This window comes from Sylvia atricapilla, chromosome 2 (assembly GCF_009819655.1).
Source record: "Sylvia atricapilla isolate bSylAtr1 chromosome 2, bSylAtr1.pri, whole genome shotgun sequence".
Classification (NCBI taxonomy): Eukaryota; Metazoa; Chordata; class Aves; order Passeriformes; family Sylviidae; genus Sylvia; species Sylvia atricapilla.
The window spans coordinates 13,638,525-13,756,996 of NC_089141.1; the positions used below are offsets into that span (position 1 = coordinate 13,638,525).

The window sequence follows — 118,472 nt, forward strand, 5'->3', positions numbered from 1 at the left end:
TCTGTACATTGGCAAACAATTGCCTGCAGCACCGAGATGTTTGGTTCTCTTGATTGCTTCCAGCTTCCAGCTTCCTGAATTCTCAGCTTCCTAAAGAATGAGAACATGATGTGCAATGCAGTTAAGTGACATCCAAGAGATGTCAGTTAATCCAGAGGAAAGTGTTGAGGGCTTCTCACAGACAGACAGTGGACAATGATCCAGGAGCAGGAACCATCAGCAGGAGCCTGCAAACCGAGGGTGGGGAGAGCAGCAGTCTTCAAGCTCAAAGGGATGCATTGATTCCAAAGGGATCTCTGTGTGTGAGTCCCATGGGATGTCCACAAGTGGACGAGGAGGACATTCTCCATCAGGGAGCACCTCCATCTCCAAGATGTTGCAGGAAAACATTGCCCTGGCTCAGACTGCAGTTTGGGGAGGTGGGCACAATTCTCCTCCTTTGCAGAGAAGCCTTCTGATGCTGAGCACTGCAAAGAGTTAGACTCACTACATTGCACAATCCTTGTGGGTTGTTGTATCTTTTGTTAATGAAAATTTAGGCTTCTGTGAACCAGTGGTCAGGATGTGCCTTCTGGAAAGTACCAGGTTGGAGTGGCTTGCTGACCTTCCCCTGCCATGTGTTGGACACTGTGGTTAGCACTCACATAGACTTAGAATTTTCCTTTACATTCATCTGGAAAAAAAGGGTAATTCTTTCTGACTAAAAACAATGTCCCTTTCTAGGTGAGCTCAGGGTTGAGGGCTCCTATTAGAGGGGGCTGTGAAGGGTAGCACTGCAGCACTGGAGCTACAAACTGGTTGAGACCCTGTGAGACAGTTCCTGGGAACTACATGAGGCCTTTAGGAGTTAGAAAAAAGGTGAACATTAAAAATGCATGGTGCACTTATACACACCAGTGTCTCTGTTCTAGATCCTACAGCTGTCCCCAAAATGGGACTGTAAAGGCACATCTGGAATTCTGATTTTTCGTCTCCTCTATTCATCTTGTCTTTGCCCCCTCAGACTTTCCACGGAATCTTTTTGACTCTTTCATTCTTTTAATAGCACCTTTTTCTCTGTAACAACAGCAGGCTTCTTCTTCTTCTTCTTTTTTTTTTTTTTTTTTTTTTTTGGGGGGTGTGGGGGGGTGGGGTGGGATATACTTCTGGGCTTACCCCAGTTCTCAGTTCCCAAGTATGAGTCTATCACCTGTCACTGGCCAGTAAATAACAGTGCTCTGTAACAGGGGCATTCAAAACAGGAGAGGCAAGTGCCACATGAGGTCTGGATCTCTGTGGTGAGCCTGGGCAGAGTCCTGGCAGGGCAGTAGTGTGTTACCCTACCTTGCCTGTGCAAGGGAAGCACTCATCCTTGCAGAATGCCCTTGCAGGACCAGAGGTACCTCTGGGCAACTGGGTTTCGGGGATTACTGGACTTTGGTCTCTTACTGAAGAAAACAGAGTTATTGCAGAAATATCAGCCTTGTTCTTTCCAGGTTTGTCTTCTTCCACAAACTGCCCAAGTGTGGACCAGACTCACTCTCCAGGACAAAAGGGATATGGTGGAAAATCAGTGTGTTCTCCTCATTGTGGCACCTACTGCTCTCCTTGTGATGCTTTCAAAAGCCATCTTTAACACATATTTAAACAATAAAAATGTAAAAAATACAAGAGTCTAACTGTTTCAAAGAACTATAATTCTGCAGGGCAGAAGATAAGCAGGATAATTGCCTTACCACAGAGAGAGGCACTGCAATGCCAGCTTGGGGCAACCAGAAAGGTCAGAGACACAGGGAGCATCTCCTGGACTGTGATTACCTTTCCCTTGTCCGCATCTATAAAATGGAACTGCAAACCCATTTTTACTTCCCCTTCATCAGGTTCATAACTGACATGTTGGCAAATGGTAGAGTGTGGGCAGGGACCTCCCAAGTACACTCCAAATCCTGCTTTTGAGCTCGGGAACATCAGTGAAGCAATCCCAGAGAGCTCTTGTGGAGCTGATACCTGGAAGCTGCTAGGCAAAGGAAGTTTGAGATCCAGTGGTGGATCTCAAACTCCAGGGCTGACAGGCTGGTTGCTCTTTGCTGTGATTCAGGTGACATTTTCATTTTGGATTGTGTGCTGGCACTGTGTTTCCCACTTGCACAGTGGTAGTGTCTGAGGGCCTGTGTTGTTGTCCCTTCGGGTGCTTTCTCTGCAGGAGCTGCTGGCATTGAGTCCCTATCCTTTCAGAGTATCAGGGTGGAGGGGAGCCCATCAGAGGTGTGCTGTACCTGCAAGCAGAGGGGCCTATCAGTCCTGCCTTACAACCACTCTCAAATCATCCTACAGCACCAGCAGGCTAAACTTGGACGTCCTTGGCACTTGTCAGTGAAAATAAACCCTAATGAAATGTGGCACTTAGCAATGGGAGGGGAGAAGATTTCATCATCCTGTAAGTTTTGAAACAGTGATACTCTTCCTGCATTGTGCAAGCATCGATGTTTGAAGTGTTAGATATGATTTCCTGCCTTGAGAGCAGGTTTCTCCTTTCTGTGGGAAGAGACAGTTTGGGAAATATGATTGCAGGGCACAGTGTAGAAAAGATGTGCCAGGTGTGAGGAAAATGAAGAACAGCTGCAGGAGAAGGAGCTCAGTCTTCTGGGACAGAAATCACAGCCCTCCAATCCCAGCCAAAGCTCTGCTGAGGCTTCTGGTTTTGCAAGGATAGAAGCAGTGTAAAAATAAGGATGAGAAAGGAACAACGTTGGTGAGTAAGGGCTTCTCTTCCTTCTGCGAGCAAGTTGCAAGTGTGTTTAAGATGTCTATGGAAATCACGGGTTGTCTACAGGCACAAGAGCCAAGTTTGAGGGAGGGAGAATTGGAGGCATAGTTGAAGTTTAGGAAAGCAGGTGGATGGGAATGATACTCAGAAATTCCTATTAGTTTATTGAGGAGGGCTTACAGTACCAGGACCCTGGCAGGCTGAAGGATGACTTTCCTCAACTTGAATGATTTAAACTGAGAGTAGGCAAAATTGTAGGTGTGATAGGTTAGGAAAAGCCCTGTGGTGGCTTTGAGTTACCTGACTGGCTGGTTATATTCCACCACAGGGATTTCTTTGATGCTGGGTTGTGACCTCAGCCTTCTTCCTTGTCTTTCTCCTGTGGCTATTTCATCACCAGCTCCCTCTGTAATGCCGCTGTTCTTGGGAACGACTCCTGCTTTTGAATATATACCAAAAGAACAAAAGGGCATGAGAATTCATGAGAAAGGGCTTAGGAACAGCAAAAATGACATTTGAAAAGTTACTTCTGCATTTGATTCTTCATGAATTGAATTTCAGAGAATTGGGAAGTGCTGGTTTGTGACGGAAGAGGAACACGTGAACAACATCACTGAATGCTCTATTTTATCCACTGTTCTGACAAGCCTTAAAAATATCTGCCTATGTTTCCTTTCTCTATTTACGTGCTTTGTGTGATGCAATTCAGTGGTGACATTGTTTTGATGCATGAAAGAGTCCTCCTGGAAGGAGGAGCAAGGACATTGGAAGTGGCATCTGCTCTTCCAGCTTAACCCTCACCCCGTGTATGTACCCAAACTCGCAGAGCAGTGAAGGCTTTAGAGGGGCCACCAAAGACACTGATGTTGTGGCCAGTCTCCTGGTGTATTCCCAGGATGAGCCTGGTCTAGAAGAAAGGACAGGCAAGCTCCTGACAGCAATCACTAGGCAAAGGAAGCTGCTAACTGTGAAACCTCTTGCTGTTAAAACTGAGACAGCACTTGAGGTCTGGGAGGATATGGCCACTGATCTGCCAGGTATGTGCCTGCACAAAGCTGCAAAACTGTAAGAGAATCTGGTCTGGGGAAAAAAACTAAGCATATTTGATGTGGTGTCAGACCTCATGTTGTTGAAAGTTAAGAAAATAAGTCCAAGAGACAGTGAGAGGCATGGGAATAAGGGTGCTGCCCTCCTTGTAGGTTTAGGATTGCTGTGATCTGTACCTCTCCGACAGCAGTGGCTCTGCACTGCCTCCGAGCAGTCACTTCTGCTTGGAGCAGAGGAGAAAATCACACTTGTGCTTTCATCCTGTATCAAAGACCCCATCCTTGTGCTCTACCCCAGCCCCACAGCAGCAGGAGCACAGGACCGCTCCTTGCTTGACACGGATGTGACAGGAGCATGAGCCCAGGGCTCCCACTTTGTGTCAGCCCAGACATTTGCTGGGTGTGGGAAGTGTGTTGGTCTCCGGTCTGTCAGTCGCACTGCAGTAGCTGGGGAGCTGTAAGAGGCAGAGGAGCGTGAGATCTTTTTGCACGCTGTTCATGCTGTTCAGTCACCTGCTTGCACTGGGACCAGTGCTTGGAAAGTGAAATGTTGCTTATCCTGTCCTCAGTCCCCAGAGCCTTCTCATTTTCTTCCACTGAGCATCCCTGACATGCCAGCAGCTTTGATGTAACCTGCTCATGCGTGGCTCGAGTTGTTCTGGCTGTGATAGTGAAACCTGCAGGGCCACGCTTGGACTGACATTGCTGTGTCCAGCCATCAACAGGGCTGGGTGTGAGGAACCCCTCAGAGCCTTGGGCTGTGCCCAGGAGGAAGCAAACCAGAGGAGCTGCTTGTGCTCCTTGCTGAAAAGGGTGTGGGTGGTGGTAAGGGGAAATGAGGGGCAATATAAGTGCCTCGTTCAGGAACTGGCATGGGAAAACATAGTCCAGTGGTGAGACTTTTTACCAATAGCAAAGGTCATTGCTATCATTAAGAAACTAAGGCTGGAGAGCTGTGTAAACTGGGATCCCCAAGCAGCCAACTAGCCTGACCTCAGTAAATGGGAAATGAGATCAAGTGCAAAATGAGTTTACCAAGGCTATCTCATGGCTGGCTATCTTAGTAGGTTTATTTTGATAAGATAATTGACTATGTAGACAGTGGAGTTCAGTAAGGCAGCACTTACAGTGCTACAGGCAAAGCCATTAAGCTGGAGAACCAGGGGATTAATGTGAGCATTGTAAGGATTTACCTAAAGAAAGGATGTCAGGAGGTTGTGTGCCTCAAGGGAAGCGAGCTGGATGGAAAGGGGTTATTAATGATACTCCTCAAAGGGGTGATCTTGTTTACCCAGCAGGAAAACAAGCTGTAATCAGATTTGGTCAGATTTGAAGGGCTAAGTCACTGCAAAGATTTCTCGGGCTATAGGAAGAGAAGAGCTGATGGCACCGAGGACAGGAATAGGGGAAACAGGGTAAAAAGCAGCAGCTCAAAGTGCAAGCTTGCATATTTCTCCTACCTTCTCCTCTGCCATTTGAAAAATACAGAGTAAGTGGAATTTGACTGAGGATGAATTCTCACCATAGTGTAGCCAAGAAAAAGAGGAAGGTGAGAACATCTGCTAAAGAAGCCAAACATATCACCTGTGCTGTGGCATTGCTTTGTCTCTCCTTGCAGCTTTTCATGAGCACATTTGGATCTCCGGCCTCCCCTCAGTCTTCGCCCTAAGTGGAAGACAAGATACATTGATGGAGGAGCTGTACTGTCCAGCCAACCTCACCTGAGCTTCACAGACAGTGGATGTGGCCCATGAAGAAAAGGAGATCCAAGTCAAAGGCACCCATGCCCCAGCAGTCTGAGGGTTTCCATTTAAAAAATTGTGATACCCATTTAAAAGGGGAAACCCCATGGCTCACACTTAGAGAAAATTACTCTCTTTATGTTCAAATGGAAAAGAAACAAAGCTGGACACCACATTTAGTTCTGAGATTCTGAATGTTTTCGGGCTTGGTTCTTGTTTTAGGTTTTGGGGGCTTTTGCTTTTGTTTGTTTTCTCCTGAACTCCCCCACCCACCCTCAAATGTCAAGCTGGCAGGTTTCTGGAATTGAGTCCTCCTGAGCTTTGCTTCCTGAAAATCCTGAATTTGCACTTCCCATGTTGCTGTCCGATCCGTGTATTCACTACAGTGAGCTATGTCTGCTGATGCTTCAGCAAGGGCAGATACATGGCTGTCTCTAAGAAAACAAATCTGCCAAGAAATGTTGTGCTTGGCAGGAAAACTGCTCCGACACAAAGAGTGGCCAGTCTGTGGGTTGCCAGCACAACCTTGCTGCAGATGGAGGTTTTGGAGGTTTTCTGTACGGATCCCTCTCCTGAGCACATGCAAAATGAAACCAGCTAATGTTTCCTAACACACATATGGGCATAATTTTTCAAAGGGTTGGAAAAAGCAGGGGCCCTGACAATGCTCTTCTGACCATTGAATTTCTTCTTCCAAGACAGAAACAAGCCAGAGCCCAATAAGGATATTACAGTCACAGACTCAGCAAAAGGAAAAAAAAAAACCACACCTTTATTCTCTTACTGTTAGTGATAGAAATACATGTTTCTTTTCTTTTCTTTTCTTTTCTTTTCTTTTCTTTTCTTTTCTTTTCTTTTCTTTTCTTTCCTTTTCTTTTCTTTTCTTTTCTTTTCTTTTCTCTTCTCTTCTCTTCTCTTCTCTTCTCTTCTCTTCTCTTATCTTCTCTTATCTTATCTTATCTTATCTTTTGTTTTCTTTTCTTTTCTTTTCTTTTCTTTTCTTTTCTTCTCTTTTCTTTTTTAATGGATTTTTAAATAGATTTGTGTAAACCATATCTGATGTGTTTAAAAAAATCACCCCAGCAGGTAAATTTTTTTAAATGAAGCCTAACCACAGTCAAAGCAGAGGACAACAATGCCTTGCAGCGCTGATTACATGTAGTGCTTTCAGCTCTGCTTTTAACAGAGCGTATAATTCTGCTTTTTGGGCATGATTTCCATTGAAAACAGTGTTCCATTTTATATACAAACCTGTGTCAGAATGGCATTCACACCTACAAATATGGTGCTTGTCCATATGGGGAAATTACAGGCAGGAAGCTGGGCTGCAAGATAGCAGCATGCTCATTGGTTCTAATTAATTCCTTGATTACATGGTCCTATGGGCACCAGGGGTGATTTACTTTACTTCACTCTTAAAGGCAGGAGAAGTTTGAACACAATGATTTGGGTAAAATTATATGTAACATTTGGAGCTGATTTAATGCCCATTTTTTGTGAACAGCCCCTTCTCTCTCTCAGTCCACCACGTTCTGCTGCTGATGCTGGTTTAGTAAATCAATGCAACTCACAAAGATGGCCAAGAAAAGCAAATCTGTTTAATTTTTTTTCTGTGCAGGGTTAGCATGTTGAACCAGATTCCAAGGGGGCACTGAGGGATAAACGTTCAGGGGTGAGATTTGTCCCTGCCTCTGATCAACTGTATGGAAGTAATTCTTGGGTTTTTTTGTAAGCCTGCATCTTAGAAACTAAGCATCATGGGAATCAACTGTGGATTACTAAAATCAAAAACAACATTCTGATGAGCAAGACACACTTACAGTTTGTCAGTCCTTAATCATATTGACAGATTCCTCAAGCTGGCGGGACAAATGCCCAGCAGACCTCACGGAGAAGGCAGATCCAAAGTGCTGCTTCTCCAACACGGTACTTCACACCTTGATTCTTTCCTTTTGCAGGTACATTTTCATATCCACGTGTCATCATCTTGGCATACAGGCTTAAGTATTTGCTTGCTTGTGTTTGCACTGTGTCAGTTACTCATTGTCACTGTGGTTTCATGATTAGGACACTGTGAATTTCTGTGGATCTCTGCAAAGCCTCTAGGACCTCAGGTCCTCAGATTTTGCCTCTGTGTGATCCACTCTGAAGCCAACTCACAACCTTAAACTTTTTTCCCCAGCGAATGCAAGGCTAACACAGTGAAATACAACCCTGGATAGGAAACAGCCTGAAAATTACTTTCCCCTTAATGCAGTCACTTGTGCCAAAGAGCCAAATGCCTGATTAGGCAGGCTTTCCAGGGATGGCTGTCCTCAGCTGCTCCCCAGCACTGCTGGCACCCGGAGCAGGGAGCGCAGGTGCCCTGCCTGCAGGGAGAGGCAGGGCTCCAGCAGCCTTCTGAGGTGGGGGAACAGGGCAGGGAGTGTGCTCTGAATGTGCAGTGCTTGCGCCTGGTTCATTGACATTTTCCCATGTAATAGCACCAAAAAAAAAAAAAAAAAAAAAAAAAGGTAGTCAGGATAAGGCCATCTCAGCCACAGAGCTGCCCTTCCCTGCCAGCCTAAACTGCCTGTGAAAATAGGACGAAGGCTCACAGTCCCCCATGAGCCAGCAAAGCCTGCAATGCACCCAACACAAACAGTAAATAGTAATTTAAGTCTCAGCAGAGCCAGACACAAAGTTTGAGCTGCCTGTGTGCTGAAATAGTTGGTGGGAATATAAAAACCAATAAAAGTCAGCCTGTGTCATCTTCCCAGCCTGGTGCTGCCAAGGACTGTGACTCCCTGGCACAACTATTGCAGGCAGCCCATCCTGCTTTTGTGAGGGTAACCAGTGTGTTTGCAGCTCTGTCATCACTCACAGGGCTGGAAACCTCAAGGGATTGCATCCTCCTTGATGAGCACCTCTGCTACAAGGGAAGAGCTTGCAGGAGCTACCCTGGAGGAAAGGTGTGGATGAGGGCAGCTGTAAGTGCCAGCCTGCTTGCACAGACCTGTCACTCTTTCCTACATGGTGGTTGCACAAACAGAGATGCCTCACTACAGCAAAGTACAACAATCCCGTGGGTTCCTTGCTGTGAGGTAATTGAGGAAGGTTAATCCCAGATTATTAAGGAATTTTGTCAAGAAGCCCCGGTGCTTTGTGCAGTAAGAATCAAATACCCACCCATGCTGTAATTGAGGTGAAGTTACACTTGTCAAACAATGTTGGTGCATTTTGTATTTGCATTGTTGGGATTAATTTCCCTCATTACCCTCCTCTATGTTTCTGAATTCAGAAGATTTTTAAACTTTATTGGTCACTCCTGATTTGCCATAACACACCACACATGTTCCCTGTGCTTTCAAATTTACCATGTCACCAAAGCACACTATCCTTCCTTCCTTCCTTCCTTCCTTCCTCCCTTCCTTCCTTCCTTCCTCTTTCTCTCTCTTTCTTTCTCTCTTTCTTTCTTTCTTTCTTTCTTTCTTTCTTTCTTTCTTTCTTTCTTTCTTTCTTTCTTTCTTTCTTTCTTTCTTTCTTTCTTTCTTTCTTTCTTTCTTTCTTTCTTTCTTTCTTTCTTTCTTTCTTTCTTTCTTTCTTTCTTTTTCTTTCTTTTCTTTCTCTCTCTCTCTCTCTCTGTCTCTCTCTCTTCCTCCGTTTAATTTTTTTATCTGTAAACAAGATGATACTTGTGCTCCAATCTGTGCCAAGACAAAGACTTTACTTTTTCAAATCTTGCCAGTTTTAGACTCTGAAGGTTGGAGAGAGCTAGGGGGAAAAACAAGAACAAGAAGTCCCTGAAGCTGCAGGAATTTTGGTATTGTTGTTTTCCTTTGTAAGATGAAAGGGATTTACTGTAACCTGAAACCTTGGATTTTCTTCTTACTTCATGAAGTTATTTTATTTTGTTGTTGATATTGCATAGGAGACCATCAGTCTTTGTGTGAAAGGCCTAATTTCTCAGGATGCTGGGACCACTTTGTTAAGGTTGCTTTCTACCCTTTTCTTACAGAAAAAGAATAAAAAAAAGCTGTCATATAATTCCACTGAGAAACAGATGAGTATTACCAACTGAATTTATTTCATTACTCCACATACCCTGTATTCCATGTGGTGGTATTGGAACCAGCAAATGCTGACAGGACAAGAGGAAATGGCCTCAAGTGGTGCCAAGGGAGATTTAGATTGAATATCAGAAAAAAAATCTTCACAAAAAGGATTATCCAGCCCTGGAACAAGCTGCCCAGGGTATTGAGGTATCCCTGGAGGTATTTAAAAGACATGTAGACATGGCGTTTAAGGACATGGTTTATTGGTGGACTAAACTCAGCAGTGCTGGCTTAACAGTTGGACCAACTGATCTTAAAGGTCTTTTCCAATCTAATTCTCTGGGTTTATGAAAAAAATATCCCTAAAACTGTTACTCTGCTTTGCAATGGGATCATTTCTGTGGCAAAGATGGTTTTAGGGCATTTGCACAACCATATTTTGGTGATGTACATCTCTGGAAATATATCTTGGGTACTTCCCATTCAACCTGAACATTCTGGTATTTAAAAGCATGTGGATGTGCTTTTAGTTTAGATTAACACATATTGGAATGGCAGTTCACCTTGAAAACAGTGAAAGGTATCCCAGTGTGGTTATGAATCCTCAATGGTGAGTAGGTGTTGTGTTTTGGTTTAGTGTTTACCCAGTGTTGACCTTTCTGATAGTTCTCTGAGATATCAGTCAAGAAAGAGAGGCAGGCTGGGGTTCTTTCGTGTGTTCATTTCTGCAGAGGTGGAAAAAGTTGGTGATGTCAGTGGATCTACAGGAGAATGCTAGCAGCAATGTATTTGAAAAGACTTCCCTTTGAGTGCAAAGGAATTCTACCACAAGTGCTGATTACTGAAATTAATTTCCCCTTCACAGCACATATGCTGCAAAATTTCACTTGTCTTTTCTGCTTTTTCCCTAATGGTTTTCTGTGAAAGTAATGGAAAAATGTACTTGTGTGTTGCTCTCACATCTTCCTCTTTTCTGCAGTAAATATTTTTAGCAGAATTTAACCATCCTTTCTTATTAAATCTTAGCTTCTCTTCTGCAATACTTCTACCTATTTAAAGCTGTTTCTGGAGCACATAGGGATGAAATGCTGAAGGCCTAATCAAGTGCACAAGAAACCTTATTTCTGTGGGGATTTTGCTGTGAATTGGTGGGCTTATATTATTCTCTGCAGTGCTCAAAAAGGCAGTGTCTTCTGTACTGTGACTTCAGTACGTAGGAGTCCTTCAACTTTGTTAACATCCTAAAGATACTAACACCTCTTCTCTTGAACTGATGGATTTCACAAATCAGGGTTATGATACGTGCTTAGGGAAGCTTTAAGTGATGGAAAAATTATGACTTCTGCCTCTGATCAAAGCAGAACAAAGCACTTGGCTGCTTCTCTCTCTGTGTGTTACTTCAGTCTCCTTGCAATGAAGGAGATCTCTGGAGAAGAAGGTACCAAGAACTGTAATACCTAGGAAAAGAGAAGGAGCCCTGAGTGAGAATAACATCCTTGAGTTCAGCTGTCTATCCAAAATTTAGGCAGCCTTAGCTGGTCCAGATTCTTCTGTGTGTACTAAGGGGTTGTGGTACTTCCTTCCTACGGTCTGGCAGCTGATGAGCTCGGTTACTTTCCCTGGGACTTCTCATCCAAAAGCAGGGTTAAATCCTGAGGAAGAAATGCAGACACAAACTTAACAGGTTGGAGTTTCCTTCCAGTTCTAACATGCTAATGGCAGAAATACGTATTTTTTAAAAGCTTGAATTTGAAATGAAGGTGAGGTGATGAACTGTAGAGCTGTAACAGGGTTGCCAGTAACTCTGTAATGATAAGGATTCATGATTAGACTTGCAGGAGAAAGTTTATTCCATCTGACTCTCAGAGAGGCAGTCCCTGTCGGAGAGCTGGGGCTGTGACTTAGGGAAGCAGTGTATGGCTGGCTGTATTAATGATACTTTCTCCTTCTCTGAGCACCATGGAAACACTTCTACGTAAACACATGGTGCTACTGTCATCTGCATTTGCAAAACCATGCTGGTGGAAAATGCATGGATGGAGTACAAATGTATAGGATTTAGATCATAGCCCAAAACAGAAAACACAGGCACGCAAAACCCTACAATGGAGAAAGAGCCAGTCTGACTCAATAACAGACTCCTCTCAGCCATTTCATATACAATGATTTTCTCTCTACAGAAATGCTATAACCTGTATTTGATTTCTCTACAGAATATCATCGTTTTAATTATGTCAAAATAAAATTCTGATTTGTAATTCAACCGAGTCCATCTAATCTATCTAATTCAAGGAGCCTGTACTGAAGAAAAACTGGAGCAATATAGTGGCAAATCGTTTCTGATAAAAAGGATGCATTTCATTTAAGTCAAAATAATTTAAACCAGCAAACCAGAAATCTGCATTTAAATAAATTATTTTACTTTTGATTTGTATTTGCACTTTTTTTTTTCTCCTTGAAAAATACCAGGTTTTCATTGCTGTGCAACCCTCTTGCTGTGACTGTTACAGCTAAATAAAACCCCTTACACTATAGCCCTTTACACTATGCCAAGGGTTATTTTATTTTGCAGGAGGGTGTGTACAAATATTTTGCAGGAGATCTGTACAAATCTACATCACTTAGCATGCATTGAGTCCCTTGGACTCTTATTTACTAAGTGGTTTGTGTTTTTTGCCCAGGATTTGCTCCAGGCTGTCTGTGTTTGTCCCTAGCTTTGTTTGGCTGCTTGGGTTGGTGATGGCTCTGCCCTTCCGGCTTTAAAGCAGGGATGGTCCATGCCTCCCTCCTGCCCCATCCAGAGCTGGTGTCTTGGGTGAGCAGTGGGTGCCTTCTGGGGAAGGGAGGACAGAATGCTGGAGGAGGCAAGTGCTCCTTCCACTTCTACAGGGCAGGTGGATGCTCTCTGGTGACACCATGACCATCCACATTTTGTCCAGGTGTTCAGCCATGACATCCATCACGTGCAGCCTAAGCAAGCCTTAAATTTTCTTTGGAAAATCCATTTCTCGATGGATTACATCCTGCTGGGCCTGAAACGGTGGTGCGGCATTTTGTTTCATTCCAAACACAAATTTATCCAACTGTTCCCAAAGCGGCGTCAGGGTTTCACTTAGCTGCACGTTAACCGCCAAAGCTCCCAGCACTGCCTGACACACATCCACAGGCAGGGCTCCCTCGTGGCTGGAGGAGCACCCAGAGCATCCCCGAGGGGTGAAGGCCCCGGTGCCCGTGGGGCGATGGGGGCGGCGGGCGCTGCGCCCTGACGCACGCCCTGCGAGGAAGCCGTGGGCGGCGTGAGGTGACTTATGAGGCTGAGCAGCCTCCCGGCACCAAGACTTCCCCCTGCACCCTGCCAGGGAGTGTTTCAGCAGCCTGTGACAGCAGCCAGGCCCCCATGGCCTGGCCCTGAGCCCCCTGCCTCCTCCCTGCCTCAGGGGTGGCCTCGGTGCTGCTCGACCAGGGAACAACAGGTACCAGGGGAGGGAAACGGGGCAGGCTGGGCTTCTGCTCGGGGTTTTTGGTGGTGGCAGCAGGCAGGAAGCAGAGGGACACAGTGGAGGGTGCTGTGACTCCTCAGGCTCCGTTCCCCTAACCGTATTCCCCTCTCCTGCCAGCCCAGGAGCTACAGGAAGATGAGGTGCCTGCCTGCCTCGCCACCGGCGCTGGCATTGAGGACGTGGCTGGGGCTCGGGCTCTTCGTGCTGCTCTGCCTTCAGATAGGTAAGCAGGAGCCAGAATGGAGTGTGGGAAGGGGCTGGGCACCAGCAGCAGCACCCTTGTGATGGCCAACAGGGGATGGTTGCCCTCAGGACACTCCTGGTGCCTTCTGCCAGGGCTGAGCCCAGGCCAGGGTTTGGGATGGCTGGCTCTTCACGGAGGAGCCTCAGCTCTCAGCGTCCCAGGCCCATTGCACCAGGCTGCTGTGTCCCAGAGAGGCATGGTGATCTGCCATCCCAGCCAGGGTGAGAGAAATGAGAGCGTTTTTGGTCAGCTGGTGTCTGTGGGGAGCACATGCCGCAGCCCCTTGCACTTTGGCTTCAGCGGCGGGGTGGTTTCTGCAGCTTTTTGGGTGTTTAAAAGTGGGTGCATGGCAGAAAAGATAGGGAAAAGTGGCAGCTCAGAGTGCTCTGCACCTCCTGGGCAGCTCAGCATAGTGAGTGAGCAGAGCAGAGTGAGCTTTCTCCAACAACACAAAGCCCCATGGAAATCATGCCTGGACTGTGTGTGCCCTGTCTTTTTCTGAGGACTTGCCAAAAGCTCACACAGATCTCTCCTCACCTCAACAGGCTTGGGATGAGTCTTCTCAGATGTGTGAAGTGTTAACCAGGAAACCACACAAAATTCACTTCTGAGCTGGAATTCATTGTGGCTACAAAATAAGTTGTGCTTATTGTAAATTTTAGTGTTTCATTGCTGCTAACGATACTCTAGAGCAAACCTGGGCTGAACTGAGGCTTTAGTTAAAAACCAAGTGATGCTAAATTAGGAGCCTTTCATGCTGCTATTGTGAAACTGGGAGATATTTGATGCTGGGTTTCATTTTGAGTTTCACTCTCAGAATTTTAAGATGAAACTTGGAGAATTTAGCAGGGAATGAATTGCAGAGATCACTTGTAAAGAAAGCAATGGCCTCAAATGTCACTCTGGGATCTCTGCTCTTCTGTCTTCCCCTCACTCCTTCCCCTACCTCTGTGCTTGCAAAGTATTTGTCAAGCAGAAATACATTTTGCTTGCATTTTCATCGGGCGAACAATCTGTCATGAGTGGAACTGTTTCTCTCTCAATACTTTAAGAGCTTGTGGTATGTTAATAATGTAATTACGAGCGTATGGTAATTCACCAGTCATGTAATTTCACTGAAAATGATTCTGGTTCCTTGCCTAAAGGATGTATAGTTGGATGCATAGTTTGATGCATGCTAATATCCTCTACTAGAAATAGGAGTTTGATAATAGAAAACGAAGAGCAGGCACTTGGCAGACCGATAAGAGCAGGACAGCTGATGCACGTTTTCCTCTCTCTGTATGCACTCACACACACTCTGAACCCTTTCTCTCCAAAGATCAGCATTCCTACATTAGTGCTCCTTGAAAATATGTGGTGCGGGACCCACAAAGGCCTGGGTTTTAAAAGCTTTACTGGTGCTTGTGGGTGATGCCTTCTCAGCACAGCCCACAGGGACCACAAGAACCGAGTTCTGACCTTGCTGTGGCGAAATAGTGGAGGTCTGGGTGTCTGCCATCACCCTGGAAGTGACTTCCCACACAATATTGAGCAAGTCACCAGAGCCAGTATTTACAGGACTGACCCCACATTGCACTGCTAATGACCACATCAAGGCACAGTCAGGCCTGGCTCCCAGAGCCCGTGTCCTTGGTTTGGCCCAGGTGTCCTGATGCTGGCACAGCTCCCTGATGTAGTGCTGCAAAAGGTCAGGTGGCATTCTAGGGTGGAAACAGGTGCCCTCTGTAAAGCCCATGTGAGCAAAATAGTAACAGACAGGATGCCAGGCTGAATTTTCACATTGTAGCAGTGGGAGGCATTAATGGAGGGCTTAATTAAAAGGGATTTGAAGGTTGTCTTTCATAGGAATTTCATGTGCAAGCTATGTAGATCAATTTATTTTCCTTTGAATTGAGTTTTGCTACTCTGACATTCACCTGAGGTGCCCTGCCAAAATGCCAGAGTAATTTAGAGCTGTTTCTGGGATGTCATCTGCTGCTGGAGACACTGATGTCCATGAACAACACCCCATTGTCTTGACACAAAGGGGCAGAAGAACCTTGGTTACAGCACAACTTTTTTTTTATTTATGATCTGAATGCACTGCTGGTATTCCCATGGGCTTGATTTTGTCCTGCCATTGCACCTTCATGCCTACCTTCAAACTGTAGGATGTTCTCCATCCCAGTTTGTTATCCTAGAAAAATATACCTTGAAGTCCCTCAGTATGACCTTTCCCCGTCCTGTGTGCAAACAAAGCCTAGGCACTGACTTCAGGGACCCAGCAAGCCCAGCTTTAAGTCCACGGAGTATTTTTAAACTTCCCTGGAGTCTTTTCTTCCAGCTGGGGACCACTTAGCCCTTAGTTTCTTCCCAGGGGTGAAATTTTTTGAGAATTTTTGAAGAAAATTCCCTAGAGCTTTTGTAAGTTACTGGAGAGTTGGGAAGGGAGGGGGAATATCCACTTCTGTGAGCGAGCACTGGCTCATTCCGGGAATCCCCTTCCCTTGAGTTACTCCCACTGAAGAGCTCGGAGTGGAGCTGGGTTTCAGAAAGGGACAGAGGGGGCTGAGAAAGATTCCCTCTTTTGTGGGCATCCCTGAATACTGAAGTGTTTAGCAGTGAGCTTTAGGTGCTTGGTGTCTAATTTCCGTGCCAGCTCTGGTATGGGTTGTGCTGGGGCAGGTCTCACGGCGGAGATGGCAGAAATTTTTCTTAACACGCCGGATTTGCCCACTTGATCACTGGATGCAAATTGAGTTTCTGACTTATTCCTCTTCATGCCTTCAGCTGTTGTTTTAATTTCTTTTTTTGGATGAGTTTCTGTCTCCTGTTCCAGACATGCCAAAAAGAAAAGTCTTTCAAAAACAAGAGCAGCGGATCTAAGGAACTCCTTTTTCTGTCTGTCAGTCTATCCAGAGTGAAACCTGCTGCAAGAACTTGTCTGGAGAAACAGAAACCCAGCTAAAGCCTGCTGCTTTTTGGTTATAGAGACGGTTTTCCTTCTTCTGTTGAGTGCTTCTTAAAGACTTCTTCAGAAAGAAGTCCTTAAAAAAAGAAATTCTTTAGAAAAAAAAAAAAACACACAGAAAATTAAACTTGGACAAACTACTCTTATACACACAAAATACAATTAAAAACCTAAATGCCAAGTTTGTAGGGCTATGGGTCAAATGTTCCTTTCACCCACATGATTTCCTTTTTCCAGTTAGATCGGAATGAACCCAGATAGCTCCAGTGACCTCATGTTGCTCTGACTGCAACAGCTATTTTGCATTTCTTGGATCACTGGGACATTTGTATCCCTTTTGCAGTGTGCATGTTGGACATTCCTGCATTTAAACGTGCAAAGTTTGGACTTCTACTAATTGTGGTCGATTACCAGCAGAAGATGCCACCCTTACACCCTCACCTTTTCTGCTCCTCACTGCCTTGATTCTGAGTTACACATGTGGTTTAGTGGGGGTAATTAATCTGACATAAATGACTGGTGTTATCCCTCTGCCTCTCTTGTGGTAAGTTAGTTTTTTCAGAGCCAGCTTGCTTTTACACCTATGCTGTGCACCCTGGAGAGGGATGGATGCAGACAGGAATCACAGTTGAGGGGTACAAATAGGTTGTTGCCACCAGAAGATGTAATCGTGGTCCTCTCTGGCTATGTGGTCCTCCTCTTCTTTGCACATGTTTGATCCCTGGATAATCTACTTCACCTTCCAGCTTGGCAGAAAATTTCCTTTTTTCTTTTTTCTCTCTTTTTTTTTTTTTTTTTTTTAAGACTAGTATATTGAACCAGACTCTGGAGAGCCCTGCAAGGGGGAACATGTGGGATTGGAAGGGAAAGAGGAGCCAGATCCCCTCTGCTTGCGTGGGGAAGGCATGACATCAGTGTGAGTTTGTTGTCTGGCTACCGCCCAAGGTCACGCTGGGGGAGAACTTCCACATTTAGATAAATTCTCATAGAATTAGAGATTTGGTGTTGGAAGGGATCTTGAAGCTTAATTTGTTCTAACCTCCCTGCCATGGACACTTCCACTAGACCAGAATCCCACCCAAACTGGTCTTGAAGACCTTCAGGGCTGGGGCATCCACACCTTCCCTGGGCAACCTGAGCCAGCACCTCACCCCTCACAATAAATATTTCTTCCTAATATCTGATCTAAACCTTCCCTCCTTCAGCTTCTCCCTTGTCCTGTTGCTACATACCCTTATGAAAAGTCCCTCTCCAGCCTTTTTTAAGGTTTCTTTTAAGCACTAAGGTCCCCCTGGAACCTTCTCGAGGCTGAAGGCTTCTCCTTCCTTTTAAACATGTGTTTCCCAGTATAAGAGCTGTGCACATGTGGATGTGGTGTCTTCCATAGGGTGGCAAGGCAGATGTGCTGGACGCAGTGAAGTCTGTTCACTTGGCAGAAGGAGGTCAGTTTTGTTTTAAAATAGATTAACTTTATGTTTAATCATAGCTGTTCTGTCCCGTTGGAAGGGCACCACCACTGGGAGTCTCAGGAGTTCATTTGAGAATATGTAAATCTTTCCCAACTCGGAAATGCCACAGGCTTTGCTTCTGCTTTTTCACTGTTATTCTTTTAAAATATCATTGGTCCCTGGGGACTCCCTGACTGAAAAGAAAGTGCTGACTGATGGTTAATGGTGGCATTTCTACCTGTCCTGCGCTCAAAGGACATCCACCTTTTGGCGAGCTCCAACTCCTACCACATCACATTAAAAGCTGTTAGAAAAGACGATTTAAGGAAGTATCTTTGCACACCGCCGCTCTCGCCTTAGCAGGCACCCTCTGGTGTCGTTTTAAATGCCCTGCAGGCAAGAATTTGATCGCTGTGCCGGGGGAAGTGCTTCAGAGAGAAGAGAGACAGACCCCGGTTCCTAAAAGCCGGGAGAGCCCCTTCCCTGCCCCCAGTGCTCCTGGATGGTGCCTCCAGCAGCACCTGCCCCAGCCAATTCCGCTCCCTCTGCGGCTCCTGCAGCTTACAGACCCCTCTGGGCTGCTCTGCTCTGGTTTCCTGAGTGTCCTCCAGTTCATTCCCATCTCCATGCCGCGCTCCTATCTAGGGCTGTGTGATCTCCCCTCCAGCTGCGGGGTGACTGTCGGGGCTGTCTGCAGAGCATCCGTGAGCTGTGCCTGAGCACAGGCCAGTTTTTCTAACAAGATAATGACTGGCAGACCTGCAGCGTTGTTAGCTGCACTGGTGAGTGTTGCTATGGCTGTGGGCAAGTACTTTAGCAGGAAAAAAAACCCTATATATATATTAAAAATTGTAATTTTTTGACTTTGTATTTGGCTTATGTGAGAGGTATCGTACTTGATTTTCCTAGTTACTGGGTACTTTCACCTTCTATCAGTTTCAAGAGAGGGCTGGCTGCTTGGGGGGCATGTGAGACAGAGATTTAGTAAGCACTGAAGAAAACTACAGCCTTAAGCAGTGGGGAGGACCTCAATTTCAGAAACTGCTGTGAGGACAGCAGCATGCATGGCAGTGGTACTGGAGGAATTAGGAAAATTATCTGAGAACATCTTCAGCTGGGAGATAAATATAGAGGAAGTACAAAGTGATCCTGTCAGCAAGAGACAGAGACTGCAGGGGAAAAAATTAACAAATTTATTTTTGTCTGTCTTTGTGGCAAATCTCCCCCACCAGCCCGTCTTACACAAATGCCACATCTAGTTTCTGCTCCCAGTCTGGGAAATTGAAAGAGTGCTGAGCAAGATGCAGGAATTTGATCTCTAAAGGAACTAAAAAATGCAGATCTTCTGAGGAAGTCCAGATTCACCGGCCCTCCCTGCCCTTTTTTATTCTAGCAGGGTCACATTCCACGGGCTGGGAATGGAGAAAGGAAGAAGGTTCAGAAAGACTCTTCTTTTGCTCATTTCTCCAAATCAAAGACGTCCTTCTGTCCCCTCGGCCGTGTGTCCCTGCTGGTCTGCAGGGGACAAAACGAGGTCTCCATCCTCTCCTCCCTGAGCAGCACCCATGTGGTGCACTCTGCAGTGCAGGGAAAGACCTAAGACAAGATCTAGTCCCCCATCTCCAAGTAATTCTGGTTCCATATCCAGCTCCTTGCTTGGATCTTCCCTCCTGGCAAGATGAGAAATCCGGTGATTTGCACAGAGTTGCGGTTTTACTCATGTAACAAATACAGCCGGCTGGACATACCCGGGCAGCGGGCTTGTCCCAGGCTGACTCAGAAAGCAGGAGATTTTTATCTCCACAAGTACTGAAACCCGACCTGGAGCAAGAGGTGTCAGCTGGCTGGAGCTGCCCCAGCGCTGCAGCAAGCCCCTCTACCCAAGTATTTCAGATTCCCTTTTGTCTTCCCAGATGCTAACTGCAGATTGCCCTCTGCTTCTCACAGCCACTTCATGGCTTCAAGGATTTCCTCACTGAAGATGTGCAAACACGCACAAAATAAAACAGCATTACAACGGAATGAAGGCTGCTGATGGAGTGGGACACCAAAACACCCTGGGAGTGCTATAAAAATTGCCAAATCAACAGTATAGAGATGGACAAACCAGGGTTACTCTTTTGTTTAGGAGAAATGTGGCAGCATAAAGATGGGAAGTACATAAAACCATGTATGGGGTACCCTGAGGTTACAGCACAGAAGCAAGCAAGGATGAACTTTTAGAAAAACCTGTTCAGGCCATTTCCCTACCTCAGACCTGGCATGCCATCATCATGCACTAGGATTAATCATGTCATTTAACTGCTGCAGGCACCCTTGAGTAGTGTCAGCAGGTACAGGGAACAGAGGGGAATCACTGCTGAACAAAGTCCAACACTGGCTTTATTTGGGATGCCTTCTTTTCTGCTCCCCTCTCTAACCACATTTGGGATGAGCAAGGGAATTTGACTTGAGCAAAGCATTTGGATTTGCAGCTGCATTGCTCTCCAAAGCAGCCCAGAGCAGCAGCAGCCCTGTGGTTTGTGATGAGAGGTTGGGCTCGGAGTTGTGCAAGGGGAAAGGGCCGCTCCTCCTTTTCATGTCTGCCAAGACCTCTCTTTGAATGCCTGAACTTGGTGGAGTGGAGAGTGTGAAGAAGGAGCCTCAGAGGCTTGTCAAGCACTCATGCCTGGGTTAATCTGCAGTCACTGACTCCATAAAGAGGACAGCCAGCAAGGCCTTATAGCACCCACTTTTCTCTGTTTCATCCCATCTTTCTTAGTGCACAGGGTCTTAAAATGAAACACGGAGGAAGGCAGTGTTTTTATGCACTTCTGAACCAGTGTCTCCACACAGAGGTTATCTGGGCATTTAGCAGGGTCTTTCTGTCACCAATATGTTCACAGGAGTCACTGATTTAAACACAAAGCATTTCACATACTCCCATGTAGCACAGGATATTCGCTGGCTTTTGGCTCCATGGAAAGCCTGGGGAGAATCTCATTCCTCACTGGTAAAATCATCTGGGATAAAGATAAGATCAAGGAGGAGTGTCTAGTCTTTTAAAGATTCAGCTTTTCAAAATGTCTTCATTTTTTTTATTCATTGTCTGTTTTGCTTGGAAACCCCTGTAAAATACTACATTGCCCTCAAAGGATAAATCATGCAAGTTTGGAGTGAATGTGCTCTTCACAGAAAATCAGGGGTCTGAGCTGCAGAATGGGAATGCCAGCTGCTTGGTCCTAGGCAAAGTCAGTGATGCCATTAATTTACGAGTAGAGATACCAGCTGCTGCTGCAAAGATAAACAGAAAACCAGAAGGGAAAAAAATATAAAAAAATAAAAAAAAAGCAAGGCTTACAAGGGCAGAGAATTGGGGAATGCAGGGGGAGAAAGCGTCTGTTCACCAGGACTTTTCTGGAGGTTTCCAACAGTTTGAGGCTGCTTCTCCAGAGCATTGCTAGGTCTTTAGCTGCCTTTTACTGTCAAATGTCTCTGCAAGACTTCTGTGCCAGAGGAAATCTGCTCTCATGTGCCATCTCACTGCATGTGTAGTCAGGATAACAAAGCTTTCTGTGGCTGGGGAATTTCTGAGTCAAGGCTTGGGCAAAGAGTGCAGGAAACAGGGATGCGGGCTCAACACCTCTCCTGACTCTCAGAGCAAACAAGAAGGAACAATTCTCCTCTATACTCCTTTCTGTTCCAGTTAGTCCTGCTGCATGGGGCATCTGCAGCACAGGCAAAGTTTGAATGAAGCAACCTTGTCTGCCCAGGGAAGAGAAAGTCAGCCCTTCCATCAGTTCAGCACTGCCACATGACATGGGCTTCCAATGATGGAGTGATGTGTGTGGCCAGCAAAAGAGTGGGTGGGCTTCAGAGGGGTGGGAAGAGGAGGGATCTTTTTCTAGAAGAGTCATTAAAAATTATTTCCATGGTGAATACCTTCCCCTCAGCCTGGCTGCAGAGAGCATTCAGCACAGAAACGGCACAGAACTGGATTTTCATTTTTGCTTTGCAGTTCACCTCTATAGTGAAAGGGGACTTTTGTAGGGCTGAATGACTCTTCATGGACTTTGGTTCCTTCAGGCTTGCAGCATTCAGGTTGCAGTTTCAAGGGTGCAAGAGCCTTTTAAGGGTAGACATGACATCAGCAGGAGTTTCCAGCCCCTGCACATGTACTCCCGAGAAGGTTTTTGTTCTCCTTTTGGTTGCAAAGGAGACTCTGAGGGGCAAGGTAGGGAGAACCTCATGCAACTCATGATGTGATATCACCCTGACATTTACTGTACACCTACTCTTCCCCTACTGCTGCAAAAGAAAACAGAAAATGGTCTTTATCAATCCCAAAGTTTGGCTGGATGTTTGACTGGCTGCTTTTTTGAGCCTCTCCAATAGTAGTAAGAGCTGCACTGTGAGAACTAGTGTAGATTGTGGTCAAAGATAAAAACACACAAACACACACAGGTACAGGAGGAGGGACTTCAAAAATCACAGCCTGAAGTGGGCTGCTTTTAAGGTGAACAGAAAGAAATGCTTTCTCACACAGCATGTAATCAGACTGCAGAAGTCATTGCCAGAGGATGTTGTGAATGCCAAAAATATATGTGCATTCCTGAAAGGGCATTCCTGAAAGGGCAAGAACTCTTCCTGCAGGGTAGGTCTAGCAGAAGCAATTTAAATGCTGATGTCAAGAAATCCTGAATTTCAGGCTGCAAAGGTTGGCAAGACAAGGCAGTTTTTCTCCTGCATGGAAGAATTAGTTTTTCTCTCATTTTTGCTACCAGTTGATGGCTGACAGAGGTCAGTGGGCTGAGCAGCTCCTGGTCTGCCCCAGCTTGGTTGCTAATCCTCTGCAATGCATTGAAAGGGGAAGTACAGGAAATGGGGGGGGAAATATTGAAACTTCCCCTTTGGAAGACCAGTGGAGTGGCTGAGTGGAGGGAAACCAGTTAAATAAGAAGTCGTTAATTTAATTACATTTTCTATTTCATTTAACTAATATTAAAGCATTCCATAGTGTCACCAGGACCTCCACAGTATTTTTTGGTGTGTTTCCTACAGATTTAATGTTAAGGATGCAAGTAGAACAGGGGTGGGTATGTGGCAGGGGAGGGGAGTGAAACTTATTTCACAGAATCACAGAATAATTTAGGTTGGAAAAGACCTTTAAGATCTTTGAGCCCAACCTTTAATTCAGCCCTGCCAAGTCCACCAACAAACCATGTCCCTACGTGCCACATCTACATGACTGTTAAATGTGCTTTCCCAGGCTTTGTGTCTGGGCTTTATTCCAGCAAGCAGCCCCAAAATCCAGCTGTGCTGAGGCACTGGCTGAGCATCCGCTTGTCTCCCTTCAGCACTGGCAGCTGTAGGAATGTGAGCAAGTCACCGGACTGTGCCACAAGGGTCTTGCTGTGACAGTGGCCCCAGAGTCCGTGAGTCACCCCAGGGTCTGTGAGTCAGTGCTAAGCAAATGAGGCCTGGCAGGCAACCAGCTTGTGGCTGCCTTGGACACCGGCTGAATGCGAATGCTGCAGCATCCCGGTCACAGCCTGAGGGCTGCGCTCTGCCTCGCCTCGGACAGCGTGGCTGCAGTTAGGCTGGGACTATCAAGAGTGAGCCAGCAGCAGCCAGACTTTGCTGGGGGTGGCAGTTCTGAGGCTCAGCTTTGAGCATTGCTCAACTCACACTTCAGGCAGAGCCTTTGCACGTGGGCTCTTCCCTTCCGCTGATGGGTGATGCTGCGTTGTCCCCATCAGTGACACATCACCTGTCAGGACTTTCCTGCTTCCTCTCTCAGGTATGTTTACTGAGATGTGCTCTGCAGGGAAGGAAGAGGGAATCTGAATCTTTTCTGTCCTGAAGACAGCTATGTCCTTGTTTTTCTGCTCTCAGTCAGTGGAGTGTAGCAGACTGATATCCCACTTCCACCGCTGCAGATGAGGGCTTAGCAGCGAGGCCAAGGCAAGCACGACAGAGGGCAACCTGATCTTCTGGACTAACAAAGCCGGGTGCACATCATCCCCAGGCTTGCACTAACTCAGGTGAAAGCCCAGCCCTCTGCCCTGTGGTGCAGCACAGGGCTGTGTGTCCATGCTTTCAGCAGCAGCAGGAATGCCTTGCTAGGCTGCTCCTTGGGAGGTCAGGCCCTGTGAACCTTTAACCACTGGAAAGAGGAAGGAGAGGGAAAGCAAGGCGGAACCTGGGAGCAGGGTGCTTGGGAGGGGAATTACTGCTCCCATGGTCAAAGTTGTACCTAATTTCACCCTGCAAGGGTCTCAACTTATTGTTGTCAACCCATGGCTGTACTCTGGGGATGGCACTGGCACAGTCACTGGCCGGTAGTTGGGGAACATCTGTGCTGGTTCCAAGTCATCCCATGAGCTTTCACAAAGATAAATTTGCTCTAGCTGAACTAGGCAAAATTGTTCATTTGCTAATGCTGGAAGGCTGATGACAGTGTGGCGGCAATCTTTGTGTATCATTGTAGGGTTGATTCTGATTTCTGGGATCTTGAAAGTTTGGGAGGTTTTTTTAATTTTATTTTACAAAAAAATAACTACCAAAAATCCTCCAGCCCCCCTGAAGAAATAGTCCACTGTGGCCCTGTTAGACATGCAGAGAACCCAGCGGAGAATGACACAGATTTTCCAAACACCAGGCTCTGAAAAGGGAGAGCAGAGGAGATAGCACTTTGTACATGTGTGTTTCTATCCCTGTTTTTAAAGGAGCCAGCAAAATTTCTGTTCAGGCAAGCAACTCTCCTGCCTTTGCCTTCGCCTTCAGCAATCCATGCAGCAATCCATATGTGCCCACTGGGTCATGATTCTGAGTAGGAGTGCAGCATGATGTCCACGGCAATGCCCAAGGATGGCTCCTCTCAGTGCAGACCTGAAGCTTTAAAACAGCTCCGTGGGTGATGAGGGATGTGAGCAGTCAGAGCCAAAAGGGGAGAGCTTTAAGCAACAGGTCCTGGCACAAGGCTGTACCACTGACTCACTGCCTTTTGTTTGCCCCTCACCTGCAGGCCAGGCACTGGAGAAGAAAGTAGTCAAGGGCAAAGTGGGGGAAAAGGTCAGCCTGCCTTGTTGTCATGAAATCCCCAGCTCAGAAAGCCTGCACAAGTACCGTGTCTACTGGCAGAAGAACATCACGGACGTGGTGCTGGCCTACTCAGAGGGGAATCTGATCTACAAGCACGAGCGCTACCGGAACCGGACGGAGATGGACCCCTGGAACCTCACCCTGTGGATCTCCCCCATGGAAATCCTGGACAATGGCTCCTACCAGTGTGTGGTTCAGCACAACTCTGTCGTGGTGTGTGACCAGTCTGTCATCCTCTTTGTGACAGGTGGGTGGATTGCCTCCTGGCACCTGAGGCTCTCCAGCTTCTGGGGGTGAAGGATGCTCTTCCAAGCTTATTCATACTGTAGCAGATAGACTTTAATCAGGAAGCCTGGGAGAGTGCTGGAAGGTGTGTTCACTGCTTCCACTCCAGCAGCCTCTCTTCCTACCTTTCTAAAGCTACCTCAGGTACTGAAATATTTTTGTCACCACCAACCCAACCTCCTCCCCTTGATGCCTTCCTCTTGTGAAAGGATCCCTCCTGGGGTCCTCCCCAGCTACCACTGGAGATAGGTGCCTGAAGCAGCCCCTGCTGTCTTTGGGGCAAAGCAAGACCAAGCCCTTAGTGCCTGCCAAGCATTCAAGCTGAAAGAGAAATAGGGTGGCCATGGCAGCATCCCAACCCTGCATCCAAACCCCTATGGAACTGGCTGCACTGCAGCTCCACAGCCTAAGGCTGAATTCATCATGGAGCTTTGAGGCTTTTTACATTAAAGAAACCGAGTTCCTTTGTTCAAAATTAATCTGAATCTTCTCTTAGAGGCCACAAAAAGTTCCACTGACATTTTCCATTTCCAGCAGTGTTTGTGTGGCAGTTGATCTCAACCAAAGCAGAGATACTGGTGACATATATAAACATATACATGCATTTTAATACCTTTAACAGCAGAGAGTTACATGAATCTCCCAGATAAGTCAGTGAAGGAGCATTCCTCATCTGGAAGGAGATTTGGCAACAAAAAAGGACAAGGGCCTGCGGTTTCGCCATTTTTGCTGGTCTGAGGGCATATGTGCAAGGGGAGAAATTCACTGATCTTTCTGGGAACTGGCATGAGAAAAGGGAAGTGTACCGCCAGCACCCTTTTTTTAACCATGAGGGTTGAGGAGTTAACTGCATAAAAGGCATAAAACTACGGATCTCTTTTCCTGTCCACAAATACTCCAGTTTCTTTCCGGCCAGAAACCCCCTTGCTGTCTTAACAGGCCAGCTGTAATAATTATGGTAGACTTCTGCTCCCTTTGGTGAAGTGAGATCAAGTTATTGTGGGGATCAGGAAAGGGGAATGCTGGAATCAGGCTGGGATTTTCTAGGCTAGTTGGCAGTGTCATATTGCTCAACAGACAATGAGCCTGGAAGGAAAACTGTCTCTCCTTGCTTGCCACTGGTTAGCCATACAGTGCTGAGCAAGTTGCTGTCACTAGTGACTGGTTGCTTGGTATCCTAGACCATGAGCAGGAAAAACTCCCTATGGTGAATGCTCTGTGGGGGAGTGTTTGCTTTGACCATGGGTTTTGGGGGCTGCAGACCTTGCTGTGGCCTGACAGAATGGTAACCAGATCTCTCTCACTTCAGCTGACTTCAGCAAGCCCAACGTGACGGCAAAAGTGTCCGCTGACTCTTGTGAGTCTACTGAGATGGTGATTACATGTTCTTCTCACGGCGGTTTCCCCAAGCCCAAAATCTCTGGAGCCCTCAACAACGTGTCCGTGGAGTGGAATGCCAGCTGGGTGTCTGAGTCCCGCCTCAGCCCATACAGTGTCACTGGAAAACTGGTGCTCAACGTGACCAAAGACATCAACATCACTTGCTCCGTTGAATACAGTGGCTTTGCCACGTCCACCAGTTTGCTTCTGAGTATGTTTTATTAATGTTTCCTGTCACAAAACCATTTTGCTAGATCTGCTGAGTTGCCTCTCTGAGAATGCAGTAGGTTTTGTGCAAGTGTTCTTGCGAAGATCACCCAGTGATCCGATCTGTGAACTACACGCCAAAATAATTTAAAGTCTGGAAGATAGCCGGGGTGGGAAGGGAGAGTTACAACAGTGACTGACAAGCAGAGGCAGCTCTGTCTTCCTGCTGCTCTGCTGCAGCTGGGCTGACAGCTGAACTGGATCCTGTTGTGATCTAGTAATGTCACACTTGGTGGCTGCCATGGGCTGGGGCTGCCACCATCCTGTGCCCCATGGTCTGGCTGCCAGCTGTGTGACACAGACCTGGTATTTAAATGGAGGGACCAAAGGCACGTGTGCTTTAAAAGCCACAGGCTGAGCTTTAAAAGAATTTCCACGTTTAACAAGCATGTTTGTCCCTGCTTCAGTGAAAGAACCTGTCAGCTGGGGTCTAGACAAAATTCTGCTTTCAAATGTAACATAGGGTTAACTCGTACGAAAAGAATTCCATCACTGAGCATAGCTTAGAAGTGATGGCATAATAGATAAGTCTGTGCTTTGAAAAGCTTGAGGCACAAGTGGAAACAGCATGAGGGAAGGCGGCACACTACATTCCAGATGTTTTGCAGTAGAAGGGGATTTGCAAGAAAATTCGTAAAAAACCAAAAGGATTTTTTTTAATGTTGTTACCAAAAGGTATTCTGAAATGTCTTTGGGTCTGATGTTTTTACTGTAGAGATAAGGGCACCTTCAAGGGACGAGAGAGAAACAGTATTTTTCCTAGGGAATTGTACCTTATTCATCAAGGTAGCGTATTCATCTATCTTACTAAAATCAAAGGTGCTTGTGGGGAGAGGTGCCATTCAGCTTCAGAACAAATGCCAGGAACTAGTGCTTTATGAATATTGGCTATTGCTGGATGTAGAGCATAATGTCCCCAATGAAGGGAGAATAAGGTTATGAATAGCTCACTGCATAGAAAAAGAGCAACAAAAAAAAGCAGTAATCAGAGGAAGGTGCAGTCAACAGTAACACATCCACAGCAGCCACAAACCCCCCACTTTTTGACTTTTAGGATGTGGAACCACTCCCATTTTGGTATGGTGTAAATGGTCCTCCAAACAAACCTTTCAAGAACACTTTAGTTACAGACAGAACAGAGCCTCTGGTAAATGTAGAAGGCAGCCCCTAAAGAGTGAGGGGAGGACTGAACAGCAGATCAGGCTGATTAATACCTTAGGAGTGCAAGAATGTCTCAGATGCACATGGTGGAAGAACTGAAGGTGTGTGTACATAGGTCTGCAGACCTATGGACATGCAGCAAGTCCTGTCCTGTACAAGAATGGCCCAGTATCTACTCTAAAATCCCACTGGTAGAATGGGACTTTCCACCGTCCCCAATGGTAAAAAGCCAAAGGCTCCAGACCCACTGAAACTGAACTCTGCCACAACAGTTTTTCTGCCATGCAGAAAAAAAGGACTATTTTTGACTGTTAAATGCATCATTCACCTGTAAATCCAAAGGGAAAAAAATTAGACATAAATTTCATTATAAGAATAAGGAAAACTGCAAAGTACCTTTTAGAACAGAAATTTTCTAGCTGTGAACTCAGACTTTTCCACCAAGCCTAGCTCATTTCCCTGAAACAGCTTATGTGTTTTTAAATTTTCTCTGTCTCAGGACAAAGACCAAGCTTTTTACATTCTGTGGATGTGTTAAAAATTTCAGCCCATAGCAATTGTGGGTAAATGGAAGAAATTTAGCTGCCAGCTTTGTTTGCTTGTTTATTGAGTAAGTCCATTTTCAGGCTGAATAGCTGAGTCCGAATTTGGCCAGAACCTCTGAAATGCACATACTTGCTCCTAAATTAAAATGCCAATATCCTGTTGGGCCTTTTATTTATGTTTTATTTCTCCTGTCTCAGGAAAAACAAACGACTGTGTGGTTCCTCCTGTGCTTCCACCTTATAATGTCATTACTGCTTCAATTATCATCGTTATCACCTTCATTGTGGCTATCACCCTGGCAGCAAGATACCTCCCAAGGCATGGTAAGTGCAGCTTCTTTTTCAAGAAGGTATCTCTTAGTGCTGATGGAATTTTTATGTAGGATACACATTTATAGAAACTTTAATGTCACACTAGGTATTTCTGTACCTTCTTCTCATTTTTCTCATTTCCTTTTTTTTTTTTTTTTTTTTTTTTTTTTCCCTTCAGCATCCACTGTCACAAAATCTAAGTCTAGCTCATGATTTTGCTACATTTTCTGTGCAGGCAACACTTGACTTCAGGTTTGAGAGTGAAGAGGTGACAGGGAGTTTTGACAGCAGATCAAAATATTTCCAAAATGAGGGGTAATGAAGAGGTTCACAAAGGCTCATTTTTATGTATTAAGATGCTTTAAGATGCTTTAAAATGCCAAGAATTTTGGTGGTCATGATACATAACAGCTGAGCACTGAGAGTTTCAAAATTGGATCTCTCTCCACACCCTACTTAATCCCTCAAGAAGTCACTGAGGGAAAGTAACAAAAATACCTAGTGTTAGGGCCACAAGAGAGACTTCAGCATAGCAATGTCCTACTTTTAGGGAAACACCAGCCAGGAGAGTTAGATTTGTATTCTTTGTACAGCAAAAAATGGCACAGGTAAAGTGTCTGGTCCCATCTCATGAAGTCTTCAGTAACTCCAAGACGAATCTCCAAGAGTTTTTCAATGGCAAAGGGGACCTCGAATATCTCAGGGTTAGCAGACAGCTGAATAATTTACATTTTTTCTCTTCAAAAAAGTCCTATCTATTAGCTGTTGCTCCTAATGTCTAAGCTGACCTTTCCAGAAAGTCTCTGAAGATGTGGGCAGGCATTTAGTAGATTTATAAAGGTAGGTAGGATTGAAAGTCAACAGCAGTAGGTGCTTTATCCACGTCCTGTGAGCAGCTTTTCAGAGCAGTCCTGGAGGATGACAGAGGTTTTGCTACACATATATTAAGGATAAATAAACATCCAGCTGAGTTCTGTCAGGTCACTAGGGAAGCCACGTCTGGGGATGAGAATCCCACACTCAGGGAGCTATGCTCAGGCCACTCACACCATCTGGCTGTGGTATTCCCCGTTGGAAAAGGCCATTTTCTGGGCAGCAAGGGCTCAGTTTGCTTATAGACACCTCTAAGTTTTCCATGCTTGTGTCTTCTGATACCTCTACTTGAATTTCAGACAAGTTCACTCCCAAGTTAGACATGCAGAGGTCTCATTTTTATTTTTCTTTTCCCCTCCTCTTCAACCACATCCCTTCAAAAACCAAGGTGACCACTGAGTCACGCTGGGCTAATTTCCTTTTAGTGTTTTATCACAAAAAAAGGAAGCTTCTGGAAGGCAGTGACTCCTGGTCACACCTGTGCACCTCCTCATTTTCCACCTCTGTGCCCTTATGACACAAGTGCCAGTTCTTCTCCCCTGCTGTTCCCTAGGGCTGTGTCAACAGGAAAGTAACAAGCAGGCTGAAACCAAGAAAATCACACTTGATCACAGCCTGTACTCTTAGCTGCATGTATAATGAACTTCTAATTATAGGAGAAAATGAACTGGAATCAGAAGATTTGGCTCTCAACAAATATAGGCTGGAAATTAAAAGGTTCCTTACCATTAAATTAGCAAGATCCTGGAGCACTCTGAGATAGCCTTTTATACAGAAACGGAATTGCTTTTAAAGCAGATGTAAAAAGCATACCCATGTGGTAGAATGCAATCACCTGCAAACAGCATGGCACATGGCTGCATTAACTGGAATTTCCCTTTTAGTCCCACTTCCAGAATATGCACAGGGAGTAAATTTGCTGAGTCAGGTGGTGCTAATTTGGTTCAGCCACTTTCCAGACCAGGCACAGAAGAAACTGTATAAGAAACTGTAAGAAGTGTAAGAAGCTGAAGCCAGAGCTTCCACCCAGCTCTCGAGTTTGTGTCGCTGTCCCATTTCAGTGCTGCTGTGCACGGCCATCTGTCTGGGAGGGGAAATATGTGCCCTGAGAGGGCTTCCTGTGGGTGCTGCTGCAGGTCACCTTTTAAGAGGTCTGTGGGATCCCAGAATAGGTCTGAGAGCACCTCTGTTGTTCTGGGCTATGGAAAGCTGAGTCAGGAGTTGCTAAGCGTGGTTTCTGAGCTCAAAAAGCCGTGCTTCAAAGAGCTGAAGTGTGGGAGGGAAGAATAGAAAGGCAGAGCAAAACAGAACGGAAGTAAGAGTTCTCAGATGCGTGATTGTTGTGGTGGACAAAACAATCAGGTGCTTTGTTGAGGTTCACAGCCGCCTACTCTGAGGAGCTCACAGCCTATTTTGCAGTAATTTAAGAATGAAAACAGAAAGCACCAAGATTCGAGGTCGCCTAAAGAATAGCTTAATACTCACAATTTGTGCGAGCATAATTGCACAAGATTCAACTTGAACTACTAAAATTCAGTCATAGGTGGTGAGATATTAAGTGGATCTGCTTAATCTGAGATCCTCTTTAAGTTCTGAAATAGTTTGTTTGTTTTAGCACCGGCAGATAGATAAACTGCAATTAATGACATGTAACTTCCATCATTATTTCCCTTCTGACCTTATCTCAGCATGGAGCAACCTGGTTTTGTGACAGGTTGAGGTTCTAGCCCTGTGCTAACAAGAGCAGTTTTATCCATATGACACTATATAGATATTTATTTGTAACAGAGCTTTCTATCAGCTCAGACTATGACCATATTAATCTACTAACAAGAGATCTTCTTTTTCAGTTTGTTCTCACTGTTGTAAGCGCCAAGATTTGGTGGAAGAGAGTGAGAAAGAATATTCAAAGGCACCCATGAGCTCTAAATGGACAGCTGAAACATCATCTGTATGACCAGATTGCATTTACAGGTAGCTTTTTTCACTCTTCTCTTGGCAAAACAGTTTAAATTATTAAAATTAATGAATGCTTTTGCAATGTTAGCTCAAAACACCACGTATCATCCAGCTGTCAGGATCTGCAGTGACATCCCCTTCCATGAGTGCTCATGGAGTCCCCCTGTGCTCATTTATGGGTTTTCCAAGTAAACACCGTGCAGTTTTTTAGTGCCTGTCTTGTCGGGATCATTTGTGAGTTACTCATCCCTACCTCAGGTGCCACATGTGGCTTTACCCCTTAGAGGTTCTGGCTGATTCCCTGTGAGCCATGTGCCTGATCTGATGCCTCAACATGGGAACATCACTGATGATAGAAATTGAGGATTGAGCAAATGGTGGTAAGGGAAAGGGTACAAAAGAACAATTCCAGCTTCCCCAGTGTGATCAGACACGTCAGTCCGCTTCTGAGATATGTCCATTCCCTTCAGCAGCGGAGGAATGGAGAAGGAAAAGCTTCATCCCTCAAACTTGCCCAGAAAATACTTATATTTAAAAAGGAGTTACTTTTTATAATGGTATGTTACAAAAGATGGGCTGGAGAAGTCTGGCTTGCCAAGGCTTTATGATTACAAAGGGTTATATTTGTTTTGGCTTGAAAGCTCAGGAGTTTTCAGGGCTGTGTTCTCCAAAAAGACACTTAAGTGAAGAGACTTCAGGGAAGATTAGCAGCTAACTGTTCTTATTCACATCATTATCCAAGTGGCTGCATTTCCTGCTCTCAGCGCAGCATGCGGCATTGCCAGGGTAATGCCTGTGGAATTGCCAGGGTAATGCCGTAGAGCAACAGCTGCCGGGTGCTGGAAGGCACGACTTTGTCAAACTGTGCACTGCAGAATCTAAAGGTTTAATAGTTTTGAGGTGGGAAGGAGGGGAAACTCTCATTCAGGCCACTTGTCTCATTTCCAAACCTGACCACCCACTCATGTTTTCCTCTGGGGAAGGCCCTGTCTGGAACAGATACTAGAGCCTTGGTTAGAATGAATTTTGGGGAGTTTTGTGATGGGAGTGGCAGGAGTTCACCTACAGAATAAACCCATTCTCTTTTGTTATAAAAGTTTGCCAAGATTTTCCTGTAGGGGACTGGTGCTTCCCGACTCCTGGGACAGCGGCTGTCTGCGGCCTGGGATGGAAGCTGTGCTTCCTTAGAGGCTGACTGCCATCTCGTGATGCGCTGAGCCATGTCCTACTGCTGCTCACATAGGGAAGCACGTTCATTAGCCGTGTCCGTTCCCAAGGGCTTTGCAGGAGCGCTGGGCCAGGCTGCAGCTCTGCACCGCCCGCTCCCAACAGCTCCCAGTTTAGGGACCAGGAGCCCTCTTGTGGAGGCCTCTCGCAGGTGATACCTGTTTGTCGGCTCTGCAGCATTACTGGGGTACATTTAAGGTGTGAAAACCAAAAAAAAAAAAAAAAAATAATCAGCGAAATCTTTTCCTCGAGTCCCTCAGGTTCTTCACGCTGTGCATCCCGCACTGCAGACTCCACTGTTCGTTGTACAGCGATGCTTGCTGCATGGACCCTTTGGCTCTCTGCAAGGGGGAGGCAGCGGGAGAAAACTGCTCACCACGGCCCACAACACAACCTCCTGTGAACGAATGCAGCCCCCGCCCACGCCACAGAAGCTCCTCACAGCTAGGTCGCTGGCATTCCAGCCGAGAGGACCCTCCGTGTTCCTGCAGCGGGGCAGAAGGATGTCAGCAGTGGCACACCAGGTCAAGACTCCAGGAGCCTCTGGCTTGCTGCTGTCTCTGTGAGAATCAGCAGCCTGCAGAGCCCTAGCAGAGAGCCCACGCCCACCTGCCCTTCAGTAACACGGAGGTGCCCTTTGGGAGACCCCAAATCGTGACTGCAATCTCCTCAGTTTATGCCTCCATGTTGCAAGTGGGAGCAGCTAAAACTTCTTTTATATTCAGCCTCACACAAGTATCTGTTCTTCCTGCTGGAGGACTTTGGATTTGGACTCGACCATTACAGATACACGTCCCTTCTCCCCTAAAGAGGCAATAGTGGACACATTTTTCATGAAAAAAAAGACACCTTGGAAGTGAGTCTGTGTGCCTCATGCTTATTTGCAGGGCTACGAGACTTTTTAGGGAATGATACACACTGACAGCACTCCTAAGACATAATATTGCTTAGCTACTGCCGTGGCACAAGTTCTCACAGCCTTTCTCTCCTGAAAGGACAGCCTTGCCAACCCAAGCACTGAGGTGCAGCTCCTCCATCCAGCTGCTGTGTGAGGGCACACAAAGCTGTGCACACACACGGCCAAGCTTTCATGTGCATTCCTTCCCACCCACACCTGTAAATACCCACTGGAACTTGTGTGACAGCCAGGGCTGATCTCGTGTGTAGCTGCTGTAATCAAATGTAGCTCGGGGCCTTGCTTCATAAACCTGGGTCTGCTTCTGTGTGTACATCTGCCATGGGATAATTGTTAGGGAAAGCTCTGCAGATTTTTGGGAGTTTCTCACAGCAACATGAGGATATTTACTTTGCACTGAACGTTGCTGCTTTCTGCCAGTGTTCTCTCTACCCAGCCAGGACTAGAAGGAATTTCCCTACAGGATGCTAACAATGGACAGGACTCATTGGATCTGGGTGACATTCTTGCCTACTGTGTAGGAAAAAATGGTTTCTCATTTTGAGGGGAAAGGAGGAAAATGCCCCAACCCCAATAAGCTTCCTAAGCAATTCTGCCTACTAACCTAATGCAACCCTGCCCTGAGTTTGACTGGAATGTTTTTCCCTTTTGCTCTGCAAGCTGTACCCATTCCCTCACTGTTCTATCCACGTTATCAGGGCACACCAAAGTCTGAAAGCACAATGCCATCCTCTTTGTGGGATGTGTTGTCACTTGAGCTGCTTATCTTCCTAGGACACAGCAAAGACATAGCCCATCCATTTCACTTTTTTTCTGGTTGGTACATATTGAGAAACTGCTGGAGAAAATAGGGGGATTAAATGTGGTTTATAGGATACTGAGCTCTGAGATTAAGTAAGAAATAAGACAATGCTCCCTTTCTACTCCTGCGGAGTCATGCTGTGCCATCACCTTTTTACTGCTTTCCTATTGTCCCAAGTGTAATGGGAACTTCAGAACATTCTTACAGAGTTTTTGACAGAGAAAAAGAGGTAAGCTGGGGGATAAGGAAGCAATTGCACTTGTGTGTTCTGGTTGCAAACAGAACACAAGTGACAGAAATCAGGCTGTTTCCAAAAGGCAGCCTGACTCTATTGCAGGACTTGGTGCATGATGGATGTGTCTCACACTTTTCAGGTTTCCTGTTCTTTCAGCCTATGTTTGTTCCAGCACAAACCACCAGCTTCTTGAAGGTTGACCACCCTCTCTTGGCATTCACTTCCATCTCTGCTGATTTCCAACACTGTTCTTCCCTATAACCACACTGTAATTGCACCTTGCCAGCCACACCACAGCTCTGCCAGTTGTACCAGCATGTTTTCCCTCTCACTGTCTCATGCTCTCCCTACTTCTGCTCCTGACCAGTGATTGCACAGCTCACCAGAGAAGGGTTTCTCTTTTGCACTGTGCCAAACCTTTCCACATCAACAGACTCCAGTAACATTTTCAGTAACTACTAAAAGAAACCAAAAATTTCACTGACAAATATTTCTAGCATCTGGTTATTTTTATATGCTTGATAGGCAGGTTATTTGGTTCGTTCTTCATTAAGCACTAATACTCTGGATCAGGTTTTCTGTTCTTTTATGCTGTATTCATTGAATTGCACACAATTGGTTACTGTGAGATATTCTCAGCTTCTTCTCTGTGTCATTGTAGCAAGTGAACTGCTCTGTTTACCATGGCTGTTTTGTATATAATGTTGTTTCCTGGGGTTCCTCCTTTAATTGTATTAAAAAAATAAATGGTAAACTCTGTTTCCTTTCCTTAGTAATAAAAGATGACTGTCTATGCACTGGGTAGAACCTCTGTTACTCATGTTAGCCACCATTTCACAGCATCCAGAGAAGTGATGCAGGTGTTGACAAAGCTGTATAGCTGGGATTAAGCCACAGCTCTGTCCAGTGTGCTGACAGCAGTGACAAAATGGACACTCAGGCAACCCAACCTGTGATTTCCACACCTCTCACATCTGTCAGTTAGGATTAGGGTTTAGGGTTAGGGTTTAGGGTTAAGGTTAGCTGAGCAGTGTAGCTACAGATCATCCTTCTCCCTGCAAACAGGAGGTTCTCTGCAAAAGCAAAACCCATTGTAAGGTGTTCTCACTGTAGCCCTGTTACTTGGGTTACCTACTCTGAAAGAGGAGCATCAATGATTTCAGTGCTGTGCTTTTGCTGGGGGTGGAGGGAGTGGGGATGTGAAGAATCCCTTACAGGTGTATGTAAAAAACTCTGAACCAATTCTTCACTCCCCGTTTGGGAGTCTAAGATATAAGGAAGCGTAAGGAACTAAATTCAGCTGGAAACTGAGAAACAAATGGCTGCTAATCTTGAGCGTAGCTGGATGTCTCTGCTTCCCCTGGCTTATAAGCAGCATAAGAACATTTAGCAGCCCTTCTTTGTACAGAGAGAAAATCCACACAACTGCTACACCTTGGCTCTGCCTTCCCTCCCATGGAAGAACATCCAATGGTCAGGCACAGGAAAATTAGTATTCTTTAGGCATTCCACCAAACAGGAATAGAGACAGAGCAATGACACAGCTAAATGTCATCAGAGCTGCTGTACAGATAAGAATGTGGGATATTGGGTGGGGATGTAATAGCAAGAAGAAAGAAGATAAAAAAGAAGAAGATAAGACATCGCTGTGTAAGCACAATAGCAAAAATGTGACTTAGAAAGGCCTATTTTCTTTTTCTGAGGGGGGCAAAGGACAACACCATTACTGTCACAAACACATGCAGAGCTTAAAACAAGAAGAGGGAAAGATATATCTATACCTCTGCTTATGCAGATCCTTCACTTGCACATAGAAAAGGAAAAGCAGAACTGGTTGATGACAACCCTGAAATACACCTGTTTCTTCAATGGAAAAATGAGCTACATTGGGGTGTTTAAAAATTAAATGCTCACTTCAGGAGTCAGAAAACACAACACCTTCTTGAAAGCAAACTGTGCCAAAAATCTGCTTTGGGTGGGTGGAATACACTCTGTGGGATTGACTGTTCATATTTCAATCAACAGTAATTATCTGGAAAAGCATTCAACCAGAACAGATTCTTTCCTAATGAGAAGAACACCTGAAAATCCTGCGTAGATGCAACTCCTTTTAGTAGGAGAAACATTTCCAACAAAGAAAAAGAACAGGAATTCTGACCTCCTGCTTTGGGGGAACAGTGGTGGGCAATCTCACCCTTCTGAGCACAGACCATTTTACAGTAACTCCAGCACCACCCACAGGTAACAGCTCATCTCTGGAACAAAATAACAGAGCTGGCACTCTCGTGGCTCTTGCCTCTGTCACTGCCTGGGTAGAGGAATGTCTGGTGGGATCTCAGAGCTCTTCTCAAGGAATATCACTCAAGGATGCTTGTCTAGTACCAACACTGTACTAGCATAAAGTACCCGCTTTACTGACATAAAGAACTTATGGACATGGTCACCACTGCTGGATGGCTTTATTGAGTGTCTTGAACCACGTTTCCCCCAAAGGGCATCCCCTAATTTCCAACTTGCAAATGAAATTAGAGGCCTTCTTATTGTTAAAAGTCTCCACAGCGCCAAGTCTTCCACCATCACCACCAGAAATAAGTCATGTTTTCTGTGGCCCCCTCAGGCTTCTATTGAGGAACCCAAAACATGTCTTTTTCAGGGTATTTCCATACAATTCCCAGCTCCTCCACCCTTCCTCCACACTGACTGCAAAATACCCCAAGTACTGTAGGAACCAAGTAAGAAATCACCATCAGCAAGTTCTTCAGGCACAAGAGAAGAAGCAGCTTTCACCAGGGCATAATTAACTTTTGGAATCAGGGCACCTTTAGCACATGAACCATCCATAGGCTCCTTTACCTGGACGCAGTATTTCTACAACACTGGTGGTTTGCACACTTTCAGCAGTGAAATGGGCTCCAGATCAGGCTCTGGAGCCCTCACTTCCTGCCAAAGCTAGATGACACTTTCTGGTCTGTAAAGTCTGTATTTCCACCTTCTCAGGTGGAACAGCGTTGACCCTTCCAAGCTCTTTGTGCAGTGATATCCACCCCCAAAAAATGTTTTCAGCAAAACGCTTTTTCACAGGATACAACTGCATTCACAGACAACTTCCATGATCTCTTGAAGGCTTTCACAAGCAGGATCAAAATGCTATGTAGCATCTTACAACAGAGATCTCAGTGTTGTTGAAAACTCAGTAGCTCTTCAATTCTTTTGCTCTCTCCATCTCTGGTCTTCCCTGGGCATTGTTTTCTGTTTGGTCTAAGATTTCAGTCATATTGAGCCTGGATTGCCTAAGGAGAGAAGAGAGTGCAAAGCAAGTTTATGCCTGTATCCTCCTGACAGAGACATGACTGCAGAATCCAAGCTCTTGCATTTTTTTTTCTAGAACTAGTGGGTAAGTTTCAGTAATTCACATGACCAGTGTCATGGCCTTTTTTTCCCCAAGCCTCCAGCTATCCTCTTTCCTTCCTCTCTCTCATAGGGATGGAAAAAAAGCAGAAATGAAGGAAAGACTGGAAGGGGCAGAAGTGTTCCTCACCACTCTGCCACCTTCTGTTCATACTGCTCCCTGCGCTCACGACTCCTCTTCTCCTGCAAGGTCTCACCAGCCAGGCCACACATTGCCATTAGGAGGCCTCCTGCAGGAACCCTGAAGGAGGAAAGCAGAGAAGTCACCAGTCACCCAGGGGACACACAACAGCAATAAATTACTGCCATCAGCAAAAGGAGACTGCAGGGGCCAGATGCTGCATGAGGGGAGCATCACATTCCCCAAAACTCCCATCACACGACAGACTGAGGTACTCCTGTTCTACTGTAACCCACCAACCACAGCCTTCTTCAGCTGTGACTCACTGGAGCCCCTGTGATAACATATTTTGAATTTACTCATTGACAGGCACATACAAGACAAAGGAGTGGAAGGATTTATGGTGCCCAATGAAGACCCCATAGAACACCTAAACCATATTTCAGACAGTGACACTCCTGCTCAGCTTCTATCCAGCTCTGGAAGCGCTTATGTTTTCACTGGCAAAGCTCCCTAGGCTGCTTCCAGGCATCCTGATGGTGCCAAGCAGCACAAATAAAGCTCATCCTCTTCTTCAGGTAGAATCCCCAGATTCACTTGAGAGGATATTTACAGGTCAGCACTGCTTGGAAAGTGAGATTTCTCCTGAGTTAGAGGTGATTGTCCAGAAGCACAGAACCTCTGAGAGAGAAACATGAGTTCCTCCATGCCCCAGAGAACTTTAGGAGATTCATGACTGCAAGACACACATGAAGACATGTGTCACCTTACAGTCCAGCCATGGAGCTGCTCCCTCAGTGTTTCCTAATGGCTGCTGCTTCACATTTTAGCTTTGGTGGAGCCTATGTTGTTCCCTCTAATAAGCAAACAGCAGCAAATAAGATGCTCTACTGAGAGCACTGAGCTCTCACTACTGAGAGAGCAGCAAAACACAAAACAAGAAACGAAGAAGAAAAGAAAAACAGTTTAAAGGTTGGAAGAAAAGTGATCATGATGAGAGCCCAAGAGAGATACAGAAAATCCCCCAAGGCAAGAGAGGAAGGGAAGGAAGCTCCTCGGCCCCACCTGTGATCCCAGGCTCGGTGTGTGCAGCAGTCACAACTCACCCAAATGCCGTCCCAAACACAACGCCACCTGCCAGGCCCTGCAGGCCCAAGTGCATTCTGAACAGGGCTCCTGTGAAGGCTAAAAAAAGAACAAACCCACTGAAACTAGAAACAGCCCCACCACAAACATCTCTCACCAACATAGCGAGTTGCTTTGCCGCATTTCTCTTCTCCATGAGCTGAAATCTGCTTTTAACAGAATAGAAACAAAGTGCCATGGCCAGTGGGACAGACCCTGACCACACAGTCACCACGGTCTCTGCACTGAAACATTGTACAAAGTTCTTTCTGCTCCAGAAAAACTGCCAAAGTTCTTCCTGTATCACAGAAGTATCTCTCTAGGCTGGAGCATGATCTCCCTCACCCTTTTTTCTGTTCAACAACAGCTAATAATAGTAGCTGCCATGTAAGGCAGAAAGGATCAGTCAAAAGTGTATCCAACTGTAAGAGCAAAAAAAGCTTGTAAAACTGAACAAGCAGATCACTTACCCAGAGCCCTGTTGCCAAAAGTGGGCATGCAAGACTTAGCATGAAAAGGGCAACCTATAAACAGTGTGCTGGATTGTTATCAAGAGTGGAAATAAAAAATGCTTTCCCTGTTAAATAGGTGCTTATGAGAACAGGTTATGCACCAAGTGTTGCCTTTACCCCACATAAGCATTTTTCACCCAAAATACTCCAGCAAGTATTTTGAAGATGAACTGATAACCACAAAACTCCCCAATGGTTTCAGCAGTGCATCAGTGTCTCTGTTACAAATACAGGCACGCAGCAGGCAAACAAGGGAGCAAGGTCAGTGGAACAAGAAGCAAAACTCAAGAGCACAGAAGCTGCTAGGACTCTTGCTCACAAACATAAGCACACAAGGTTAGAGCACTCTTACCTCCTGCTGCAGCAAAATTACTGATGGTGGTTTTGTCGCGGTACGCGGACAGGCCCGTGCTCACCACGCTGCAAAGGTAAGGCACAGACGTCAGCAGTTGCACAAGGAACAGGAGAGGTAGCAAAACACAGCCTGAAATAAAGCTGGATTTCATTAAGGCAGCCCTCAGGTTGCCTCTAACTGCCTGGTTGCCCATCTGTTCAGAGCACACACATGCCAGCCATGCTTCTCTGCCTTTACTGCAGGCAGCTGCACAGACACAGGCCAGGGAGTATCAGAGATCCTGAACTGGATCTGAGATGTTCTTTCTTTCTTTAATCAAAGGTTTTTCTTTCCTATCAGACAGAATCATAGAATCAGAATGGTTTAGGTTGCAAGTAATGTTAAAGATCATCCCGTTCCAAGCCCTCACTGTGGGTAGAGACACCTTCCACTGGACCAGGTTGCTCAGAGCTCCATTCAGCCTGGCCTTGAATACCTCCAGGGATGGGGCATCCCCAACTTCTCTGAACTGCCTGTCCTAGGAACATATAATATAGTCAAGGATAAAAGAACTTGAGCAATGAAAAGGTCCTATCAGTCAGTCCTGATGTAGGACATGTACCCCAGAAGCTGATCCATGTGTCGTAAGATCTTGCCTTGTAAACAGTTCCCAGTACAACAGCATAAGTCACACTCATGGACATGAGCAGGGTCACCTACTCTTGTGGCATCAGATTTCCCTCTGGGCTAGGTAAACCAGCTCTTCCTAAAACATCAGCTAAGCCCCAAACCCCTCTGTTCTCAGTACAGCAGCCACATACTCCCCAGCCTCCTGCATGACATTGACAAGCCAACAACAATCCTCCTCTCCTCTCCAACACAGATAAACCCGAACAATTTGGGTTCTAATTATGAAACTTAAAGTTTTCACAAATGCAGGACGGAATTTTCAACTTGGGCTTTACAGACACAACGCTGAGCAGCAAATCGCGTCGTTTAGAGCCTTTTCCAAAGGGCTGGTGAAAAAGGGGCTGATCTGAATGCAGGGGAGACACCTGGTGGAGGATGACGAGGTTACATGTCAAATCCAAAGAAATCCAGGAAAACCCAAAGAAATCAAAAGCTCCAGGAGAGAAAGCAAATAGCACGCTAAGTAAGCCTAAAAACAGACACTAAACTAAAAGCAGCCACAGAAACCAAGAGACATTGAGGAAGAAATTCAGAAAGGAACAAAAAAATTAGGGAGACAGAAATATAAAATAATGCCAGTCAATACAGTGGGATGTTAGAAGCAGAAGGTGAACTTAAACAGAACATACCTGCAGAGAGAGAGTCAATGCAGGTTTAAATTTATAAATTTACTAGTTTGAACAACAGAGAAGAAGATATTTCTAGTTTAAAAGGGCTTTGGTCAGAAGACCATGCTTTGTTTGATGTTCTATTGCCAGAAATGCACTGAAAACACCCAAGGGAAGAAATCGGGGAAGCAGAACACTCTCTGCATTGGTTTTGTGTGCGTAGGAAAAATCTGAAGGCCTAAACAGGTACATAGAACTGGTAGGTCTGATAGTCAACAACTGCTCAAGAACAAGACAATCCCCTGCAAGTGTCTGGGGACACCTGAAGAACAAAGAATTGTGAGTACCACCAGTGTATACAAACTAATGTAATGAGAGTAATGAGACATAGCAGAAAAGACAAAAATCAGTGTGGGTTAGAAAGCACCTCCCAAAACTGCCAACATACTTTAACACTCCCTCAGAGAAAAAGCACAAAAAGACATGAAGCAAAAGCAGAAAGCAGCTGTCAAGAAAGGGAAGAACAGTATTCAAGTCAGCAACAGTGGGGATTAGATGTACAAACGGGGCTTTTCCACGTTCAGGGTTTGTGTTGGTTCAGTAAAGATGAGAATTCTGGGGCAATTCTCAAAGGTTAAACCCTCTTCACACTCCTGCCTGATCAACCAGACTCAAGTGAAGGCAACACCAGGAGCCTCAATCAATGACCAGGGCTGTGGGCACGGAGAGCTCCTGCCACTGGTGCTGAAGGACAAGCAGAGGGCAGCTCTCCTCCCTCGGCCACCAGGAAACACTCACTTGAATATCGTGGCGAAAGCCGTGACCCTCCAGCTCCAGCGCCAGCCGTAGCGAATGAAACTCCGGAGACCAGCACGGTGTGCAGATTGCTGAGGGGACAGAGGGGACATGTCACAGGTCACAGCCCCCTCCTCCTGCTAGCACTGCCAGCCCGCTGCAAGCCAGTCCCTGGGGACTGGTAGCCCAGCTCTGATCAAGTCACCCACCTTCGGAGGAAAAGCTGCTCCCAGCCACCAACAGGAAAACCAAGAATCAATTCCAGTTTTTAATTCCAAAAATTAGAAATGTTGCAATTAATACCAGGATACTATTTATATTTCCTCTTCTGGTGCTGGTTCAGATATACCAGAGAGTTGCCAGAGCGAAGCCCAGCAGTGGCAATTTGCAGGTCACCACATAAGAGGCCAAATTTAATTTTGAGTGATGCAAAATTTACATCAAGCAGATTTTTTAAGGGGTTTTCTTTCTCATAATCCAGGTAACCAACAGTTTAATTGAACAACAAACACCTAGAAGTTCAATACATCTATAAAATGTCACAAATGTTCTTTGTTGTGCTGCTGTTCTAAAAGAATTTTAAATGTTCTCAAAATGACTCACATTATTAAGACGAGTACAATCCCAGTTTGATACTATTAAGTCTCCTGTCAGCACACTAAAATTTAAAAGCAGAAAGCCTTTTCGGGACGTATTAATCAGTTAACAGAGCGGTAAACTTTGTTACCAACTTTCTCTGCAAGGGAAGGACACTTTTCTAAAGCTGACCGCGTGCAATCTGGTTAACGGGGAGCCGCTAATTCCCGCCTGCTTAACGCACTCACACGCTCCCAGCAAACTTTCCGTGCCGGAATGGGGCAGACACACGCCTCCCAGGAACACGAGGCACCCGGCCCGCTGCGGGCTCCGGTGACAGCCCAGCCCGCGCCTCTCAAGGGCACCTTCCAGGCGCGGCGCCTTCCCGAGGCCCAGCCCCGGGGCGGCGGGCGGTGCCCCGCGCTCCCCCTGCAGCCCCCGGGCCCGTACCACGGCATCGGCGCGGTTCTGGAAGATCTCGCCGTGGCTGCTCTCGATGAAGGCCTTGCGGGCGCTGACGAAGGCAGGCAGCCCCCCGTAGAGCCAGCCCACCAGGCCCGCCGTGAAGGCCGACTTGACGATGTTCACCGTCTCCTCCGGGTACCGCTGCTGCTCGCTGCAAGAGAAGGGCAGCGACGGGCGCGGGGTCGGCACGGCGGGACCGCCACGACCCAGCCCCGCAGAGCCCCCACCCGGCCCATTCCGTCCCGCCCGAGCCCGGCCCGGCGCTCACTCTCGCCGCCAGAGCTCGCTGAGCCGCTCCCAGCCCGTCTGCGGCAGCGGCGCGGGCCGGCCGAACCCCGCCGGGGCTCCGGGGAGCTCCGCCATGGCCGAGCCGGCGGCAGCGGCGGCGCCGGGCGGGAGCGGCAGCGCCCCCTGCGCCCCGGCGGGGCACGGCACGGAGCGGGGGGCTCGGCACCGCTCGGAACCGCCCGGCCCCTGTGAGGGACAGCGCTCTTTCTGATTAATGACTCCAAACATTTCTCCTCTTGTGCAGGGCGAGGTTTATTCCCCACCCTGAGCTGAATTTTGGGGACTGCAATGCCCGGTTCGGGTCAGGCAGAGGGGGTGCAGCCCCCGGGCTTTGAGGCCGCTAGGAGGCAAATTCCTGCACGCGAGATGGTGCTGTGTGTCTCTAGGGGACATCAGTTCATCACTGAGCACTCGGACATGGACGATACCTCCTGCTACTGGGAGAATTACGAATTCCTGGGCGGCTCTCAGGGTGCTCATTGCCTTCCCTGAAACAACTGCCTCTGTGGTGAATTCCCCCTTCCCCCGGGGAAGGTCTGATGGGGCATTCCCGGCTCCACTGCGCTGACACAGATGCAGCGGTCGTGTATTGGGTGTCATAAACTACCCAAGACGCCTGAAGTGCCCCCAGACTCATTTCTGAGGCCTTTCCCCAAAGAAGGGAAAGCTCCCCACCAGAGGAGGTGCCTGGGCTTTCCCACCGAGCCTGTATTTTAATCCACAGGATTAATTCCCGGCATTCTTCCCCCACTCCTGACGAACCAACACTTCAGCCAAGGGCCACCTGAGGTGCAACAATCAAGTTTCATCGCAAGATCTACAGGTGGAACAGCTGGGGCTCTGCAGACCTTTTATTACTTTTCTGATGAAGCAACATGCATCCAGCAAAACTTCATTTTTGTTTGTTTTATTCCAAAAAAGCACTTCATTACAAATAGTTTTAAAATATCATACAGAGCTGTTCAGTTTCTTGGAGTGCTGCCTCTCCATTGGCTAAAACCAGAAAACCCTTTCCACTCTGGCACAGTTTTCCTGGGAAACCAGGTTCTTTTAATGCTCCATTCTGTTTCCTTTGCTGGGAGAGATAATCCCAGCAGTGGTCCCAAAACCAACACAATGCCCCAGCACCCAGCGCTTGATCAGTAGGGCCAGCTGCTGTGTCCCTGTATCAGGGCTGCAAGGCCTCTCTGAGGGCACGCATGCACTTAAACATTATTGTTCCATGCAATTTCCTTCTTCCCTGATCCACAGACTGCAGATGGGCCTGAGAGCTGTTGCTATCATCCTCTTCCATTAAATGTGCTGCTCTCTCAGCCTGGAGGCTGCTTTACCATCAAGGGTGCTCCCCTAGGAGGTTCCTGTGTCCTTCCTGCCACCCCACACTCTCCTGTCTGCCTGCCAGAGAAGATGCTGCTCCCTCCCAGCTTCTCAGCTTAAGGGGCACAGAGCATTTCAGAAATTGCAGTCCTGGGCTGTGAGGCTGTGGTGGGCATAAACACAGCAAAAAGAAGCAGCCTGTGACTGAACTCAAAATGAGTACTGTGAGCACTAGAAGGTACTGTGTGACTGAAGACATTCCCTCAACCAGGCTGAAGGAGATGAGGAAAGAGGTGGCACAGCTGTGGGGAAGAAAAGCAAGTACTGAAGTGAACAGATGTAGTACCAATCCCAAAAATAAAACCCACAAAACCCCAAACCAAAAAAAAAAAAAAAAATCCCCAGAATAGTCCTAGAAAGATTACAGAAGGGGAGAGCAGACTCTGCACTTTTGGAAAAAAGAAGTGCTAAATCTCCCTCTGTGAATACTTCCTCTGGGTTCCTAAGTGTCCCAGGATGTCTGGCCAGGCAGCTGGTGAGAGATAATTAACAGGGGCTCATTTGTGCAGGGCTGTGCAGGCACCCAGCTCATCTGTTGGAGGATGAACCATCTCTGTCTCAGTTGCCAAGCACATCACTGATGATGGCCACATCACCACCACCTGCTGCTCTCCTGTGAGGTAGGAAGAGTAACTCTGCAAGGATCAGCAATCCTTTCAAGGGCATGTCAAAACTTTACATCAATCTATAAAACCCAACATAAACATAATCTAAGCTATCCAGAAATATTGCCCCCAAATCCTAGTACCTCCTGTCAGAGAACACCTAATACCCCAAGTTCTATCACCCAGCTGAGAAAACATTTGCCAAACAAAGGGGCAAGTATTTGCCAGCTGAGTGCAGTTCATAGTCTGTCCCCCTTGCCATGACTTTTGGTAAAAAGAGTCCAGTAAGATTTCTCATTGGCTGAATGAATGGGATTTAGGATCATTCTGAGACAGGTAGTTACTAAGTCCTAAGTGCTAGCACTCCTCCTCTAGGTATGACTGACCACCCCATTAAATAGCCATAATCCTACATGCTGCCTAACATTCTGCTGGTGGCAATATAACCAGGTCCCACTGCCTGGAAGAATGTCCAAGCCAGCCTGTTGCTGTTCTCTGTAGTTCTAGTGTGAAAGGTAAGCCTGAGAGAGCAAGAAATAAGTTAATACTGATCTTCAGATTTCCACAGTGATCAGTTTGAGCCAAAGAGAAAAACAGAAAAGTCTACAGTTCTGTTTTCAGTTGTCCAGAAGTGATCTCGCTGTAGCTCTTCCTCCTTTTCACTTTGTAAGTCAAGGTTTGGGAATATTCAGACAACAGATGCTCCCAGTAGCAGGAGATGTCCTCCATGTCCAAGTGCTCAGTGATGAACTGACGTCCCCTAGAGACACAAAAGGCACAGTCAGGACTGTTTTCCAGTTCCTACAAGAGTCATTAGTTTTGGTTTGGATGTATATCAACATTCACTCTTCCTTATTTCAAATGAGAAACAACACACACTGCCCTGTCCATTTTAATTTTGTAACTTCCATTCATGCTCACAGCTCTGACAGTTGCAGTGCTTTTGCTATCCTCAAGACACTATTTGCTATCTGGGATAATAAATACCAGATTTCACTTATCACATACAGCTAGAGCAGCACTGATGCATGCTGCTTCAGACCAGCCTGGGTAGATAATGTCTGCAGTGCAGACACAGCTCCCAGGAGCCAGCTCGTCCTGAGACGAAAGCTCCCAACCTCTGCCAGCTTTCCATGGGGTTCCTGACATGGGTCACATGTGAACCAAAGAACTGAGCACAGCATCCTGTTCTCTGCTTCCCTCTGCTTGTTATGAGTGCCCCAGCCCTCTTGCTGTTATTGCACCCTACTGCACCCTACTAATACTTGGTTTTCTTTGATGGGCAACCCCTTCAAAAGCAGCGTAAAAATGTTTTGGAAGAAGACTGCCTAACAGCCAGGAAGGACACACTGTTTATTGCCTAATAGCCAGGAAGGACACACTGCTTACCTCTCTGAAATTTCTTGTGCTATGGCATCATTTTCCTTTACAAATTGCAAGAGCTCCCTAAAATGAAGACACACATAAAAAAAGCTGTGAAACAATTGGCTCAGTGGAGAACATCATCCCTTAGCTAAGTTGTTGGGGAGGGTGAGGTTAAGAGTCTGCAAGTGAGTGAAGGTGCTGCTCACCTCAGAAGAAACTTGTCTTCTTGATTGTTTCACATCAATTGTGAACAACATCCTGAAATCTGGGAGCTAACACATTTTTGGCCCACTGATAAGTTCTTCTTCCCCTTTATCTCTGCTGCCCACTTGCAAATGTAAGTGTCTAGTGCCTGCTGATTTCAGTGAGAAAGACTTACCCCAGTGAAACTGTACTCCCCAAAAAATATCAGCAAAGGATTCTTTGGGGGCAGTGATGAAAAGACCATGACCTCCAAGAGTCTTTGCCCGATGTCTCCATGGAGTGGAGGCACTTCATGGCCCAACACAAACCATCCCACCTTCCCAAAGGCTTCCCCAAAGTAGGGAATGCTCCATGGAGTGGCCTCAGGCCTCACACCTGACATCAGAGAGGTCTGACTGCACGGGGATGTAGTGGACCCAAGGCTTCAGCTGGGGGTAGAAGAACTCCAGCCACTCTTCTCCCACGTGAAAGACGAGTGAGCCACAGAGGAAAAGGTGTTTCAAGCGGAAACTGGCTGCCACTCCCCGGAAATTAAACAGGTACCTTTAAAACGATGAGCAGAGGGACCTGATTACACATTTGGTGGAAGGAAATGCACTAAACTGTGCTGGTCTGCAAGTAGCAGTGAATCTTCACTGACAGGCAGCAGCTGAGCAGCACACCAGTCACTACAACAGAGGAAAGGCATTTATTTGAAGCTGCTCAAAGGAAAGGTGAGCTAAAATTAATGTGTGCTGGGTGAGTTTCTGCTGTCTGTCAAAACTCAGTGAGAAATTCAAGATGTGAGGCTTTACCTCTGACAAAGGCACCTCCTGTGACAAACCAACAAGGCCTCGTGGACAATTGCCAATAAGGCATGGAATGTCACAACATGGATTCCATGACCCTATGGGGTCACCCAGAGGCTTTGTCAACCCCAAGGAAAGCTTTCCCAATTCTCTCTTGCCTTGCAGCGAAGCTTTTCTGTTCATCGTTGTGCTTTGCCACATCTATCTCAAGTTATTTTTTCCTCTGGGATTCTGCTTTAATCTGAATGTAATTGTTTCATATTAACTTGGGAATGCAACTCTAAGAGGTTAAATGGGCCAGCACACAACAGATGGACTTTGCAGATAACAAAGAATCCACAATTTTGTTTTCAGTATTTTTTGCCAAGTTAGTAAAGTGGATTTGACTGTGGCAAGGGGGTATTTCTTTTAGCAAACTGTATCTCATAGGGATGTTTGTTTAATTACTTGTTTTCTTTATCAAACCCACATTTCTCCTATTATATGGAAAGCCCTTTTTCCTACGGGTAAACCTCCCCAGAACATATAACTGATCTTTGAAGTCAAACATTTTGGGCTGGAGGAAGAGAGTTCTTCCTTTAACTAAGCTATTTTGGGTGAGATGGAGCTTATATATTATATATATTTTGGGCAAGATGGGAATTACAGCTAAATTTAGTTCAGCAGTAAATATCAAGGAGTAAATCTGAAATTACTTTGCCTCCTTTCTATTACCTAAAATCTAAAGGCAGGGACAAGGAGCTCACTGTATTAGGAACTCAACAAATACGTGTAGAGATGTAACAAGAATGATGGTCTGGAAGCAAGGAAATGCCTCTGTCCCGTTCCAGGCACAGCTCCCACCATCCATGACCTCAGCCAAGCCAGCCTGCTGTAACACCTACACTGAAGGCAGCAAACAGAAGTTCATGTTGACCCTACCACCCTGGGCTACAACAAAAGTGTGTGAGAAGGTCTCAGCCCAAACCATATGATGGGCTGGGGAGCATCAGAGCTGGGCAGTGTATGCGTAACAGAAGGGAGAAATCTGGGCTACAGTCTAGTGAAATACAAAGTGAGACAAGTCAATCACATTTGCACAAAAACACAGATTCAGCCAAATGACTGAGCTCTTATATCAGCAGATTCTGGCTGGCAGAATCACAACTAGCAGAAGAAAAAGCAAAACATCAAACAAGTGCATACATACTAAGAGTTTATATTGTACATAGAAACCCGTGAGAGTATTACAGCAAAAATCCCTCACTAAAGTAGTTCAAGAATAAAAAACTTTGTAAATCAAAACCACATTCTCCCAAACAACATAAAAAGTATGAATTAATACTAGGTTTGTTAATCATATTTCAGGTTCTCTCTTCTACTGCATACACCTAGTGGCAGCACTTGTCATGCTTAGCTCCCAAATTCTCACCTGTATTATATCTGCTCACAAGCTTTCATATCTACATGAAACTGGTCATTGAATTAGACCTTAAAATAAAATGTGACCCTACACCACGCATGGAAAGACTAACCCACAGCCTTTGAACAGCTTTACTAATCAAAACTCTTACTTGTATTTGCAGTGATCAACCAGTGGAATTTCCTTTGCAGGAGGCTTTCCTAAGGTGTCCTTAAAATAAAGAGAATTAAAAAAAAACACAACCAAAAAAAAAAAAAAAAAAAACCCCCCAAAAAAAAACCAAAACAACAAAAACCCCAGTAAGCTTCAAATGGTGATTTAATTTGTTTTCCCAGTTAGAAACAAAGGTGATGTGTGAAAACCTTCCATTCCCACTTCTGAGAAAACCTTCTCTGGTGGGCTGTTAGAAGGATTATAAAGAATTCCTGGCCCTTCAAACATGAAAAAAAGCTCAGTAAATTACACACTGCCTGTAAGGGAATGCCAGCACAAACACATTAAATGATAATGTTTTGTTGGCAGCTACAGAGTGGAAAACAGCTTGGGACAATGGACTGTGTGAAGCCAAGTGTAACTGGATTAGCCAAGACTGTCTGGAGAGAGCTGGACTGCAGACTAAGTAAGAAACTAAAAAGTTATCAGCAACAGTTTATCAGCAAGTTATCCACAATAGGATCAAGAAATGGAGAAAACAGAAAAGGGTTTGAAGACTGACAACACCAGAGAGGCAGCTCAGAGACAGAAGGGGAAGGGTTGGCCAATTTTTTTGTTGTGGGAGAGGAGGAGATTGGCAGAGATTCATTTTCTTATGTGTTCTCCTTTCCTTGCACAACAAGCATAGAAGGAAGAGAAGTGTTTGGCCTGCCAGGCTCCAGAGACTCCTTCCTTTCATCTGCCAGAGAGGTGCGGCCATCAAGGGAACTGCAAGCCTCCCCCACTCCAAAGGATCACCCACAACTCTCCAACAGGATGTTTCTCTCTCATCAAAGCCATCTTGCAGTGCCACCCTTTCTGGCCTTCACACTCAGAAGACAGACAAACACCCACACACCTTTTCAGATTTCCAAGCCTGGTTTTTAGTGTACTCAGCGTCAACAAGCTCTGGGTTTTCTCGGGACAGCAGGATGAGGGGATCTCTCTCAGGGCTTGTTCTGAAAAAGAAATGCTGTCACTAGCTGCCAATCCTCATGACTCAACAAAGCTAACAGACTGCAGGACTCAAGACTGCCTCTTTCTGAGCCTGACCTCCCTGTATGTCCCAAAACATTATAAGTGGGTGCCACAGTGTATTTCTGTCCAAGGGTATATTGACAGAAGATAATGAGTTATGAGTACCAAAATTATTTGACTGACTATATATTTAATAGTATTATTTAAACAATTCACAGGACAAATCCTGCTTCCTTTATCCTGATGGGTGCCAAATGCTTCAACTCCCACCTTAGTCAGAGTTAGGAGATGCTCAGCATCTTCAGCAGTGATCCCTCTGACAGGGGTTTAAAACAGTGCTGATAAACAAGGTTATGACATCCCTGAGACACATTCCTCAGCACCTCCTGAGCCTACCTGGTAAGCCATCAAATCCTTCCCTGTTGGGGAAGGGGAAGAAACAAAGTATGGGGTTTTAACATTGTTTGAAACTGTCACTGGAGAGAGGCCAAAAATAATCTTATCTCCACCACTCAGGTAACTTAAGGCCAGAATACTTTTCATTCAGTGTGGAGCACTTGCACAGAAAATAAAGCATTCACATTGGCAGGAAGCATGAACAGCAATATTAAATCTTTAAATTTGTATCAAGCACCTGCAGTTCCCTTCACAGAACAAAACAAGCGGGTTCCTGAGGTGACAGTTTTAGTCATTAAGAAATAATGTGGCAAATCCATCACGACTTCTGTTTCCAATATTAGGTGATTATAATAAACCAGCTGCAAATGGCAGTTCTTGTGGAGAATAACTAATAGTGCAATGCTGTACAACATGTCTCACTTTCCTTACTTCTGCAATACACACTCTGAGTTACACTTAATTAGGGATTAGGTCTTGGAGACATGGAAAATTCTACATACAGAGAGCTGTCACAGCCTCTCTTGGTAGAATCTACCGCTGCAGGAAAAAATGCTCACCTGGATCCTCGGAAATATCCCTTTGAGATTTTTTTCTTCCATGGCCATTTTTCTGCAGATCTGAAAATATTTTTTAAACATGGCAATAAATTATTTAATATAATCATGAAACAACACTCTCATCAGCTTTCATAGCATGATGTCTTTTTCTATTCTTCATTTTTGATGGAAATCACTTTCTTCATTATAGCATAAAAAAATCTCTCAGCCAGGTCCAGTGAAACAGGTTTTCCTGTAAATATTGTGTTTAAGACAATATAGGCTACTTTCCAGAACACCTTTCAGGCAAAAAAGTGTATTACGCACAGCCCCCCACCAAATCTTGAAGGGTGTTAAAAGTCTACCTAAGATTTGAATCCACTTTTTCTACTGTGGCTTTATTTTGCTGTACTTTACTGAATATGGATAGTGAAAAACGACTAGAGAGTTTCTAATCAGTCATTTCCCACTACAAAACAAAACTACTAATGAAGAAACAAAAAACCCACCTAGTGTTTTGCACTTAAAACACAGGAGTTCATTGTTTTTCCTAATCACTTTCATTTTAAACCTAATCAAGTCCTTCAAAATAGCTGTTCACCTGGGGTTTTTTTTCTGCCAGTGCAGTCACCTGTCTCACCACCTCTCAGGGGAACTCTGCCACACTTTTCTACTGCACCTGGTGGAACATGCAGGTCCTGACCCCCAAGCTGATCTACCTGTGCAGGTCAAGCTTTGCATCTCCTTATAACCCAGTGGCAAACTGAAAACACAAGGATGAGTAAATGCTTTGACCTCCATTACACTACAACACATTAGGCTTTAGCTATGAATAACCATGTGGACTTTCAGATTTTAAAAAGCAATAGACTCAACCTTGCATTGGGATCTCAAATCAATTACATAGAAGTGGTTTTTGCTATTTTGTTTTTGTGTTCACTCACTGTTGCACACTTGGTTTGTGACTCTCCATGGAAAGCAGCCCCTTACTCTGCAAATAAGTCAAAAGATCCTGCCAGAAGGAAGACTCTTAGCCAAAAACATCTTCTGTTTAGCCCAGTAGTGACTCTTGACACTTAGGAATGATTCCAGGTTTTTCTATTGCACAATGACACTCAAGTAAAAGCAGATCTAAAGAAGGCTTTCCTTTAGCCTTCCAGAAGCTTATACAAACATCCTGGATCATCCCTGCAGTGAAAAAAACCATAGCTCCTAGAGAAGTAGTTGAAAAGAAAGAAAAATATTTCTGTATATCAGGGGAGATTTCTGCAGGGAAAAGATAACTGCTACTTTATTGACAAACCTGCTCTCCCCAAACCTGATAGTAATCTGGCCCTGACAGCATGAAGGATGTGCACAGTTTGTCCTCTGCATTCCTTACTAAGGGGTTGCAAACAGAGGAGCTAATTATAACTTCCAGTGACATCATCCAAGGTTTCCATGGCGAGTTCCTACAGCAGTTAGGCTGTAGGGAGTTAATGTGAGGCAGCAGGACAGATCACAGGCCAGCAGACCTATAGTCTTAGACATCAACACAGGCCCCGTGCTGGCCAGTGCAAGATGGACTTTTGTCTTCCATGAAACCTCCCCCCACACATAACCATTTCCAAAACATACCTTCTGAGGTCCTCTCTCATGAGGTCCCAGCGCCCCAAACCTGTTGGGTAAATTGGCCAAACAGCTGGTCCTCCTTCCCAAAATGTCCAGGCAGGATACATTATATCATTGTATTCAGATGTCTGGAGAAAAAGGAGAGTAATGGCAGAATGAGAGCAATAACTACTTTGGTTTACTGACTGAGCCCACCAGTAAGAAATGTTCCTTCTGGGAGCTCTGTTGGCTTTCTCCATTTTGTGTCCAAAAGACACCACAAGAGCTTTTGCAGTCACCATTTGCTGGGCTTAACAGAATCACAGAATTATTAGGGCTGGAAGGGACCTCTGGAGATCATCCAGTCCACCCCCTCTGCCATGACAGGTTACACAGAAACATGTCCAGGTGGGTTTGGAATGTCTCCAGAGAGTGAGACTCCATAGGCTCCCTGGGCAGGGCTCATATGAAGACAGCTCAGTACTGAAATGCTTCAGTGATTTCTAAAAGGCCTTGTCTGGCTGTGTGATGACACAGGACTTTCATGTAGAAAATAGCAAAAGAGATCCATGATGCAGTTGATTAGTAAGTAGCAAAAGACCTGAGCTCAACTCACCTTTCTAAAGGCTTGTGCCTATGTGTAGCTACAAATCTTTTCTTCTGATGATAAGTCAAGAGGCATTACTACCTCCTCAGAGATAGAGGCACTTACAGACACTTTGACATTAAGGCCTCCAACACTTCAGTTCATTCCAGACTTCCTAGAGATCACTCAACAATTCACTGTAACAAATATCCAGGTCATGTAAGAATTCCAGCTCCTCACTCCTGTTTGACTGCTTAAATCCCCATATATTTAATTGGAGGAAAGACCAGCACTTAAGATTAAACCTTTCCATGAAACCAGACTGTAGGCAACTTCCTTGCATTAGCTGTAAACTTTTTACACAGTTATCCATCTGTTACCTGGAGATCCTGGTGAGCCCAAAGCCACCAAGGCAGTTAGGAGGTTAGTACACATGACTTAGAAACAGGAGTTGAGGAATGGGTTTGTCTGAGCACAAGAAGAGGCTTGGGGAAATGTAAATGCCATCTCCTACTGCCTAATGGGAGAGTTCAGGAGGAGGCACTCTTTTCTGAAGTGCAGAGCCAGAATGAGTGGCAGCAGGCTTTGATTACAAGAGGAGAAATTCCAGTTAGATAGTGGGAAATATGTTTTCATTCTGACAACACATCAAACTCTGTCTGTGGATGCCTTGTTCCCAGGGATGCTCAGATCCGAGCAGGATGCAGCCCAGAGCTGTTCCTACTCTGAGCCAAGGTGCTGGACTGGGTGACCTTCTGAGGTCCCTTCCAACTTAAATGAGTGTGTGCTTCTCTATCTTCCCAGTCCTGCTACAACCAGGCACTGGTAACAGACCACAACAGCTCTGTGATCAACTTTCTGAGATGCAGAACAGCACAATACTTCAATCCCTTATACTTTCAACTTTAGAAATCACATGGGACCAGCACCCTGAAGTCTTCTTAACTGGCTGCTGAAATGTGAGCTGTGTCTAGGTCACTGGGTTTCAATTAAGATACGGTTGAGGTTACAGTTCAGATACTGGACAACAGTGAGCTCAGAGCTCAGTTTCCTGCAGGGTCTTGCAGGGCATGGGTTCTGCTGGCTAGAGTTAAGGTTGTTCAGTGGTCAAAGGGCAAAGCCAAGACAGCTTGGCTTTACTGCTGCATCCAGCAGCGAACATGGTTATTGTCCGTACTGAAAATCCAGAGAGAATTTTAGGATTGCTGAGGAGTAGGCAATAGTTGTGGAGAATATGGTTCAAAATGCATGAGCTGAAGCCTTAGGTCCAGAGTAAGATGCTGCAAGTAAACAGAAACAGAGCTGGGTTTGAACTAGCAAGACCAAATAGTTCATTTTGCTTCTCCCTGCACCTTACTGTCTGCTGGACTTCAGCCAAGAATAGGATTTGTTGTGAAACTGCAGGAGTTGGGCATACAGGGCATACACTAAGGCAAAGCAAGATTAGCCAAAGCTTGAGGTGTAAGAACATTTTGTTGGAAAGGATGAGATACTATGCTACAGTCAGATTTAACAGTGGAGGAGGTAGGAAAACATGCAGGAGGGTTTTTGAGTCTGGGAACAGAGAAGAGTGATTGTCTCCATGCCCATGTGCACCTCTGCATATGTGTGCACATTTGCAGGTGGAAAAGGGAATCCAAGAGAAAAGGGTTCACAGAAGATGATAAGATTATAGAAATATCCATCTGTGGTACCACAAAAAAAAACCACACTAAAATATTCACAATAAATGAGATTAAATGTATGACAATTGACATGATCAAAAATCCTTAATATTGCTGATAGACTATGGCTACAATTTTAACAGAGGTATTGCAGCAAATGGGAGGAATACTGGCACATATGCCACCCAGCTGTGTATCATTCCATTGCAGCACAGGTACTCTTTTTGACCTGGAAGAGAAGCTAATGAGGGGAAAAGCTGATCTATCAAATTGATCTCCAAGTCTGTCTGCCAGAAAACTGGAAGCAAAAGGAAACAAAGGGCAAGAAGGAGCAAGCAATTTTGATGCACAATAAACCTGCAAAGAACCATCCTCAAAAATATGTTCCCAAAAGAAAGAAGGACGTGCATGTCTTGGAAATGCTCAGCTTTTCAGGGTGTGTGTACCTTGCTGAAGGAGAAGACTGGGATAATGGGTTTCATCCACTTGGGAACCTGGGGGTAGTCTCGCACATTGATCGCCATTTCCATGTCAGGGAGGCGGTGGATGATCCCCAGAATGAAGTGCTCAACTCCACTGCATCTGTGGAGAAATGACACATGGCAAAAGGTCTATAAGGAGGCAGACTCCTGCAGTCTCTTGCAGGCCTTGCTCTGCACAGAGGCAGAAGAGATGGTGAGCCTAAGCCATACCATGATGCATACTGGGAACTGCCTACAGCAGCCTCCAAGTCCCACTGCAGTATGGACACCAAGGAGGCAACATATCCTACTAATCTGGCCTGATGTGAGCTTTTTCTGGGATTCCACAACCTACCAACCCTTTGTACACTGAAGTGCAACAGTGGCACTTCGCTGTTGATGCATGTAAGCCTAATAGTTTATTTTCTGGGCTCCTGTTCTGATGATGAATTCGGACCTCTGAAATACTACTGTGCTCAATAACTTCCTGCTTAGCAGTGTTGGAAGTACTCTTCTGTCCCAGCTAAGGAGAGCAGATCCTCTGCACAGCTCTTACCTTGCAGGGAACATGCATTCTTGCTCACGATACAGTTTGTTTTTAATTATTTGGTAGTGGGTCCCCAGCTTCCGGCTCACCACGTCTGACATCATCTCCTTGGAAATGCCACCTCGAAAAGGAGCCAGGTCCTGCTTCCAGACACTGGAACAAAACCATCAACCATTAGTAGGTACCACAGGAAGGATACTGTGCATGAAATTTCTGCAGTGTCCAGAACAGGCTTCTAGCTAAAAGAAGCTCCACGTAGCTTCTAGGAGCTCTGGTGTGAGAATTTAAGTCACTTGGAAGTTCCTCAGAGACTTATAGGTCCAAGCGTCACACTTCTACCTATGTGCTGTTTGCCTGAACACAAAACCCAGCACAGGACAACTCTAGTCACTCTCTCACAAAAGTACCTGACATACCCTGGCATGCTTTGGGTAAAACCCTTCAGCTCACTTCAGCCTTGTGCTCTGGCTCTCCATAAGTGATGGAGCACACCAAGACCAAATTCCTCACAAAATGTCATGCTATGTAGACATTAAAAATGTAGGTAACAGTCTTGTAGCATGAAATACCATCACCCAGGAACACTGGGTGAGTGAAAGCTGGCTCAGGAGGACAGGCCCATGCAGCACATGTCCTGTGACTTCTGCACATCATCAGTGAGCTCCAGGAACACAGTATGGAGGCATAAACCTAATGAATATAGAAGAAAGCTGCAACTTACATAAATTTAGTCTAGAGGTCCTGGGATGTCCCTGATTGGACCATATAATAAACACTGTCAGATCATAACAGCCAAGGAAACATTCTTTGCTTTTAGGTAGACATTGCATCAATGTTTCAGTTTAAGAAAACACTGTCAGGGCGATCCCACTGTGTGGGTGGTCAAACACTGGTACAGGTTGCCCAGAGTGGCTGCGGAGTTTCTTTGACATATTAATCCTGAGATATTCAAAACCTGACTGGTCACAGTCCTGACAACCCTACTTGAGCAAGAGGGGTTGAACTTGATCTCAAGAGGTCCCCTCCAACCTCCAGAGTTCTGCTATTTCCTAATCAGGTAGAGAGCAGTAAAACTATGTCAGGAATTGTCATTGTGCAGATAGTCTGACCATAACAGCATGAGCAGTCTGGCAGGGATGCCAATGGGATGAGCCTGAGAACAGGAAGAGAGTTGCAGTACCATGGCACATCCACAGCCACCCTCACTTCATGGTACTATTGACTATCATGTTTTGCAGCAAATTTGGAGGTTGCTACCACTTGGGAAGGTGTTTTTCCCAGAGGTGGGCAGGAGCTGGTGGGGTGTATGCTTAAAGATTAGGATATGTCTTTAGGCTGTATCTGGGTTGGAACTTAGGAAAAAGACTGGAAGGCTCAGCTAGAAGAGAATTTCCCTCATCAATATTTCAAGAGCAATGAAGATCAAAAACTCCAGAGTGTACAAACAGTTGCTCAGTATGACTCATCTGATTTTAAAAGCCAATACAGCACTCAAACCCCAAAATGAATGAGCACATCTGATACTTTTAAATAAGAGGCTTGAAGTTGGGCATCTGTGTTTCTGCATCTGAAATCCTCATCCTAAAGACATCTGAAATTCCTTTTTCTCCTTTAAATAAAAATGCTGCTTAAAGGTATCAAAGCCCCCCTAGTTCTACTGAATGAGAAGGCAGAAGTGGGTTGTTAAGAGAAATGTCACCAGCTATGTGTATGATTTATTGTGTGGTCATATATGAAATGCCAATATACTGTATCTGTTCAGTTGCAGAGGATAACAAGGTGTGGGACCAGCGCCGGTCCCATAGCTGCAGATGTGACACACCTTTGGGCCAAAATATTCCCTAGCTAATCCCCAATCCACGAGTGCTGCCGAAACTATTCCCTCCTGAGTCCGGAGACCTGCGCACTCGAAAGGAAACCAGTCTCTCACCTTTGGTGGCAGCTGCAATTTTCCTTCACACACGGCTCATAGGCTTCCACAGCTTTCTTAATTTGGCCAGTTATCGTTTTCCACTTGGCATCTAGAACACACGGGAAGGAAAAGCCAAAGGATTCCATTCATCCGCCAGCAGAATAAGCGGCGGCGCGGGGAGGCGGGGAACGGGCAGCGCGTCGGGCGCGCCTTGCAGCCCACGGTCCGCCCTGCGGTGCTGTGGGAGCCGCCCGCCCGGCCCCGTTCCCCGGCCCCGTTCCCGGGCCCCGTTCCCCGGCCCCGTTCCGCGGCCCCGTCCCGCCGCTCACCTGCGGCCAGGGCGGGCTCCAGGCGGCACAGCGCGGCCGCCATGGCCCACAGCACCAGCGCCGCCCGCCCCGCGGCCATGGCCGCCCCGCCGCCCGGCCCAAGATGGCGGCGGCGCCCGCCCCGCGCGGCCATGGGAGCTGTAGTTCCCGCCCCAGGGCTGAGGGGGCGGGCGGACATTGCTCTGTCGCGACAGTGTCGCGGAGGGTTACGATGGATGGGACCGTGCTCCACGAGCAGCCGCTGCCCGGAGGAGATCCGCGTGTGCAGCTGGGATAGAATCCGCCTCGCTCCGCCCTCAGGAATCCCGCCAGCCGCACACAGGGCTGGGCGCCCGCCTGCTGGCCCTCGCTGCCTTCGGCCGGTTTGGGGGAGAACTTCCCTGGACGCCTGGATCCATCAAGCATTGGGTCCAGCCAGTCACAGGCTCTTTTTCCTGCCCCGACCACTCGCTGTTGCCGAGGCCTGATTCAATTTGGACATCTAGGATAAAGTCACGAATCTCGTCGTTACTGTATCAAGGTTCAGGCTGATTTGTATAAATTTCTTTCCAGCTTCAGGGCTGTGGACTGCAAGGAATCATAGAATCATCGAATGGTTTAGGTTGAAAGGGACTTCAAATATTATTTAGTTCCAACCCCCTGCCATGAGCTGGCACGTTTTTCACTAGACCAGGTTGCTCAGAGCTCCATCCAACCCAGCCATGAACACTTCCAGATATGGGACATCCTCAACTTCAGACAACCTATTCCAGTGCCTCACCACCCTGACAGTAAAGGATTTTTACCCAACATGTAATCTAAACCCATGCTCTTTTGGTTTTAATCCATTCTCCCTTGTCCTGCCACTACATGCTCTCGTAAAAAGTCCCTCTCCATCTTCAGCTACTATAAGGCTGCAAATAGGTCACACCTAAGCTATCTTTTCTCCAGGCTGAACAAACCAAATTCTCTCAGCCTTTCCTTATAGGAGAGCTCCTCCATCCCCATAGTCATCTTGGTGGCCCTGCTTTGGACTCATTCCAACAAGTTGATGTCCTTCAAGGATTGGATGGTCTTTAAAGATCCCTTTCAACTCAAGCTATTCTATGGCTCTATGCAAGAAGAGAGCTGAAAATTGGTGGTTGAGCACCATCAACATAATGTGTAGGACTTTCACTTTGCAAAATGGTTTGTAAGAATACAGTATTCAAGGCTACCCTCCATTTAGTGTTTGGTGTTTGAGTTTGGGTCAGCTCATGTTTGGCCATCCTTCGGGAGACAGGCTTATCAACTGGGTGCTAGATGCAATACTCATGTTGATAAGCACCTAAATGAATGTAGGTCAGAGGGATGGGGATTAGCAGATACCATCCAAACATGAATCCAGACCAGCCAATCAATGTTTCTTCCTGGAGCTAAATGTGGGAAGGTCTGTCCCATCTTCACAGGGTCTGTATATTCAAATGGGAGTGCTAAACATTCATTATTTCTAATTTGGTGGCTTTGGATTTCAGGAAGAGGAGATATGGTTGCTCATTAATAGGAAGGAGCCACATTTACACTAAGTTTCTATAGAGTGAACTCTGATTAGCCGCAACAGCCTCCAACTCCGCTAGCCATGAAGGCCTCTTTTGTGTGAAGCTGGATTGGTACTGTAGATATTTGTAGATTTGGGTGGAGAAATTGTTACCAGAAAACAGACCAAAGAGGAAAAGCATGTGCTGACAAGGAGCGTGAAGGTTTCCCAAGGACTGCTAAATTCCAGAGACCAGTAGTTCTACTGAATTTGCAAGAGCTGATAAAATCCAGGCACTGAGTCTGCTCACTGTGGGCAAGGCCACAAGGGAATATTGGGATAAATCCCTGGCTGTGTGACTGGAGGGCAGCAGCTGCTACAGGCAAAGTCTGCGGGATTGTGAGTGCACCCATTGAAATAAGTCACTTTGAGGGACTTTCTGAACACCTGCTTGGAAGGTGCTAGTGCCAGCACAGCCCTCTAACCAGGTTTGTCCCTATGAGGGAATAAGTGAATCTTTGTGTATTATCTGCTATTAATAGTAATAACAGCTTCTTACAGTGAAAGCCTTGAGTATTTCTGGCTGTCTCATCCTAAATTCTTGTTGCATGGCCACACATTTTTTAAGCAAATCAAGAAAATTAATCCTTTCTTTTCACCTTCTCCTCAAAATCCTCTGTCTTCCTTTTGATTTCTGCATAGAGGTCTGCTTTCTTTCTTTTCTTCTACAGTCCTTCGTAGAGCTGCAGTAGTCACAGATCCAACTAGAGGCTGGTCTGAAGGCTGTTCCCCCAAAAGGTGTGAACCTTAGTAAGGTAAAAACAAAAAAATTGTCAGCACTCTTAACTATCTATATTGGCCTCCACTGGCAGCTTCTCAGTCTTAGCCATGTCTCTATCGCTAATCCTCCCATTAGTTCTAGCAAAGTTTTCTGTCTTCCCCCTCAAGTTCCAGACCAGATTTTCCTGCTTCTTTCCTGGCTGACTGAATAGAGACATCAGTGTGCTCTTCCAACACCATTTCTGTTTGTTTCTCACAGCTCTCTGCTAGTCTCCTACACAGCCAGTAGAGCTGTAGTAGTTCACTGTGTAGCAAAGGTTATTTCGGGTATTTTCTCTGAAGCAAATAGTAGGAGTGGCAGTCAGCATAAATGTTTAATAGGCCCTGAGAGCTAAGACTTTAAGATGAAGCTCCTTTTGAAGCTACGTTTACAGCCTCTGCTCTCCCAGGCTTTGTATAATGAAAGCACCCCAGGCCACTGTGGTGTGGTTTTGGCATGTGCTGTAGTTCCCCCCAAGCACCTTGGATGGTTGTAAGCCTCAGAACCCCTTGACTCTCACTTCAAACACAGCCTTTGCCTCACCTTCTCTACCTTCTTAATTTCCTGTAAATCCAGAGCTCTGTGCAGGAGCATCTGGCTCTGATCTTTGATACCCTCCCTCAAACACAGCCCCTCCCTCATTTTTTTTCTCTGCCAAATCAAGCATAAACACCCACAAATTTACTTTCATCCTGTTCCATGTGCCCGGAGTGGAAAATCACTTGGCTGTAAATCTGGTGTCCTTGCTTTACATATTCAACATAGGTTAGAAGAAGGGTGCTCAGGAAAGGGTTTGGTTCTCCAACCTGCTTGTAAGATTGAGTTGAAGAAGAAAACATACTTCCTACATGTTGAGTTTCTCTCAGAAATTTGGTCTGGCTTTTCTTTGCTGCTATCTGCTTGAGCAGGGGTGGCAGTGGGGGCTGTTTTCCATTTATTCATCCTTTGATGCCAAATGGAAGTCCTAGGCTTCCAGAATTCTTCAAATAAAGGGGAATATTTCCTATGGAGAATGGCCATCTCATCAGAGGGAAGAAGGAAGCTGTACAGGCTGCTGAGCCTCAAAATCTGTGATTGACATTACCAAGGCTTCTGGGGATGGGTCCAGTCTTTCTCATAAGAAGCCGCACAGCTACTGGAGGGCCAAGATTGTTTCCTGTTGGTGAGATCCTTGTGGAGCTTCTTTTCCCCTTGGCTCTGAGTAGTGTCTCATAACAGGCAGCCCTGTGGAGGCGTCAGACTGTGGCTGTCAGGATTCAGGGCTGACCACAGCTGCAGTACACAGCTTGGGGATGTTTGGTACTGAATATTCAATTATTTTATGCAAAAGAGGGGAATTATAAAAGTGCCACAGCAACTGGAGCACTGCAGAGAAGTGTAGCACCAGAATAGGACACCCAGTAAGGGTTGGGGTCATGAATGAAGGCTCAGACTAAGACTCTGCAGGGTCTGCACAACCTCGGGGTTGGACTGGGCAAAACAACGCTGGAGACTCCATAGTTCAGTTTTGATAATACCCCATTGGAGTGTGCCAGTGAAGGAAGACAGTAACCCAGCCCTCAACCCAGCCTGAGGATTTGTCAAGGCAAAGGAAACAATGGAGCTTCCAAGAAACAGTGGGAAAGGCCTCTGTAGCTCAAGCCCAAGGTCAAAGTTTAAGTAGTTGTGCATGCTGTGTGAGCAACACAAACCAACTACATCTGGTGCTTGGGAGAAGATGCAAGAACTGCAGTGGTTTCATCCCTTGTATATGCCAGAGGATTCCTCTGCTCATGACAGTGATGACAGTGGCATAAATTTTTTTTTTTTTTCATATTGGCAGCAGAGTGTAGCAGCCCCAAAGAGGAAGAAGGACACCTATTTAGTGGGAACTGAGTATGTAAACACAATACACTGGGCCAAGAACATATCTAAGGCTTTTTATTTGTATCCCTTAAAAACAGTACAGATAAATCCAACTTTCTTGGAGGAGTTAAGAAAACATAGGACTCCTGCACAGAAGTATGAACTGAGTTCTGGTTCCTCCTAAAGACACAGCACTTATCACTGCGAGTGTCATTGCTGCAGCTACTATTTTTCCTGAAGGCCACCATCACTGGAGAATTCCTAGATGTTTGTGACTCCATAGACATTGAGTCATTGGAATTGTTAAATTGTCAAAACATGGAACTGTAATTGTGAGCCTCTTGTGAACTGAAGGACAAAAGTTACCAATACCCCTGCACAAACCAAAAGCTGGAAAAAGCAAAATTTTAGTGGTGGAGCACAGGGGAGATGTTTGGAAAGTAAAAAGCCCTTTGTCTCATCATGAGGATGTATTCAATATTTGTACCCATTTGCTTTTGCATTTGAGTCACAGGACATCACCACAGGCTGAAATTGAGCACATTCCTATAGAAAAAGCCTTGGCATTAGGCCATGGCTGTAAAGACTTTTAAAAATCTGTTTGAGAGGCCATGTTAACTAAAACTGATCATAAATCACTTTTTGCCATTGCCAGTGGGGATCTGGCAAACACCTTCCTGCAAACAGAACGTCTCTTTCTTTAGCTACAGTTGTATAACTTGCAAATTGAATGTGAACCTGAGAAAGATTTAGTAGTTGCAGGCACACTCTCTAGAGCCTTTGACAAGAATTCTGTGGAACAAAGTCCCAGGCTAGATTATGGATATGTCAGTTGGGGAAAACAAAACAGAAAAACCCAGTCTTGTCGGTTTTAAAACGAAATGCAGAATTTTATTGCTGGTGGTTTGCTGAGGACGAGACACTGCAGGATGTAATTAAGGTTCTACTAGAAAATGATTTGCACAGCTTATTCTGTCCCTGTTTCAGTTTAAAACGATTTAGATACCACTTCTCTGAGGCATGAAGAAAACTGATCCTTGAAGTGTTGCAGGAAAATAAAGACACAGAAAGCCATTTAGAGCCTGAAGGCAGCGTGAGACATCTCTGCCTCCCTCAATAGTCAGAAATACAAGTGATGTGAAATGGAGGAGTGTGTGCTGGTGGAAAACACTCACCCTCTGGAAGGAAGTTAGGGAAGCAGGCTGGCATCAGCTTGATGCGGGAATCCTGAGCAGCCATTTTCATATTGCAGGGTTGTCTCTGAGGGTAGACACTACAGCTTTGTAAGGGAGCAGGTTGCTTGTATCTGTTAACAGTGGATTTCATATTCATAACATGTCTGTCAATGGACTGCAGGTCAGTGCAACCTTATGTGTATCCCAGCTAATCCCTGGTGCCTAAACTTAGCACAACAGTGGAAAGCAATGCCAAAACTCCGCCAGGAAGGGGGCAGTGTCAATCTGTTGCACTCCTGGCACTACTCAGTAGCAGTGGATTGTCACATCTGTGCTAGCAGAAACTGATATCGTAGTGAGGGTGGGTTTGTTGAGATAAGCAAATGGGGAAAGTGGAACAAAAACATGGTGTGATTTTGTAGCCTGGGATTGGCAGCGTTTCATAAATGACAGAGATGCACAGTCACAGAGAGACTCAACAACTGAAGATGGGGTATGCTTCTGTGGAGACCTCGTGATTATGTGAAGGGGGTTGTTGTAGGCAGTGCATGCTGTGGAGAAATAGATTGTTTCCCAAATTCCACAGGCCAGTGGGAGAGTGTAAATTGCTGCCTTCCACGCTGGTGGTGGTGGCTTAGGGTGGTTGTAAGCTAGAAAAGTAAGCAGCTTTTTACTGGGCTTTTTGCTATCCATGAGATGGGTTATCCAGAGGACATGGGTTAGAACATGGGACATCTGTGGCAACAGGACATTTCTCAGGGGAACAGACACCTTGTAGGTCTTGTGGTGTCTATTAGCTGGGTGTAGTTGATCCTGTGTCCCTACAGAAGCTTTGGGGATCTGTACCATTCAGAAGCTCTTGGAAGAGGTGCCATTGTGCAGAGGCTTGTGTGAACAGCACTGATCAGAGCTCAGACAATGATCCATGCAGAGCCCTTTGGGGTTCCTGGTTAGGAGGCATTCCTGGACAACATGGGAGTTCTTCTATGCTGTTTCAGCCAGCAACAAAAGGCATGGTCAGGTACCACCTGCTGAGCATTAAGAGGGCTTTGTTTCCTCCTAAAGTTCCAGTGCTTGTCACTGCCACTGTCATTGGTGCAGCTGCTTTGCTTCCATCTTTGCTGGAGAATTCCTAGATGTTTGTGACTCCACAGACATAGAGTCACTGAAGTTGTTAAATCATTGGAGCATGGAACTGTAATGGTGAGCATCTTTGTTACAACTTTTTTTGCAGAGCTGCAAAAAATTTGTGCTTTTCTCTGTCCTAGCATTGCTTGAATGTAATAGAATTTCCTTCTGCTAATAAACTGAGGCATTAAGTTTCTAATTTAAGGATGGGATAAAATGAGTTGTGCTGTGATTTCTAATCACGGGAGAGCTCTTCTAATGTGCACACATTCAGTGTTTGTCATATAAAAATGATTCCTTAACAATGCCCATTGCAGCTAATTTGTAACTACACAGTGTAAACATTGATTTCTAAAGTTTTTTAATAGATCCCCAAGCTACTTAATTATCACTTACTGACCCTTGTTTTCTAATGGTGATTAGTTTAGTTCGCTCAAACTTTATAAGAGCCGAGTCTCAAGTGGCAGTAATATGGACAATTTCCTACTCCATATTTAATAGGATAGAGGGTCTCCAAAGCATTACTAGATCATGTCTTCCCAGAATTAGGCTTTACCTTCACAGTGATAGTCCTCTGAGCTGGACATTTTGAATGTTCTATCTGGTTCAGCTAAAGATTGTATAAAAGTCAGGGAGAAGCAAATTCAAACCAAAACTCTGGGTTTTTAAAAATTGTAGTTAAAAAAACCCACAGTCTCACTTATAGTAGGTTTCTTTCAGGTCTGGCACAGTTTCTGGTCTATAAACTTGTTGGATTCTTCAGCACTCATGTCTATATGAGTGAGGAAAAAGACCAAACTGGTTTCTGAGAACAATATACCATGAAGGAAGTGTGTAGGCTAACTTAATTCCTATGGCAGTTTCATTGACTCAAACAGTTAGCAGGGCAGAACTTCTCTTTTACACTTAGTCTTCCACTGCATTCTGCATCCCACAATACTCTTTAAATTACATTGGCTGTAAAGTCTAGAGAAAAGGTGCTTTTGACTCCCTTGAGGTAGAAAATTTGAGAAAGGCTTTTGCTGATCAGAGAGCAGAGCTTCTGGAAGAGACTTCCAACAACAGAAGTTGGTTTTCTTGTCACCTATCATCAGAGAACTAGGTCTGTTTTTAAAGGGATACAGGTTCAGATACCAGTCTGAAACAAGCAGTGAAACTTTTCTTCTTATCAAATATGATACCACTGAAATGTCAGAAAATAGGACTGAAGGGTGCATTGGGATGTCTTCTAGTCCATTCCTCTATCCAATAGCATGGGTACCTCTGTCTGCCATTCTTGACCAACATTTGCCCCTTTTCTAAAGACATGCAGTGATGGAGCCTGCTCAGACTTGTAGCAGTTTTGGGCTCATTTTGGGCTTGATTTCCTTGTGAGTTCAAGTCCTGTCTTCCAATGCTGACACTGTAACTCCTGTGTAGCCAGCCCTACCCCTGTCTACTACATTTGAATAGCTGATTTTTCCTAAGCAACTGTAGAATTTTACATGTCTTTTTTGAATTCCATCCTTTTTTTCCTCCCAGACTTTCTCATATAATCAAAGATGTTTTGAATACTAAGTCTGTTTTCCAGCATATTCACAGCCTCTCCCAACAAGGTGCCATCTAAAAGTTTAATAAACTCAGCCTCTGTTTCTTCATTCTTGTCATTAATGAAAATATTCAATAATACAAGTTCTGGGAGAGTTCTCTACAAGAATCTTGCTTGATGCATCTTTCCTGTTGGATGGAGAAGGAGCAGTAACTTCGCTGGATGTGGAATTTCCCTGTCCTTCAACTAACAGTCAAGAACAATAATTTTTGCATATTGTGAAACATTCCAAGTTTCAACTCTTTTACTAAGAAAAGTCTCCAAAGGCTGGGCAAGCACAGAATGCCTAACAGCAGAATTTATTCATAGACTGTAGAGGATTTGTGCTCTAGCCATAAAGTCCATAAACATTTAAAGGGAGATGATCTGCTCAAGGAAATTCTTTAAGTATTTATGGTACCCTGCTAGACACCAAGCAGGACAAGACACCTTCTGGCCTTAAAGCTGGAGTGTTGCAGAAACAGTCTCAGCAGATTGTTGAAGAGAAGGATAAAAAACCCCAAAAAACCCAACAACCCACAGAACTGTGGATTTAAGCCTTTTGGAATGGGCAGGACCTCTATAGAATGCTTGGAAATTCCTTAAAGGTTTTATTACTTTGAAAAAACTCAGGTTTGGTGCTTTTGACTTTTGGCTTACACAGTGATCTTGTACTGGTGGCACAGTGATCTGCACATAGTTAAGTCCTTCTCAGACATATTTCTAAGGGTGCTTAGACATTTAAATGGCCAACAGGAGAGATTAAATTTTTCAAAATAGTGATGCCTTGGACCTTCCAGATTTAAACCAACCTCCAACTGTTTGGTATCAGGAAGACACTGTAGAAGGTAGATTATCCCAAATGGTTCTGCTCCAGTTCAAATGGACTTAAACAGCTTGGAGAAATGGGCCAGTGGGAGTCTCATGAAGTTCTACAAAGTGAAATGCCAAGCTCTATCCCTGGGCAGGAATAACTCCAGGCCACCAGAACAGGGCAGGGACTAAGAGGCTGGAGAGCAAGCTGCAGAGAAGGACTCATGGGTCCTGGTGGACACCAAGCTGAACACAAGCCAGCAGTGTGGCCTTGTGGCAAAGAAAACCAACATCCTGGAAAAACATTGCCAGCAGGTCAAGGGAGGTGGCCCTTCCCCTCTGATCAGCACTGATGAGGCATAACTGGAGGGATACCCAGTCCTGAGGTCCTCAGTACAAATAATACGAGGGCCACTGCAACAGTTCCAGCAGAGGACCAGGAAAATAGTTACAGGCTTGGAGCACTTCTTATGTGGGGAAAGGCTGAGAGGGCTGGGACTGTCCAGACTGGAAATGGGTGTGATCTTATCCATGTGCATAAATGCCTGATGGAAAGAAGACAGAGACAGACTCTTCTCCATGGTATATAGTGAAAGGACAAGAGATGACAGGCACAAGGTGAAACACAAGAAGTTTTATCTGAAAAACACTTCTTTTTCTTTGGTTTATTTGTTTGTGGGTGTTTTGTTTTGTTTTACAGTGATTATAGGTTGAATAGTGAAACAGGTTGTCCAGAGAGGTTGCCAAGTCTCTGCATATGGAGGTACTAAAGATCTGACTGGATACAGGCCTAAGCAAGCCACTCTAGTTGAAGCATCTTCGATCAAGGTTGAACCAGGCAATTTTCAGAGATCCCTTCCCATCTCAATGATTTTGTGTGTACTGGGGACACTCTTACTCCTCTTCAGCATCCATGTGTGACGTCATCAGAAACAGGGCAGTGACTTGATCCTCAGTTTGCACAGAAGTCCAAAGAAGGGAATTCACATTTTGATGTCGGCGAATGTGAGACAGGTGTCTGTTCTTTGTGTCTCTCACACTTAGCAGAGACACCTCTGTGTGTGCCAACTGATGCCAAATTTGTATTTTACACATAACTCACTCTGGAAAGGCAAAAGGAAGCAGTGAAGAAAGCCCTGTTTAATGTAAGTGAACACCTTTCCATGTGTACAGGTCCAGATCCATGATCAAGAAATCTCTCACTCCCTTAGACACTTCATCCTCTATTATCATAGTTAGTGTTTTCCTATCATTATGCTTTTAATTACAGGCATAGATGGATATGTAAATCATCCCTCATCTGAACTAATGAAGAAGCAATTTCATTTTCTTTCCCATAGTGGGAGAGGACACTGACGAAGCCACAGACCTGACACAAGGTACCATTGTTTCAAATGACCTCTTCAAAAAATATGTGATAGGAAGCTGTGGAGCCACCTGGAAGGTCCACGGGAAGAGATGGGAGCACTGCCTAGCAAGGAACAAGAGCTTGTTCCAGAGGCAGACTCCAATTTCTGTGCAGGGAAATCACATTCTTTGTGCATTTCTACAGGGTGTAGGGAAATGGGACTGGAACAGAAGACAGAGGCTCTGTATCAAAAAAAGATTTGCCGTTGCAACCGATGTCTTCTCCACATAGAAACAACCCAGCAGAGCCTGGAAAGCTGGGTAGTGAGCAAACAACATGCAGGATTTTATGTAAAGTGCAGTGTATATTTTTCTCAACTTCTCAGGTAGAATATTTTATGTTCTGTCTGTATCTTATTTCAACATTCTTTTTCCCCAAGTTGTACAGTCTTGATGTGCACTGCAGTGACACTTCTGTGGATATGGTCTGTCCAATAGGCAGTTAAGGCTGCTTTCTGAAGGCATCTATAGGATACTGAGAAAGAAATAACTCCTCAGTGCACAAGTAGGTCATAAGGCATTATCTATTGCTCAAGTATAAGTATTCCTCTCCCACTGTGGGGTGCAGAACCCAAGGCTCCTACTTCAGGTTGTTTTTAATGAAGAGCTTCTTGGGTTAACCTATAATAAAAGAAGGCAAACACTGCGAAAGGGCCTTTTTAATGTGCACCTAAAATCTAATTGGTATTTCCATACAGCTTCTCTGTATCACAGAGCAGCAGTGGTCCAACCTTTCTACACTGACATACAAAAATTCTGCACTGAATTTGAGGGCTAGCCTGTTACTGGAATGCAACTGGTGCTGTGTGGGGGAGAGCAGCAGAAGGGGCCACTGCCATAGAAAATTCCTGCAGTCAACAGCTGCCCTCTGTAAGCAGGTGGCTTGGGCTGGAGCTGCAAATGATGTTGGTATCAGCATGTTCTGGCTGCAGAGGCATCAGCCCCTGAGTGCCACCTTCTGTGGAGCCAAACTGGCTTTCTCTGAGGGCATTCCCAACAGAATCCGAGATGCAGTGAACATCAGCTGGCTGCCACTGTGACACACAGGCAGCTCTCTGTCACATACTCTCTCCCTGGCACAGCTGGCTTCTGAGCTCTCCAAATCCCAGCCCTGCCATCCCCATAGGACCTCTGCAGTAAAATAAAATGGCCTGCAGGTCTGGGGTGAGGCTGCTGGAGCTTCTATTATCCCAGATCTGAGACTCCAGGAAGAAGGAAGAATTTCTCCTTCCCAGAACAGTGTTTCTAATTAGTTTTAGTTTCAGGCAAATAATTTTCGGATGAACTGGCATCCTTCAGCAGGACGATAATACTTAAATGTGCTCCTTTTGGGGCCCTGTGCATTGTGCATTATTTTCTGCTGCCTTGAAAGAAGAGATGTCTGTATTTACAGGTTTATCTAGACAACACTATATCCACATGGAGTAGCATACACTGAAACTTAAAAATGTGCCAGACTCCCTGTTTGTTGGTTTTGAGGGTTTTTGGGGTTTTTTTTACCTTTAAGCCATAGGGTGTTTCTGATTTGTTCTTTACTGTGCCCTCTTTGAAAGGGGGAAATGTTGACTTGCAGCCTTGGGCAAAATACAGTGTGTTATTCCTCTCACCAGCTCTGAGGTTCAGTGCCAGCACTAGTGAACTTTACCTTACTCTCCCCTCCTGTCCTTTCTTCCCTCCTGAGGAGCAGGGAGCAAATGCTGCCCCTGCCATTAGGCTGTATCCATTCAGGGGCTCCTGCCTCGGTCTCCAACAGAAGTGGAAGCAGCCCCTGCTGCTGCAGCATCTTCAGCTGCAGTCCCGCTGAGGTGCCCCTCCTGCTGCTGGAGTGTAAATCCCCAGCAGCTCTTTTAACCACCCTTCTCATGCTACTTGAAAAATAACTTTCTCTTGTCATTAACGCTGATCTATAGCCGCATTAATGTGTGAAATCACTGGGTGTGAAAATAGTGTACTAACCACTACTTAATGTAATATTACCACAGTAATGTCTCTAAAAATATCTTGTCCACTTGATTGCTTTCATTGTGAACTAGAGATAATGTACCACTTACAGCTGATGATTAAAATTCATAAAGCTTTGGTTCTTAATTACAGCAACTTGCAATCAAAGTGAAATGTCAGATCCTGAATGTTGTTTATCTGTATACAAATTCTCAAAACCAAGAAAATATAAGGATCGTCTACACAACAAAGCTGAGCTGCTTTGCTTTAAGGTTAAGTAAAATAAATACACATGTGAGTATGTATTGAGGCAGGCTGGAATCAGCGAGCATGAGATCTTTGACAAGGAAGAACTCACCTCATATGAAATGCACACCTTTGGAAAATATGTTGATGAAGATGGAAATGTAAACTTCATAGAAAACTGTTGTGGATGGATGGAAGTAACTGTTTGATGTGCTGCTGTGAATAGAAATTTTGCAAGTCAGGCTCAAGGTTAAACCAAAGATGCAGATATCTGAAAATGCAGAAATGGATTCCCACTGCCACTGGGAATTACCATGGTGGCTGGCAGGAGAGGGCAGTGTCCTTGGTTTCCAATGTCAAAATGACCTAGCTATAATCATGCTCTTGGTCAGCAGTGGCAGTGCATGACAAAAATCACTTTCTTTTGGGTGCCCTTAGCATGGCATTTCCAGAGATATGGTAATTTTTTTCAAGTTATAGCTAAGCCCTGAGGGTTTGCAGTGCTGTGAGAGGTATCTTACCCTAAATTTACTAACACAAGCCCTAACTCCATGTCAACATAGCTCCCTCCTTTTTTCTTTTCTTTTTTTTTTTTTTTTTTAGGAATGTGAGATACAGGCATAGCTGAGTGTAAGAACTACAGTTCTATTCCATTTATAGTCCTACTGGCGTTCTTCATTTGTTGCATCTGTCCTGTGCCAGTCTGGAAAAATCCAAACCAGAGGGAGCTAATTTGTTATCATTTTCCAACATCATTAAAACAAAATAACATTAAAAAAATAGGATCACTTCGTTACCAAATCTGAATAGCTCCATTTATTTCTTCTGATACAATGTCAATTTGAAGGAGAGCTGAACCATTATTTATAAACTTTTTTACAAAACCTTTTTTTTTTTTTTCCCCCACAGGGTGCTCCCACTGTCCCCACAATGTTTTTGGTTGGTCATTTTTTTGTTTTGTTTTGTTTTGTTTCATTTTGCCAGTAGATTAAAAAAAGCTTAACAATTATATTAATTTTCTGAGGGTTTCCATACCACGTCTCCCTTCAGGTGTTACTCTTTCTTGGCAGTTTTGGGCAACTTTGCAGTGACACTGATGAGGAAAATGCTCAGTTTTAGAGCTGCCCCAGTGTACCCAAGTGTTATTGCCTTGGCAGTTTGTTCCATAGGCTGTTTGCCTACTCTCTTCCAGCTGCACAGGTGAACGTTTTCCAAACAGGAGAACCATTTCCTCCACTGGCCTCATCACACAGCTCTGATTCACTGGGACTTATCCTGGCATGGAATGGTTGTGCTGGCTGTCATGGCTTGTGATGGTTTTGTAGCTGTCTGCTGGTGTTTATACCACTTGCATATCTTGAACAGCACAGTGAGTTTGCAGTGGGGAAGGTTTGTCTGGCTGGGTGGCTTGGTGAGCTCTCTAATGCCAGGCTTAGCCACCAGCAATTCCTGGCAGCTCCACACTTCTGCTACTGCTACTGAAGCTCTCGTGCTCAGACAGCTTTTCTCCACATCGATCCTGCTTTAGTTGGAGTGACCCTTTCCTGGTTGCCCTTTTGTACCTGTTTCATGGGTGTCATCCAGAAGACATACTCAGCTACAAGCAAAGCAGAAGCCTCCAAGCAAGCAGAGACAAAGTAAGTCACCTTCTCTCCCCAGTTCTGACCCTTCCCAACTTCAGGCTAACCCCTTGTTTCTCTTACAGGGTCCTGCTTGAAACTTTCCTCCACTTAGTACCTGATCCCTCTTTCAGCATGTAAGGTGTACGTGGCACAGTCCAGGCCAAAAAAGAACATTCTCATAACTAAAAAATAGTGTCTCATTCCTCCTCTTGACATTCCAGCAGGAAATCTGATGCTAAGGTCCTGTTCATCTTTTATGTTGCAGATAACTTGGCCCCTCACATCTCGAGCAACAAGTTTGCAACATATTATTTTCTGCAATATCTGTAAGACCCATACTTTCTATTGCCAGTGTCTAGTGGTTTATGTCAAGTAGTTTGCAGCTGCAACCAGCATCTGAATGTACCTTGTAGTCGGGTACATTCACAGTGTAATGCACAATGCTTCCAGAGCTCATAGTCTTCTTCCAGAGCCTCCACAAGCTCATTTGCAGGATCTCAGGTATCCCTTCTGTGGCACTGTATTCCTCTCAGCTTACTTTTCACTCTTGGGGCTGTTCATGATCTCTGGGAGGTTTAGGTGCTTCCTTTGGGAGATCACAGTGGCAGTGAGGAGGTGAAAGGAGATGTCCTTAGCTAAACTGTGTCTATGTGGAGCACAGAGGTACAGCTAAATGCCCCAATTTTCACGGTACAGTTGCAGCAGGCAGAATGTGGCACAGCAGTGCAGAGACAGGAACCAGGATCTGCCTGGCTTGGGGGAGGAATCCAGGATTTTCTGAGCAGTCCAAGCCCACTGAGGAACGTGTCCTCTAGAGGCAATGTCTGACAGTTATCCCACTCGCACAAAACACCACATGTTGAGAAATTTAATGTGAGCACAGTGGGCTAGGTTTGCATTTCGCCTGTTGCCTCCTCACACTTCCCAAATGAGGCAAAAAGGTCCAGGCATCAAAGGGAAGGCAGCCCCTGGCAGTCATGCTCTGTGCCACTGGAAATCCTGCAGGTTCCTGCTGCCATATGCTGCAGGTTGCTCGGGGAGGGAAGGCTCTCTTGTGCTTCTCAGGTTAGCCTTTTATTCCTTGTAACAAGTTCGGGTCTGGTGATGACAGCTTCGCTCCTTAAGGGTGAGACAGTTAATTTAGATCGGGCACCTGTTGCTTCCGTGTCCTCTCTGGCTGAGGATACATCTCCTTTAAATACTGTATCCGTTAACTACTCCGTGAGCAAGAAATCAGACTGTGCAAAGGAGGCGAAGAGGTACAACATGTAAAAAACATGTCCTCCCACTCTCCCTTTTCCACAGGATAGGCGATGTTTGACTTCGCACTCGAGGAAGCAGCTGAGAAATCCTTCAGATGGTTAAACATTTCAAATGGTTTGGATGGCTAAATGTCCTAGATTTTTAAAATTTCACAGAAGTACTTGAGTTACAAAGTAGACCATGAAATGTTTATGGAGATGTTCTTACCCTTCCGCTACTGACATCAGAACAAATAATGGAGTGAGGAATGAGAGGTGGGAATTTTAGGGTAACAGGATAGTAAATGACTGATGCTAGGTTTCAAAACTAATTTCTTATTCTTATAAAAGAAAGGCTATACTTGTCCAGTTTTAGTTTCCCTTGTTTCAGAGAATATTTAATTTCTGTGAAAATTTGTCCTTTTGATTTAATAGCATTTATATTTTGAGTGAAGCTTTCTCTCTCAGAGGCTGCGGTTCGGATGACCCTGGGCTGAGGCTTGGACTAATCAATGGTCACCAGGGGATCCAAAAGGGAATATTGCCAGTGCTGGTAAATTACCATTTACTGAGAGGCAAATGTGTATTCTGGAAATAGAGCTTCTCATTCAGCAGCATGAAGTGAGTGATTTTTCTTTCACTCTGCAGTGAATATGATGTTGGTGAAAGGTCCTGGCCTGAGCACCCTGGGAATTGAGCCCTGCATAAGCCCTCAGCAGAGAGGCAAAGGATCCTGGCTACAGGCTGCTCTTCTCATCCGGTTTCAATGATGGAAGAGGAAACTGAGTTTACACAAAACCTAGCCCAACCCCCAGAAACATCTCACTTTGTTTATGTTCAGAGCTAAGCCTGCGACTCTCACTGTTTGGAAGAGCTATCCAGACATTTCTCCATCTGACTGACTTCACATCTATTCCTTGATCTCATCGAGAAATCTGGCTTTTAGCTCCCGCTCATGACGTCCCACTTTTCTCTCTCTCTCTCTCTCTCTCTCTCTCTCTCTCTCTCTCTCTCTCTCTCTCTCTCTCTCTCTCTCTCTCTCTCTCTCTCTCTCGCTCGCTCTGCTCTCCAGAGTCTGAAAGATCCCTGTATAACGTGATTATGCAACCATGCAAATGGACACGGTTCTTTTCATTTACTGCAAACCCTGCTTCGTGTCTCCCGTTAGGAAAATAAAATCCTCTGTGAGAGAGGCGGTAGAAGGTAGCAGGGAGTTCTGTGTGTCTGGGTCTGAATGCTTGAAGGTGGTGTTAGAGATGGAAACAGACTATTTGAAGTAAACCAGTGTGCCACCATCTCTCCACAGGAACCAGCATCAGTTAATAGACTCAGACAGTTCTCCTCTGAATCCTTTCCCCCTAGGAAATGGCAGATACTCGCCTTCCTGGTTGTTTTCCTCAGCTGGAGGTCTCCCCCCCCGCTCCCGCCCGAGCCGAGCTGCAGGGAAATGAGCGCTGCGGCTCTCCCCGAAGGCCAATTTGCACCCTCCCACTGTAAACACGCAGTTGCTTCTCCACTTTGCGCCCAGGCGGGAGGGCCTCGGGGGGCACTTAAACACTCCCCGCTGCCGCCGCTGCCGCTGCGCCCGGCGCTCGGCCAAGGGCTCCCAGCGCCCGGCCGAGGCTGACGGAGGGCGAGGCGGAATGTGGGAGTCCTTTACGCATGGAGGGAAGGAAAAACCGCCCAAAGCTTGTACTGCTTGGGTAAAGAGTGAAAACGCCTGCATGCCCACCCCATGTTATTCTTATAAGTGAGGATGTCCCCCTCTCCGCTGCGATTAGGGGTACAAGCTGCGCAGTTCTGGTGGCCTTTCTCATCACAGTGCCCCAGTCCCCTAGCCAGGGTTTTGTGACCCTTATCCCACGGGACGATCCCATGGCTCGTCCTTGGATTACATGCTAAGAGCAAAGGTACGGGGCGGGCTGAGGTCGGCCACTGCTGTGGGCTGCAAGCTTGTGCCCGTCTTCCTCCGGCAGCATCTTCCTCACTGCCTGGCGGTGGTGCAGGGGTTTTAGCAGCTCTCTCCCAGTCTCTCTTCAAAACCTGCTTCTCCATCTCACTGCCACTCGAGGAGGGTCTCATCCATCGAGAAAACTCCTCTTACGGAGGAGACAGGGCCCTCTCTAAGATTGGGGCAGCAGCTCGAAGCTACAGCGTTCCGACAAGCGGCGGGAGGGAGGGAGGTAAAAAGGAAGGGCTACAGGAGCGGGGCCGCCAGACTCAGAGAGGGCACAGAGCAGGGACCCCCGGCAGGGCGGGCCGGGGGCTCGGGGGGACCCCCGGGATGGTGTGGCTCGGAGGGACCCCCGGGATCGGGGGTTGGGAGGGACCCTCGGGATGGGCGCCGCCCCGACGGGGACACGGCCCGCAGCTCCGCGCCCGGCCCGCAGGGGGCGATGGCGGGCCGGGGCTGCCCGCGGCTCCCGAGCGCTCATCCCTCGCCTTCCCTCCCTCGCTCCCTGCTCCTACCTTTTTCCGCCTTTCCCCCTTTATTTTCATTCCAGTTACTCCCACCCTCCCCGCGCCGTTTTTCTTCCTTTCCTTCGGGGGTGCGTGCCGTTGTTGCTGTCTCTCCCCTCGAGTTGCAAGCGTCTCTCGCTGCCCTGCTCTCCTCCTCGTCCTGCTCCCTCTGTCAGCTCTGCATAGCCTGGCGCGTTTCTCTGTTCCTCTCCCCGGCACTCAGCCCTCCCCCTGTGCAGCTCTCTCCATGAAATGGAGCTGAACAATTGCACCGGAGCAGCTTTTTCTGTTCCTGCCATATGTCCGTGTGCCGAGTCACCACTGCTCTTGTGGTATTTTGGATGCAGTCGTGCTGGAAATACTAGGACAATAACAAAGCTGTGGATTTCTGTCTGTGCCTTTTTGGATCATAATGAGATTTGAAATCCAGCGTGAATGAGATGTGATGGATGGCTGTACTGATATTTTGAGCCGGTTTAGTTCAGAGTCATCTGAGATGCCCAGGCTGGATAAAGGAGAGCATGGCCCTGAATGTTACCTGCCATCCAAGCACCAAGAGGACAAACCAAGTCACTGATATGACATTATCCTTTCTCTTTCTCTCTCTTTTATTTTTTTTTTCCCTTTTGGAGAGAAATATGATTCTGTCATATTTATCAAAGAACCTCTAGTGATTGCCCAGTTCCTTAAATATGAAAAGATGATGCCTGAAATGACAGTCTTTCCATCAGTGCACACTGCCCCATTCACCTGAATATGGTGCAAGTTGAGGCTGCCTCTGTAGCACCAGACTGTCTCCCTTTGTCCCCTGATCTTCCCCCTTGAAATCCCTCCTGGAGCACCTCATAGTTCCAACCCCTCTCACATACAGAGGGAGGCACAGCCTTGGTCCCTTCTTCTGTTAAAAAAGGAGCTTTGCGGCTGGGAGCTGTGCTGCCCTGTAATTAATGTACACTCAGCCTCAAATATGCAGTGACAACAACTTAAATGTCAACATTCCTAGTTAATCCCTTGCTAACAAAATGTGCCTGGAAAGAGATGGTTCTGCATAATCTCCACTGAACAAGATCTTATTTTAGCAGTACAAGCACTTGGGAGATTTCCCCAGTTTGACCAATGAGACCAAAAGATTGGCTTTGATAATCACAGCTGTAAACGATGCGTTTGATCCTCTCAAGGAAGGAAAAGGGCTGCATGTGGCAGAGCATACAAACCCTGCTCTGCCCAAGCCCTCCTCCAGAGCAGCGGCAGGCTGCCCTTCCTGGGTGGTGTCTGCATGACAAGGGATGTGATTTCTGTTCTCTGATGTTCGCTGCTCTCCCCTCTGTTCAGGGAGATGTCCACAGCCTTTTCCTGAGTCACGTTTTCCAGGCTGAACAGCCAGCAGTGTTAAAAGGGAAGTTACAGGGAAAAATCTTACTTTAATACATAAAAACAATGCTCCTTGTAAGAGCATTGAAGCAGGGACCACGACCACAGATCTGGTGTTCGGATTCCTCTCTGTGTGCTGAGACCAGCCTCACATTTATCCTGGGGAGCCCAGGCGGACCCTGAGAGTGTTGGTGTTGTCTCCCTGTGGCTATTTTAAGCCTTCAGTGTAGGCAAAAGGCAGAGCACCCAAGGTGAGGAGATGAACCTCCTTATTGTTCAAAGCAGCCCGATGTTTTCAGCACCCTGGCTCCCCTCAGGCAGGATTCCTGCACTTCCAAGGCTGGCATCCCCAGACACAGATCAGTAAGTTCCTCCCCAGCAGGCTGTGGAAGCAGGGGGGCACTGACACAGGATTTCTTGCCTGGGGTGGATTGGTGCCTGAGCTCTAGGCCCAGCCCAGAAACACCGTAGGAAAGGTGGTGGGCATTCTTCTGGGCATTGCCCTGATTTAACAGGCCATTGCCCTGATTTAACAGGCAGGCCTTGCATCCCAGGTTATTTGTGCCTGTGGTGTGCAAGCATGTGTAGAGGATTTTACCATTCTGCCTGTGCTTTTCAATCACTGGGTTCCTGCACACCAGCATCACCTCACACTCAGTGATAAAACATCCACTTCTTCCCTTTGCATTTTATGGGGTTTTTTTTGTTTTTTTTTTTTTTGCTTTTTCACTTTGTCACTTCCTTTCTGAAGGATGTCTGAGGGGTGCTCTCCCCACCATTATTTCAGTCTCTCATTTCAGCCTGACTGTGTTCACACTCTCTTCCTCACACCGCCTCTCTTTTATTCTGCTTTGTTCTTCCACCACCACCTGCCACCAAAGTCTCTTCCTTCCCTACTGTGTCATCTTCTAGAGACCTATCCATTCCCTCTTGCTCCATTCCTAATCAATCTCCTCTATTATTTTTTAAAGTATCTTCTTTGTCTCTCTCTTTTCCATCGCCTGGCACTTGCTTGTGCCTTCGCCACCCCTCCCCAGCTCCCCACCATGGAAACACTGCTCACCAAGTTGCAGTTCCCCTGTGGCTGTTGTACACCACAATTGTGCAGCAGCACTGCCTTTCACAGCCCTGTTTGTGCTCACTTGGTGCTCTGCACGGACAGGCTGTGTATCCACTGCCATCCCTTTGCTGGCAAGCTTAGCTCAGAATAGGAGGATTGTCCCTGGCAAGGCTGCTCCTGCCCTCCAGCATCTCCTCCTGTGGCACTTGGAGACAGGTTAGAGGGCTGCCCAGAGTTTGAGCTGGCCCAGCACAGCTTTGTTTATGGGTGGAGCTGCCCTCTTTTCTGAGTGCCCCTCCTGCAACCTCTCTTTCCCTGAAAGGAATGCTTCCCCAAGGATGTATTTGCCCAGGTATTCCTTATTGCTCCTCCACAGGGGCTCTGGGGCTGCAGTTGTTGTCCCTCTGCACTGCCCCTGCTCAGAGCTGCCTCTCTCTGCCTCGTCTGCTCCTCACCTCCGGGGCCCTGAGCACTGCTGAGGCCACCACGCTGCTGGTCCCTCTGATCCCAGTGGGATGAAAACGCAGGGGCCTCATTCAGCTTCAGCCAATGTGGCAAGACGTGACTTCTGGGCTAGGATGGGCTCCGTAATTATTGAGTAATGAGTCTAATGTTTCAAGCCCAGTAACTGTTAGAGATGGCTTTGTGTAGCCCTGAGCCACTCTCTTTACCATCTTGCTGAAACAAGTGTGCAGCACACAGATTCTGGAGATAATTGGACATTTTTGAAACCTCCATTCTTCAGCAGAACTTACAGTGCTTCCATCTTTCCCTGCCCTTGCCTTATTCCTGTCTCTTTCCATCTACTGTGACTGTTTTCTATTTTTACTCTTGACAAAGGGTTGTGGGCTTAGAGGCTGCTCTTGTAGCTGTAGATGTAAAATGCCTGCTGTGTGGTGTTTGTCATGAAAGCATTGCTCCTGGAAATTAACTAATTCACAGACCTAACTCATTAACTCTGCAGCCAGGCAGAGCTGTGGAGGAGCATCTGTGTGGTTTCTGTGCCCAGGGCACTGGCCTGGGGGAGAGGGATGGAAGAGAGGTGGAGAGACCCATGCCTGTAATCCCAGCTCTTCTCCCAGCCCATGCCATGGTTAGCAAGTCATTTCCCACCTCTGCCTCCCTTTCCCATGCCCTTGATTTCTTCTCCAGTTCAGCTGATCAGGGCAAGAGCTGTTTCCCATTGCCCCTGTTTGGTGCCTTGTGCAGAAAGGCCTTGACCTTGGTGGGGGCACTAATCGCTCCTGTTGCAGAAACAATAAATACCGAAGAGACAAAGAGTTATGGAGGCAGATAGCTCCAGATGTCTGTTCCCATCTGGATGTCTTCCCTTTACTACCCCTGCCTTCAGGAGAATGGCTGCATGGCTTTGAGAAGTGCAGGTTGATTCCTCCTCCATCTCTTTTCCTTCCCTCAGGCCCAAACCCAGTCACCCCTGGAGCCAGTGGCAATATCCCTGGCTGAAACACACTGGAAGTGGACCAGGTTTTTCCACCCTATGCAGCATAGTTTTAACATCATCCCACATGTCTGGAGTACACTGGGAGCCACATGAGGTCACTTAGACTATTTCAAGGCTAGATGTTTGATAGGAGAGGTTTCCCTCTGTGCATCGCCCCACAGAGTCCACACTGGCTCACTCTTCCCTCTGTGCATGTCACTGGAGCTCCCTGGGGAGTTCTGCTGGGCATCTCTGCACCTGTGGATGGGACGAGTCCTCTGCCCAGGAGGGACTGGAGAGACTGCCAGGAGCTTCCCTGACCCACAGGAGGGTCACCCCTCCTTCTGCCAACATCCTCCCCACTCAGGCAGAACAGTGACCATGGCTTCTCCTTGTTGGGGTGGTGGTTAGGGCTGGGGCTTGCTGAGTAATGCACAGCTCGGGTGGGTTTCTGAGGCTTGGGGCTGGCCAAATGTGCACACTAGGAAAACCCCATTCCACCGAGTCCCAGTGGGTTGAGGTGGTGACAGCTGGTGCTGTTTGGGATCAGGGATCATGCCTGATGTTGTGGCTGCCTGTGCTCCCAGCTGACACTCGGGGCTGAGCACTGCTGGGAGCGCATCCAGCGTGTGCCGAGGCAGAGGCACTCTGGCTGGGGACCTGGAATGAGGAAAGGAAGCAGAATAATTGCTGGACGAGGAAGGAGATATATTCAGCTCCTCTATTTAAGCATGCCTTCCCGCAGGATTGCTGGGCTCTGCTTGCCAAATGTGAGCTCTGGCCACCAGGGACAAGAGAGCAGGAGCTTTTCTGGCAGTTGATGGAAACTTGAGGAGAAGGCTCTGAGCCAGGGAGTGCCCACTCAGAGGAGGGTGATGATGGCTGCTGGGCTGGGATAATGGGGGTGTGTGTACTGAGGCGTACCTGGCACTGGGGCAGGTGACAAAGCACACCTGAGAGCACCTTGGGATGAACTCTCTGGATTCCCCAGCCAGAGGCAGATGTCCTGCTGTCACTCATTCCCCCTTTTGCTCCCCCTGGATACTGCAAACATCTTCACACAGTGAAAGCTGGTGCAAGGATGTCCTGCCAGTGAAGACCCAAGCCACTGTGCCTGTGCAGCACCAGAGAGCCCTGCAGGATTCAAAGCTCTGGCCTTGATCCCATGAAATCATGGCACCTTTTTTTGAGCCACATACAGAGTAATAAGGGCAAGGTTTGTTGCAGAAGGCACACAGCTGAACCGAGAAAGCAGGACTAGTATTGGACCCAGGCCAGCTCATGTCCCCTGAGCTCTGCTCTGCCTGCATGCTCTAATACAGATATAGCAGCAGCAGAAGCCTGTGCTCTGTACTGCATAGGTGTCAGGGTCACCAAGGTGGCAAACCCTGTGGGACCATGCAGACTGGCTCTGCAGGGCAGTGGCTGACCCACCAGGTCCATAAGGTGACACTTTCATAAGAGCAGCCTTGTTGCCAGGTGTCACCTCCCTCACTGCAGAGGATCCAACCGTGATTCCCAAGTACCTGCAGATCTATCCTTGCTTTGGCAACCCTGCCTTGCTTTATAGAGATCACTCCTGGTTATTTCTATGGTTGGTGACTGTGAACCTGTAGAGAACCCAAAGACAAATGAAAGTTACTGAAGTGTTGAAAGTCTCCTTGTTGTAACTTCATCCTGAAAGAATTTAGGGTTTTGTCAGAGCAGATGGTCAGATGTCAACTGTGAGGGTAGATCCAGAGATGAGAAGATGTAAGGATTAACCTGGCAAAACCACTATCTGTGGTTCAAGACTTGTTCTTTCAAGTCCTGCCAAGCTACCAAAGCTGGAGGTGATGTCTGTCTCCCATACTTGGCTGGCACATAACTTGGAGGCCGCACTCATCTGCACACTGGATATGCCAGAGGTCTGGGGAACCAGCTATGCACTGATTCTTCCCATGCCCACTCAGGCAAGCTCTTACTTTTGTCCAGTGCTCAGAACTGTGCATTATGCCAGTCTGAGCTTGCCCCACAGCACCTCTGCAGATGGCCTGGATACAGCTCATGCTAAGTCTGGAGCAGGTAATTCAGAAGCACAACAGCAGAGAGCCTTTACTGCAGCAGAGGGTTTTTTTCTAGCAACTGCAGTTGTTAATTTTCCTGCTACTTAGGCAGGAAAAAGTCAACAATCAAACACCAATTAGCAGGGAAACCGGTAGATGCAACCTTTTTAGACTTCAGCAAGGCTTTTGATAGTGTTTCTCAGAGTCTCCTTCTGGACAAAGGGTCGAGTGCACAGATGGGTAACTGTGAGTAACTGGCTCACAGGTCAGGCACAAAGTTATAGTCAAGAGGGGGGGACATCAGGCTGGTTCCATCCTGGGACCAGTGATCTTCAGTATTGTCATTAACAACTTGGACACAGGACTGGCAAGAATACTAAGTATATTCAGTGGCAAGATTTAATTGGGAGGAGCTGTTGACTCCTTAAAGGGCAGACACAGCCTGCAGAGAGACCTTGAGAAATCAGGGATGGGTGATCTCTGGCTGTATGAAGATTTACAAGGGCAGGTGCCAGATTGTGCACCTGGGACAGGACAATCCTTATTGTGTGTATAGCCTGGGGAATGAGAGGCTGGAGAGCAGTGCCATGGGAAGGGCTCTGGGGGGCCTGGCTGATGGTGAATTGGACCTGAGTCAGCAGTGCCCTGGCAGCCAGGAGGGACATCCCTGTCCTGGGCATCGCCAGCTGGGCAAGGAAGGGGATTGTCCTGAGGCAGCCTCACCTCCAGTCCTGGGGGCAGTTTTGGGTGCCACAATACAAAAAAGACATGAAGCCATTAGAGGATGTCCAAAGGAGGCCACAAAGATGGTGAAGGAAGTGGAGGGGAAGCCTTCTGACAGATGACTGAGGTCACTTGTTCTGTTCAGCCTGGAGGAGACTGAGGGGAGACCTTATTGTGGTCTTCAGCATCCTCATCAGGAGAAGGGGAGGAGCAGGAACTGCTCTCTTCACTCTGTGACCGGAGACAGGACCCAAGGGAATGGCATGAAGATGAGCCAGAGGAGGTTCAGGATATCAGGATATGGATATCAGGAACATGTTTTTCACCCAGAGGGTGGCTGGGCACTAAAACAGGCTCCTCAGGGCAGTGGTCACAGCATCAGGCCTGACAGAGTTCAGGGAGTGTTTGGACAATGCTCTCAGGCACATGGTGTGACCCCTGGGGTCTCCTACCTAGGGCCAGGAGTTGGACTGGATGATCCTGATGGGTCCCTTCCAACCCCAGATTTTCTATGATTCTTTGATTCCACGATTCTATGAAGTTTTGATTCCCACACTGTACCCACTCATGGCATCCAGCCTCTATGCTCTCTGACTCTGGGTCCTACCTGGATGTCCCATCTTTGCTAGGTTTCTTTGGACCAACACACACACAGGTACACCCCATTCCCCCGCCTCATCCCAGTCCCTGATCTGTTTTGCTGGCTTGGTGTGTGCCCTTCAGCTTGCCCTGCAGCACTCTAGCTTCTTGGGAGCTTCTGTGTGAAAGGTGGGGCTGGGGATCACTGGGACCAGCCAGAGAGGACACGAGGGACCCTCCTACAGCATAAAGAATTCACTCACAGGTGACTTTGAGGCACTCTGCCCCAGCCCTGATAGTGACTGGCTTAGCATTTGAGCATGACTGCTGCAAAAGTAATCTCTGCTCACCAGGGTGTAATCAAGATTCATCCACCTGAACCCAAGCAAAAAACTGCTGCTGTGCAGGACGGGCAGCTGGCATGCTGCAAGAACCCGGGCAGCACACCTGACAGCCCTGGGATGTCTCTGCCTGGCAGCCCCGGGCTCAGGAGCTGTGTCCATGACGGTGCTGGCAGGGGAAGGCTGTGTCCCTGGAGCAGAGAGGGGTGGGTGTGTGGGTGTGTGTGCAGCCGCAGCATTGGGCAAGACATGCTAATGGGAAACAGAAACAATTCAAACTGCCTGGTGGTGGGAGAAACACTAACAACATTATGGCTTGGAGCTTGTAACAGTCCTGCTAGTGAAACAACTGCCGGTGAAATTATGGGGTTTTTCCTTTTCTTTTTCTTCATTAGGACACAGAAGTTTTCCAGCTCGTTATACCAGGGCCAGCAATATTCTTCAGTGTCAACAGGGGCTCGGGTGAGCCAACATTTTTTTCTGCTAAGCAAAGAGAGTAGTTCGTTGTTTCCCTTTCCAATGTGCTAGTGACTAGGAGCACTTCATGTGTCCTCAGGCCATGGGCAGGCAGAGGTGAAAGGGCGTCCCTGGCAGGGCACCAGCGGCTCTCAGGGGTGTGCTGTCCCCCTCTCCCAGCAGATGCCTGCAAGGCAAGCACATTGCAAATGTCACCCTTTGGAGAGAGAGGCTGTGAGGGCTGGGGTGAGTCTTTTTTTTTTTTTTTTTTTTTTCCTCTGGGAGGTGGCAGAGCACATTCTGGATAATCATTTCATGCTGCTTGGGAGTGGTGCATAGTTTGGTTTCTCTTTGGTTGTGTTAATTGTGTGGTAAGGTGCCTAGAGCCTTCTATTGGCATCTTTATTTATTTAAATACAAATGAAGAAGGCATTAAATCAATTGTTCTTTTTTCTTCCCTCTCTCTTGCCTTATCATTGTTTCTATCACGTACTCTTAGCTGTACTGGGCTTTTGCTTTTTCAGCTGAATCAGTGAAATCATTAAGGGAGAGTCCCGGGCTGAATTTCCTGCAGACTCAGGGAGGCTGCCCTGAGGAAGCACACCTTAAATCCCTGGCTTTCCCTATTGCTATTTCACTTACATTACAGGACACTTCCTAACTTTACTTGCTGGCCAAGGCTTCAGTCTGTGACCCCATGCATGCCCTAACTGTCCTGCAAGGCAAAAATTAAGAAAAAAGCTGCACAGCATGGAAACGATTGAGACTAGAATACATTTCTCTTACTCCTTCAGCTTCTGCCTTTCATCTGGATGGGCCAAATTACGTGACTCGATCGACCACTTTACTGTTTTAACCTCTAGCTCCTATATCTAGGAGCAGAACCCAGTATTCCTGGATTTGATCATTCTCCTGCTATTTAGCAAGTAGTTTGTAACCAAATGGTAAACCATGAGTTGAGGCCCTCTCTTCTCGCCAAACTCCATAAAATTTAATTACTCCTGGAGTTCAAGTGGTGGCATGTTTTGTGAGAGATCTGGAGGCCTAGTATGCAGCTTTCAGATAGACATTGTAATTGAGCTTCTGATTTTTTCCCCTCCTTTTTTTTTTGTTCCCAACATTTTACTAAACTCACACATTGAAACCTTGCTGGAAAACTATTGTGTGTGTCAGCAATCTGCTCATCGTGGTCTGCCAGAGATCAAAATACCTGTATGCTGATTTGAGGGCATGTTGTGACTATGGACTGGTGAAATCAGAAGTGTGGGGTCCTGAGGTGTCTGTCTCTCTTGTTACGTGGCAGGAGCAGGCTGAAGGCAGCCTTGGTCCTTCACAGAGATCCAATTCAGTCTGCACCATGCAAAGGTCAGAGCAAGAGATGCTCTTCATTAGGGACTGGGCTCCCTCTGCTTGGAGTCTTGTTTGCTTTTAAACTTTGACTCTTCTTTCTCTCTGGCCAAATCCACTGCAGAGGGATGCTGGCCTCATTGCTTGCCCTAAATTCTGTTGTACTTACCTCATTACTCTCCTAATGACAAGCTGACAAATGCCTTTGCCTGATTTACTGGCAGTGTTACAGGTGTGTGGAACACTTGTCAGTACCTTGCTACTACATGCCTAATTTTTCAAACGGCTGGGTGTGCTAGCTTCCTTTGCAAGCTGTCTCTGCACACTTACCTGGTGTAATTCCCTGCCATGGGTTTATCACACACGTGCACCCAAAGCTTCCATAAGATTTCATAGAATGGTTTGGGTTGGAAGAGACCTTAAAGATCATCCATTTCCAAACCCTCCTGCCACGGGTAGGGACACCTTCCACCAGACCAGATTGCTCAAAGCCCTATCCAACCTGGCCTCGAACACTTCCAGGAATGAGATATCTACATCTGCTTTGGACAATTTGTTTCAGTAGCTCACCGGCCTCACTCCAGGCATCCAAGAAAATAAATCAGACCTTACCTGTGGGTTTTGATGTAACTGGCCTTCTGGTAAGTAGTGAAATGGCACAGTGCAGCAGCCCTCCATCTGTTTGTGGGCATTTATGAGTGTGCTGGACCAAGACGGTCCTGCACCCACCCTGGGACAGGCAGCAGGGCAGAGGTGTCCCTGCTCAAGCCCTTGCCAGGAGCTCCTCGCTGTGGCAACCCAACAGCGCAGCTTTGCACCCCATCTCTTTAAACCCTCATCTCTTGGTCGTTTTAAACCAGGCAAGGACATTTTTCACTGATCAAACCCCAGGAAACAGAGCTGACCACCACTTGCAGGAGCACATCGCTGAGATCAAACCGAGGCTTTGGAGCCAGGGAGCGCAGCAGGTGAGAGGCCCCAGGCCTCGCACAGCGATGGACCGGCAACTCGGGAAGGGAAGAGCACCAACATTTCGCACACACATTTCTCCACCAGCTGGGCAGAGCTCTCCTGCTCTTCTCCTGGCTGTGTTGCTAGGAGAGGAGCGCTCTGCCCTCCTCGTGGCTATGAATAGCTCCGGCTTGTTTATCCAGCCCAGCTCCGCCTGCTGGTTACAACCACAGCCGGCACCACCTCACGGCATGACACCACCGGGAAACAATGCACTGCCAGGGAACAGCCCCCTCCGGCTCCGGCCGCTCCGGGATACCTCTGCTGCGCCGCTCCGCAGCCACCTTCTCCTCTTCTTACCACACTCCTGGGCGCATCCTCTGCCTCCAGCAGGACGGGCTAAACCCGGCCCAAAGGTGCAGTGTCACCCCCCGAGAGCAACGCTGAGAGGCACGACCTGAAAATCAGGGCATCGGCTCAGAAATCTGGCTCGAAAACACACACACACGATCATTTCAGGGTCCTTCTCTGCTATTCCAGTGTCAGAGCCTTTCACAAGCTACAAAAGTTACTTTTCCTTTTCTTAGTGAAGGCTGATCTTCTTGCATGAGCCCATGAACTGAAGACCAGGGACTTCAAGAAAGGCAACATGGCTTGAGAGTTGGCAATAATGGGATTCCTGAGATTTTCTTGAGAATATTTTGTCTGAGGTCTGACCAGGAATGAAACATCTCTAGCAGTGATATTAGATGGTCTGTATTGACAAGGGGAAATACTGATGGGGTTGAGCAAAAGACTCTCCGGAGTGCTGCAAAACGTGACCACTTCAGGACATTTACTCCAAGGGACAGAGGTTCAAGCAGCAAATACGAGCAGTCCACACATAATGAGACAGGATGTGCGTGCACAGGCAACAACAGAAAGCCATGCAAGTTCAGGGTAACAGAGCAGACACAAAACTGCAGCTTTTGGAGCAGCCTGGGCACTCAGTGAGAAGAAAAGTGCTGGGCAAGGCAGAGCAGCATAGATCAGAAGAGATATGGATGGTTGCTGCACAGGTACAGGTGAACCACCCCTTCCTTTTCAGCACTGTGAGCTTCCACATGTGCCTATTTCTTTGGACATCTTGTCTTTCTCCACCTGGGAATTTGGTTGGGACGAAATCTCAATACTGCATATGCTTACCCAGAATTTCCACATGCCCATCAGGCCTTTCAGATAGTTGGAGTGCTGAACATCCAGAAATTCAGGATAGGTTGACTGCACACTAGGGAGGTGAACTGTATAACATTCACACACTATGTCTAATGAATCCCAAAATTGTCAGACCTGCTGTGCATATGCTGTGCAGATGATCTGCATATGTACAGTTTGCCCAGCGTGCTCTGAAGGTGTCTGCTCTACCCTGTACTCACAGAACATCTATATGGTGCAGGTGTATGTATTCCTACTTGGAAAACAGGACAAACACAGGGGTTTTTTTACACATTCTTGATGTATTTCTAGAGGAGGGAACAACTTCAGTGCAGCAGGCAAGGAAACTTAGCTATATTCCCTGTGTATGGGGGTCAGACTCTGCTACACCATGCTGCTTGTTTTACAGCAGTCACCCATACAGAGCTGGGGTTGGGGTCCTGTTATTTAAGACATTGTACATGCACATAGTGAAATGGTTTTTTTTCCCTGCTGCCCCCCAAATGTTACACCATGATCTAAACCTATGGAAGTAAAAGAAAGGGACATCACAATTCTCACTTGAGAGATGAGCCAAATAAAGGGAAGCTCCTAGTCCCCTAAAGCAGGACTCAGGTGGAGTTTAGACACCTGAGTGCAAAATGTGATCCTGCAAATCCTTGTTTAACTCATGCCACGTGCTGGGGATGCCCAGGCCCCTCAGACCCACCAGATCTGACAATGAGGCCCCATGGCTCTGCTCTGCACCTGCCTGGGGAAGGCTAAGGAAATCTGACAAGGCAGCAGTAGGAGAGGCCAGACATGAAATTCCTCTTTGCGTAGCGGAGCAGAAGTCCAGGATGGGCTCTCTGTGAGCCCCAGAGAGGATGACCCTTCATTTTAAGTGCAGTATCCTCCTCATGAAGGATACATGGAAGGCCCAGAGACCCAGTCCACACTCCCTTCTCTCCTACAGGGCTTTCCTGTCTGCATGTCCCATGGATGTGCTCCAGCTCCCAAGGTGCTGGCTGTTTTGGAGAGGGCATGCTCATCTCTTTTGCCACAGGCATTATGATTTTCCTAAAAGTGTTGTGGCTTTCCTGGGCACACACACACCCAGGAGAGGAAGCATCCACAGGAATCAGCAGTCTGGATGGTTGAGCTTTTGGCAGAGAGGAGGGGGAAGCCCATGCTCCAATCCACCCTTTGGTGACCACTTCTGTCTTTTTACCTCATGTCTTTTTAACAAAAAATTCTATAAGCAAGAGCTGGGCAAAGGGACCCGCGTTTTCCTTCGTACATGGAGTGCCATGAGATCAATGAGATTAAACATGTGCTTACATGCTGTCCTGAACTGCGGCCATGAGGAGAGCAATGGGAAAGTAAACAGAATGGAAACGTTATGGAAATGAAGGAAGAGGGAAAATTCACCCTGCCAAGAGCAGCAGCTCTCAGCAGTTACAAGATATGGCCTCACCCAGAGCTGATTAGGCATTAGGAAGTCCAGGCACTGAAAGGAAGACCGAGTCATCTTCATCAAAGTTGAAAAGTGACTAGAAAGAGTGAGACTGGGAGCAGTGGAAGAGGGTTATCTGCTGGGGGCAGCCATTCCCAGAGAAGGTAAGCTTAGCTTAACTTGTTTCACCCCATTAGCAGAATGTGGACACTTGAAACAATCAGGCTTCAACATGTGGCAATACAGGGAGGCTTTTCTCTCTTTGAAGACTCCAAAACCTGGGGATGAAGGTCAGGCTCTGCAGAACCCTGTCCACCAGCAGGTACAGCTGCTGCCCTGTGTCCGATTGAGGAGACTGGGAGGTGAAGCTGGACATGATGACTACTCTGTCCATAATCTGGCTTTGCTTCCAACAGGCTGAGTGTGCTTGAGCAGCCTGTTTGGGGGGTTCACTGACACTGTGGCCAAAGCTTTGGTGTGAGTGCACCCTACCAGCTCTCAAGTGTCTGACTGCAAGTGGTTGATTTGGTTTTCCTGTAGGTCAAATTCCAGACTCTGCGTTCTTCCACCTTTTCATATTCTTCACATAGTCTTCAAACCTTTCACCCAGATCTCTTGGAGCTATCCTGCTTTTCCAGCTGGGAAATCGGTAGGTGTGTCTCTGATTTTCCAGCCTTCTCTCCTGGCTTTGCTCTTCCCCTTCTCCTTTCTCCTCGGTCAGCCTTGCTTGTAGACTTTCTTCATCACTTGACCTCTATTTCTCTTGCCTGGGAAGAACCACATTTGCATGTGTCCTAGTATCCAAGCTACAAATTAGACCTGGTTAAAATTTCTTTCAGCAAAACTGTGACTTTGAATAAAACTTTTTTTGAGTTTTTGGGGAATTGTAGGAGCTCTGTTTTTGGGAAGTGGCTTTTCTGTTGAGCACTTGAATTCAAAAATGTGCATTCTCCTTCTGTTACTGGTTCAGAAGATGACCTTGAGTAGGTCACTTCATCTACCCAAATGTTTTTTTTACTACTTGTTAAATTTAGATAAAAATACTTGTCTGGGCTAGTAAAATGTCTTTGAGATCACTGGACAACAAAAGCTATCCAACTGGTGATTATTATGATTATTATAATTACTTTTATTAAATGAAACCAGCTGATTCTTGTGCAACGCTCTTTTGGGCTCCACAGATCTTTACTGTTGAGACTCGGAGAAAAAAAAAGAAAAAAAAATTCTTTTGTTATCCCTGGACAGGGATGTGTTTTTTGGGATTGAGTTTTGTGGTTTTGTTACGAAACTTGTGACAGTCGGTCATGTGGTTTGCTTTCTGGGCCGACTGAACCCTGCTGAACCCGTACGCAAGGCAGCAGAGTTTAATGATTCACAGGGGCTATGTTTTGGTTTGGCTTTTGCTGGACGGAGGCCGTGCAAACCTGCATGGCCAGGAAACCCTCTCGGCAGAAGCCACTGAAAAGACTCAGCTCCAATCTCTGCAAGCCTGGATCCAGCGCGGCCCTGCTGTCGGGCCAGGCCCTTCTTGGGTGTCTTGGGTTCTAAGAGCTGGCCGTGCCTTGTGACACCTAGACTTTTTCACTGGACAACTGGGCTCTCCTTATGTTTACAGTAACGGGTGGTTGCAAAAATTTTTCGGAGTCCACAAGGGCTGGTTTATTTTTGTGATTTTCTCCCTCGCCTTTCTCCCTTGCCTCCCACCGCCGCGCTGCTGCGGGATGAAACTGACCCCGCGGCCCTCGGCGTCGTGTCTCCGCCGTTTGGCGTGCCCGGTTATTTGCACGACCTTGGAAAGGGGGAACGGGGCGAATTCCTGGCCGGCTCCTCGGGGAGCCGGAGCGCTGGGAGAGCCACGGTTCGTGGCGGCGCTGGCGAGGGTGGGACGCGGCGGACCCGTGCTCTGTACTCGGCGGGTTTAGCGCTGGCTTTGCAGCCGGAGGGAGCCCGGCATCCCCCCGATCCCTGCCGGCCAGGGGGAAAGCGGGCGCCCGCCACGTTCGCGGGGAGGCGGCGGGCGCCCTTCTCCCTGCCCCGCGCCTGTCACCGGAGTTGGACTTCGCATGGAGGAGGCCGGCGGAGGAGGAGGGAGGCGGGAGGCGGGAGGAGGAGGAGGGAGGGGGCCGCCTTGTTTGTGGCTTGTCAGCAGCCGCTGGAGACAAGCCTCCATGTGTGAAAGCCGCTTGGCATGAATGCCTGGGCCGTACCAAGCGCCGCGGCGCCCGCGGGGGGAGGCGGCCCCGCCGCCCCGCCGCCCCGCGCAGACAAAAGGCCCGGCACGGCTTCCCCGTGAGTTGCCCCGATGCTGCCGTAGCGGCCGGCCGGCGCAGCGCCCGCTCCCCGCCATGCCGCCCCGCGCCCCGGCCGCCTGAGACAGGTAAGCGCCGGCCGCGGGCGGGGGTTCCGAGCCGCCGCCGCCCCCGGGGCCGCTCCCCGCCCGCCGCCGCCGCTCTCCCGCGTGTGCCGCGCTCAGCCCCGGGCCGCTGCCCGGCGCCCCCGCCTCGGCGGAGGAAAGTTTTGCGGCGGCCGCGGCGCCGTGCCTCAGTTTCCTCCCCGTGTCGGTTTGCCCCCGCCGGAGGGGCGAGGGGAAGGACCGCGCCGGCCGGGGGGAAGCCCGGGACCGGGCGCGGAAGGGACAAAAAAAAACCGCCTTCCACCTGTTGGCTTCCGTCCCGGCGGCTTTTCTGGGGCCGGCGGGCCGAGGAAGGGCCGCGGGGAGAGCCCGGGGAAGGCGCCGGCCCCGCTGCCCCGCGCCGGGGAGAAGCCCCGCGGGGGAGGGTGGAAAGCCGGGCTCTTTTGTCAGCCCTCCATCCCTCTGCCTCCGGAGCCAGGCTGATCGCCGCGGGGATGGGAGATGATTTTTCCCTCCTGGATGTCGGGAGATTAGATGAGATGTATTTACAGTTGCCGTTTATCAGCAAGTAAATATCGAGCTCGGCGTGAGAGCAGCAATGTGAAGCCTGCTTGCTTGCTCTCTTGCCGGAGGTTTTGTAGCTGTTATCCTACTGTTGGTGAGGTGATAATGTGCAAGAGCCAGGAAAAAAAAAAAAAAAAAAAAAAAAAAAAAAAAAAAAAAAAAAGAAATAAAAAGAAATGCAAAAGGGAGAGAATCCCTGCTCCTCACACCCGGGCTTATCACAGTATCGGTACTGTCTTTGGTTAAATTTGGAGGGATTTTTTTTTTCTTGTGGCATGAAACACAGAAAGCCTTCCTGAAATGCTAGGTGCATCCTCACGAGGTGTTTTAAGTTTGTCGTGTGCCATCATTCAGGTTTCATTGATTCTAGTTGTTTTGTAAAAAAATAACCTACAAGATTCTGAGCTGCACAAATGTTCATCATCCTAATGTCCTGGCACAACCTATGCGAGGCAGGAGCTGGAAGAGGGGGAGAGAGTGAGGATATGTGCTTTCCCAGTCAAGGCTGGGAGGAGAGCATCATGTGTTGAAGAATATGAGCAGGAATGGGAGATGGGGGAGGGAGTCTAAATTGTCCTGAGACCCTATTCAATCCAGCAAGGAAGATGGAGGATCTTGCTGCTGCAAAAAAATGTACGGCAGAAATCTCAGCCAGCTTCTCTCTGACTTGTTACCTCCCTTCAAAAAATAAATAAATAAGCAGAAAAAGAATCAAAGCAAAACCCTGTGATTTGCTGGAACGTTTTCCATGATACCTTTATCCCACATGCCTTACAGTCAGTCCAGTGATGGAGGTATGTGAGAAGCAGGGAGAGAGACTCTGAGGTTTATCGTCACAGGAGGGGGAGAAGTATCAGATCATGTTTGAAAGGAGACTTGTCAGGCAATGAGGTAGGGAGGAAAAATGCCTGTTCCAGGCAGCTGGACGTGGGGAGAAGGAGGAGGCAGCTCTATCACCTATGGTTCTGAAGCTGGGTGGGAAATCTGTGGAGAGGGGATGTAGACAGATGGGGGAGTGGGGAGGAAGGATGTCTAGGGAAGACCTTGGACCGTCTCCTTGGAGGGCTTTAAAAGGGAGAAAAAAATGAACCGGATCAGGGCATGAGTGAGGCTAAAGCACAGCTAAGCTAAGTGTGATGTAGCAGGACATTCCAGTATGGGAGAACACAGAGGTTGAGTTTTCTGACTTGGCAGAGTTTGGGGCATTTGGTGAGGAGAGGAGATTTTTGTAGCTGGAGTGATTGTGACTTGGGCAAGAATTGGATTTGAGAGAATGAGGAGAGAGCATGTGGCTTTCCTTTTCCACAGGTGGCTTCTCTGGTAGAGTGGACTTCTGTTAAAATATCTTTGTAAATTTCTGTTAATTTTGCTGGAATCTGACAATAGCAAGGAGAAAGTAATCTGTCCCTTGTGAAAGGAAGTGTGGGGATGAAATAAACCTTTATTGCTTTATCGATGTTTCCATGCACCCAGCACCTCCACACACATGGAAACAGCAAGTTTGTGCAAACACACCTGCTTGTGTTGCACATCCTTCCTCCTGAGGGGCAATGTGCACGTGCGGTGAGTGTGGTTCCTGCACAGACATGGCCCAGCTCTCGTGTTTTCCTCAGTTTACAGGATAGCTTATTCCCTCAGCCTGGTAGCAGTAGTATATGACAGCCGACTTTGTGATAGCACCAACTGCATGTGAGGTGGCTGAGACTTCAAACCAGTATGTGACATGTTTTAGCTTTTCCAGTCATGGCAGCATTCCCATGATGGAGCAGGGACATAGCAGGGGCGTCTCGCATGCACAAATAAAATGTTACACACGTGCAGAGGACAGATCTCAGGTCAGATGTACCCCAAGTTGCTCTCTTTGAGAAGAAGCTGAAGCAGCACCAGCTCGTTGCAGGCAGAGCTCCCAGGCTGCTCCCACACACGCAGATCACACATGTGCACGCTACACCTTTCCTCTCCGGGATCACCTGTTTGAATTCCTGCTGGTCTGGCAGCACAGGGAAGTTTTGCACCCTCCTGGATGGGGATTTGATGGCCTTTCTGTTCCAGCTTGGCTCTGGATGGGCTTGAGCCACAAAAGCTTAACAACAGGGAACACTAATGAGCCCCTGCTTGGCATGCTGAGAAGAAAGGCCAAGGGCTGAGTGGGCATAAAAACAGTGGCATGGAGCCCCTTGGCTGGAGCCTGAGCCTCGGCACGAAGGCTGGGGAGGGAGCAGAGTCTCTGGAGTCGGGAACAAGACGGCAGCACTGCAGCAAAGGCAGGAGAGGAGACCATGTTGGGGGGAGGAGAGCAGGCTGCTGTTTCCACATCATCTGAAAACTCAACCTGCTGTCAGGACAGAAGGAAGGCTTGTGCATATTTTATGTCACTTTCCTCCTTCTAGGACAAGCTGCTGATCTGATCAGCTATGCACTTTAAAATCCTTGACGCGCCAATCAGCAAGTATGACTCGAGGCCAATAACCAGCCTTGGCCTCCTGCCTCTGCTCCTTTGTGGACATCCCATGCCGCCCTTCCCCGGAGAACGTGCGCACAATTAAACCCTGCACGGCGTTCCTCAACTCCGGCATGGGATGTGACGAGCTGCATGGAGACGGGGACAGAAAATGGCAACGTGTCAGGGCTGGGGGGGCGGAGGCGGGGAGGGGAGTTGGCCATTTCTTATGCTGTTTGCTGATGTCAAGAAGGAGACTAAGTGGGTAAATTGGTTTTCCTTTGAACTGGTGGTGTGCTGTTCCAGTCAGCTGCTCTTGCTTCAGAGGTCTTCAGTGGCTGCTCAGGAGTTGGTGGGGCTGGCAGTAAACAGTATTTCCCTCCTTCAGCCTGAATTTCGTTGAGAGCTGTCAGACAAGAGATTTCTCCTCGGTAGTTAGTTATGCAGTGCTGCTTCTGCATGGCAGAGCCACTTGAGCCACTGGCATTGCTCCTGCCCACTGGAGATGGGAGCACCACTGGTGCTCCCTGCCCTGTGCCTAAGGGCGCAGGCAGCCCAGCGCCGTAGTTTTGACAACAGTCTCACACACAAACATGTAACTCCTGTGTCCCATAAGCCAACTCACTGCCCTAAACACCATTTTGGGACACATGGGGAAGCAAATATTTTTTCTGTGTGATGCAGAGTTGTGACCCTAACTGAGGTAACATTGTCTCTGCTTTATCCTTCACTTGTCCCGCGTGAGAAATGGCCATCAGACGTGGAGGTCTCACAGAACCTGAGATCCTGGCACTGATCTGATGGGCAGCCTTAGGCAAGCTGCCTTAAAGCTCTCGTGGAGCTTCCTGCTGCAGTCTGTGAGATGGGGTAATGCTTGCCCAGCACCCCAAGGGGTTGTGTGTGCCTGTGCAGACACCACGGCGGGCTCACACACCAGCCCACGGACAAAGCGTGTGGTTTTGCACCGAGCGTGACTCATGCAAAGATAAATTTTGCTCGAAGTATGCGCACACTTGGCACTCTGTTGGACAGTGAATTTTGTTTTGTCCTTCCAGCAGAACACAGCACAACTTGCCAGTGACATGGACTGGACATGTATTCCCATAACAACAATATTATAAACATATGGTAAACCTGGTGTAACAACTGCTGCCCGTGTCTCCACGCAAAACAAGGAGCTGGTTAACAAAATCTTGAGGCTGTCTGAGGCTGTATCTCCCCAGACTGTGATCTCATCAGCTTTCCCAAGCTAACCTCAACCTGGTCACTGCTGGGATTGTAAGCTTGGAATGGGTGGGGGCATGAGAGCAGTTAGCAGGAATGGCTATTTGTGATTCAGTCCACTTCCCTGTGAGTCAGAACTGAACCATCCCTCAGTAGGGTATTCGGGGATAGCACTCTTCAGATGTTGAACATCAGTCTAGTTCTTAGAAGTTCTGCAGTTCTTGGGCTTGCTTGCTTGCAGCTGGGTTTTTCTCAGCATCTTTTGTGAAAACAAAATCCTAAAAACTACTTCTGACTATTAAAGACGCCACAGTAATTTTTGCCAAAAGAAGGAGGGGGAGTGGTCTTAGCCCTGGGCACGTTGCCAGATTCGAGCTCAGGAAATTGCAGTCTATCTAGGTAAAACTCCCTATAGTTTAAATGAAAAAAAGTATTCATCTCTTACTGTCTTAAAGGGTAAGTGCTATGTTCTCTGGAGCCTTAAACAGACAGCACATTCTGGATGGAGAGATGGTTACAGTTCCTTGCTGGGAGAAGAATTTTTTATGCAAAAACAGGGGCCTTTTTTTGCATTTTTGGGATGCTTCTAATTGCAAAATGCTGTATACATTTTAGGTTACTGCAAAGCTTGAATGAATATGTGGCTCGACATACAAATGCAGGGAAATATGCTGGTGTGGTGTTTGCACAGGGGGCAGGCGCAGGCAGCAAATACACATCTTTTCTGTGGCAGAAAAATAAGGACCAGTTTTTTAGTCTTGCGCGTGTGCATCTGGGGGCTGGATTTTGTATGTTTAGCAGCAATTGCTTTTGTAAGCTGCTGCTAAGGCACGTAACTGGCTGTGTGCAATTGCAGTAATGGAATGTGAAAATGCAACTACACACAGGCCTGTAATCTTGCATGCAAAATACTACTGGTCTAGTTCTCCAGGTACCAAAAAATGGTCTGAGATTGTACTTGCCTTTCCATTTAACTGTGTTCACCTGCATTTTTCAGGTGACAGCTGTGTGTATGGAGTGCTGAATGATTATCCTTTCTATTTTTGCTCCAAGAAGAACGAAATTAATTCTTTACTAGTGATCATGGCAGTGCACGTGTTGTGATAAGTCCAGGATGGAGGTGGTTGGGGGGTTGCAATGAAAATTCCGTAACGCTTTGAAATCCTGGGGAAATGCATGGGTGAAGGAGGGCAGAGTGAGCTCCTGTTCCCCCTACAGATGTGGAGTATTCGACTGTTGATTTTGTCAGTGCTGTCAGGATCTGACCTTACCTTTTGCCAAATTCAGTACTTTCAGGGCCCCCCAAAACAGAATGTGCATTTGGGCACAGCCAGGTGCAAGGCTGGATATCCATGCTAGGAGGGATGTCCTTGGATATTCCAGCCTAGGACCCCCAAAGTGTGAAGCAGGTCTGCTTCTCACTCAGTGATGTGTTTCAGCCCTGCCCCGGTGTGATGCAGGCAGCTGGTGGAGGGTGGGGGGGGACACAGGAGAACAGCTCACTTTCTCTGCACTTCACTCTCCAGCTTCTCTGGTGACAGTGATAACAAAGGGCTGCTCAGCATTAGGTGATATGGATCTCTCTCAGCCCACTAAACTTGAGTCCTGCGGGCTTCTCACTAGCCCTCGGGGCCTGGGTGTCACTGCACCCTCCCAGCCTGGGGTGACCAGGACAGTACCCCTGGGGCCTGGTAGCTGAACTTTCTCCACGAGTTCTGGAAGCATGGATTTCTCCTTACTGAAAGCCGTGATTATATTTTGAGGTTATTTCTTGCCGTCCTGGGTCCTTGACTGCAATCACTTCCATTTTGCATGCTGCTCTTTGTAATTGAATCTATCGATGTATATTTAATCCACTTGGCACCGTGGTTGGTAACTAGGCACTGCTTCCCAGCCTTCTGTCACTTGTTTTCACAATTACTGTCTGAAGTTGGGGTGGGTGCCTGTCGCTTAGCTCTTTGCCCAATTGCTAGACTGCCTGGGAAGACCTGTGCTTGACAGTCAGGTCCACAGCTGGTACAGCTCCTGTCCTTCCATCTGGATGTCAGCCAGGTGTGTAGGACTTGGGTCATGGAAGCTAAGCCTGCTGGGTTTAATTCTCTTCTCTGCCACCGATTTGCTTTGTGTGATCACAGGCAAGTCCTTTAACCTCAGATGGCCTCAGCTGGGTTATCTGCTTCAGAAAGGTGTTGTAATGCTTAATTATTGCCAGCTCTTCAGAAACCCCTGGTGGGAAAAAAATGCATTTTATTCAGAAGTATTGCTGACCTTCGTGGCCTTTCTAAGCCACCTTGGTGGTGCTAGGAGATACTATTTTTCCAACCTCAATAATGTTTCTTCAGTTTTTCATCTGTACATTCACCCACTCTCTCAGCTGCATGTAAAAATGCCAAGCTGTCTGAAGTCATGGGAATATTTTTATAAACTTGACAGCCACGGCAAACATTCCTCCTTGGTAATAAACAAACAAGGTACACAACCTGCCATTAACATCAATTTATAGCAGAGAGACCTTCGTCACTCATTGATGAGGGATTCCTAGACAATTCTTGTGCTAGCAAGCCATAAAGCAGTGTTGTCTCAGATTAGTAAAATGCTGGATCCTTTGGGTTCCTATATGCAGGGAGTAACTGGGAAGCTCTGTTTGCCCAAGTGCATGTGGGAGTTCAAGCAGGCACCAGGTATTTGGTTTATTCAAGGCTCTTACAAACTATGTTTGGCTTGGGTGTATGTGTGCTTGGGGGCTTGGTGTTTGTTTGTAGGCACAAAAAGCCTGTTTTCCATTGTGACAGCTGAACCACAAAGGTGGTACAAATTAAACTGGATAAATTTTAGACACTTAAAAAAAAAGAAAAGCTGCAAACGAAAGACATCAGTGAGCATTGCAAGAGCAGAGGCCCTGTCACACAGCCTCCCGTGCACCCTCCTTCCATTTTTCTTGCAGCTGGCTGTGGGCTAGGAGGGTTGGCAAGTACCTGAACCCACACTGTAACACCTCCCTGTGGGCAGTTCCCCACACAGGCTTTCAGACAGTGCTGGTTTTGGTGTGTTCTAGGTTCATTTGCTCTGAATACATCTAAACACAGATCTCCAAAGATGTTGGTGGTGCTGGCAAAAAAAAAAAAAAGCAGGTACCCCTCTTTTTCTTACATTACTTTGGGTTACCTCTTACTTTTCTAGCAGGTCATCTTCCTACCATCTTTGAGTAGTGGATTCTCTGTGGTGTGCTCAGAAGAAAGTCTAGACTGTTCTTCACCTGTGTCTTTGATGGAAGACTCAAAGTAGGGAGCCAAGCTTCTTTCTACCACCTCAGTCATTCGCTGCCTCTCTGTGCCGTAGTTCTTCCCTTCTTCAAATGGGGATGACAAGTCTTCACTCTGCTTCCACAAAACCTTTGAAAACTAAGGAGAAAAACATGCAGGGCATTTGTCTTCCCTCTCCAGGAAATCATAAATCCCTCCCCTCTCCCCTCACCCCTCTCCTTTCTCCTTTCTACCTTTTTTTGTCTCTCCTCTCCTCGCTCCCCTTTTCCTCTCATTTTAAGAGTTGTTATTATTATATTCTGTCCCTTTAGGTCTCCTCTACTTCCACCGCTCTTGCAATCTGTCTCTCTCTGCTGTTTCCATATCCCCTTCTATTTGCAGCTCTCTTCCTTCTGTTCATGTCATTTTCTTCTCTCACCCTGTATCTCCTACCCTCCCCCACTATTCATGCGCTGCACACTCCTATCGCTTCCCTCTAGTTTATCCTCCAAATTCCTCCCTTATGTGTGTCTCCAGCGCGGACCCCTTTTTGTTGTTGCCGGCTGCGTGTCCCTGCGGCCTGGCTGCCTGGGAGCTGGCGGCAGGGCTGGCTGGCCGTGCCTGGGGGAGAAGGACCGGCTGTGGGATCAGCAGGACAGCCCCCTGCTGCAGCCCTGCCCGGCCCGGCTGCCTGGGGGTTGCCCTCTGCGGGAGCAAGGTGAGACTCCCTCCATGTGTGTGCCGCCGGCTGGGGATGGAACTGCCTCGAGTCTCCTTCTGAGCTGCAGCACGGTTGTGGCTTTAATGTCTGACTACTTTGTTTCTGCCTGGAAGCTTGATGAAGTGTGCGGTCTCAAATGTTGTCTCCTGACGTCACCTTACCTCCTAGAACATGACCTTGTGACTTATTCTGGTCTTGACCCATTGTCCTGTTCCCATTCCCCTGGCTTCCCCCTGGCTCTAGACACTCTGTCCTGAAAACAAGGATTGTGTTGTGCCTGGCTGCCTGTTGACATCTCTGCTTGTTGAGAGGATGACTGTCCCATGTGTCACTTCCAGCTGAGTTTGGGGCCCTATGCTCTGCCAGGGAAAGCCATGATGTAGGAGGGAGAGGATGAGCACCAAATGTCTGGGAAGCCCTGTGCATCCTGATGGAGAGTTGTACTGAGCCCACAAACCAGTACCCAGCAGGTCAACACAACTGTGCTGTGTTCCTGGGAGACCTGTGCTTAGCATCCTGCTGTTGCAACGGGACAGGAACAACAAGATCACTGCCTTAGGGAGAACCCCTCTCCCATCTGCCTGAGAGAGCCACCTGATCCCAGGAGGAGGCTAGCCCACTATCTGATGTGGGATAGAGTTTCCTCCAAGTCAGCCAGGGTGGTTGCGGTGTATTTAACCGCAGGGACAGGATTTTGACTGCAAGGATCGTGTCCAGTGGCAGCAATTGACAAGTGGTGGGTTTTTTATATTCCCTCATGGACTCTGTTTTCTTCCCACATAGGGGACATATGACATGGAGAAGTAAGTCCCTTTCTCGGGGCTGGGAGAGGTGGCTGTATCTAGGCTGATGGGAGAGACAGACAAGTCAGGGCTCATGAGGTGCTCCTGACAGCAAGGCACAAAGAGGTCAGGCAGATGGCCACGTGCTGAAGTTCATCTACTGTCCTACAGGACAAGGTGCAGTGACTTGGCCTCCAGTGGAGTTTAGCTCTACTCCTGGGCAGCACATTTCCCCCTACCAGGTGTCACTCAGGCCCAGGCTCATTAAAGTCATGAGCCTCAGTTCCCCTGACCAGACAGTTCTTGATTTCTGCCTTCTGTCTCTGCAACACTCTGCCTTAGTGTCCTAACCCTCCCTTAGTGTGCTGGATGATCTCCCTCGTGCTCCATGCAAGGTGTTGTGCACCTTTTCCCGTTTTTCCCACAGCCGTTTTTCTCCCTCTCCATACCTGCTTCACCTGTTTTACCTGCTTTTTCCCTCCTGGTCTGCCTCTGGGCTAGGTCTCTCTCCAGACTCTGTCTAAAACCCTCTGCCTCATTTGCCTTTCCATCTGGCTTCCTTGTCTCCCTGGTCATGTCCTGAGCTGTCAGAAGCCAGGGGAGGAGGACCATTGCAAGAGCAGGGCAGAGACTGGAGAGTGTGAGGGAGAGCAGAGCAGGAAGACAGATTCCTAAACCAGAGTCCATCATTTGCTGGTGTCTTTGGCCTCTCCCAGGTACATGCTCTTTAGCTACATGGCAAAAGTCCCTTTTCCCCAGAAGTGTGATTTTCCCATTGCTCCTACTTCACTATTGGCAAGCTCCTGAAAGGTTAATGAAGTCATTCACTGCAAAAGGAAAAAGCACATCTTCCCATGTTTTGCATAAATTAATCTTGGAGATTATGGAGCAGCCGGTGCACAGGGCACAGGATATGCAGCTATGTCCTTGAATCTTGTCACCCAAAATGCAGCTCTGGGAGTATCACATAGGTGATACTGTGCACTCCAGTCCTTGATACCAGCTGAGGCTAAGATGTAGGTAAAAAGCTGTGGCCTCCTCAGTCATCTTTATTCATGTTTCATTGTGCTTTAGCAGAGACTGGGGAGGAGGTACCCAGGAATGCCCACAAGCCCTTCCTCCCATTGCGGTGGATCCTTGTTTCCCACAGATCCTCTTTAGAAAATGCCCTGTATCAGGTTTCATTCCCCCTGGATTTTTTTTTTTTCTGCCTGAGAAGTATGCAGAAAATCATTCAATTGGTTTTGAACCACATGAGTGGGAGCAGGAACCAACCCCAGAAGATAAGTGTTCTGACCTTTACTGCACTCAGATAACTGAAAATAATAACAAATAAATACATCTTGTTTCTAAACCTCAGACTTAGGGATATGTCCCTGCCTTATTCAACAAGAGCCTGAGCTCCTGGGAGGGCTGAGGTTATGAACCTGGTAGCTGCCTGCAGTAAGCAGCAGCCCCTTTGCTTTCCTTTTGTAAAAGGAGCTGGAACCAGTCCAGATATCAGGATGTGAGGGGACAGGGCCAACATCCCCACACTCCTGCCATCTTGCTGCTGGGACCCTGCATGTTTTCCCATGGCTAGTGTGCTGGGAGAATTTGTTTATTTCTTGCCTCTCTGTGGTTTTTTTGCATATTTTGCCCGTTGTTTTCAAATGTAGGCTTGACCGTTTAGGGACATGCAGGCCACCAACTCTGCATGTATGCAGGCCCTGGATAAGATTATGGGATTTGCTCAGGAAAAAAAGTACTAAAACCTCCAAACTCTGAGTGCTTGAAAAAAAAGGGAACCTGTCTAGAAGGAGGACATGCTGAACTGTGGCTTGCAGCGAGCTCCCCAGGTCTGGGTCTTAGGTCACTGACTCAGACTTCCATCATCTCCGTAGATGCCCCTGGGGAGGTCCATCTGAGACAGCCTCTCTCTGCAGGCCGCTGGTGGTGGTAAATATTTGTACACTGCGTGCTGGAGTGCTGATATGGGGTTGGAGTCCCATTGTGCAGTGTGCTGTCCAGACCCTGGAAAGAGACAGTCCCTGTCCTGAAGGACTTACTGCAATCCCAAATTAGAGCATTCATGGTGCATTCTGTAGTGTCTGTGGCTTGATGTTCCTTCGGCAGGATGTTGCTTCCTTTCCCTCCTCTGTGACATGGGGAGATTGTTTGCTTGGTTTCTGCCATCCAAACCACCAGCAACTGTAGAGATGCCTGCATGCAGACCGTGGGGAGGATATTGGGAGGTTTCTGGCACTCTGTCAGCGTAAAGCACCTTATTTATTAGAGTCTAATGCCCGTTTGGGATGTACTTCTGATCTAAAGCTCCTGAATTCCTCCCTTTTAACGCTAAAGAAGCCATTCAGAGGCCCCCTGGGCCCAATGTGTGCTTCTGCTGAAGACTGCCCTGATTATATATCTACCACTGTCTTGTCCAGACTTTGGGTTCAATGATTTTGTTTTCATTAGAAGATCTCCTCCAACTCACCTCTTCCTGCAGGGGTTCCAGCAGATACCCAAATAAATATGATATTCAGTGGGCTATGCATGTGTTTCCATAGGCTACTTCAGTGTATGGAAACGTGCATTTTCAACATGCAACCTGAGACGTGCCTGGATGTTTGCATTTGTGTTGTGTGGATGCTTGCATTCATGTCTGCCAGTGTATTTGGGCTGGAGGAGGTAGCAGCAAAGCCTCTGGCAGCTGGGAAGAAAGGAATGACAGGCTTGCTAAGGGAGGGAGGAGAGAGTTTGGTAGCTGAGATGAGGATTGGGTAACAACTGGAGGGGGAGATCAGATTTAGGATCCATGTTGCTCACTTAAGAAAATAGGAGAAGAAGCAGTACATTGTTTATTGGGGATTGTGTTATTCCTGTGCATTATTTATTAGTCTTCTGCTAATGGTACTGCATAAAGAAGTGGCACTTCTACAGAAATTTCACAGACAGCTGGAGGATCAGTTCCAGGAGGTATTGTAACCAGGTCAGGTTGGTGTAGGGAATCCTGCTGGGCTCAGTTTTGACAGGCTTTGGAAAAGAGAAGATTGTTCAGGAGGCATTTGGAGGGAAGAAGGCGGGGGGGGGTGTCTGTGACTCACCAGGGAACAATGATCGCTGTGAGGATAAAGGGGCAGGCTGGAAGAAGACCTGGAGACAATGGTGAATTCCTGGGTTCAGCGGCTTCAGGATTCCAGCCTGAAGTACAAGAAGGCGTGAGAAAATGAAGTGTTTAGGAGGAAGCTTTAGGAGTAATAAAGGCAGCTGGTAAGAGAAAGCCAGAAGTAAGGAGAAAGTAATGCCGCACCTTGAAGTGGGTCCTCTAAGGCTTGATTTTGAGGCAGGAGTTGGAAGAATAGATGTGCAGTGACTGTGACTGAACCCTTCCTGAGTTACCTGTATGTCTGTTAGCACAGACCTGGTTTGCAGCCTCTGTAGACACGACAGGCAAAGCAGAAGTGTTGAGGTACCCAGGGACAAGAAACCGAGTAGCTTTGTGAAAGGTCATAGTGCAGACAGATGGGTGCCAGGATAAGTGCCCCCAGCCAGTTCTTGGATATTGGTCCTTCCTTTCATTTGCAAGATGTCCAGTCACTTGGAGAGGTGGGATTGGTGTTCTGGTAGGTGGCATTCTTCTTTCACTCAGCCATGAATCTCAACCAATACTGGAGAAGGAAATCGTGCCACTGGTGCAAACTGACTTTGGGTGAGAAGCTAACTCAGTCCCTAAAATACCCAGACAAAATGTAAAGGTTTTATTTTTAAGGTTTGTTTTACCCCACCACCTTCAACCATCGGGCGGGGAACACCCTCCTTACTGCTTGTGACTTGTTTCCATGAGCCAAGAGCAGGTCTAAATGGAAGTTGCCTTGGTGACATTTCAACCTGAGAATCTCAGTGCTGAGCTGGTGCAGAATTTTGGGGCTGGGGGGGAGGAGGAGAAACTGCAACATAAATACAGCTTTATGGGCTGTCCTTTATTTTTCTGACTGCAGTATGAAGCCGACTTCGTTAGATACAGTGACACTGTGAACATGGGAAGTCCTGTAGTACAGACAGTAGCTCTGTTAACCGAAGTCAGCCCCTGCCCTCAGCCATCACTTAGAGCACAGCTGAGCTACCGTTACTGAGCGGTTTGGGGATGCTGTTTCTGGTTTCAAGCAGGATCGATGCAAATCATTCAACAAGTACCTGTGACTGTTGGCGTATTTAAGAGTTGTTTTGGTGGTTTTTTTTCCCACCCCAGTTATTGTCTTAACACTGCACTGCACCCTACAGCAAACCTCCTTATTGTGTGCAGCTATCCTGGGAGTGTGGGTAGTGCTAAGTGCACTGAGAACTGTAACAATAACTGTGTGAGAGTGGCCTGGAGGTTTGGAATTAACCAGGCAATGATGGGATACGATTCTGTTAATCCACTGTGTCGATTAGAATAGAAGGTGACTTGGGCCAACCAACTGAAATGCCTTCAGAGAGTGTTTCTCCACCTTGGGTGAATGTGTGATCATCTGAGGTCCAGGACTTGAGTTCTAGAAGGGATTGTCCATTGGGAAAGGCCAGTCCATTTAGAAAGTGAAGTGCTGATGAGTCCAGGAATGATAAAATCACCCTTGGACTTTTTTTTGTGCATGTGTGAACTCCTAGAAGTCATCTATGTTGGTATAAATGAGATCATTTGGCCTAATTAGTTCCAAGCTTAATTAGCAGTAATTATCCCAACATGGGAGTAATACTCGAGTAGGAAGTACTGAGTCCTCGATTAGATAGATCTCTAATTGGTGTTACAATATTGTAATTAAAGCATGCTTGTACGCCTCTGCCTCTGCAAGTGATTTGTTTTATGTCTGATTAAGCAGGGAGTCCGGCAGCCTCAAGGAGGCCAGGACATCACCACTGATTGAAACAGTGTATTATTCTTTGTTATAGGAAAGAAATGATGAATCACATGTACTAGGAAACACTGTGGGCCAAATTAGTCCTTTGAGTAATTGCTACTGGAGTTAGGGAAATTACAACAGGGGTAAATTTGGCCTCAAGTGTATCAGCTCTATCTGTGTATCACACAGTTAAACAAATACTCATTTGAATGTGCAGTCTGGCAATTACACCATCAGACAAATGCGAGTGAGTTAATCTGCATTTGCGATCACTGGATTGCAGGGGTGAGTTTGGCTGCTGGGTGATGGTTATGAGGTTGCACATTCTGCCCAGATTTTGCGGGAGGTGGTGCTGTGTGTCCCAGGATGCAGCTGGCACAGTTTCAGATGGCCACTGCTGGCTGCAGTGTCCTCTCCATGTCGAGGTGAGACCTGGAAGGTAATGCTGGGGCCACCAGGAGCACCCGGTAACTGCTCTTCCAACAGTGTTACCATCAGTCAGACTGGCCTCATCCTCCCTAGCTGAAGACCTTTCACAATATCAGGTAAACATGTTTTTTTGAAGAAGTTTAAAATGAAGAGAGTGAAATGGGAACTTTCTGAAATTAGTCAGCATCAAAACACGAAAGCTTCCTATGTCTTTTTAAGAAACCACCTCCTTAGGAGTTGGCAAGTGTGCTGCTTTATTACTTATCTGTTCGCTACATGAGTGGGCGACTGTACTTCCTGATTTGGTTCTCCAACATAGAGAGATCATCAGCATAGGTCTGTAGAGGACAGTAACTCCTCGCCTACAGAAAGTAACAAATAGGAATGCATGTATCCTCTGGCTGTCACAAAGGATTTCTAAGCACATTGGAGTCATATCCGAAGTAACACGTCATCTTATTTCCATTTTACAGCTGCAGAAACTGAGGCACAGATCAGTTACTTCTCTTGCTGCAGCTCATGGAGCTGGTGTATATGGCAGCACCAGGAACACAGTGCAGGCCTCATCACTTTCTGCTTTACCCACAAAAACCATCTTTTCCAGGAGGGGAAATCCTCCCAGAGAGATGGAGATGACTTGAGCAAATGAAGTACACAGAATTCTGTTAAAGCAATATTAGGGATAAGAATTTAAACACTCTGTACACGGGAATTCAAAGCAAGGGTTTCCATAGCAGCGTTCCTTGGCCATATTGTATATACACTGTTTTGCATTGTGCTGGTGATGTCAAAGGCATATTCTAATATCTGTGTGTGCAATATGTCTGAATCAGAGTTGCTATGAAACTTAAGGGTGAATTACACCATGGAGGCATATTCTTGTGTGGTGTTGGGAGAAAATAACATAGCTAGGTTGTGCTAGGATTTTTCTCCTGAGATAATTTTTCTTAGAAAATTGCTGATTTGCCAGAATTGTTGCTATTTTCGGGAAAAGTTGACTCCAGTTTTGTGTTTCATCTTGGGGGAAAAAAAATGGAGAAAAAATTTTAAGGCTGTCAGAACGAAACATTTCAAGAAGGTGAAATGAAACCTTGCATTTAATTCATTTAGTCATGGTTTCTAGGTAGAAATTTTGAAAACTACTTTTTTCGGGTTATTTTTTTAACCTGCTATAGAACAATTATCTGAGATTTCTGAGAATCTTGAAGTAACAAAAGGCTTGTTCTTTCACACTACATGGTTCTGAACTGTCCTGGGAGTGGCAGGTGGCAAGGGAGTGACTGCATCACCCAGCTCCGTGTGTGGCTGCCCGGTTGTGTGTCGCAAGGGGAGCTGTGGGAGAGGTTTCCCACTGAATACCTCTCTGACTACCTGGTAAAGGCACGTAGCAAAAAAATGCCTACTCAAAAAATTGCTCCGATCTTTCACGAGGCTCAACCATGTCTAAAAACCGCAGTATCACCTGGATATCGTAAGGTTAAGCCTTATGGGCCCGGGAGTGTTTTGGGTGGGAGCCGCTGTTTGGCACATCGTTAAACCTCGATTGAGCAGATGATGGCATCTCTGAGGGGGAGCCGCCGCCTCTTCCTGCCCCACGCTGGGGATAATGGGGTCTGTCCTTGTCACCTCCCTGTGCAGAGAGAGGCCCTCCCTGGTGGCACCACTGCTCTTTCCTGTGCTCATCCCGCTCCGCCCTTCGCTTTCAGCACCTCATCCATGATCCGAAGCTCTCCTGGGGAGCAGGAGGGATGTTGCACCCTGGGCTGGGAAGGAGTGCTTGCACTCATGGAAAAGCCCTGTGAGTTATTTTGGCATCGCTCTTCCTGCTGGCAGCAATGTTTCCTCACTGCCAGCATTCCCAAATGTTGGTGTAGCCTGTATGCCAACATCTCTTTTCTCCCTGCCCCCTTATGTTGCAATTGCTAATTTCTGTGCCTGTGCCTGAAGAGCTGTAGTTCAGACTTGCTTTCCCATGCATCGAAGCCGTTCTTGTTTAGGGAAAGAAACTGCAAAAGGGGTGTGGGGGAGAGGAAAAAGAAGAGAGCTGGGGTTTTTTTCCTATGTGGCAGTGACGAATGCTGGGTATTAGAGAGACAAGCTGACAAACATCTGAATGAGTGGAAGAGACTTCTAACCCAAAGGGAGGAGTTGTGGTTTAGGTTAAAGCCACAAAGGAAGTGAAGGAGGTTACCACTTTCCTGTCTGTGGGCAGGAGGTTCTCCTTGTGCTCGTTTGAAGGCTTAGCTCTAGCTCATTCTTCCCTAGGAACATGCTCATCTGTGTACTTCTTGAAAGGCATTCGAGCTGGCGTCTGATCTTGGGAGTGACAAACATCCCCTTTATACTCAGAAATCAGCAGGAGCTGGGAGCTAAAGATCTGGGAATCACAGTCTAATTTATGGAGCCAGATAGTCTAAAGCATCTTGTTAAGCCATGTGTCTTGTTTGGTGCTAGATCACGTAGTGTTTTTCTCTGTGCTTCTTCCTCTTGCTGATTTCACTTGGATTTTTTGTTGTAAATGTCTGAGTGCACCTCTGGGGCTTGTTGACTCCCCACAGGCCTTACTTCTCTCATGTTCCTGAATAACTGACAAATTGTGTAGCTGTCCTGCCTGGATCCAGCAGTCTAGCATGCTGATACAGGACAGATTCTGAATGTCATTGGGTTCCTACCAGCATGGCCTATGATCAGGATTTTCTTGATTTTCTGTGCGTGCTTTTCTTTTAACGGTGCAGAGTCTTTAGCTGTATGCAGTTGCAAAGTTTGTTGTCTCAGCTCTGCAGCTTCACTCTTCATCTGTGATAAGAGAGTGAGTGGTTAACCCTGGTGTGCTGCAGAAGGCAGGCCAGGAGGGAGATGAAAGAATACAGGATTGCTCTTACAAGAGCGTGAGCCTTCTCCTGAGTCAGAGGAGCACGAGCACGTGAGCCGGCTGTCTTAATCCGAGCTATCAGCTGGTGACTGCACAGTTAGAGCCACTGTCAGTGACAGTGACTTTAGTATGTGCTGCCTTCTGATTACTGCTGTACACGAAAAGAGCATCTGAAAGGTGCTCCCTGAAGAGCCGTTTTGTGGTCTCTAACCTTCCATTAACAGCTCACCTTAGACCCTAACCCTGGCCTTGGGATGCAGCAGAGTTATTTCATTTACCAGGTGTGAAAATCATATTTTGCCATGTGAGGATGATTGCTCTCTCAGGTGTATTACAGCAACTGGGGTTTCTTTTTTGTTGTTTGTTTGGGTTTTTTAATGCTTTGTTAAAACTACAAGATATCATTAAAGATTTATATGTGGCAAATGTGTCCTTTTTTGCAGAGTGTTTCCTTTTAGAGACCTTCACAGTATTGATTTCAAGTAGATTTTCCTCCTCTGTTTTAAAACGTTTCCTCTGCCTATGGATTTTCGGCATTACTCACTGGAACTGTGTGCAGTACATTCCCCAGACTATACTATCAAGCCAGAGTCCCCTTACTGCTGCTCTTCAGGGACCACTTTTGAAGCTGGAAAGACCATTCATTTGCTGCGTTCACTCAGTCCTGAGCAACTATCCAGCATTACATCCTTATTACTCCAGGATGTGCATTGTCATCTGACTGAGCCATGGGTCTGCTTTCACTGTGTGCCAGTGGATCCCACACCTAATCTGGCAAGAGTCGTGAGCTGGCCCTTCCTTGGACTGAGCAGTGTCTTTTTGGATGTTTTAGATGTAAAGGAAAAACAAGTCCTACTATGGGGAGATGAAGAAGCTGGAGTGGTAAGCAGCTGATATTGTAGGTCGTTTGGTTTTGGTGTCAGCATTTTGTTTCTCAGACTCATCCTTGTGGCCACTAGAGTGGGGAACAGAGATTTCTTTTTGGAGAGGGCAGAGGACTCAGCAGGGAGGCTGAGAGTGCTGGAACAGTACAGATCCTAGAGGAGCAAGGTACCACTGTCCTTTCAAGGAGTGGGCTGGTGTCCAGCAGCCATTTCTGTGCCCCAGGATGAGGCCCTGGAGTCCATATTCTGCTGGTGGCTGAAACATCTCAGTGACAGCCAGCTGATTGTGTGAGTTCAGCCATCTTTTGGTGGATCATATCTGTAAGATGTTGAAGTCTTGGATTCAGACCTTAAAGCATCTGGCTTATGGAATTTGGCTTTGTTTACTCTAGTGTTATAGCCTTAGGGCCACAGAAAGTGCAGCTTTATTGAAATCATTGGAGTTGTGCTTGCTTATGGCAGCAGGGAGCTGGGGACGCGTTTTTTTTTTGGAACATATTGCCAGGAACATAAATCCTTTTCTTTGGGAGATGCTTTGTAAGAATGACTCAAGTTAATGCCTGGAAACGTTGTTCTAATGGAAACAAGACGCTGGAGTGATCAGGTCTCAGAACAACTCTTATTTCTTCCTCACATCTGTGACTTTCAGAAGCCACCATCCTAAGGCTAAGTCCTTCTCTCCTTCCTCATTATCATCTTAATTTTGAACGTCATGCACACCACCAAGACCTGGGACACTTCAGGGGACACTTCAGTCTGTGCACATGGGGGAAATAAGGACTTGGAAGAGGAAGCCAGCTGACTTGCATGGGATTCAGGCAGGCTGAAGTTGTGTTCACTGGACAGAGTAGCAGCAATCTGTTATTGAATTCTTAAATGGAAAGTATCTGTACTTCAGCATTTAAATATTTACAAGAGATTCCTGCTACACTCTTCGTTGCTGGACACTCATATTAAAGCAATTACCAAAAGTACAAGTGATTTCTAAGGACGCTGCACACAGTATTACCTGCACTTCTTGCATGCTGGATGGACTGCTGGCATTAATTTGTCTTGGTTGACAGAGAGGGCAGGCAAAAGGTACAGGTGTGTGTGGGAGCAGCCCATGTTGTAAGCAAGTCAAGGCACAGGGAAGTGTCTCATCAGAGTTCCATTACCAAGGCCAGTCCCTTGTGCAGCACTAGCTCACATGTTAAATAGATGCTCTGAAATAAAAGGATATAGATGGAAAGAAGCATGCTGTCCTAGGTGTCTCTCAGGACCTGCAAGGCAGGTATTGTCAGCAGATGTATTCCTGCTGGGGAATAGCCTGGTATGATTTAAAATAAGCTGGCAGATTTTGTGCTCAGATGGACTTAGGAACATTCATGCAGTCTGTTCTTGCAGTTCAGCTGTGAGAGACCAGCACCATTAGTGGAGAGGGACTAGCAAAATGTTTGGGCGAAAGCATGTCCAGTCGTGTCATCTGTTGCTAAAGTGGTCCACAGTTTGCACCATGAAAGTGCATAAGTAAAAATGGAAAAGAACAAGAGTTCTAGCATTAATATAGCAAAGCCAAAACTCTCGAGTGCCCTCTAATAATGATGAGTCCCGGTTTTGTGGGTGCTGTCCTCTATCATCTAAGACCTTGCAGATCTGAAAGCTGATGATTACTGCAGAAGAAAGTCAGCACCATACTGATGATAAGCCAATGTCTAATCTAAAGAGCAAGGGTGGAAATCTGCTTGTTTTCTTTGGAGAGAAAACGTTCTCTCTGTTTATGTAATTTTGGTACAACACCTGTAAATCAGTAGCTGGTACTTTGAAATGTATTTCTTCATCAAAAGCTATTTGAAACAACAGGTTGCACCTATCCATTCAATCTAAGCTCCCTTGACATTTTAAATGACAGATATGAAAACTGTCTTCATTACAACTCAAGCAATTTCGTCCAGACTGTCACCAGCAAACAATGGCAAACTAAAGACTGAACAGCCCTCAGCTCTACTCTCCTAGGTACCTGTGCTAGAGTACCTGGTATCTTTTCAGCTTCTAGGAAATATAAGAGGTGATATGTCTGCCGGGAAGGGTTCTGTGTTGCAAGGCATTAGAGGTCAACAGGAACATGTTAAAATCTGTCTGGGAGCCAGTGGTCAGATGGCATTAAAATGGAGCACAAATGTGAGAATGATTGTGGTGAGAGACATGGCTTATCTAACTGAGGCGCTGAATTCTGCACTGCCTTCAGTTTATGAATGGATTTAAAAGCATGGTGCCAAACAGACCATATTGCAGTTGTCTAATCCTTAGGTGACAGAGGCAGGCATGATTGTAGGCAGAGCTGCATCCAAGAGGACTCATCAGAGCAGCCCAGTCAGCCTGGCATTATTGCTACCTGATCTGTGGGAATCGGTCTGGGCCCTGGATCTGAACTGCCGCAGGGAAACCTGGTTGAAAGAGCAGCTGTTGAGGTATGGGACTGGCTTAGCTTCCCCTGCCTGTCTCTCCCCAGCCAACATTGCTGCAGGCTTGCCTGGGCTGAGCATCAGTCACCCAGGTCCTTCCCCCCTTGCCCAGCCCCCCACTCCCTGAATTTATAGACTTAACCAAGCTACCCCCCACAGTTAAATTAGAGGGAGAGTGAGAGCAGGAGGGGCATTTCACAGTAAAACATCATTTCTACAAGATGGCCACAGTACGGAAGAGGCTAGCACCAGGGAGTGAATTATAGGAGTCCAGAGAGGAAGAGAGGCTGTGGTAGAAAGAGGGTTGTTATTGGAGGACCCAGGGAGGAAAATGACAGAGATAGGGGGTGTAGATAAACAGTTAGAAATGGCTGCAGTGGTGTGATTTGGAAGGAGAATCAGTCACTACTTCAGTCACCAGTGGTGCTCGGTTTAGGGAGCTGAGTGGTAAATTACAGGCAGGTTAGGACTGCAAGAGCACCCATGACCCTGTGAAATGCTGGAGAGAGAAAAGTTGCTGTAACAGTGAGTAAGACTCAGATCCCATCTAACTGAGCATGAGTATCTCAAGGTGAAATAGCAGAAGGAGAGGAGGCGGGAATATTGATTTCTGCCTCGCAAAACAGACAACAACGCCTACTTTTTCATAGCAAGAATGTAACCATTTGCTTTAATGGGCCAGTCTGCGGTACAGTGGGGGCTTGGTTTCTTTGTGCACAGTCTAGAGGGGAATTCATGCTGAAGTTGTTTTTATTTTTTCGTAGCCTTGAAGGAGAGACACAAGCAAGATTTTGCCCTCAAACAACTCTGCTGACTGCAAGGGCAGCATGAGTGGAATCTGTCCATGTTGCTGGCCTGTTGTGCAGCAGGCGGGTACCCTGAGCAGCTGGGTGCTGGAGGAGCAGTGCTGGAAGGCACAAAAAGCCCCTTATGCCAGGAGAACTGTTGTATGTGTTGGCGACAGATGACTTCTGTCTGTCTGAGGGCAGTTTTAGCCTGCTATTTATCCTGTGAGAAGGATGCTTCTAATGAGAGGTGCTTTCTTCATCTAGTCATGGCTTTCTCAGAAATGTTGCTTTGGGACTGAAATTTTGTTTGCTCGGTTTTAGACCATGAGGGTGCACATTGTCCCCCAGTGCTGTGGGTAGACAGCACAGAAAACGTGGCTCTTTAAGGGGGCTTGGTGGCTTGTACCAGGCTCAGCAGGTGGCTGAAGGGAAGCAGGAGGTGAGTTTGGCAGTTTTTTGAGCTGCTGCCGTGTCTGTTCTCATTGATGTCGAAGATGGCCATACACATACAAAGTAGAGTCATGGCTGAGAATCTTAAAAGGCTCAAGGATCAGGCAATTCCACAAATTCTGGCTGCACCACAACACTCAGTGTGGGTTAGCAGTTCTCTGTAAAGCGTAGGGACAGTGTGGTGGAAGCAGTATTCCTAGGCAATCATTGGTTCTGAAGTCTTCTCTGTGCCAAAATTTCCCACCTTTGTTTGGTATGAATTAGTATTTTTCATGTGTTGCATGAGCATATGCCTCCCCAGATTCTGTTTACCTGATTTCTCTTCTAAATCAGTATCTGTTCTCTCCTTCTTTTTCTTCTCCCTGTTTTTTTTTTTTTTTTTATCATAGGAGATAGAGCTGAGCATTTATCTCTATGGATGCATGATATTTGCCTCATGCATGCTTACTGACTTGAGAAAAGACATTCTAAATAGGGCAAGAGCGTCCTGCAACTGGAATGTTTTAATACACGGAATTTGTTCATCACAACAGAGTTTTTGATGTGAGATATTGTCTTCAAGTGGGCCAGATCAACTATAAGTCTCTGGGTGTCCAGAAGAATATTTAAACCACAGGCACAGTCCCATGTTCCAGCCTAAACTTGATTAAGGCTCACATTGTTAGGGGGTTCATGTGAACAAGAAAACACGACATTAACTGTTTCTCTCTTTTCAGTGCAGACAGAAAAGTGACAGCAGGGCCTTTCTTGCCCAAGTGAGTTTGCCATCATCTGCACACAGTTGCCTTTGGATGATGTGCAGCCAGTGCTGGTCAGATCCATCAGCCAGTCTCGTTCCCAGCACAGCTCCATGCCCTGTGCAGCCAGCCGGGCAGCAGTCATTGCTGTAGGTGACTTACAGGTCGTTTTTTCACCAGCAGTGGGGACAGAGGTGGGGTTTGCATATGTGCATGTTTTGGGGGGATGTGTGTGACTGCATGTGGCTATTGACATAGGTATGGATAGAGAGGCATTTCCCTCCTCTGGGAGGCTGGGAAGTCCCACCCACTGGTGGGATGCAGAGGGACTGTTCCCCCAAAGTATGTTAAAAACATTCTATGGTGGCTTGCAGGACGGAGGCTCAGCAAAACTGAGGAGGCTCGGGTTAATGTCTAATACTAAAAGAAACTGAACAAGAAAGAAAAAAAGCCACAACAATCTCTCCCCCTCCCCCAGGCCTGATTTCCTAATCTTTTAGGAATGATTTACAATAAATGAAAGACTTTCTGAAAGAAGTTTTTTTTTTTTTTTCCCAAGTTAACAATAGATGTTAAACTACCCCTCCCTGTGGTCCTTTCCCATTTCTTTCACACTGTCCAGCTTCAGACTTCATCCTGCAGCAGGATTCATGAAGGCAACTCCCCTGTGCCCATGCAGAGAGATCACGGCGGTATGCAAACCATAATCACCTGGATTCCTTACAGAAATGGGTTGTTTCCTTTCGAGAAGGCTCATTAGAGCATGCAGCAGTGTAAACCTCAAAGCTTGTGAGAAAATGGTTTCATAGAGACTGATCTCTCTTGTCCCACAGCTACTCTGATCATTTACACGGGAGCACAAAAGAGGGCAAAAAACCGCCAAACCTAAAGCAAACAAACAAAGCAAAACATCCTCCTAATGGTGTGTCCTCTTAATTTCCAACCGTGATGGTGTTTTATACCCACTTCGTGCAGGTGTGCACGAATGCAGGTCGGGAAGCAGTGTAGAGAGCAAAGCTCTTAAGGAGTTAGTGGAGCTTCCCTGCTGTAAGGTTAGAATCGCACTGAAAGAGGGAAATCTTGCCTCGGCAGACAGGAAATATGTGATGCAATTTCAGGATAGAGTTGCTAGAGATAGACTAGCCCATAAACTTAAAACAAAACAAACCAAAAAATTGTAGGGAATGCTTTGCATGGACCAAATGTGCCATGTCAAAGTAAGGGATCCTGTGACTGCAGAAGGAGCAATGTACTGGCTACATGGTGCATGGTGTTGACATCCTTTACCAGCAAGTAGAAGTTCCCATCCCTGATCCTGGATATAGGGAGTGTTGTCAGATTCTTCTTACTGCTGACAGCTTTCCTTGTGGCAAGGTTTTTTTTAAATATTATTGATTGAAAAGGCCAATCTACTGTTGTATTTGAGGTGAAAGTTTTTCATGTGGAATGACTGTGCGTGTGGTTGGAGAAGGCTCCACTTCAGACAGTTGATGGTCAGGAGCAGGGTGTGACTTCAGAGAAGGGTAATGTCTCCAGCCGTCACACACTGAGGATCCATGTCTCCATTTCACCTTCCTTCAGTCCCATCTTCAAAAGTTCCAGTTTCTCAGATGTTTCCACCTCCTCCAGTTGTGCCAGTTCAGCTGCTTGTGGGGATGAAATCTGCATCGGAGCTGGTCTGGTGTTAAGGTTTTGTTCTTGCTAGTAGGGCTTTTTTTAAAAAAAAGTTAGATCGTTTAAACAGCTCACCTATGCATGTAGCTACATAAATAGTTTAACTGGCGCAAATGAGCGGCAATAACTGAGAGAGCATGGCAGGATCCTCTAAAACTGGGTCTGCTGCAGATGGAACAGCGAAACAGAGCCACAGCCCTACACGCTCTCAATGTTATTTGCATGAGTTGCTCCATTGTGCTTCAGTGGGACTCTACTTACACATGTAAAATTAAGTGTTTGCAGGGCCAGACCCTTGAAGAGAATAAAAGCTGCTCTCGGGGTGTGCCATGCTCTGAACCATGTACAGAAAGTGTCATGCAAATGTGTTTTGCTGGCTGGGCTATCTCGTCTGATCTGTCTGCTCTGCAGATCCGGAGCTCCTGTGGCAACTTTCCTTAGGCTTGGGATAGACGGGCTGATCTCCTGCCCTCTCTGCAGACAGGGAGTTGTGAGGAAAATGTACACAGTGTGGTGAGAGCTGTAATGCTTCCAAGATGTTCTTAGATTTGCTGGAGTGCTCTAAAGAGTCGAGACAGCTGGTTTCTCTGGGGCAGCTTTATGAGCTTGGCCAAGGGAGGGCAAGGTCCCAATACAGGGGGCTGTTCTCGAGGCTGGTGGGGACGGTCCCACCATCTGGGGTCTGCTACCTGAAATCTCGACTAACAACCTGTCTTCGCAGTTAGGATCGTTTTGGAGCCTGTTGTTATCAGTTCCCATGGTAAAACCTTCAAGGACAGCCTTGGGAATTCACTGCTTGTGGCGGATTCCCAAAGGTGGTGGGTGAAGTAGCAACTTAACTCTTGAGAGTGAAGCAAAGCACCTTGATCGCTGCTCTCCGGAGCCCCAAAGAAAGGAAGGAAGAGACTTAAAGCCGTTGGAGGGGAGAGGCTTGGTGTGGTTATTTGAGACCGCTGCCTGCAGAGTTGCACAGTCATTTATAACTGTTTGAAATGTGGGGGGATGGGGTCGGGGGGATGGGAGGGGAGTCGGAGGAACCACAGCATCTGCAAACTAGTAGCATTTTGTGCTCGTTTTCTCCGGTCTAACTCCTGAAGGGAGAAGACAGCGAAGTACTGGGTCAGAGGAGGGAGGAGAACAAAAAAGGCAGTTTGCTAACTCCTCGTATTTTATCGTGGCTGTCCCATGTGGCGGGTTTGAGGCACAGGGTAGGATTTTCAAAGGTACCTTTGGAAAATGGAAGGTTGGGTGCTTGGCTTCCTTAGGCTCCTTAGAAAAATCCCAGCCTCTATTGCCCAGGGCAAACGACTTCCTTTTAAGCAAACCACGATATGTTCTTGGTGTCAGTGAGAGTGGGACTGGATCTTCTGTCGGAAGCACTGTGAGATACATTGACTTCCTTACACCATGCTGGGCTGCCTGGCCAGCATGGTGGGATGCGTGAAGGACAGGAGGAATTGCAGGTGTTGCATTAGAAAGAGACCCGTATCAATGTAAAAATGGACAAGGTTTAAACATCAGGTAAAGGAGTGTGTGGAACCGACGGCAGCAAAGGTGGAGGTTCCAGTTTCACCGACACTTCAGCTGTAGAAGGTGCTGGCCGCGATCACTGGAAAGATGCAGGTGGGGCTGGCGTCAGTGGGTGGAAAGACTTGTCAGAGACCAAATTTCCACCTTCGGGTCGTGGATCCTGGGAACTTGTAGCCCCAGGGACTTGTCTAGAAAAGAAGTCAATGGGTGAAAGTCTGTCCAGCGGGAAATGCTTCGGGTCTCTGGTCTGCAAATCGGAAGGGAGCCCACTGTTAAGAAGTATCTCCCTGAAGGAAGTGTGTATTTGGGGTAAGAGGTGATAATTAGTACTGTGGCAGTGCTCAGGAAGCTGTAAAGAGTTCTTTAAAAGTGTATGCAAGTGGACAAGGACAAGGGGAGGAGAAGAGAAGGACAAAAAGAGAAAAAGGGATTGAGGGCTGAGCAAAGAGAGGAGGTGGTTTTATCTGCCAAGGGCAACGCCCAGCGTAAATGTTGCGCTAAAAGGGTCTTCTTCCAAAGTCTTGAGTTACTTAAAAGTGGGAGTTGGACAAGATGGGAATTGAACAAAGAATGGGTCGTTTGAGGATAAAGGGGGAGGGAGGACACTGCATTTCTGTTCACTGATGTTGTATTGGCTAAACAGGTTATTCAGGCAGTGTGGATAAGCAAAACTGATCCGCTGACTTTCTCTGTTCAGCTGCATCGGTGTGCCACCGGTGGCTTGGAAACCTCTTCCTTACAGCCACGAGATCGCCCATTTTAAGAACATTTTGTGGAGGTGAAGGAGAAGGATTAGTGGATGTTGAAAGCCGTCTTTTCACAGAGTAAGTCTCAGACTGAAAAGGGCGGGGGATTGCTACGGATCTTCAAAACTCTTCACTGCCAGTTTGAAACCAAACTACATTGATGTCTAATCCCCCAAACACGGAGCATTTGTCCAGGATGGGGCCCTTGAGCATTTTTAGGAGTTGATAGGTTATGTCTGTTTGCCATTACTGCCCCGTCCCTCCCTGTTCATTTCCAAGCTGCTGCTTATCCCGGCGCTTTCTCTCTTCAGAAGAAAGCCCTCGGGTCACTCGGCGGGTGGGCAGTCGGGGTGCTCAGCCCCCGGGGACGAGGGACGCGCTTCTCCTCCACAAATTCCCCACCCCCCCTTCC

At 46.9% G+C, this 118,472-nt stretch overlaps 3 protein-coding genes across 3 annotated transcripts; 1 reads left to right on the forward strand and 2 right to left on the reverse strand.

The window, feature by feature from the left end:
- The first annotated feature begins 12,876 nt into the window (after positions 1–12,876).
- On the forward strand, positions 12,877–35,555 carry CD80 (CD80 molecule). Its single transcript, XM_066340886.1, is given in 7 exon segments — positions 12,877–12,979; positions 12,982–13,032; positions 13,181–13,291; positions 24,720–25,043; positions 26,391–26,672; positions 28,633–28,758; positions 31,470–35,555. Coding segments are annotated over 7 exon segments (1,104 nt in total). The 3' UTR covers positions 31,577–35,555.
- Positions 35,556–37,201: 1,646 nt separating this feature from the next.
- On the reverse strand, positions 37,202–43,769 carry TIMMDC1 (translocase of inner mitochondrial membrane domain containing 1). The gene is made up of 7 exons (XM_066340885.1): positions 43,661–43,769; positions 43,378–43,543; positions 42,355–42,443; positions 40,277–40,344; positions 39,394–39,472; positions 38,297–38,407; positions 37,202–38,048 (listed from the first exon to the last, which is right to left on the reverse strand). The coding sequence occupies exons 1-7, from the start codon at positions 43,753–43,755 to the stop codon at positions 37,949–37,951; spliced, it is 708 nt and encodes a 235-aa protein (XP_066196982.1). The 5' UTR covers positions 43,756–43,769; the 3' UTR covers positions 37,202–37,948.
- An 802-nt stretch (positions 43,770–44,571) lies between these two features.
- On the reverse strand, positions 44,572–58,748 carry POGLUT1 (protein O-glucosyltransferase 1). Its single transcript, XM_066340879.1, has 11 exons — positions 58,616–58,748; positions 58,305–58,395; positions 56,384–56,527; positions 55,813–55,948; positions 53,144–53,265; positions 51,548–51,607; positions 50,473–50,572; positions 49,573–49,631; positions 47,607–47,774; positions 47,052–47,108; positions 44,572–46,422 (listed from the first exon to the last, which is right to left on the reverse strand). The coding sequence occupies exons 1-11, from the start codon at positions 58,746–58,748 to the stop codon at positions 46,266–46,268; spliced, it is 1,227 nt and encodes a 408-aa protein (XP_066196976.1). The 3' UTR covers positions 44,572–46,265.
- Positions 58,749–118,472: the final 59,724 nt, after the last annotated feature.

What these genes read in the sequence shown, in the direction of transcription:
- POGLUT1 (XM_066340879.1), bottom strand. Translation starts at nt 58,748, where the DNA reads ATGGCCGCGCGGGGCGGGCGCCGCCGCCATCTTGGGCCGGGCGGCGGG. An exon ending in CAGTCTTCTCCTTCAGCAAG is followed by an intron (nt 53,266 to 55,812) that starts GTACACACACCC and finishes CTTTTTCTCCAG; the next exon opens with ACATCTGAATACAATGATAT. An exon ending in TCAGACCTCTCTGATGTCAG is followed by an intron (nt 47,109 to 47,606) that starts GTGTGAGGCCTG and finishes TCTTCATTTTAG; the next exon opens with GGAGCTCTTGCAATTTGTAA.
- TIMMDC1 (XM_066340885.1), bottom strand. Translation starts at nt 43,755, where the DNA reads ATGGCGGAGCTCCCCGGAGCCCCGGCGGGGTTCGGCCGGCCCGCGCCG. An exon ending in AGAACCGCGCCGATGCCGTG is followed by an intron (nt 42,444 to 43,377) that starts GTACGGGCCCGG and finishes CTGTCCCCTCAG; the next exon opens with CAATCTGCACACCGTGCTGG. An exon ending in GCTTTCGCCACGATATTCAA is followed by an intron (nt 40,345 to 42,354) that starts GTGAGTGTTTCC and finishes TTACCTTTGCAG; the next exon opens with CGTGGTGAGCACGGGCCTGT.